General features: G+C 38.0%; 2 protein-coding genes and 1 long non-coding RNA gene across 10 annotated transcripts in view; 2 read left to right on the top strand and 1 right to left on the bottom strand.

Annotated features, from left to right (window-relative positions):
- Positions 1-796, top strand: part of LOC308667407 (rab-like protein 3) — an 884-nt gene extending 88 nt beyond the window's left edge. The window contains exon 1 of the mRNA XM_081326617.1: positions 1-796. This exon is cut by the window's left edge and continues 88 nt beyond it. Coding sequence (XP_081182743.1) covers positions 1-624 — 624 coding nt within the window. The 3' untranslated portion in view covers positions 625-796.
- A 44145-nt stretch (positions 797-44941) lies between these two features.
- LOC308667477 lies at positions 44942-53167 on the bottom strand. The gene is made up of 3 exons (XR_014026294.1): positions 53113-53167; positions 50689-50762; positions 44942-44974 (listed from the first exon to the last, which is right to left on the bottom strand). It is a non-coding gene; the product is annotated as an uncharacterized lncRNA (long non-coding RNA).
- Positions 53168-53748: 581 nt separating this feature from the next.
- Positions 53749-130591, top strand: CD47 (CD47 molecule). Of its 8 annotated transcripts, XM_081326705.1 has the most exons (12): positions 53749-53955; positions 67912-68265; positions 96380-96397; positions 98505-98594; positions 108831-108932; positions 110591-110683; positions 111770-111865; positions 113408-113500; positions 117548-117579; positions 121884-121908; positions 122494-122524; positions 129692-130591. In XM_081326705.1, the coding sequence occupies exons 1-11, from the start codon at positions 53907-53909 to the stop codon at positions 122517-122519; spliced, it is 978 nt and encodes a 325-aa protein (XP_081182831.1). In that variant the 5' UTR covers positions 53749-53906; the 3' UTR covers positions 122520-122524; positions 129692-130591. The 8 variants fall into 8 exon arrangements, 7 of the variants coding, with proteins under 7 accessions (XP_081182831.1, XP_081182832.1, XP_081182833.1 ...); XR_014026293.1 differs by lacking the exons at positions 121884-121908; positions 122494-122524 and adding an exon at positions 115082-115144; XM_081326706.1 differs by lacking the exon at positions 96380-96397.
- Positions 130592-144179: the final 13588 nt, after the last annotated feature.

Here is a 144179-nt window from a genome sequence, read left to right as displayed (position 1 = left end):
CAGATGCTGGGAAATCCATCCTGGACTGTGGGCTGCTCTGTTGATGTCCGTATTCATGACTACAAAGAAGAAACTCCAGAAGAAAAGATCTATTTCATCGAATTATGGGATGTTGGTGGTTCTGTAGGCAGTGCTAGTAGTGTGAAAAGCACACATCTTGTGTTCTACAATTCAGTAAATGGAATAATTTTAGTGCATGATTTAACCAACAAAAAGTCCTCCCGAAACTTGTATCGATGGTCTTTGGAAGCTCTTAACAAAGATGTGACTCCATCTAGTGTCCTGGTGACAAATGGAGACTATGATCGGGAGCAGTTTGTTGATAACCAGATTCCACTGCTTGTCATAGGAACAAAATTAGATCAAATCCCAGAGACAAAACGCAATGAGGTCTTGAGCCGAACTGCTTTTCTAGTTGAGGATTTCAGTGCAGAGGAAATCAATCTGGATTGTACAAGTCCTCGTTACTTAGCTGCAGGTTCCTCCAATGCTGTCAAACTCAGCAGATTTTTTGATAAGGTTATAGAAAAGAGATACTATATACGAGATGGTAATCAGATTCCTAGCTTCTCAGAAAAAAAGAGAATGGGAAGTGGCTTTGTAAAGAATTTTCACTATGACTGATCCTCTGCTGTGCCATCTATAGAGTGTGCAAAATGAAATGAATGCAGCATTCTGGTGCTAAGCAAAGTTGGATCTTCTCCCAATCACAGTGTATGGAACTGTGTCTTCCCAGATTTATTTAGAAAGAAGCTGCAATTCACTATCCAAGAAGCATAATGAATACCTAGCTTTGTTTTAGAGTATGCTGTCTCCCTTTAATTCTTTGTTAGCAATCCAAAAATTATTTCTAAATTTTATAGGTTATTAACTTTAGCATGTTGCAACACTGCCCACTTCAGTTCTGGAGACCCAATATAAAAAAGTTCCATATGAGCTAAGACTGTGCTCCTGTGGACAAGGGACCATTGAAACCACAGCTCATGTTTTATTCTATTGCCTCCTCTATAGGGATTCATGGACTCATCTTATAATAACTTACCTGACTAAATATCTCAGAAACTTTTATCATTTTTATGTAAAACAATTATTGTTGGATCAGTATGATTCAGTTTCTCTAAACATAACTATTTTTACACTGTTTATAAAATTAGGCAAATTTTGCTCATCCTTTGATTTCACCATCAATTGTAATATATTATTGTGCCTTGTTCTGTTCTGTTCTGTTCAGTTTTGTTTTATTTTAATGTTTAAATTTTTTCTGGTCCATGTTCATAATAAAAGATTGAATTAAGTCCTTCTCAACTTCTAGTGGCCACATAGATAGATTTTCTTCATGACAATCTCTCTCTAACTTGGTCTTTCAGGTCTTCCAATGGTGCATTCATTGCCTTAATAATAATAATAATAATAATAATAATAATAATAATAATAATAATAATAATAATAATAATAATAATAATAATAATAATAATAATGATGTTGGAAGGGACCTTAGTGGTGATTTAGTCTAACCCTCTGCTTAGGCAGGAAACCCTATACCATTTCAGACAAATGGCTGTCTAGTCTCTTCTTAAAAACTTCCAGTGTTGGAGCATTCACAGCTTCTGGAGGCAGGTTGTTCCACTGATTAATTGTTCTAACTGTCAGGAAGTTTCTCCTTAGTTCTAGGTTGCTTCTTTCTTTGATTAGTTTCCATCCATTGCTTCTTGTTCTGCCTTCAGATGCTTTGGAGAATAGCTTGACTCCCTCTTCTTTGTGGCAGCCCCTGAGATACTGGAACACTGCTATCATGTCACCCTTCATCCTTCACTTCATTAAACTAGACATACCCAATTCCAGCAACCATTCCTTATATGTTTTAGCCTCCAGTCCCCTGATCATCTTTGTTGCTCTTCTCTGTACATTTTCTAGAGTCTCAACATCTTTTTTACATCATGGTGACCAAAACTGGATGCAGTATTCCAAGTGTGGCCTTACCAAGGCATTGTAAAGTGGTATTAACACTTCACATGATCTTGATTCTATCCTTCTGTTAATGCAGCTTTTTTTGGCAGCTGCAGCACACTGCTAGCTCATATTTAAGTGATAGTCCACTAGGACTCCGAAATCCCTCTCACAGTTACTACTATTGAGCAAGGTACCACCTATATTATACACGTGCATTTGGTTTTTCTTGCCTAAATGTAGAACCTTATTTTTTCATCATTGAATTTCATTTTTTTTAGATAGCGCCCAATGTTCAAGTTTGTCAAGATCCTCCTGTATCTTAAGTCTATCTTCTGGAGTGTTGGCTATTCTTGCCAGCTTGGTGTCGTCTGCAAATTTGAAGAGCACTGGGCCAAGAACAGAGGCCTGGGGCACGTCACTACATACTTCCCTCCATGTAGATGCAGTTCCATTGAGGACCAGATGCTGAGTATGGCCTGTCAGCCAGCTACGAATCCATGCGGTGGTGATGCTGTCTAACTCACATTTTTCTATCTTATCAAGTATTAGGTAGTGGTCTACTTTATCAAATACCTTACTGAAATCCAAGTAAATTATATCCACAGCATTCCTCTGGTCCACTAATTTTGTCACTTGGTCAAAGAATGCAATAAGATTTGTCTGGCATGATCTGTTTTTGACAAACCCATGTTGGCTTTTGGTAATGACTTTGCCTCACTGATTCATTGCTTGATTATCTTTTCCAAGATATTCCCAGGTATTGAGGTCAGGCTGATAGGTCTGTAGTTTCCTGGATCTATTTTTCCCCCCTTTTTGAAGATGGGAACTACTTCTTTTCCAGTCCTCTGGTAGTTCACCAGTGCTCCAGGATCTTTGAAAAATATAGTTCATTGGTTCTGAGATCACATCTGCCAGTTCATTCAGAACCTTGGGGTGTAGTCCATCTGGTCCTGGTGATTTGAACTCGTCTAGGCTGGATAGGCGCTCACTTACCATTTTCTTGCCTATCTTAGCTTGGGTTTCTAATCTGTTTTTTACGGTACTGCTTTTGATAGGTTGGACTGTTTTTTCCCCTTTGTGTACAGACAGATGCAAAAAACGAGTTAAATAGTTCTGCTTTCTCTCTGTTGCTTGTCACCTTCTTGCCACTTTCTCCTACTAATGGACCAATCATTTCCTTAACATTTTCTTGTTTTTTACATGTTGAAAGAAGCTTTTTTTGTTATTTTTTTACTTTTGTCACAAGCCTTAGTTCATTATGAGCCTTAGCTTTCCTCACTTCATCTTTGCAGGCTTGGGCTATTTGCTGATATTCTGCCTTAGTTATGTGCCACTCTTTCCACTTTTTATACTTGTGCTTTTTGTCTTTCAATTTATCAGAGTGTTTCTTTTGAGAGCTGTTATTTTTCTTCTTTATTGGTATTGTGCTAGACTGGGCTTTTATAATTTCACTTTTCAAAATTTGAGTTGAGTTGTTTTCCCCTTGAGGATGAGAATGTGTTTATTATTTTGTTTAATAGAGCACAAAAAGTTGTACAAGATGGCCAGGTTTTGTTTCTCTCAAGAAAATATTGCCAGAGATATTATGTCTCAAATTTGCTTGAATCTCAGAGTCTGTGGTATGTGGTCAAACAAATGACTATATCTCTGCAAGTATTGCATCGGCAAACATATCTGTCGAGCCCCTCGGGCTCGACATGCTCACCGGGAGGGGGTTCCGGTCGCCGCCCGCAGCCCTCAGCCACAGCCGCGCCCGACAGCTGCCCAGCGCCTAACAGCTGATCCGCGGCCGAAGAAAGCCCCGGGCGCCCACGCTGGAGCCGCAATGTTCCGATCAGCTGCCCGGCGCCTAACAGCTGATCCGCGGCCGAAGAAAGCCCCGGGCGCCCACGCTGGAGCCGCAACGTTCCGATCAGCTGCTTGGCGGCTAACAGCTGCTCCGCGGCCGAAGAAAGCCCCGGACGCCCACGCTGGAGCCGCAACGTTCCGATCAGCTGCTCGGCGGCTGATGAGGATCCCGGGCGTCACCACCGTGGCCGCGCCTGCTCCCACGGCTGATCGGCGGCTGGCTCGACCAGCTGCTCGGCGGCTAACGAGGACCCCGGGCGTCAACACCGAGGCCGCGCCTGCTCACACGGCTGATCGGTGGCCGGCTCGACTAGCTGCTCGGCGGCTAACGAGGACAGCGGGCGCCAATACCGAGGCCGCGCCTGCTCGCACAGCTGATCGGCGGCCGGCAGCGCGGGGCAAAGGATCTGCCCCTGCCCGAACGGTTGTTGAGCAGCCGACAGTGGGCCTCGTCACACATGGGGAAGCCGCGCCAGCCGTAACAGCTGTGCGGCGGCCTGACACGGGTGTGAGCCGAAACACCGGGTTGGTGGAGGGGAGCACGTTAGGGATTCCAGGGGGTGAGAGAGGGGGATATTGGACTTACACCTTCCTGCGCGCAGTATGGACTTCGGCGCCAGAGGCGGAAGCGGGGCGTGGGGCGACAGGATAGGGGGGTGGAGTTTTACGCAGATGCTGGTCTGCGTGGAGGAGGGTGGGGCTGACGGGTGGGGCTGACGGGTGGGGCTATTACCCAATTAGTAGTGACATTTAAAAGAAGCGTTGGGATGAGTGGTTCCCAACGCTGACTTTGTTAATGTTTAGAGATCCTGCTATTAAAGGTACTCTTTCCAGTCATCCGTACTCCGTTGTGGTTCTTCCTGAGTGCTTGCTTCCCCGGCGAAGACGTGGAGTTGACAATATCACTTTACCAGTGTTCATTGAGGACATGTGTGCATGTTCACACAAAATTTCATCAAAATCCATGATGGTCAAGCAGGACACTTTTCTGAAATCAGACCACTTGACGTGGAATGACCCCCATGGTATTTTCAGCAGTTTTCTCCAACACCAACATCAACTTTCCCTATATTATTGATGATTGATCCTGAAAGGCAGGAGCCATCTAAAGGTAAAGGTAAAGGTTCCCCCGCACATGCGTGCTAGTCGTTTCCGACTCTAGGGGCCGGTGCTCATCTCCGTTTCATAGCCGAAGAGCCAGCGCTTGTCCGAGGACGTCTCCGTGGTCATGTGGCCGGCATGACTAGATGCCAAAGGCGCACGGAACGCTGTTACCTTCCCACCGGAGTGGTCCCTATTTTTCTACTTGCATTTTTACGTGCTTTCGAACTGCTAGGTGGGCAGAAGCTGGGACGAGTAACAGGCGCTCACTCTGCTACGCAGCACTCGGGATTCGACCCGCCAAACTGCCGACATTCCGATCGACAAGTTCAGCGTCCTAACCCACTGAGCCACTGCGTCCCTTATAAGGAGCCATCTACTACCTTGTAATTTTCATTATAAATTCTAAGGCTGGTTCTTTTACTTACTCCCATTATATTTTATACTTGCTGCCTTCACATTTAATAAAAGCCCCATTTTTTTCATTGTACTCCTTGACTTTTACTATTAGAGCTTGCAGATACTTTGCATTGTTGACTAGGAGGATAGTTTCATCTCTCTTTCCATATAGGACTCTAACTGTGTTGAATGATACTATACATTATTTTGCTAAATTAAGAATATTGTACAATAATTTGTACATTCTGCTAAGTCTCCTTTGTTGGAATATCAACTGTCTTTTTCCAATTAATTGACCACTATGTCATTATCCAGATTTGCCAATATAGCTTGGTAATAATCTTTCCTAGTTCTTCTTCTACTGTTTGCCACATTTCTCTGGATATTCCATCAGTTCATGTAGCCTTCTAACTTGGCCAGGAATGGAGTGCAAATATAAGGGGTTCTCTCTCCCCTCCTGTTCAACATCTATATGAAGCCGCTGGGCGAGATCATTTGTGGTTTCGGGGTGGGGTATCATCAGTACGCTGATGATACCCAACTTTTTCTTTCCACCCCGAACCAACCCAGTGATGCCCTCGCCGTGATGTCTCGTTGCCTGGAGGTGGTCCAGGTCTGGATGGCGAGAAACAGGCTTTGTCTCAATCCTGCCAAGACTGAGTGGCTGTGCATACCGGCATCTTGGACTAACCAGTCTATTCCACCTTTAATGATGGGGGTAGAGGTGTTACCCCCTGTCGATAGGGCTCACAACCTGGGCGTCCTCCTGGACTCATGGCTCAGTTTTGAAGATCATATAGGAACCATGACCAGGGGGGCCTTTGCCCAGGTTCGCCTGGTGCGCCAGTTGTGGCCCTATCTGGACCGAGATGCCCTGTGCACAGTCACTCATGCGCTCGTGACCTCCCGATTGGAGTACTGCAATGCTCTCTACATGGGGCTGCCCTTGGGGACCACCCGGAGGCTTCAGCTGGTGCAGAATGCACCCACGCAGGTTGTGATGGGGGTTTCCCGATATTCCCATGTAACACCTCTGCTCCGCGAACTGCATTGGCTTCCGGTTGCCCTCCGGGTGAGATTCAAGGTGCTGGTGATGACCTATAAAGCCCTAAATGGCTTGGGTCCAGGATATCTGAGGGAGCACCTGCTGCCGGCATCAAGCTCCCTTCGTCCTGTGCGCTCCCACAGGGAGGGTCTTCTCAGGGTACCGCCGGTAAAAGATTGCCGGTGGACAATACCCAGGGGGAGGGCCTTCTCTGTGGGTGTGCCTGCCCTCTGGAATCAGCTGCCTGTAGAGCTTAGGACTGCCCCTGACCTTCGTTCATTCCGCCGGGACCTGAAGACCTGGCTCTTTGAGCTCTCTGGCCTGGTCTGAGCATATTAATTGGGATTTTAACTGTTTTTTAACGGGTTTTATTGCAAGGTTTATATAATTCTTTTAATTGATTTTAAGTTTTGTAATTGTTGTATCTGTTTGTTAAAAAAACCTTGTGAACCGCCCTGAGTACTACGGGAGAAGGGCGATATATAAATTGAATAAATAAATAAATAAATAAATAAATAAATAAATAAATAAATAAATAAATAAATAAATATGTTTTCTAGTACCAGAGGTTCTTGTAAGTAGGGAATATCTTCTAAGGTGTCTTAGCTATTGGCTTGTTACTGTACAGTATTTCAGCATACACCTACCATCTTTCTTTGCTCTTCTTTGATTCAGTTATCATCATTGTTATACTTTCTAATCTGAGGTTGAAACTTCCTTCTGAATCCAAAGATCTTTTGGAAGTCTTCCTTTGTTTTTCCAATGCTGTTTCCACTGTCAATGTCTTTACAGATATTGTAATACTTGTCTCTTCAAACAACTCTGTGAAACTCTTTGGTAAATTGAGATTTTTGTCTTTCTTTGGCTTCTCTTTTTATTCTTTGCAATTTCCAATTTTATTTATTAGCAATTGTTTGGTGAACTTAATTTTCCCCCCAGAAAAAAACACCTTCTCATACTAAAACTAGTATGGGCCTCTTCTCACTGGATGATTTGTTGATTTTCTGGATTATCATTGGAAGGTAGACTCCATGTGCCCAAGCTACTTCATACATTTCCAAAAATAAATAGTCTCACATAGATTGGGCTGCCACAAACAAGAGGGCATCACATTATTCTCCAAAGCACCAGAGGGCAGGACAAGAAACAATGGTTGGAAATTGAGAGAGAGAAGCAACCTGAAACTTCCTGACAGTGAGGACAATTAACCCGTGGAACAGCTTGCCTCCAGAAATCGTGGGCGCTCTATCACTGGAGATTTTTAAGAGGCTAGACAGTCACTTGTCTGAGATAATATAGGTTCTCCTGTTTGAGCAGGGGGCTGGACTAGAAGACTTCCAAGGTCCCTGCCAGCTCTATTCTATTCAAATTACACCTAAAAGGACTAGCAAATTTATGTCCAAAAAAATCCAGATATAAATTTGCCTGAGTAGCAATGTACCCTACCAAAGCAGACACTAAAAAGGATTGGCTGTTGGCCAATCAATCCTTCCTGAGAGACAGCATATTGGTAAAGATGGAGACAACCACCTTATGTTACCCACATAGCCTCTTAAAAGTAAGAACAAGAAAAACTCTAATTTTTATGGCAACAGATCATTGGCCCTAATGAGCTTCCACATTAGTGACTGCTGATTTAAAAAGACCTCCTAGAGATGCAAGTAATTTGTGAGTCAATCCTCATACTGTTTAAACCGACAATTCAAATGGCAAATAATTAGTAATGCATCTGTATGAGCTCATTTGCTGACATCCTCAGTCACATTGATTGCCATACACTAAATAAATAAATATGTCACATTGATCCACCACATAATGATTTATAGTACTATCATACGTATATAAAACTACTTCATACTATGCCCCCATTAATTTTAATGGATCTTAGTTTTAAGAAGGTGAGCAATTGTAATTCTGTGCACACTAATCTCAGTCCACTGAAAACAATTTATTTCTTGTGAAAGGGGCTGCATAGAAGAAGTGTACAACCCCTCAGAACCAATGGCTGCACTTGGAATTTGCAACATAAAAGAAGACTCTATCACATTAAGAAAACCAAGATCATGGCATCCAGCCCTCTCACAACAACAACAACTTTATTGATTAGCCCTTGGGCCATATCAAAGTGCAAAGTTCCAGCAACAAACCGTCACCAAAACTTGATAAAAGCAATCCAAAATGGAATTTGATAAAATACAATTTAAAATGGAATTTGGTAAAATACAATTTAAAATGGAATTAAAATAAAATTTAAAATGAAATAGTAATAAAATACAATCTAAAATGAAATTGAAATAATGTACAATAATTTAAGATATAGATAAAATATGATAGCATTATATTTCGGAGTCGCCCTTGCAATCTACCCCAATCAGTCCCACATATGCAGATCTTAACCGGATCATTTTGTTTAAGTACTGTGCTACGTTAAATGTTATTTTCAAAATTCTGACCGGACATAAGGTAAGTTATTTTGATGTGGGGATCCCAATAGGTCATTTGTTTGGTATATAGACCAAGATACCTGTCTCTCACCCTCTTATACAGACAACAGTCAAATAGGATGTGAGCCAGGTCCTCTACCTCTGCCACTCCGCAAATGCAGAGATGCTCATTGTACGGTATAGCATGAAATCTCCCATATCTGATCATTGTGTCAAGCTGTTCGAATCTCGCTCTCGTAAATATCTCCCTGTTTTGGGAGTTGTAACTTCAAATAACTGTCCACTTGAAAAGTACATTTGTATTTACTCAGCCATTTCAAGTTACCCACCTTACTAAGGATAGCTATATCAGTTTGTGCTTCTATATCCTTAATTCTTTGGGCAACTCTTTTTTTAGATTGTTCTCCTGTTACGCAAGAGACAGGAAAGCCACAGCTTCTTACAAAATTTGTTAGTATGGTGATCCAGGAGATTTGTGATTGTAGTTTTATTTGCTCTAGTAGGCATAATTTGGGGAGTCTATCAGTCTCCATTTCATTAACTTTGCACCAGTAGTTATAAGCTCTGATTTTAGATAATGCCTGAATTGTATGAATTCCAAATTCAGCTCTAACTGCTGCAGCAGATGTTCTTGGATCTACACCCAAAATACATCTCAAATGCTGGGACTGTGTTTGTTCTAGGACTGTGGTTGAGTAAAGACCCCAAATTTCTGCTCCATACAAAAGCATTGTGGTAACCTTAGCCTTATAAACCTTGAGTAATGGAGCTAGGGACCCTGGCTAACTATGGTTCTTTAGTTTGAGCAATAAATTCAAACGGGCTTTTGCTCTAAATGTACTCCGTTGATGATGGCAGGCCCAAGATCCAGTCTTGGAAAAAGTTACTCCCAAATATACAAAGGTATTAACCTGCTCAATTGGTTCACCATCTAATTGCCACTTATGTCTCTGATGGTTTCTTCCAAACACCATTATTTTCAAACACCATTATAACAGCATAAAGCAAGCTGTTACAGTAAGTATTTAGGATCATCGGCATGTGTACCATGGTATCTTTCATTAACCCTGGCAAGTCATTGATGTATAAATTAAATAATAATGGGGCCAGGATAAACCCTTCGCCTTATCCCTTTATTTGTGTGAATCCTGTTAGTCAGGGCCCCATTAACCCCATACCGCACCCTCAAACAGGTACTTGTGTAAAGGGCTTTAATCAAAGCCAGGAGTCTGGGTTCTATTTTAACAGATGTCAGTTTACTCCATAGTACGTCTCTATTTACCATATCAAATGCTGCTGTAAGGTCTATGAAAGCAGCAAACAGGGGTCTCCTCTTATAGGCATATTTGGCAATTAGATGGTTCAAGACAAAGCAGATAATAATAATAATAATAATAATAATAATAATAATAATAATAATAATAATAATAATAATAATAATAATAATTTGGAAGGGACCTTGGAGGTCATCTAGTCCAACCCCCTGCTAAGGCAGGAAACCCTATACCATTTCAGGCAAATGGCTGTCCAGTCTCTTCTTAAAAACTTCCAGTGTTGCCTTCTCAATTCCTGCCAAATAGATGGGGAAGAAATGGAGGTAGTGACAGATTTTATTTTCCTGGGCTCCAAGATCACCACAGATGGGGACTGCAGCCAAGAAATTAAAAGATACTTGCTCCTGGGGAGGAAAGCTATGGCAAATCTAGACAGCATACTAAAAAGCAGAGACATCACCCTGCCAACAAAAATGCATATAGTCAAGGCTATGGTTTTCCCAGTTGCAATGTATGGCTGTGAAAGTTGGACCATAAGAAAGGCTGAACGCCAAAGAATTGAGACCTTTGAACTATGGTGCTGGAGAAGACTCCTACGAGTCCCTTGGACTGCAAGGCAATCAAACCGGTCAGTACTAGAGGAGATCAACCCTGACTGCTCTTTAGAAGGCCAGATCCTGAAGTTGACATTCAAATACTTTGGCCACCTAATGAGAAGGAAGGACTCAGTGGAGAAGAGCCTAATGCTGGGAAAGATTGAGGGAAAGAGAAGAAGGGGATGACAGAGAATGAGGTGGCTGGATGGAGTCACTGAAGCAGTAGGCATGAGCTTAAATGGACTCCAGAAGATGGTAGAGGACAGGAAGGCCTTGAGGAACGTTGTCCATGGGGTCGTGATGGGTTGGGCACGACTTCGCAACTAACAACATCACATTAAAATCAGGTAGTGATCTTGATGGTGTCATTTAGGATTAAATTTGTTCCACAATCATTTTAAATCCCATTACTGGGGGAAAGAAATGACCATTTCCAAGTGAATGGAAGTGAGCAATTCAAATATTGCTGGTATGAATGATGATTGGTATCAATAAAATCTACATGTGTAAGATGAGCGATCGGGTCTTGTAAATAGTGACTATAAGAAAGAAACATGGTAGTGCTATATACTTAATCTATAAAATCTAATCAAATTATTATTATTATTATCATACATTATTTATTTATTTAGATCTTTCATTATCAGTTAGGTTTTTCCAGATGTTAACCATGTTACCTGTTTATAGTATGTTATTAAACTACTTGGCAACAAGTGGGTATATACCAGTCAGATATTTCAACCAAAAAAATTATCTTCACTTGGTGCTGACTAATTCTTGATCTTCCTTGCCCCTTTCTCTACTATTTTGGCTGTAATACAAGTTATTTCATTTCAGCTTCTTTTTTTTATAGTTATCTACCTACTTTATCCAATCTCCATTCTTGCATTTCTTTGGGTTTTCCCAGAACTGCAGTTTTTTTTTTTCCTTTGTCAGGTGTTGATTGGTTAATTGCAGTATCTGATTCAACTGAAATTGAAGATTCTGCTTCTTTGAGCTTCATATCTGCTGATCTTCTTGCCTATAGGTATAATTTGTTGCTTTATTATTTCTAGTGCTTCCTTGATCCTGCTTGTTTCTAGGTAATATTGTTGATCAGGTATTCTTTGGTCTTCTTGTTTTTCAGCTTCTTTCTTTCAACTGTTATAGCTTTCTTGCATCTGATCTTAGCATGCTGATTGTATTTTTTTCAGCCTGATCTTCCATTTTGGTGGTGTACTGTTTGGCTTTTTTTTTCTTGTTTGTTGATTTTGCATGCAAGATATTCAATTATAACTGCAGCCGTGCTTTATATTAGTTGGTTGTTTCTTGTAGTGAACTGCTGCTTATATTTGATTTTACAATATTGGCATCATTTAATAATGCTAGCTGTTTCTTTGGAACAAGCTTCAATGTGGGCAACTTTATTCTGTTGTTTCTATGCTGTTCTACATGTTCAATTATTCTTTGTTTCAATTCCAGTAGGGGAGAAGTAGTGAGGCAGCAGCAATGTGTAGAAGGAAAAGTCGGGCACTGGAAGACCTCCTACACAAGGATCAGCCAGCTAGTGTTGCCTTCTTTGCATAGATGAGAACCTCAAGAAGCAGGAGAATGACAGTGCCTTTAATCTGAGCACAAACCTGGCATCATTATAAACTCTCCACAGTCTGGTCTGGAATTTTTAAAGTCACTTTCCAGAAAGCTAGAAGCAGCATGGGAGAGAATCAGCATAGCTAGTGGCATGGAATTGCCTCCAAACTGACAGCACTGTAAAAGCTTTTGAAGGGGCTGTGAGAGGAACAACCAAGGCTTTTAGGGGAGGGAGGCAGCAATTGGTCATAAAGGCTCAGCTTACGCACTGCCCATAAATTACATAAATCATGTGGAGGTTCAATAGTCAGCAGGTTATTGTTGAGTTTAGAGAAACAGAAAATAAAAAAAAATTAAACAAAAACAGCAAAATGATTCCACATAACCAAACTAAAGCAAAACAAAGCACAAATGACCCAAGACATAAAATCCATCATGCAATCTGATAGTATTTGCGTGTAATGTTATAAAAGCTTATCTAATGAACTAAATTTGTTGGTTCGTCAGGCAAAAAGACTACGCAGTAAGAAAAAGTCATTTGTTAATTCTGTGCTTCTTTCCCTTTAAAAATATTGTTTAAAACATGACAACTGGCAAACATACTGAAATCATTTCCTGTTAAAATTCATTCTTGTGCAATGGGATGCTTTGTTGATTTGGAAGTTACTCAGCTACTAAAAAATGTTTGATTCAGAAAAAGAACAATTTTTGATTATAAGTAAATAGAAAACAGCTTTATTAATTTTCTTATTTTTAGGAATAAATTCAGACTTTCAAAAGTCTTGTTAAATGAACTCTTGCTAAGTAATTTAACAAGGAGTTAGAGAACAATTACATTTAAATTAATATTATTTATATCACATAATATGTATCCTGAGAAAACTATATTGGATTGGTAGGATATATAGTTTTCCCATTGAAGGAAATCAGATTCAGTCCATAGAATCTTCATTTATTTAATGAATCAAGTAACATAGTTAATGGAATATAACTCTGTTTAAAAACAACAAAGTAGAAAAATCTGTAGTTTCATGCAATGTTTATTATCCATGACTTACGGTATATATATAGTCCACCTTAGGAAACTCAAGGCAGAATGCATGATTTATTTTATCTCCGCACCAAGCCTGATCTTGTTATGTAGGTATGATTTCAAGATTGAGACGAGCTGACAGTCACCCAGTAAGGTGAAGGTAGAGTTCAATGAAGGTAGAGTTTTCCCATTCTTAATCAAATGCTATTACCATCACAACTGATTCTCTTGAAACATATACTGTATGCACTTGAATTGGCTAAGCTAATTAAATGTATACAGTATATTTACTAATGTTATTTGACCTGCCTTCTTGTCATCAGTTATTTGCAATAGTGTGCAAAAGCCAAGGTGAACTTCTACAAGAACAACATTCTTCTGAGCATTGACAATATATACTGTTTTTTCATATGCAAGTTTTTAACATGGAATGTTATGTATGGCTTTTTCTTGCATCAGAGCATGAATTTGCAGTTATATAAAGAGGCCCTTTATTATGTGCATTTCGCTTACATTTCAGTCCAGCTCTAGCAACTCTAGAAAGTTGTGCCAGAATGTTGATAAGATCAATTATTTAAACATAGAGTAGAAAGTGTATGTTTTTGAAACAAATGGACTGTAGTTAGCTGACATCTGTGTTTGTATAACCATTAATTTATGGTGATGGTTTCTGATCCAGAAAATAATAGACATGTAGAAACTTGCCTGAAAAAGTGGTTTGCCTTAGTTGAATTGTGGCAGTAATGGATAAGATTATTGATGGAACAATGGCTTATGTTATTATTAACTCACTGATCCTACTCAGAATTTTAAAATCTAGATATTTCCTGCTTGGCATAGGCAAAAATCATTTCTGTAAACTAACTTGGAGGAGGAGAAAATAGGAACACTCAGTTTTATTCCTCTATTTGGGTGAATCATGCCAAACATTCTCAAACATTATCATCAATTAAACATCATGCCAAAGGGAGCTGGAGGAGGGAGAGGAGAGAAAGAAGACACCAAGTAACTAAGGCAACATTTTTTTAAAAAGTCAGAAACAAGCACTTTTAAATACAAAAAAAGAAGAGTTTGAGAGAATTGACTAGGCACAGGGAAAATTCATAATGAATCTGTGTTTGCCTAAATAAATATGACTAAGCATGCAAATGAGGCCAAGACAATATTTTATATTTATTTTAAAAATTACAACTAACTTAAACATGAAATGACAACAGAGCAGTTAATTTATAACTTATTTCTGTTGTCATGTCAGGAGGAGTGAAGAGAAAAAAATCCTTCATGGTGTGCTCATAGTGAAGAAGAAAAAACATCAGTGACAGCAGGAGCTACTTCACTGAATAGTACTGCTCCACCTGACTTTTAAATATTTCTAGATATTGTTTTTAATTAAAAGCATTACTTATTCTCAAGGATGCCCCTGGGCCTGATGTTTACAACTGGAGATAATTGCTTCTAAGTTTTTGTATGGAAGCCCATTTAATTAGGAAAAAAGGCCGAGATTAACTAGAGAGTTTCTCCGTTTCTTTTCTCGTAAAATGATGATGAGTCACATCCAGCATGGCAGTCAACTTGTTAGAGTGCCCAAAAGATGCTTTTGAATTTTCTCATATACCCATTGACCATTAAATTGCAAAACTTCCAATTACCCACAGTATGTTCTAAAGACACCTAGCCAATCACACCAGAGAAGCAGAAGTTCACAGGAGAAAATATATGATGTATGTTTTAGTCATTGGGCAGTGAAAATGAAAAACTACCTAGCTAAGCAGACCAGGCTAGAACTAATAGTTTTGCAAAATGTCTAGGTACCAAATCTATCATTTTTCACAGTATGCCTCACAGGATTCAAAGGAATGCCGATTAATGTTCAAGAACTTAACGAAGCACTTCTTTTTGCCAAGTTAAAGGACCATGTTGTTTCCAAGGCTTGTAGAGCTGCCCTGAAGTTTGTTCCCAACTTTCTCTGTACGTATTTGCACCCCTGTGTTGTGATTCAGGGTCAGCCTGTGGGTTCGGCAGCCGGGTCGGATGACTCGGATGACTCAGACGAGGGGGAGGAGGAGGGTGTTGAAGACGAACTTGCTGATGATGGCTTGGAGGCTTCGCAGAGCCCCCAGCCAGGCCCCTCTTACTTGGTGGAGACTCAGCTGCGCGAGCCCGACAGTGCGGATGAAGAGGACCCACAGCTGGCCCTGTTCAAGGACGCCCGACGAAGGAGGCAGTCAAGTAGGAGCAAGCAGAGAAAGGCTGTGGGACTTCTCGGAAGGAGGCACAGGGAGGCCACGCCCTGAACTCTTATAAAGGGAGTGTTTGGGGGAGGACTGGTTTGCTGAAAGCAACCGCTCCGATAGAGGATCAAGTTCCGGTATCTTGTTTCATGTTTTGTTTGTTTGTTTAATAAATTTGGCAGTCGTTTTCCAGCCTCTGCCGTTTGTACAGGGGTTGCCTTTTTGCAAGGCCGGTAGCAGGCTGGTACAGAACACCCTGATCCTGTGATACCCTTTTCTCCTAGAACAGGGGTAGGCAACCTCAGCTCTTTTATGACTCATGGACTTCAACTCCCAGAATTCCTGAGTCTGACTCAGGAATTCTGGGAGTTGAAATCCATGAGTCATAAAAGAGCCGAGGTTGCCTAACCCTGTCCTAGAAAGTAAATTTGAGTATAGTTCAATTTAACAAGAAAGACTGATATGCCACACATATGATTTTTGGTAATATCGAGTAAACATAAAGGTTTCTAAATAACATTATCACTATAATCTGTACCGTTCAGAATACCTGCATATAATTCTGGACATGCTACTTCCTTTCTATTCACCTACTCCAAGTTTCTAACAAGAACATCAGTATGAGAAACTGGAGCTCTTGCAAAGAAAGGAAAATGAGAACTAAAAACTAAAACTTATGAGAGGACACTTAGAAAAGATTACTGAAAAGGGATATGATGGTGTTTTCAAGTATTTGAAATATGTTTCACTGAAGACCGAGACCTGTTCTTTATTGGTGTCTCAATAAATATTGGTGTCTCACTTTACTGGTGTCTCAAACACCAGTACTAATGGCCTCATGTTACAGAAAGGCAGATTATGTTGGGAAAAGTCTTCTAATAGTAAGAACAGTTCCATACTGCAGTCAGTTACTAAGGGGAATAGTGAGCTTCTCTTTTCTACATGTCTTCAGGCAGCTGCCTACCAGCAATGCCTTAATTTGAATTCCCTCACTGAGAAGGCTCAACAGTTTAAATGGCAAGTTCCTTGATGCTGAAATTCAGAACTGTGTTTGTAGATCAGTTGAATCTTCTATCATAGTATTTAATTGTTCCACTTCTTCTATTGTATTCTGTGTAGTTGATTCTTTAGTTGTAATCAAAGTTTTGGTTTGTATATCTAGGGCAGGGGTGTCAAACTGCCAGCCCGCAGGCCAGATGCATCACGATGAAACCGCGCCCTCCCCATTGCCAGCAATGGGGAAAAAGTCACGATACGTCGCGCGACATCACGTGACATTGCGAGTTTGACATGCCTCATCTAGGGTGACATCTTGTTCTTTTCTGTAGCTTCTTATTTCATCAGTGGCTGTAAGAATAGTTTCATGGATTGCTTTCAACATAAAGAGAATCTGTTCCTGATCTTCATCCATGTTCTCTTAATAGTGTGTTAGATTAAAAGCTTTAAAAAGGTAAAGGTACAAGTTCCCCCGCACATGCGTGCTAGTCGCTTCCGACTCTAGGGGCCGGTGCTCATTTTACAATCAGAGAATAAAAATAGTTTTGTCACTGAGTATACAACACAGCTGGGCTTCTCACAACTGATATCTGCCAAGGTTGCAAAAGACTTATGTATAGTCTAGGCTGCAAGCCAAGTCTCTTTTAGGCAATAACTGGTTGTAATATCAGGTTTAGCCACAAGATGTCACCCATACTAATTTAGGATTTTTTTAAGTCCAAGATTTTTATAATCCTTTTTCTAATTTTACTTCTTTTTTGTAAGTAAAAACCCAAATCTTCAGTAAGTCCTCAAATTTTAGAAAGATAGAGATCCAGTTTAAATCAGGTTATTCTTTCAACATTTTAAACTCTCCTGGATAGTCAGTCACTGATAGTTTTAGAGGGTGGGATAGAATTTCCCTTTCCCCTCTCCACAGGGGGAAAAATACTTTGGGCAGCTTATACAGGTGGGAAAAATAGTTAGGATTAAAGAGAAGTTCAGATCTCACCCAGTCTCATCCGTGCTGCTTTTAGGTGCCTGGTAGTAAATTTGACTTTGGCTGTCTGCAGCCTTGTGATGAGCCATATTTCTATGGCCGGTCTTTCATCCGCCAGTTTGGAGGGCTGCTCCGGATCGCGAAGAATGGCTATTGCCCTCCCACAATCAAACGGGGATCCCCTCCTTGCTGGTTGCCCCTACAGGGTGACTTTCGACCCTTTCCAGGGTCCCCCAGCGGTGTGAAATCAGACGTGGAAGACGGAGCTGGTCTTTTAGCAGCTGCAGCAGCGGCAAACTAGAAGCCCCTCTGTTCATGTATTTTTATGCCATTTATATTCCCTGTACATTTTCCCAATGCCTTTGCTCAAAATATCTGTTTTGATTTGTCAAAGGTTAGGTAAGCTAACCTGAGGTAAGTAACAAGGGCCATACAGAATCGGGGCTGAAATTATTAATGTTGCTTCTCTTCTGATTAGGTTGGGAATGCTACCTAGATAATTCTGATTGGTTTTCAGGAACTAGTTGTTAAATGTCTTCTGCTCTTTTCTGCTAAGCTTCTGCTGGAGAGGGATCACATTGGGTCCTGGTACTGAGCCTTTGCATATTATCCAGCCAGTCCAAGGGCTGTCTTCTAGGCTTCTTCTGCTTATTGCAGGAGGAAGGCCCTTCATGATGGGAAGTCACATGTGATGTGCCTTAGAATAATTATCTTTTTACTAGGCTGTTGAAGAGTTTTCAATCTCTTTATACTTGTGTGGTTTAGACAGGGTACTAGAATCTTTTTTCTGTCTTGGGGGTGGGGCAAAAAACAGAACAGGGATGAACTGGCTTTGTTTAATAACCACGTGCCTGGGTGCTAAGGCAAAATAATTACTTCAGTTACAAACAAGAGCTGGAGAGAAAGGGAAGAAAAGAACCTGGAACCGATTGTTGCCTAATTGAGATAAGACCCCTGACTAAGAAGCGATAACATATTTGATAGTTCATTGTAGGTGCATAGACGTATGATTCTAAGATTAGCTATCTTCTCATTTCTGTTTTCTAAATGTTATTTTCACTTCTTTGTTCAACTCCCAGATTCTTTTAGGACTGGATTGTTTTTAAAATAATTAACCAAAAACCCCCAAATATGTTAATTAAATTAATAAATTAAATCCCAACAATTACCAAATATATCCTATTATTCCTAACCAATAAACCAACAAATCCATATTATAGTTGAAGATAATGGCCTGTATCACACAGCGTACTGAATCACAATTAACCATATTTATTTTAATCTAATGTGTTAAGCAAACCCAACTATTAAGAATATTTAACTGATTCTAAAGCCTAGTTCTGTGTGTACCAGCTATCTTAGTACTTTTTCTTTTGCTCAGTGAGAACTATTTGAGTTGTAAGTTAATATCCAGAGGCTGTGGTGGTCAAACAAGACATTCAGAGGACCTAGGACACTGCTGTCTAAGACTTTGAATGAAATGTAATCATTTAATTACATCTTAATTGAATGTGTAGCATTCTGTTTGGTAATTTGGTTTAAAAAAAACTAAAGCAGTTGAAGCTTGAAATTATAGAATTTAAACATTAAAGTATGCTATTTGGCTCACAAAAAGTTGGACATTTTAGGTTTCACACTGTTCAGCAAGTGTTTACTGGACCATAGACATGGTTCTTGATGCCATTATTATGACTGAGCTTGCTCAACACAGAAGGCTAAAATGTGGTAATATAGTTTGTGACTCAGTATGTGGTAAAAACCTAGCAAGTATAATTAATTTATGGTTCAGTACACAAAGTTAGGCAATTGGGTTAATTTTTTGAAAAAAATGGTTCAATAAGCCACACATTAACATATCAGGACAAACACAAATATCACTTTCAGTTCCTGACACAGTTTACATGTTGAACACCTTCTGGATTAAACTTTTGTCTGATGTGTGTGTGTGTATATGTATGTGTGAGGCAACATAGAACAATGTGCTTGCAATAAGGGCCACACACAGCTATTGTTATTGCTGCTAATCCTAGCATTGTTCCCAGAGTTCTTGCACACAGCTGTCTTCTATCATTCCAAAGTATTGCATGAGCCAGGATAAGCAAGTCTCTTAATAACTTTAAGCCTTACAGCAGCAGCTTAATGTTTTATTTCCCTTTGCTTTTGATTACTGTACCAGCATTTCTTTTCTTCCTTTGCCTAGCACATTTCTGTTCAGAGCTTTCTCATGCTACACAAGAAGGAGCTTTTGTCATTGTTTAAGGCCCATTTGGCCTGTCAAGCTGATAAGGTTTCTCTCCTCTTTACAGATGGACAAGCTTCCCAGGGCAGGGACAGTACTATTGGAGTGCTGATATTTTTGAATGCAAATAAAGGGGAAGTTGTTTTGCTTTACAATGAGTTCTTTGGCAAGAGAAATAAATGCTACTAGCATTTGAAATGCTTCTTCCAGCTGAGCATGTCTTTGCTCACTGTGAGAGCGAGTGAGCAGGGAAATAGTCCAAAATAGTTCTTCTTTAACATTATGCGTACCTTAGCATGACAAAAAGAGGTGGACTGTTTTAATTCTGTGGATCTATGCAGAATTTATGGTAAAACTCTCTCTCTCTCTCTCTCTCTCTCTCTCTCTCTCTCTCTCTCTCTCTCTCTCTCTCTCACACACACACACACACACACCCACACACACACACACACACACACACAGACTCCTCTCACAAGCAGCTGCATGCCTCTTGTATATGGAATACTTAGGGCTGTGCATACTAAGAAATTCATCCATGCAGTCATTTACAATTGCATGCATGACTACAAAATGTTGGACAGAGAAGAAAACAGCTGGAGGACATTTTGTGGTTAGAGATGCCAACATTCATTAAGAGAAAAATAAAGAGTTTTGAATCAGCAAATCTTCCCTTAGCTGTACCTAGGCAAACATGAATTCGCATATACCCTTCACAGGCCTGATCCTTCCATCTGTTTCATGCAGGCTCTATATCTAGAATGTCAGAATGTCTCATAGTCTTCAGGGTGCCCACTGTGCAGCATCTTTCTGTAGAACCAGGATCTGAAGATGGACAATCACAAGCAACATAGATGTAAGAGGGTCGTCCTGTTGGCAAGATTGACTCTTCCAATACAGTAACTATAAGTGTCCTTTAGAATTTAAATTGTTGTAGAATGCCTACACATTGTGTAAATACAGTATTTATTACACTATTCACCTCTACTCTGGGATACACTTAGCTGACTGTTTCAAAAACAAGTGGTTCAGAAGTAGCATGAAAAAGTGAAAGATGTGCAATGTTTATAATTGCGAGATATTTATTTTCTTTTTGACAGAAGCTACATAGGGAAGTAATAACTGGAAAACGCTAAAATGCAGCTGTCTTTTGACTCACTTCTTCAGTGAGGCATTTGCAAAGCAGGCAAGCTGGCAGAAGACAAGAGCAGTAGAATGTTTATCTCCCTCATTTTCTTTCAGCAGACTATCACCCAATTAAAATAATCTCAGACTGTTATAATTTGATGGAGCCTGGCTGCTGATTTCTTAGATTTTTGAAACCACACTTTCATACAAAAAACTACTTTAGTTTCTTTGAAATCTCAGCTTAGACACAGGAATGCGCCTTTAAATTATTGCAGAGAGTGGAAGACAGTAGAGAGAAATTGCTAAGGAACAAAACTGTATATAAAAGGACCCAATATATTGTGATAGGAATATAAATTTTAGGAAATAATGCTTACCTGGAAAAAAAAAGTAATCATCAGGTTACAGTCATCCAGTGAAGCTGGCAATAAATTAAGAAATAAGAATATAAATCAATCCTGCATATAAAGCTTTCTAATTGATGCTATCTACTGCCAAAAAGTGTAGTGATTTCCCCCCCCTTCATCCAGTTTAAGATTACCTTAAAAAGAGAAGTATATCAATAACTATTAATTAACTGATCTATGTACCGATGGTGTGGTAACCTGATCCAGCATGACTTTGCTGTAGCCTTAACAACTAAAGTCCTTTTCTTCTACCCAAAACAATATTTTAAAAATGTAAATTTTTCTTCAGCTACTAAAACTGCTAATCTAATATTCAATTCTACCTGAGTGACTGGGGGCATCTTCAGTATTATTATTTTTTTAAAAATCAAGCACCTGTTTCACTATCTGTTGTTGTCTGTCAATTGCTAAGGCCCATTCTCAGGATTACTGCCTTGTCGTGGCGAAGGGGCTTGCGTAATTCAATGAAGCTATGAGCTATGCCGTGCAGGGCCACCCAAGACGGAAAGGTCATAGCAGAGAGTTCTGACAAAACGTGATCCACTGGAGAAGGAAATGGCAAACCACTCCAGTATCTTTGCCATGAAAACCCTATGGACAGTACCAAAAGGCAAAACGATATGACGCTGGAAGATGAGCCCCTCAGGTCGGAAGGCGTCCAATATGCTACTGGGGAAGAGCAGAGGGCTAGTACTAGTAGCGCCAGAAAGAATGAAGCGACTGGGCCAAAGCTGAAAGGACGCTCAGCTGTGGATATGTCTGGTGGTGAAAGGAAAGTCCGATGCTGTAAAGATTTTTTCTCCATAGGAACCTGGAATGTAAGATCCATGAATCAAGGATAGCTGGACGTGGTCAAACAAGAGATGACAAGACTAAACATCGACATCTTAGGTATCAGCGAACTAAAATGGACAGGAATGGGTGAATTTAATTCAGATGACCATCAGGTATACTACTGCGGACAAGAATCCCTCAGAAGAAATGGAGTAGCCTTCATAGTCAATAAAAAAGTAGGAAAAGCAATACTGGGATACAATCCTCAAAATGACAGAATGATCTCAGTTCGAATCCAAGGCAAACCATTCAATATCACAGTAGTCCAAGTCTATGCCCCAACCACCGGTGCTGAAGAGGATGAAATTGACCGGTTCTATGAAGCCCTACAGCACCTTATAGAACTAACACCCAAAAATGATGTCCTTATCGTCATGGGGGATTGGAATGCTAAAGTAGGAAGCCAAAAGATAACTGGAATAACAGGCAAGTTTGGCCTTGGAGTACAAAATGAAGCAGGGCACAGGCTGATAGAATTTTGTCAAGAGAATACGATGGTCATAGCAAACACTCTTTTCCAACAACCCAAGAGACGGCTTTACACATGGACATCACCAGACGGACAACACAGAAATCAGATTGACTATATGCTCTGCAGCCAAAGATGGAGAAGCTCTATACAGTCAGTAAAAACAAGACCAGGAGCTGACTGTGGCTCAGACCATGAGCTTCTTGTTGCAAAGTTTAGGCTTAAATTAAAGAAAGTAGGGAAAAGCGCTAGGCCAGTCAGGTATGAATTAAATCATATCCCTGTTGAATATACAGTAGAGGTGACAAATAGATTTAAGGAATTAGATCTGATAGACAGAGTGCCTGAAGAACTATGGACAGAGGTTCGCGACATTGTACAACAGGTAGCAACCAAAACCATCCCAAAGAAAAAGAAATGCAAGAAAGCAAAATGGCTGTCTGAGGAAGCTTTGCAAATAGCTGAGGAAAGGAGGGAAGCGAAAGGCAAGGGAGAAAAAGAAAGATATGCCCAATTAAATGCAGAATTCCAAAGAATAGCTAGAAGAGATAAGAATGCCTTCTTAAATGAACAGTGCAAAGAAATAGAAGAAAACAATAGAATAGGGAGGACCAGAGATCTTTTCAAGAAAATTGGAGAGATGAAAGGAACGTTTCATGCAAAAATGGGCATGATAAAGGACCAAAATGGCAGGGACCTAACAGAGGCAGAAGAGATTAAGAAGAGATGGCAAAATTACACAGAAGAACTATACAAGAATGAGCTTAACGTCCCTGACAATTGCAATGAGGTGGTCACTGACCTCGAGCCAGACATCCTAGAATGTGAAGTGAAGTGGGCCTTAGAAAAGCTGAGCAACAACAAAGCTAGTGGAGGTGACAGTATTCCAGCTGAGCTATTCAAAATCTTAAAAGACGATGCAGTAAAAGTGCTACACTCAATTTGCCAGCAAATTTGGAAAACTCAACAGTGGCCACAGGATTGGAAAAGATCAGTTTACATTCCAATTCCAAAGAAAGGCAGTGCCAAAGAATGTTCAAACTATCGCACCATAGCACTCATTTCACATGCTAGTAAAGTTATGCTTAAAATTCTACAAGCTAGACTCCAGCAGTATGTGGATCGAGAACTACCAGAAGTACAGGCAGGATTTCGAAGAGGCAGAGGAACTAGAGATCAAATTGCTAACATACGCTGGATCATGGAGAAAGCTAGAGAGTTCCAGAAAAACATCTACTTCTGCTTCATTGACTATGCTAAAGCCTTTGATTGTGTGGATCATAACAAACTGTGGCAAGTCCTTAAAGAGATGGGCATACCAGACCATCTTATTTGTCTCTTGAGAAACCTATATGCGGGCCAAGAAGCAACAGTGAGAACTGGACATGGAACCACTGATTGGTTCAAAATTGGGAAAGGAGTCCGGCAAGGCTGTATACTGTCGCCTTGCCTATTTAACTTATATGCAGAGCACATCATGAGAAAGGCAGGGCTAGATGAATCAAAAGTTGGAATTAAGATTGCCGGAAGAAACATCAACAACCTAAGATATGCAGATGATACCACTCTAATGGCAGAAAGTGAAGAGGAACTAAAGAGCCTCTTGTTGCGAGTGAAGAAGGAGAGTGCAAAACTTGGGTTGAAACTAAACATTAAGAAAACCAAGATCATGGCATCTGGCCCTCTCAATTCCTGGCAAATAGATGGGGAAGAAATGGAGGTAGTGACAGATTTTATTTTCCTGGGCTCCAAGATCACTGCAGATGGGGACTGTAGCCAAGAAATTAAAAGACGCTTGCTCCTTGGGAGGAAAGCCATGGCAAATCTAGACAGCACACTAAAAAGCAGAGACATCACCCTGTCAACAAAAGTGCGTATAGTCAAGGCTATGGTCTTCCCAGTTGCAATGTATGGCAGTGAAAGCTGGACCATAAGAAAGGCTGAGCGCCAAAGAATTGAAGCCTTTGAACTCTGGTGCTGGAGAAGACTCCTGCGAGTCCCTTGGACTGCAAGGCGATCAAACCGGTCAGTCCTAGAGGAGATCAACCCTAACTGCTCTTTAGAAGGCCAGATCCTGAAGCTAAAACTCAAATACTTTGGCCACCTAATGAGAAGGAAGGACTCACTGGAGAAGAGCCTAATGCTGGGAAAGATTGAGGGCAATAGAAGAAGGGGACGACAGAGAATGAGGTGGCTGGATGGAGTCACTGAAGCAGTAGGCGTGAGCTTAAATGGACTCCAGAAGATGGTAGAGGACAGGAAGGCCTGGAGGAACGTTGTCCATAGGGTCGCGATGGGTCGGACACGACTTCGCAACTAACAACAAATTCTCAGGTGCTTTTATGTTGTGAAGTATATCTTGATTTCATGATTATATCGGTATCTTCTCATCAATTTATGTCCTCCTCAAGAGAAAATCTTGTATGACACAGATCTGTTCCATCACCTTTAACTTCTCTCTTCCTTTTTATGGTATTATCTTAGTTTCTGAGCCTTCAGGGTTATTGTTTAAAACGTAGTCACCCACACTTCTTCACCTATAGCTGAATAAACTATCAATATCATTTACGTTCTTCCTTGGATAATGGCATTTAAGAAACCTTGTTGAGACACATCCTGAATCTTTCTAGCCCAGTATTGTTTTATCACAGGGGCCAAACCAGTGGGAAGTTCAAAAGTATGTTAAGATAGCATGCTCCCACTCATATTCCCTAATAAATAGTATTGGGAGCCAGTCTTCTATATCAGAAGCAGTATTTAGTCATCATAATTAGTAGGTGTTAGTATTTTCCTCCTTGAATTTGGCTAATTTCTTTTTGGAGCCATCCAACCTGATGGCTAGTAGATACTTTGCAGTTGCAAAATTTAAATGTTAATTATGTGTTAGGTGAAAAGGTATTCTTCTAGAAATTAGTATCACTGGATGATTCTGGATTGTAATAATCTGTCTGTGTATGTGAGGGGGAGGGAGGGAGGGGAGAGAGAGAGAGAGAGAGAGAGAGAGAGAGAGAGAGAGAGAGAGAGAAGGCTCTTTCACTATGGTACTATGGTAGTGAACCTAATACAAAATAAAACAAAGAAAGAAAAAGAAAAAAAGTCAAAGTACAGAAAAAAAGATAAAAATAGACAAGATTTCTGATTTCCTTTGCAGCAAATATAACTGCAAAAAAGCTCACTATCTTCTTAGCCAATTTTCCCCCCAATCATCAAATGTGCAAATCTTATGTGCATTTTTTCTCTTTCATGCAAAAGTTAATGCAATATGGGATTTCTAATCAGCCATTATTGGTTTTTTTCTCTAACCAAGAAAGTCAATTTAGCCATCTCTGCAAGTTTCATCATCCTCACCAACCTTTCTTCTATTGTGGATAGTGTTGAATTTTTCTACTTCTGAGCATGCTACCAATACTCTCATGTTCTGACTGTGTTATGGCTTTTCAGGTAGAAAGTATATTTTGTCTAGGGTCAAGGTGCAGGAGGATTCAAAGCACATACCCGATGGGAACAGTGAATAGAATATTCCTTCAACAGATACATACATACACACACACACACACACACACACACACACTTTACACCATCAAATTGTATGCTTAGCCCTGTTATATTGAAAATGAGTTCTAACAGATCAGGCTGGGCTCAGCCCTGAAACTAGTCTTTATTTCTAGAACAAAGAAGTCCTTTTAAGTAGATTAAATATTCTATTCTCTCATTGAACATAGTCAATCTTGCTTCCTTAGGAATTAATTGTTGCTTTTAGAAAGTTTTTTTTTACAAACTAACAGCTATAGTTTTATCATATTTTAATACATTCTTTTATGCACATCTTTGCTGGAATATATTTACATTGATTTCACTTAGGTACACTTCTATACATCAGCAAGTTCCACTGGACTTAATTTTCAGTCACAACACATAGACCACTTTTGCAAATGTGCCAGGCTGCCGGCAGAACTCAAACACTTATGTGAATATTCCCACTTAACCTTCTTCAAGCAGAAAAACAATGAAATGGTACTTATTTTATCATTTCCAAACGTAATGGTTTGTTTTGGCAATAATTAAAAATGGCAGCTTATAGACAAAATATTTTGTGGCATAAGCTTTTGTAAATACTGTTCACTTCAACAAATACATGATTATCCTTATCTAGAGAAAACTGCTTTTCGTGAATTTAATTAAGTAGACTATTGGTCACAAAAGTTTGGTGTATTTAAAAAAACCGTACAGAAGTAGTCACATATTTTTGTCTGAAGCTACAGATTTATTTACACAAAATTTACCCAGCCTAACTTATTGGGGAAGAAAATTAAGTCAACGTTTTTGGTCAGGTGTTTTAAAGTTTTTAATTTTAATTAGAAATCAGCAAATTGCTAATGCATAGGAACACACAGGTTCTTCAATTTGATAAACTCCTCCTAAGTTAAAATATTTGATGCTGTATTTAGGATTTATTTAGCAAATTTACTATCCTTAATTATATTGTGTTCTGTCTTATCAATGTACACACCTTACTTCTGTCATCTTCAACTCACCTTGCTCTGCCTTATGTAACACAGCACATTTTTTTTAATTCAGAAGCATCCTGTAAAATAATAAAAGAAACCAAGGCTTTGAATGCAGTCATGTCTTTTGTTATCTCCTGTTTAGATTATTGGAAATTGCTCTACATGGGGCTGCCCTTGAAGATCAATTAGAACCTTCAGCTGGCCAGAACACTCTAGTCCACATACTCACTAGCTAGTACTGTTATCTGTATTGTCATATCACTGCTGCAGGAGCTGCACTAGTTGCCAGCATGTTTACAAGTCCAGTTGAAGGTGCTGGTTGCTACTTTTAAAGGCCTATATGGCTCAGGACCAGGGTATCTAAGATATTAGATATTTCAAGAATATTTCCAAGCTAGAAAAGTTCTGGAAGGAAGAGTAGAGGAAATAATTCCTAAAACAAAAATAGGCTGTTATTTGCCTACAGGAATGCTCAGAAGATGTTATTTTCTGGCAAAGGCGTTAGTTTACTAAGTCATGACTGAAGGAATATCCAAAAACATGCACAACAGTCATTTTTTTAAACAAAGACAGAATTTGTTACATCTCTTGTGATGTTGTCTATTAAATTTGAGCTTCTCCAACACCACCAAAAGAATATTCTAGTCAGCAGCATTTAGAGAACAAATGATTTCCAATATATATACCTGGTGTTCTCCAAACAAAAAGATTTTTTAAAAAAATCCAGGATATTTTGGGTTAAAAAAAAGATAAGATTGCCTCTAGATTCTGTTGAAACCAGATTATTTAATTTGCATTTATTTATATGCTAGGATTTCAACATGCAGTTGCTGAAAAATCCTTGGCTTATTAACAACATTGCCAGTAATAATCGGTCTTGATGAAGGAAACTTCTACTGTCTGAAAGATGGCCAATTCTCTTCACGTCTGAGTGTAAGTCCTAAGATGTTGACAGCATGGTATTTATTATATAGCAGCATATTGAAAAGGCTGTAGAAAGGCCACATTTATCTCAGTTATTCTAAATTAATTTACTTGTGATGCTATCTAGCGTGATTTATAGTTGAATTTAAAACGCCAGCTCTTAGAATGACTATATGTGTTTAACTTCAAATGTCCCTAAAACATGATGCATTTATACTTGATGAAAAATGGTAGGCACCAGCACAGCGAGGGTAAGGGAAACGAAAATACATAAACAAAAATCTCTAATCCAAATTCCCCGGTGTAGAAACCTCAGATGAGACCAGGGAACGAATACATCTCTTATTTATAGCTAATGCTTCTCCTGCAGCTGTGTGTGTTTAAAGGCTCAAGAACCCTTACTTCGCAACGCCCTCGTATTATAGGGCTGAGCGGAAACCCCTCATGGAAGAGCGCGCTAAAGTTTTCACGAGGAGTTTTTGCTTCGGGCTTCGCCGGAGCCTAACGGCCAGTCTGCTGCGCCATCTCAGACTGCACGTGCTGTACAGTACATAAGATGGGCGAAGACTTCTCTTTGGCGGCGTCGGCGTCGGCTTTCCCTGACGATGGCAAGCTTCAGTGTGACGCAGAGTTTCTTCTTTGTCACGCCAAAAGCCCGGCGTTCATTTCCAAGTCTGCGCAATTCCTGCGTCGCTAGAAGACCCGCGAGCAGCCGAAAACGTCGCCTCGCCGGGCTCGAAACTTTCGGGAGACGATTTCAAGGTCTCTAAAAAGGGTGACGCGATTCTCGAGGATCGCCGAAGCTCCTCCCTGGGTTTGCCCCGTACGAAGCTGGAAAGCACCTGGAGGTCTTCTTCGGCTCTTCGTGACAGAAAGCCCACCTGCTTCCAAGTTGTAGCGTTCCGGATCTAGTATCGCCCCCCACGACCACCACTATCTTTCGCTTGGCCCGTGGGAGAATCTCGCTGCATAAAGTGGATTGCCCTCCCTTGCTCCAGCCTGGACACGTGGATGCTATGCGTGTGGTGGGTGCTGCTGGGCACGCTGGGTGCCGGTGAGTATTGGTTCTCTCTTCTTTTGTTGCGCTCGTCTTCGGTGGCGCTATTCCCACTCCGACTGCTGGATCTCTCTGTAATGTATTGGGCTTTGTCTTGCTTTTGAATCATCATGTGGGTTAATTGCTGGAAAATTGTTTAAGCAAGGAAGCTGGCTAACGGCTGCCAGCTCCTCAGACACCCCTTTCTCCAGCGCTGCCATTGGCTGCCTCTAGGGCGGCAATAGGTTGCTTTAAACCTATTGTTTGCCACCTAGAGGCCAGGGTATAAACTGCTGCAAGCGTAGCCCTGTTGTTCAGTTCAGTTCCTGCAAGCAATAAACAATGATCTTTGCTGAACTCACTCACCTCGTCTCGTCATTGAAGCAACGAACTCAGTATCTAACACTGGCAATGAAGGTGGGATCCTGCTCCTCTAACTAAGCTGAAGTCACTTGGGGAAAGGCCAAATATGCCTGGTGGGAAAAGCAATTTTTTTTTTCCCCCTTCTCCGGTTGGCCTAGCTTAGCCACGCTAGTGACCACATGCTCAGAGGGCCAGTTAACTGCTAGAGCAGGAAAGAAGACAACAATCTCCAACCACGAAGACCTGCAGAATGGCCAAGGTCTGAAAGTTGGAAGAATTCAACATAGCTCACCCGGAAAGATGATCTTCATATCTATCCAGGGTTGAGAACTATCTTCAAGCAAACCAAGTTGCTGAGGATGGCCTGAAATCCGCTACGTTCCTGTTTGTGTGGGGCCCAGCCATGTTCGACATTGTGGAGAACTTGTTTGCTCCAACGCCATTGGAATCCGTAACTTTCACGGACTTGAAGCTCAGAGATCACTTGCAGCCCAAGCTGTCGGTAATCGCTTGGCGCCATGCTTTTGAGCAGAGAGGTCAGCAATCCGGCGAGTCAGCGTCCGAATTCATCACGGCCTTGAGGCAGGCTGCACGCCTCTGCCAGTTCTCTGATGTGGAGGATAGGCTATGAGACCGGCTTGTCTGCAGCCTCTGGAATCGAGAATTGCAGCAAAAACTTTTTGCCAAAGAGACGCTGTCGTTTGGAAACGCACTGAGATTATGGTGGACGAAGCCGCTGCCGGGGCTGTTTGAGCCATGCAGCCTGCCAAAACAGCACAGCATGAGGAAGCCGTTCACCACAAGGACACCAAGCACACTGAAGACCCCAAAGATGACACTGAAGTCAACAAGCTTCAGAGACACGACAAAGAACAACAGCACAGCGACAAGCAACAAGGGACAGCTTACAAGGCAGATCCCTTCACTAGATGCCCAGGGTGTGGTGACCACCACCAATGCATAGACTGTAGGTTCCGGACAGGCATGTGCCAGGCCTGTGGAAAGACTGGTCACATCGTGTCCATCTGCAGAGGTCGCCAGAGGAACCGGCCATCAAATCGCCAGTCGGAGATTCTGACTAGGAGAGGTATAGGGGCCCCAGGACAGTATAGTGTAGGATTCTGCTCCAGCCGTAGGAGCATTTGTTGTACAGGAGCTCACCGGCCCATTAAGCCAAAGTTTAGGCTCCAGGTGGAGCTGCAAGGGGTCCCCTGCAAAATGGAGTTGGACACGGGCTCTGCAGTTTCTATCATTTCGCTTGAGACTTTTAATTTCGTTTGCAACCGCAGCAAGGGATGACCAAGCTGAGGCCATCTGACATTATATTAACTGATTTTCAGAATGCCAGAGTTGCAGTCAAGGGTGAAGCCACACTAGCAGTTAAATTTAAGGGGTTTTCTGGGCACCTGGACGTTGTCGTAGTAGGGGGTCAGCGAACGAGCCTGATTGGGCTCGACTGATTTGATGCACTAGGCATCCAAGTAACCGGAATCAACCAGATGCAAGACGCGAGTCTAGCAACAGTATGCGAGGAATTCGCAGATGTTTTGACTCAGCTCTGGGAACGTACACGGGTCTACCAATATCATTTAAACTAGATCCTACTGTAGTATCAATCAGGATTAAACCTCATAGAGTGCCATTTGCCCTTAAACACAAGATAGACGCTGAACTAGATAAACTTGTAGAACAGGGAGTACTGCAGCCAGTAGATGGGGGTGAATGGGAGACCCCAATCTTAACCCCACTTCAACAGGGAGGTTAGAATCTGTGCCGACTACAAATGTACAATCAATCGTGCACTCAAACAGCACACTTACCCAGTACCTGTAGTAAGCCACATACTGGCGTCCTTGCAAAGCAGTACAGTCTTTGCAAAATTAGATTTGGCTCAGGCCTATCAACAGCTTCCAGTTGACGAGGCAACTGCTGTGGCACAGACAATTGTAACCCATAGAGGGGCGTTGAAAAAACCTGCAATTCAGGGTCAGCGTAGCCCCCAGTTTATTTCAGGGCATTATGGAACAGACACTGAAGGGTATTCTGGGGGTCTGCCCCTATTTTGATGACATGCTAATTGCCAGCGGGTCCACTGAGGTGCTAGCAAAGAGGCTTAGAGCCATCTTCCAAAGGCTGCGGGAAGCAGGCCTCAAGCTTAAAAAAAAGTGTAGTATTGGAGTCCCCTGGATAGAATTTTTGGGTTTTTGTATAGATGCAGAAGGCATATACCCTGCTGAGTCTAAGGTTAAGGTCATTCAAATGGCACCCAGCCCCATAAATAAAGGAGAGCTACAGGCATTCCTAGGCCTCCTAAACTTCTACCACACTTTCATTCCTAATAAAGCTGCAGTGGCAGAGCTGTTACACCGGCTCTTGGACAAAAATGCTGTGTGGAAGTGGACTACTGTTCATGAAAGAAGCTTTCAGGAATTGAAGGCTCTTCTGTTGGTCAGTTCGATGATCACTCATTTCAAGGAATCGATGCCCGTATGCCTAACGTGCGACGCATCCCCATACGGGGTCGGGGCTGTCCTAAGTCACTTAGAAAGCGATGGAACTCAAGTTCCGATTGCTTTCTATTCCAGAACACTGTCCTCTGCTGAGCATAACTACGTACAAATTGAAAAGGAGGCACTGGCCATTGTAGCTGGGGTAAAAAAAATTCACGACTACCTATACGGCAGGGACTTCACGGTCTTCACAGACCACAAACTGCTATTGGGGTTATACACTACAGACAGACAAACACCCCACATCTTATCGCCTAGAATGCTAAAGTGGTCCATTTTTTTATCAGTTTGCAGCTTTAAGCTAATTCACAAACACGGCAATGATATGGGTCATGCAGATGGCCTGAGCAGACTTCCACTGCCTCATATTGAACCAGATCTGGCCCCAGCGGCCCGTGTTTTGTCCATTCAGGACTTGCCGGAGTTTCCCCTCCACGCAGGGGTCATAGCCGCAGAAACGGCAGGGGTGCTATCGTGGGTACACACGGGCTGGCAAGAGAAAAACCCAGGTCCTGAGTTTCAGAGCTATTTCACAAGGAGACATGAGCTATCAGCTCATAAGGGTTGTATTCTTTGGGGAAACAGGGTCATTGTTCCCGCTTCATTAAGAGACAGCCTATCCACCTATGACCCTTCTTCTGATCCCCAGGGCCTCATCTGCGCGTATATTCTTTCACCTGATCCTTCAAATGATATCCAGGAACAGGAGATCACAGGGTGTTTTTTTTATAGAAAACATGGGTCAGCACTGTTGATACATCAGATTGCAGCCAGCTATCTTTAACTAAGAAAGCTATTCCCTTGTGTGGCAAGGGGTCTCATTGAGCATATTCCCTCTGCTCTTTGCTCTGCTTGCCAAGTCCAAGGGAGTGGAGGACATGCCTCATCATCACACTGTTCCAGCTTTTTTGATGGTGTTTGTGTTTAGACAGCCAAAGTTGATTCCTGGCTTGATGTCTCCTGGGGCTGACATTTCACTAGTTCAGCTGGAGCAGCTTTTTTATACTCTTGAGTCCTGGCCCATGACAATGTGTACTGTAAATGCATAGATGAACCATGAAGGAAGCTTGGAACTTGAATTCTAAATGTGTACAGTGCCAGGACACAGTTACAGCCTTAGTAGCTTGAAAAACTAATTATTATATTGGTGAGTTTTTGTGTCTGAATTGAGAAGTTGTTAATTTGGTGATTCCTTGAAGTGAAGAACTGGAATAAAATCCCTAGAAAGTAAATTTATTTTTGGATACGAGTGTGACATCAGCACTCTTGGTCTTACGCCTGGTGCTTTAACATCTGAACTTTAAAGTCACCTTCCACCTGACAGTGACTTCCTCTCTTTACTAGGATCCTTCATTTTTAGCCTGGCCTGTTATAGCTGTCACCAGACAGTTTCACCAGCATTCATTAAAACAAGGACCAAATAGTTTAATGCATTGTTAAGTGCAATTTTAGAATTTCTGACCTATTCAAAGTACTCTTGACCTGCATTCCAAAATCATCATTGTTGTCATCCTCATCCTCATCTCCTCTCAGGAATGTTTTCGATGCAAGGAACATACCCCAAATTACTAATCAAACCACCCAAAACTTGACAATGTTGAACTGAATAATTTAATAATTTCTGCTCATATTGTTTAAAATATGAGCGGGATTGATGCTTATGTCGCATGATTCTCACTCTTTCAGTTATTGCTTTAGATCTTGACAATATATCAGTACATGTGTAGGGAATTAACCTTTTTTAAAAACTGCATTGAATATCCTCTTATATGTTTGATAAAACCTGAGGGTTATTAAGGAATTAGCCCTAAAGAGCAAGTTAATATAGCATTAAAAAATTATAAAACCTTTAAAACTATCTGTAATTGTATAGTAATGTGACTACAAAGACTACAATGTGATGCAAACATCATCTAAGTCTTATTAATGCATAAATATATTCTGATTAACACAAATGACATTCCAAGCAATGTACTGTGCCATCTTTGTATTAAAACTGAGCCAACTTTCACTATGTTATTTTTAGAAGAGATATGTAGAGTAGGAGTGTCAAACTGGCGGCCTGCGGGCCGGATGCATCATGCACAGACCACACCCACCCTGGTTCCACAAAGGCAACAAAGTTATGAGTTTGACAGCCATGCCCTAGAATAATCAACAGGAGATCATTTGAGATAGAGCTAGTCCTTGACTTGTGGCTGGTCATTTAGTGACCCTTTGCAATTATGATGGATCCAGAAAAAATTACTTATGACCCAGGTATGAAATTCCAACAGGTTAACTGCCCACCCCCACTTCCTGCAGTCACATACCGCATTTTGAGCATTTGTTAACTGACCCATATTTACAACTCTTTGCAGAATCCTGCAGTCATGTTACAATGATTTCCAATGTTGGTTTCCACCATTGCAATCACAACACAGGTTTCTCAATGTATACTTCTATCCAGGGCTTTTTTTCTCATAGAACACTCAGAACGGCGTTCCGGCACCTTTTTTTTGCAAAAACAACAACAACCCAGCTCCCTTATTGGTTTTCCTAAGCCTATTGCAGGGCTAGCAATCTTGGCTCTTTTTTTATGACTCATGGACTTCAACTCCCAGAAATCCCAAGCCAGCCATGGTGAGGGGAAAGGGAGAGGTTTCTAAGCTGAGCCATGCTGGCTCAGGAATTCTGGGAATTGAAGTCCTTGAGTCATAAAAGAGCCTGCACTAGAGGAGGACATTAAAATTATTTACAGGATTACTTCTTTAGGAACTAAACTTTTAGAATCTAAAACAGCTAATCCAGAAAAGCCAACAGGAAAGAACCTCACATTTTTCATCTGCTTCTGTCTTTTGGAAGGTAAAGTTAGATAACAAAATAATCTATTTCTTATGTTAACATCTCTGCAATGAAATCAAAGGTAACAGGAAAGAAATGAGAAACATTTTTCTCAATGTAATATGTCTAGTTTAGCTGATTCTAGAAAAAATAGTATCTTTTGTACACTCTTGAAAACTATTTTGAATCTAAAAAATTCTTAAGAATAAAATATTCTTAATTTGGACTTTACTTTTACTGTTTGGACTGTTGTGTGTTTTGAAAAATAGATTATTTAGAAGCTAGTTATGTTGCACTTCAGTCTTTAAATAATTAACCTAGTATATACATAACAATATATGGTGTTTTCCCTGGTGAGCTAAACATCAATAACATTTATTAAAAAGGCTAAAATATTTTCTGGTGGTATTATCTGTATATTAAAATTTTGGACAAGCAGTGATCATGTATCCTAGGAAAAGATGTTACATATGTGCATAAGTGTAGTCAGTAGCATATGCCTTTTTAAAAATATCAAACATGCAAAGAAACAAAAATAAGTCCAAAATATCTGTATTACATCCAGAAATGCCAACTTTGCAACCAATATTTCTCATCCATAACTATGGCACCCTAAGGATACCTGCATACATGCAAATGCTTCTCTGGGATCAGTAACGCAGCAGGGATTGCTTTTTCCTTCCAGTAACATATACCTAAAACCAGTTTATTGCATTTGGCAATTGTATTAAAAAAACAACTCATTGTCAACCAATATAATACATTTAATTTGAAATCAAGTAAAATTGATTTAAATTATTTTATTAAAACAAATTAATGGCAATTCTTTTATAAGAAGTTGCCTGAAACAAAATGAGTTTGACATGCCAGCTCTAGATAGTTGAATGCTCCAAAATAAATTCTAGACCAGGCCTGTACAAGCAGCCTACCAAGCACCCTTGGACAGAGCACAGACTTAAAAAAAAAAAGTAATAAAATCACCACCACTGCCCTGAAAGTCATGTTGCCTAGTGCCTCCATGGCTTACCATGACCATGAACTCCAACACTGTAGATCAGACATGTCAAACACAAGGCCCGGGGGCCAGATCCGGCCCACGAAGTGGTTTCATGCAGCCCGCAAAGCCATCCTGGAAACAGTGAGGGAACGGCCCCCACTGCCTTGGCCTTGGCCCAGAGACCCTCCTTCTGCCAGAGACCCTCAGATCTGTCCCACTCCTGCCCAGGCCCCCATAGGTACCCTTGATGCGAACGATGTAGAGCTGGCCACGCCCACCTAGTAGGCCATATGCACTCTAGCCACGCCTACCCAGTAGGCCACACCCACCCTGGCCATACCCACCCAGCCCCCTGAGGGCAACCGCCATGCTGATGCGGCCCTCAATGAAATTGAGTTTGACACCCCTGCTGTAGATGATCCTCTAGTCACCAAATCATTGATTAGCCCACCAGCATTCCTTTGCAGACCACAAAGATTTTTAATTTATCAGTGTGGGCCTTTTCCTTCTACAAGTTGCACAGATCTCTTCTAGATTTTCCTTTTGCCTTTCCGAGTTAACTCCTTGGTCTGTCATTGAGCAATAATTTTTTTTATTAAAAAGTTTTAGAATACATTTTATCTTTAACAAACAACAAAAAAAGAACCCCCCCAGCCCCCTTCCCTCCCACCCTCCCCAACCCTCCCCAACCCCACCCTCCCTTTCCCCTCCCCCCCACTTCCCAGAGCAGAATACAGGGTATAAAAATACAAACAATCATAATCTAGTTTACGCAAACAATCCTGAACTATATAGACTATCGAACTTTAACTCATATAGATAAACTCCAAACATTTATATATACATCATATCAATAATTATTCAAAAACAAGATAATACTTTTCAATCTACCCAATAAAAACAATCACAAATAAAACAATTTATATCAATTGTCTAAAGCTGTTCTTCTTCCCAACTAAGCTTTAAATTCATATTATCCTGATATATTATACAAATTAAAATACCATAGATTACTTCCAAACTTAAAATTTTTTTATATAATCACATCATTCTTATATTCTTATATTCTATTACCTACTCCAATATTGCCCATAAAAGTATTACAAATTAATTTCAATCACACATAAAACAATTTATATCAGTTTTATAAAACTATTCTTCTATCCAACTAAACTTTAACATACTAAAACCAAGTTTATACAACCTTTCCTTCTCCTAATGTATTATACAACTTAAAATACCATACATTACCTTCCAGGCTTAAAACTTTCCATCCAAATAACAAAGCATAACCTACAGAATATCAATAAACACTAGTACAAATCTTCCCAATTAAATTTTCATAATCATCTTCAAACTAAAGCAACACAAAATATTATATAATTATTTTATAAGGGTGAAAAATGAATCCCAAAATACTTAATCCTTCTAGCATCCTTATTACATTATTATCTCTTGCAATTATGCAACTAAATCCTCAGGTTTGCTTCATTCTTCCAGAAGCAGCACACCTCTTCCAATTTCTGGCCTTCTCCCGTGGTGATGAAATTTGACCCACTCCTGTAGCTTTCACATCTGTCTGCGCTAACCCTTCAACATCTTGTGGATTCTCTCTGGAACGTTGAGGCTCTCTGTCACCTTTTTTCTTTGTAGACTCCAAAGACGGTATGGGGACTGCTTTTAAAACATTACTGTAAAAGTCACGTGCCTGAATCACCGTGGTAAAACAATGCCTCGTACCTTCATAAGTCACCACCATACCCTCTGGTATTTGCCATCTAAACTTAATATCACGTCGTCTCAATTCTTGTGTCAAAAAAAGCAAATTCCTTCCTTTTTCTTAAAATTCTTGCAGGAATCTCTTTTAAAATCAAAACTTTTTGCTCATCCATTACAAAATCAATATTATAGGAGGCCTGGATAACTTCATTTCTAATCTTTCTCTTTGTAAAATAAACCACCACATCTCTGGGTAGTTTCCTTTGTCTTGCAATCCACGAATTAACACGGAAGATTTTATCTATATCTTCCATTATTTCATCTGCTGGTCGCTCCAACACCCCTTCCAAAACCTCAGAAACCATTTTCGTCAAATTTTCCTTAGGATTTTCTTTTAGGCCTCTGATTCTCAAAGCAAACTCCATCTGAGAATACTGTGTCGAAATCAAATCATAATCCATTTTCTCTATCACATTTTCAGTTTCTGTCATTTTGGCTTCCATTCTAATATCATTTTGAACAAGATCTTCCACTCTTTCATCCAAAATCTCAATGCTTTTAGCCATATTTGACATTACAGATGTGATGTCTGCTCTCATTTCTGCTAATTTCTCTGTAAACTTCTCCTCCAACTTTTTCTCCATTATCTCAACAAATTGTTGCATTTGCTTTTCCATAGTCTCTTGCAGCAAACTCTGCAAATCTTTTACTGTAAAAGCTGATACAGATTCAGATGCAGAGGACAATGGAGTTTTCACCGAAGACTGCTGCCTCAGGGCAGGAACTTTAGAAGATATAGCCGCCATTTTCACCCTCTATTGTTAACTACGCACTTTCACTTGCAGATTCAGCAAAGTCCATTGAGTTAAAGATCAAAACATCATCTTCACCAAAATCTCCTGCATCGCTCTGCCTACGTCCTCGTTCTCAAAAGCTCTTCCTTGCTAGCAGGGATGGTTGCGAACGCCCTGTTCTGCTCCAAAAAACCCCGAGCAGAGACGCCTTGCAGTCCGGAGCATGCCCAGGCTTCGGGGGGGCTCAATCCTTCCTCCACCAAAACTCTAAGTTCTGGCGGCCCCGGAGAGCTCTACCCCTACCTGGACGCTCACCCCCTCCTCTTCTCCCGAGGTGGGGGCTTCCGAGCCGCCGAACAGCTGATCGGCGCTGTTTTCGGCGGCTCTACGGAGCCGCGAGGCTGACAGCCAAGAAATGGCTGCCTCCAGCATCGCCTTGCCATCCGGAAGCTCATTGAGCAATAATTGACTTTGTAGGGAAGCATGTTATCATTTGATGTATATTTAACATATGTTCTACCTTTATTTACCTATTATATAATATTTGTATGCAATCCAGATGGCGAGGTTTGGGGCAATTTACAATAGAAAAAATATATATTTAAAATCATAAGATTAAAACATAAAAGCAGGGCTTTTTTCCTCATAGAACGCTCAGAATGGCGTTCCGGCACCTTTTTTGCACACACAAAAAAGCTTTTGCACAAGCTATGTTACTCCTTCTATTGGCTTTCCAAAGCCAATAGGAATTGCTGCTGAGCGCACCAAAAGACCTGGCTAGCAAACGTTGCACTGGCTAGTTGTCTGCAGTGAAAGCAAGTAGGCAGGAACTTGGCATCCCTCCCTGCTGCCCAACTACACCATCTCAACTAGGTAAGTAAGAGAGGACAAGGAGTGGGAGGTGGGTTCTGAGGAGTCCATGTGCACTCCATCCTTGTACTCACCCGTGTCAGCCAGGCTGGTGGCCTACCTGGTGCTGGACCTGCAGCACTGTTGCCTCGCCCTGCATGCCTAAGTGACCGCCCTGCATCGCCTGGCCTGCACTGCCTCTGCTGCCCGCCCCACGCAGCCCTACCATATAGAGCAGGCCCTGCTGCTCCCACAGCACCAGCCATGCCAGCTCCGGCCCCGGGGGGAGCCCACTGCCAACACCTCTCACACCTGTGACCACAGCAGTGCCACCCCAACCCACCCACCCTGCCTCCTGCGCCCGCCAAGATAAGAGGTCCAGCACCTTTTTTTTTTAGAAAAAAAGCACTGCTATCAAAAATAATTCATGCCCCAATCAAAAATATTTCTGTGGATCTCAGAAAAAAGAGTTGCTGATGTTCAGTTGGCTGAAAAAATCCACAAAATCATTGCCAAAGAAAATGCTCTATCAGCTAATAATCAGAAAGTGTACAAATGGAGAAACGTGGCAGCACTGTTACTCTTTCCAGGATTGTTTGTCTAAGAAACTTGCCTTAGGCATTCAATACAATGTTGAATTTTTCACGCCACAAACATTTACAAACTGTCTCTCATAACTGTAAGTATACAGAACAATATGGCAGAAGATTAACAAACAAGGAGGACGGTTGTTGGGCCTGAGAGTTTAGTTGTGTACTATATATTGCAGACAAAAAAAAACTGAATTTCAATATTTCTGCCAAATTGATTTTTTTTTAATTTAAGATGTGTACATCCAGCTATTCAGTTTGGAACTAATGGTTTAAAACTTAATATTATGAGTGAACATAATCATTAGGACTCTTAGCCAACAAATGAACATCTAAAACTACTTTATCACAATATAAGAATCCCAGTGAAAGAAAGTACTAGGAAAGTGATGGATGAGGAAAGTGATCTGGAGATTTAAAGATGAATCTGCTTCCTACCTATTCATAAATACTAAGATAAAACCACAGACCTATCACCCTGACCTCAATACCTGGGAAGATTCTGGAAAAGATAATCAAACAACATATCAGCAAACACCTTGATGCAAACAAAGTCATCACTAAAAGTCAACATGGGTTTGTCAAAAACAGATCATGCTAGACAAATCTTATTGCATTCTTTGACCAAGTGACACAACTAGTGGAGCAGAGGAATGCTGTAGATATAGTTTACTTGGCCTTCAGTAAGGCATTTGATAAAGTAGATCACAACCTATTACTTGATAAGATAGAAAAATGTGGGTTAGATAGCATCACCACCAGATGGATTCGTAGCTAGCTGACAGGCCGTACTCAGCATGTGGTCCTCAAAGGAACTGCATCTACATGGAAGGAAGTGTATTGTGGGGTGCCCCAGGGCTCTGTTCTGGGCCCAGTGCTCTTCAACATCTTCATCAATGATTTGAATGAGGGGATAGATGGGGATCTCATCAAATTTGCAGACGACACCAAGCTGGCAGGAATAGCCAATACTCCAGAAGATAGGCTTAAAATACAGGACGATCTGGACAGACTCGAACACTGGGCGCTATCTAACAAAATGAAATTCAATGGTGAAAAAAGTAAGTTTCTACATTTAGGCAGGAAAAATCAAATGCACAGGTATAGTATAGGTGGTACCTTGCTCAATAGTAGCAACTGTGAGGGTGGACTTCTGGGTGGCAAGGCTCCGTTGATGGCGGCTGTTTCGGCCATCAGCCCCGCTGCTTTCCGTAGAGTGAGTAAAAACAGTGACGATCAGCTGTTTGGCGGCTCGGAAACCCGCTCCTCAGGAGAAGAGGGGGGTTAGCGCTTAGGTAGGGGTAGAGCTCCCCTAGACCACCAGAGTTTAAACTCTGGTGGTTGAAGGGTGTGAGCCCCCCCGAAGCCTGAGTTTGCTCCAGACTCCGGGACGCCTCTGCTCCAAGGCTTTGGAGCAGAGCAGGACGCTGCAACCATCCCTGCTATCGATAATAAATTGTGGATTACTTGGATGCAGGCAGAGCTGTGCAGGAGAATGCTGTAATAGCAAGTATTTGAACTTTAACTTTGAATACTTTGAGAGAAAAAGTTGCAAGTGGTGCGGAAAGTGAAAGTGCATAATAGAAATTAACTGGTGTTAAGATGGCTTCTAAATCAACCAAAGTTCCTAGAAGTGCTGGTGCTTCGCCAGTTCAGCATTGTTCATTACAGGCTTTGATGCCTCCTCCTGTAGCACCCCCCACCAGCATTAACAATAAAAGATTTGCAAGATGCTTTACAAGATGCTTTGAAAACACAATCCCAACAAATAGCTGAACTTATTGAGGAGAAGAATACTGAAATAAGAGCAGACATTTTGGCTGCATTTCAAGGGCTTGCAGTTTGTATTGAGTGTCTGGATGAGCATGTGGAAGAGCTCAGTCAAAACAATATGAGATTAGATGCTAAAATGCTGGATGCTGGAAATGTGATGAAAAAGATTGATGATGATGTAGTAATGTTACAATATAGGAACATGGAATTTGCTGTGAGGATCAGAGGTTTGAAAGAAGATCCTAAGGAAGATTTGAAAGAATTACTGGCACAGGCCCTTGAACTGGTTTTGGAGCGCCCAGCAGAAGATATTATGGGGGATATAGATAAAATATTTCGTGTTAACTCTTGGATTGCAAGACAAAGAAAGTTACCTAGAGATGTGGTGGTTTATTTTACAAAGAGAGCAATTAGAAATGTGGTTATCCAAGCCTTCTATAACAATAGATTTACAGTTGCTGAGCAAGAAGTTTTAATTCTGAAAGAGATTCCTCCAAGAATTTTAAGGAGAAGAAAAGAATTTGCTGTTTTGGCAGATGAATTAAGGAAATGAAAGATTCAGTTTATATGGGAGATTCCAGCAGGCATGGCGGTGATGTACGCAGGCACGAGATGTCTCAATACAGCTTTGCAGGCACGAGATTTTTATTCTAATATTTTGAAGGCAGAATTTAAAGGAAGGAATGGTGAAGGAGAGAGTCAGTCGCGAATGGAGAGTATACAAGGAGCTACTTTGCAGAAGGTTAAAGAATCCCATCAAACTACAGGAGTGGATCAGACCCAGGTGCCAACAGAAGAGGTTAGAGAACAAAGAATGACACGGGCTGCAATTAGACGAATGAGACAAGAACAAGAACAACAGAAAGCTGCAATTATATCTCAAAAACCTACTTACAGTGAAGCAGTGGGAGGAGCAAAACCGAAAAGAGTGCAGGTGGTTTTGGAAGAGGCGCTCCGAAAGCTTCAGGTCGCAAAAGATGGCGACAAAGTTTCTAACTTGGAATGTTAATGGATTAAACTCCCCGCACAAGAGAAAGAAAGTATTTCAGTATTTAAAACAATTTAGAAATGATGTTATTTGTCTACAGGAAACGCATATTCGAGCAGCTGATCAAAAATATTTGATAAATTTTAGGCTGGGTACACAGTTTATTGCGTCTGCTCCTGACAAGAAAAATGGAGTAGTTATTTATGTTAAGAATAACTTAACAGCTAATTTAATTGAAACAGATACACAAGGAAGATATGTTATAATTGAACTATTAATAGAAGGCAAGAAAATACTTTTCGTTGGATTATACGCTCCTAATCAACAGCAAGGAGAATTTAAGAAAAAGATAAGGTTTTCTCCACAGTTGTTTTTGTTGGGTATTATTACAGATTTTACTGTACTAAATTGATGTTGAATTTAATTACGGCAGCAAGACTTTTAGTAGCGCAATATTGGAAGAAGGAGGAACTGCCTACTATAGAAGAGTGGACTTTGAAAGTTTCTAACTTGGCGGAGATGGCAAAGATTTCAGCATATTTGAAAGAACAGTCGCAACAGAGATATATTGTGGAATGGAGAAGATGGATTGAATATATTCAGAATAAATATGGGACTAAAAAGTTTCATTTAGTATTTGAATAAGTATTAGTTTTACATGGTGTATTATTAGTTATTAGTTATTTGTTAGTAATATAGTTATGTTTAAGGGGAGTTAAAGTGCGATAGAATTTAATGTTTTATTTTTGCTTGTTAGCATATTTTAGCTTAGGTTTGTAAAGTTTATACCCTGTATTCAGCTCTGGGAAGTCGGGGGGGGGGGGAGGGGAGGGTAAGGGAGGGTTAGGGGGAGGGGAGGGGAGGGGGAGGGAGTGAGTTTTTCTTTTTAAAAATGTACTGTAAAACTTTTCAATAAAAAAATAGTAACTGTGAGAAGGATCTCAGAGTCCTAGTAGACAATCACTTAAATATGAGCCAGCAGTGTGCTGCAGTTGCCAAAAAAGCCAACACAGTGCTAGGCTGCATTAACAGAGGGATAGAATCAAGATCACGTGAAGTACTAATACCACTTTACAATGCCTTGGTAAGGCCACCCCTGGAATACTGCATCCAGTTTTGGTCACCACGATGTAAAAAAGATGTTGAGACTCTAGAAAGGGTACAGAGAAGAGCAACAAAGATGATTGGGGGACTGGAGGATAAAACATATAGGGAATGGTTGCTGGAATTGGGTATGTGTAGTTTAATGAAGAGAAGGGTGAGGGCTGAAGGGTGAGGGGTGACATGATAGCAGTGTTCCAATATCTCAGGGGCTGCCACAAAGAAGAGGGAGTCAAGCTATTCTCCAAAGCACCTGAAAGCAGGAAAAGAAGCAATGGATGGAAACTAGTCAAGGAGAGAAGCAACCTAGAACTAAGGAGAAACTTCCTGACAGTTAGAACAATTAACCAGTGGAACAACCTTTCTCCAGAAGTGGTGAATGCTCCAACACTGGAAGTTTTTAAGAAGAGACTGGACAGCCATTTCCCTGAAATGGTATAGAGCAGGGGTGTCAAACTGCCGGCTGTGGGCCAGACGCGTCACGACGAAACCGCGCCCACCGCATTGCCAGCAATGGGGAAAAAGCTCCAATATGTCGCGCAACATCACATGACATTGCAAGTTTGACATGCCTGGTATAGGGTTTCCTTCCTGAGCAGGGGGTTGGACTAGATGACCTCCAAGGTCCCTTCCAACATTATCATCATCATCATCATCATCATCATCATCATCATTATTATTATTATTATTATTATTATTATTATTATTATTATTGAAAGGGAAGCTTCTTCAGTCAAATTGGAATCTCTTATGTTTTATAGTTGATCTGAAAGAGACAAAAACTCTCCCAGCATCTCCTCTTCCTTTTAAAACTCTTAAACTGCAAGTCATTTTCTATTTGACAATTTCCCTTTCTAATTGAGACATATTATGGAATGGAGGAGATGGATTGATTATATCCAGAACAAATATGGGACTAAAAAGTTTCATTTAGCATTTGAATAAGTAGTGGAGCTATATGATGTATAATTAGTTAGTAGTTATTTTGTTATTATTCTGACGATGGAGAGTTAAAGTGCGATAGACTTTAATGTTTTATTGTTGTTAGCATATTTTAGATTATGTTTGTTTGTATTTTTATACCCTGTATTCAGCTCTGGGAAGTCAGGGAGGGGGAGGGGAGGGGAGGGAGGGGGGGAGGAGGGGTTTTTTTCTTCTTTTTTTTGTATTCAAAAATGTATTTTAAAACCTTTCAATAAAAAAAGCTATGCTGGGATAAAGTAAAGATTCAAGCTTTGAGAATGGTCTCTTCTGGTAAAAGACTTTTTGGCTCATCTTGGGCTGAGATTAAATGCATGTACTCCTGCATTAGCCACATTTTCTTCTTAAAACACAAATATTAATATTTTTTATTTCTTTTTCTTTTAGGTTCAGCCCAGCTGTCCTTTGTAAGTACCCCATTTCTTGAAATAAAGCACCGTAATGGACCCAAAATCATCCTCCCTTGTGTGGTAACTAATCTGAAAGAGAATAACAGAATGTCAATGTTTGTGAAATGGCTATTTCAAGGAAATAATTTTTTCCTTTATGATGGATTTACTGATAAAGTTGTCAAAAACAATAGTTTCAATACTGCAACTTTTCTGAATCGCTCGCTGATACCTTATGGCATTGTTTCACTTGTTATATCAACAAAGCAGGCTCTTCTCGGAAAATATACTTGTGATGTAACAGAACGAAATAGAGAAGGAAGAACAACATTTGAACTGAGGAGGAGTTCAGGTAAGTTACTTGTTTAGATTTTCTGTGAAATCCATTGAAACTTTGATTTTAAAATCTATCCATACAGTAAACTATTCATATCTTGGAGAAGATAATGTGATCATGAGAAGAATACAGATGTCAGGTTTGTCTTAATATAAAAGGTAAAGGTTCCCCCGCACATGCGTGCTAGTCGTTTCCGACTCTAGGGGCCAGTGCTCATCTCCGTCTCAAAGCAGAAGAGCCAGCGTTTGTCCGAGGACGTCTCCATGGTCATGTGGCCGGCATGACTAGACGCCAAAGGCGCACGGAACGCTGTTACCTTCCCACCAGAGTGGTCCCTGTTTTTCTACTTGCATTTTTTTTACATGCTTTCAAACTGCTAGGTTGGCAAAAGCTGGGACGAGTAACAGGTGCTCACTCTGTTAAGCGGCACTCGGGATTCGACCCACCAAACTGCCGACCTTCTGATCGACAAGCTCAGCGTCCTAACCCACTGAGCCACCGCGTCCCTTGGCTTAATATAGCTAGTTATAATTTGGGTTTATCAATCATAATATGCCTTTCCCTGAAGTCTGTTTGTATAAAATAATATGAGTATATAAACTAGGCAGAGTAAAGTGACTTACAATTTCCACCACTCCATATCCATGAGTAGGACAGGGAAGTAAAGTGTGAATAAGAGAATCTAAAATATTCCACTTGGGCAAGTTTGGTAGTTTCACCGTGGAATGAAATTTAATTTTCAGGTGGTGATTGAGAAATAGTTTTCATAGTCCTCTAGTATGTGTTCCTAAGACTCTGAGAGAGGGCAAGGAGGTGGTAGTCAGAGAATCTGTTGAAATGTAAGATTTCTTGTTTTCCTTGTAGCACCAAATAATTTTGCCACAGGAAGGACTTTTAGCTTTTTTGCTGTAAAGCAGCCAGGAAGGATATGCAGCCAGGTTTGTTCATATGCACTGTGTTTATCCTGTCCTTTCAGAGGACACCACTACTGACTTTGCAGGCTTAATCTGCTACTTTCTCAGGCCTGAGTCATGATGTCTAATAATAGATGGATGGAATGAAGATTTGCATTCAGTATAAAGAAGTAAATTAACAGTGATGATTTTAAAGATATTGTAAGTTGCCCCAAACCTCGCCATGTGGATTTGCTACAAATATAATGTAATCAGTAAATAAAGGTAGAACATATGTTAAATATACATCAAATGATATATGCTTCCCTACAAAGTCAATTATTGCTCAATGACAGAGCAAGGAGTTAACTCAGAAGGACAAGAGGAAAATCTAGAAGAAATCTGTGCAACTTGTAGAAGGGAAAGGCCCACACTGGTAAATTAAAAATCTTTGTGGTCTGCAAAGGAATGCTGGTGGGCTAATCAATGATTTGGTGACTAGAGGATCATCTACAGTGTTGGAGTTCATGGTCATGGTAAGCCATGGAGGCACTAGGCAACATGATTTGCAGGGCAGTGGTGGTGATTTTATTACTTTTTTTTTAAGTCTGTGCTCTGTCCAAGGGTGCTTGGTAAGCTACATGTACAGGCCTGGTCTAGAATTTATTTTGGAGCATTCAACTATCTAGAGCAGGCATGTCAAACTCATTTTGTTTGAGGCAACTTCTTATAAAAGAATTGCCATTAATTTGTTTTAATAAAATAATTTAAATCAATTTTTCACTTGATTTCAAATTAAATGAATTATATTGGTTGACAATGAGATATTTTTTTAGTACAATTGCCAAATGCAATAAACTGGTTTTAGGTATATGTGTGCACTAATTATTTCAACACCAATACATTTTAACAACATATTCTATTTGTAAATGAATGCAAATGCAAATTGTACAATTTTTTGTGCAAAAATAAAACAAAATAACAGATTTAAGAGCTGTTATCATTAGTTATCCTTAGATAAAAAATAATTCCATCATCCAAAACTTTGTTATACTGTGGCAGAGATATTAACATAGGAAATAGATTATTTTGTTATCTAATTTTACCTTCCGAAAGACAGAAGCAGATGAAAAATGTGAGGTTCTTTCCTGTTGGCTTTTTTGAATTAGCTGTTTTAGATTCTAAAAGTTTAGTTCCTAAAGTAGTAATCCTGTAAATAATTTTAATGTTCTCTTCTAGTGCAGGCTCTTTTACGACTCAAGGACTTCAACTCCCAGAATTCCTGAGCCAGCATGGCTCAGCTTGTAAACCTCTCCCTTTCCTCTCAGCATGGCTGGCTCAGGATTTCTGGGAGTTGAAGTCCACAAGTCATAAAAAAGGGGCAAGAGGGGGGGATTGTTAAAGATAAAATGTATTTTAAAACTTTTCAATAAAAAAGGGGGGGGGGCAAGATTGCCTAGCAATAGGCTTTCAGAGGGAGCTTTATTTTTTTGCAAAAAAAAAGGTGCCGGAAAGCCATTCTGAGCGTTCTATGAGAAAAAAAGCCCTGCCTATAGCTGAATAAACTATCAATATCATTTACGTTCTTCCTTGGATAATGGCATTTAAGAAACCTTGTTGAGACACATCCTAAATCTTTCTAGCCCAGTATTGTTTTATCACAGGGGCCAAACCAGTGGGAAGTTCAAAAGTATGTTAAGATAGCATGCTCCCACTCATATTCCCTAATAAATAGTATTGGGAGCCAGTCTTCTATATCAGAAGCAGTATTTAGTCATCATAATTAGTAGGTATTAGTATTTTCCTCCTTGAATTTGGCTAATTTCTTTTTGGAGCCATCCAACCTGATGGCTAGTAGATACTTTGCAGTTGCAAAATTTAAATGTTAATTATGTGTTAGGTGAAGATGTATTCTTCTATAAATTAGTATCACTGGATGATTCTGGATTGTAATAATCTGTGTATGTGAGAGGGAGGGGGGGAGAGACAGGGAGAGGGAGAGAGACACACACACACACACACACACACACACAGAGAGAGAAGGCTCTTTCACTATGGTACTATGGTAGTGAACCTAATACAAAATAAAACAAAGAAAGAAAAAGAAAAAAGTCAAAAGTACAGGGGAAAAAAGATAAAAATAGACAAAATTTCTGATTTCCTTTGCAGCAAATATAACTGCAAAAAAGCTCACTGTCTTCTTAGCCAATTTTTCCCCCTATCATCAAATGTGCAAATCTTATGTGCATTTTTTCTCTTTCATGCAAAGGTTTATGCAATATGGGATTTCTAATCAGCCATTATTGTAGATATTGTTTTTTTCTCTAACCAAGAAAGTCAATTTAGCCATCTCTGCAAGTTTCATCATCCTCACCTACCTTTCTTCTATTGTGGATAGTGTTGAATTTTTCTACTTCTGAGCATGCTACCAATACTCTCATGGATATGTGAATGTATGATCTGCAGTAATGCATACAGAGGAAATGACCAAAGATAGGTTTGTCATGCCATATTTGTTGATGCCTTATGTATGCAAAGTTCTATCGTGTTAAAAACTGATTCCTGAATATGTAGTATATTTAGCATGATCCATCACTCGCCATGGTGCACAGAGATTCCTTATTTTTTTCCAGCTATCTTTGCCAACATGATCTATCACACACTGATTGATATTGCCCTAGGTGTAAAGGGAGTTTTAGACATGTATGTGCACTTGTCCAAAGCTAGTGATGGGTGTAATTATCAGATGCTGTGATTATGCATTCCTTTTAATTTTAGATTTATATTCATTGTATTGACTGAGCTGTGTTCGTTTCACACACAAACAACCAGATGGAAATCAGTAACCAACTTCAGTATTAAACAGAACAAGTGCTGCTGCTAATACCATCTTTCCATAGTAGCTGTCACAATACAGCTTCACCCCTCCCTCCTTTTGCAGAGAACTCAGCATGTCTGTTACACATCTGCTTTCCTACGCAGCACCCCGCCCCCCCCCCCTTTGAGAGGCAGCATCAGTAACTGGTTGTGTGTACGTGCCATGGAGGCTTCTAGCAGAGTGTGGGTGTACTAGGCAGCCGGGAGTGGGTGTGCTTGGAGAGCTCCCTTGGCAGCCAAAAGATGAGTGGGTGTGCTGCAGCGATCTGGACTCAGCAGCGCAGAGGTAGCATTGCACAGTCACTGCACATTCAGACACTGTGCACCTGAATGCAAGGCCAGTATTGCCAGAAAAAGGCAGCCTGTGTTTCGGTCTATTCAATTACTATCTAGAGAACTGAATCAAGAATTTCTCCCTTTGTATATTCCCTGAGCTTCAGTTAGTTTTTTGTTGGCTATAAATGAGTGCCTTCTGACTCCCTCTGCAGAGAGACGACTAGCTGGGTATTGTATCTGCCTCCACCCCTCTGAAACCTTTATCCTTTCTATCTGATTTCTTTTCCACAGGCAGCTAGATTGAAATGCTATAGGAAATCTTGATTACTGGCAAATTTCTGACTGTGTTATGGCTTTTCAGGTAGAAAGTATATTTTGTCTAGGGTCAAGGTGCAGGAGGATTCAAAGCACCTACCCAATGGGAACAGCGAAAAGAATATTCCTTCAACAGATACATACACACACACAAACACACACTTTACACCATCAAATTGTATGCTTAGCCCTGTTATATTGAAAATGAGTTCTAACAGATCAGGCTGAGCTCAGCCCTGAAACTAGTCTTTATTTCTAGAACAAAGAAGTCCTTTTAAGTAGATGAAATATTCTATTCTCTCATTGAACATAGTCAATCTTGCTTCCTTAGGAATTAATTGTTGCTTTTAGAAAGTTTTTTTTTACAAACTAACAGCTATAGTTTTATCATATTTTAATACATTCTTTTATGCACATCTTTGCTGGAATATATTTACATTGATTTCACTTAGGTACACTTCTATACATCAGCATGTTCCACTGGACTTAATTTTCAGTCACAACACATAGACCACTTTTGCAAATGTGCCAGGCTGCCGGCAGAACTCAAACACTTATGTGAATATTCCCACTTAACCTTCTTCAAGCAGAAAAATAATGCAATGGTACTTATTTTATCATTTCCAAACGTAATGGTTTGTTTTGGCAATAATTAAAAATGGCAGCTTATAGACAAAATATTTTGTGGCATAAGCTTTTGTAAATACTGTTCACTTCAACAAATACATGATTATCCTTATCTAGAGAAAACTGCTTTTCGTGAATTTAATTCAGTAGACTATTGGTCACAAAAGTTTGGTGTATTAAAAAAACCGTACAGAAGTAGTCACATATTTTTGTCTGAAGCTACAGATTTATTTACACAAAATTTACCCAGCCTAACTTATTGGGGAAGAAAATTAAGTCAACATTTTTGGTCAGGTGTTTTAACAAAGATTTTTTTAATTTTAATTAGAAATCAGCAAATTGCTAATGGATACGAACACACAGGTTCTTCAATTTGACAAACTCCTCCTAAGTTAAAATATTTGATGCTGTATTTAGGATTTATTTAGCAAATTTACTGTCCTTAATTATATTGTGTTCTGTCTTATCATTGTACACACCTTACTTCTGTCATCTTCAATTCACCTTGTTCTGCCTTATGTAACACAGCACATTTTTTTAATTCAGAAGAATCCTGTGAAATAATAAAAGAAACCAAGGCTTTGAATGCAGTCATTCATGTCTTTTGTTATCTCCTGTTTAGATTATTGGAAATTGCTCTACATGGGGCTGCCCTTGAAGATCAATTAGAACCTTCAGCTGGCCAGAACACTCTAGTGCACATACTCACTAGCTAGTACTGTTATCTATATTGTCATATCACTGCTGCAGGAGCTGCACTAGTTGCCAGCATGTTTACAAGTCCAGTTGAAGGTGCTGGTTGCTACTTTTAAAGGCCTATATGGCTCGGGACCAGGGTATCTAAGAGATTGCCTTCATGAAATAGTTTCAGAACTATTGAACCCAGATGGCCCAATAGCCTCTACTACGAGTTTCCATCTATTAGAAGAGGTGGCGGGAGAAGATGACAGTATTAGGTGTTCTCAAGGGCAGATTTCTTCCAATGAAAAAGCTTGCCCCTTAGGTGACTGTCAACCTCCATCCTTATGGCATTCAGGCAGCTTGTAAAACCCAGCTTTTCTAGAATGCCTTTGGGAACTGACTATAAAGCTACAGTTCATTGTTTGTGTGCAAATGAGTGCATGCATACATGAATCTTTATTATTTCTTGTTATAAATTATTGAAAAATTTAAATGTATTTTATTATTATTTTAATATCTGCCAACTGCCTAAAGTCCATAAAGATTAAGGCAATAGCTAAATTGCATGAATAAATAGATTGTGCCCAGGTGTAAAAAAAAATGCATCTAGTATAAAGAAGTTATTTACAAGACAACATAGCATTATTTGAACATAAAAATAGATCGGATCTAGTTCATTTACAAATTCATACTCCATTTTGAGAATGTAAAGAGGAAGAAAAATACACGTTAATATGAGTTACTAGAAAAAAGTATAAGACATGAATGCCATTAATAAACTTTCATGTTGGGCATCAGTTTTCAATCAAATAGTTCAGTTTTCTACTATTTGCGCCGGACCCAAGATAAGACAATTAAATTCTAAAATTAGGGAAGAGTCTCACAGTCAGTGAAAGAAAAGTGAAGCTGAAAGGAGACTGGATATTTCAGCAAGACAATGATTTAAAACAGGGGTCCCCAACCCCCGCTCCAGGGACTGGTACCAGGCTGCAGCATGCCAGCAACTGGGCTGCAAAACAAGGAAAGCCCCATCTGCGGGACGCAGGCAGCACACAAAACCACACCCCCTCCGGTCCCCAGAAAAACCTCTCTCCACTTAACCGGTCCCTGATGCCCAAAAGGTTGGGGACCTCTGATCTAAAACTTATCTCCAATTTAACCGTGAAGTAATTTCATGAAGGAAATTGGGGTTCTGGAATGACATTCATAATCCCCAGACTTGGATAGTACTGAAAATCTGTGTGGAGTTGTGAAACATAAAGTGTATGCAAAGACACATAAGAATACTTGTATTTCCAAGCTAGAAAGTTCTGGAAGGAAGAGTAGAGGAAATAAATCCTAAAACAAAAGTAAGCTATTTGCCTACAGGAATGCTCAGATGTTATTTTCTGGCAAAGGAGTTAGTTTACTAAGTCATGACTGAAGGAATATCCAAACACATGCACAACATTTTTTTAAACAAAGGCAGAATTTGGTACACCTCTGTGATGTTGCCTATTAAATTTGAGCTTCTCCAACACCACCAAAAGAATATTCCAGTCAGCAGCATTTAGAGAACAAATGATTTCCCATATATACAGTCAGTGCTTTTTTTGTAAAAGAAAAAGGTGCCGGAACTCACACATGCCTTGCCTACCCTACAAGGTTCCATCCAAAAAAGGTGCCGGAACTCCGTTCTGAGCGTTCTATGAGAAAAAAAGCCCTGTATACATTATACCTGGGGTACTCCAAACAAATCCTTGGCTTATTAACAACATTGCCAGTAATAATTGGTCTTGATGAAGGAAACTTCTACTGTCTGAAAGATGGCCAATTCTCTCCACATGTCTGAGTGTAAGTCCTAAGATGTTGACAGCATGGTATTTATTATATAGCAGCATATTGAAAAGGCTGTAGAAAGGCCACATTTATCTCAGTTATTCTAAATTAATTTACTTGTGATGCTCTCTAGCGTGATTTATAGTTGAATTTAAAACGCCAGCTCTTAGAATGACTGTGTTTAACTTCAAATGTCCCTAAAACATGATGCATTTATACTTGATGTAAAATGGTAGGCACCAGCACAGCGAGGGTAAGGGAACCAAAAATATATAAACAAAAATCTCTAATCTAAATTCCCCGGTGTAGAAACCTCAGATGAGACCAGGGAACGAATACATCTCTTATTTATAGCTAATGCTTCTCCTGCAGCTGTGTGTGTTTAAAGGCTCAAGAACCCTTACTTCGCAACGCCCTCGTATTATTATAAGGCTGAGCGGAAACCCCTCATGGAAGAGCGCGCTAAAGATTTCACGAGGAGTTTTTGCTTCGGGCTTCGCCGGAGCCTAACGGCCAGTCTGCTGCGCCATCTCAGACTGCACATGCTGTTCAGTACATAAGATGGGCGAAGACTTCTCTTTGGCGGCGGCGGCTTTCCCTGACGATGGCAAGCTTCAGTGTGACGCAGAGTTCCTCCTTTGTCACGCCAAGAGCCCGGCGTTCATTTCCAAGTCTGCGCAATTCCTGCGTCGCTAGAAGACCCGGGAGCAGCCGAAAACGTCGCCTCGCCAGGCTCGAAACTTTCGGGGGACGATTTCAAGGTCTCTAAAAAGGGTGACGCGATTCTCGAGGATCGCCGAAGCTCCTCCCTGGGTTTGCCCCGTACGAAGCTGGAAAGCACCTGGAGGTCTTCTTCAGCTCTTCGCGACAGAAAGCCCACCTGCTTCCCAAGTTGTAGCGCGCAGAGTCAGTCCGACAGTAGGCTACGGAGGGGGCTGTTCTTCTGCCACCTACGCCTTCGTCTCCCCTCCTGCGGCGGAGAGCGAAAGCGAAAGCCGGGTGTGGCTCCGCCCCGCTTGCTGCGGCTGGAGGGAACCGTCGAAGCTTGGCAGGCTGCGGGCTTGGGCGGCTCCTGATCCGCGTTCCGGATCTAGTATCCCCCCCCCCCCCACACACACACACACACTATCTTTCGCTTGGCCTGTGGGAGAATCGTCGCGGCAGAAAGCGGATTGCCCTCCCTTGCGCCAGCCTGGACATGTGGATGCTATGCGTGTGGTGGGTGCTGCTGGGCACGCTGGGTGCCGGTGAGTATTGGTTCTCTCTTCTTTTGCTGCGCTCGCCCTCGGCGGCGCTGTTCCCACTCCGAGTGCTGGATCTCCTCTCACTTTCCTCTCGTAGCCTTTCGCCTCCCTTTCGAGTCGAAAAGCTAGCTGGTAAACCCTGCGTTCTTTGGTCCGCGGCGATTCTGGAGTAGTTGCGCAGTTACTATTCCCTTTTTTTCTGCTTGCCCGTGTCCTGAAGCCCCCGGGGGAGCTGGGTTGTCTTTGGGGCTCCAAGGACGGTAGAGTAACGGCTCTTCAAAAATAGCGGAAGGGAGAGAAGCTGCCCACCCCCACCCCCACCACCTCCCCGGGCTGGTGAGACTTTTAGCTTTCCGTCCTATCCGTTGACTGCGCCATGGCAGATAAAGGCTTGGTTTGTTTGGCTGGAGTGTACCGCTGCCTTGCACCACACGTCCTCTCCCCTCCCTCCCCGTTCCCCCGAGCGAACCCAATTACTTCGACAGGCGTAGGGGTGCTGCGCTCTGGGATTGGCTATCTCTTTTAACGCCTGATGCTTCCCATACGCTTCGCTTCGGGAGTCCTGCAGCTCCGAATGTGCCGTGGCAGAAGTGACAGCAGGCAGGCAGGCAGGCAGGCAGGCAGGCAGGCAGGCGGGTGGAGGTTGTTGAATGTGACTCCGAGGTTCGCCGCCGCGCTTTGGAATATGCAGAAGACGACATTTCTTTCGGTGTGTCGCTTTCTCACACCTTCTGGTTGGTTTGCGAGACATTTCTGGTGTTTTTTTCCTTTCTTCTGGTTAATGGTCACCGTTGATGGCTGCTGCCTTTGGAAGAACTCAGCTAAGCGGTTGTGACGGCGTATAAGCCACCTCTTCTTTTTGACGTTAAAACTTCGGAGCACGTGTGCACAGCAACTTCACACACACACACACACACACACACACACACACAAACGCTCCAAATTATATGTAGTAAAATGAAGGTGAAAGTAACCATTTTCTTTTCCCTGGGCCACTGCCCTATCTCTCTGGGAAAGAGAGCAGATAGGACTGAGTAATCTAGTTCAGGCTTGCAGTATTGCATGTACAAAACGTATTTCCCAGCAACACAGGGTGCGACTAATGGAATCCCCAATCATGGACAGATTTCGAGATAAAATGAATCAACGTTACCCTAGCATACTTTTAATCAGACTCTTAATGAAGAATTTTGTGGCAAGCAAATTGTTGAATTATATGGGGATTATGAAAGCTCAAAATTATGCATTTCACACAGCTGTTCTGTAGAAATGGATGTAATAAATTATCTTTTGGCACCTTCCAGCTTTTTGAGAACAACTAAAATTGGTAAGAGTTCTGTGATGCTTTTAACATTTACCTTTAAAGATTTATTGACAACTTGGCTTCATTTAGTGGACAATAGTTTTCAGATTCCCAATGCAAACTCTAAAAGTCTTATTTCGGTGATTTGGAAATGCCGTTTGGCTTTTTTTTATTTCTAATGAAAGTCTACCACCAGTGTCAACTTAGGAATTGACCTCCTGAGCTAAGAATAGTTTGACCCCGGAACCAGTAAACCAGTATGGTGATGATCTCTACTGGATATATTCAGGCAGAGTCTAGGAGTTATTTCTCTGGGTCGCTTTAATCTGAGTTTCTGGTCTGAACATAATAGAATAGAATAACAGAGTTGGAAGGCACATTGTAGGTCATCTAGTCCAACCCCCCCTTGCCCAAGCAGGAGTCACTACACCATTTCTGACAGATGGCAGATGCTTAGATCAGGGCTTTTCAACCAGTGGTATGGGTATCACCTGTGGTACATTGGCACCTGGCAGGTGGTACGCGACCATCCTAGAAAAGTGGTAGCGGGGGAGGGGAATGAGCTGAACCGGTGGCAGCACCGCACAAACCTGAGCAAGAGACGGCTGGAGCTGCAGGGCTGTCTGGGCTCAGCAGAAGCGCCAGGATTAGCACTTCTTCGGGGATGTCAGGGCTCAGCGGAAGCAGCAGGATCAGCGCCAGACTCCAGCTGGAGCTCGGCGCTGATCCTGGCACTTCTGAGCCCAGAAGAAGCGCTGATCAGCTGGAATGTTGCAGCATCTCCAGGGTCTTGTGATTTACATTCACATACTTGGCAACTGATTCATATTTATGATGGTCACAATGGCCCAGGGTCATGTGAAGTGACCAAAACCTGCTGCGACCACCCAGCAGATGGGGGGAATAAAAACCAAACACCCCCATCCCACCCCCACTGCCAATTCTCAACAGAAATGCTCACAACAATGAAAAACTCAGACAAGAGGAAGAGCGCCACCGGGCGGGCAGGCAGGTGTCTTGCTCGGCTGTGGCTTGGGGGGCACTTTTTCAGTGCCATTGTAACTTTGAACAGTCACTAAGTGAACTGTTGTAAGTCGAGGATTACCTGTACTTCATCACTTTTTTCCTCTTTTTTTTGGTCATCAAGTTTTTGACACCTTGCTAGACGACTGGTGGTACTCGGATGTTGCCATATCCTAAAAGTGGTACAATGGGTGAAAAGGTTGAAAAGCCCTGGCTTAGATGGGTATATAGGTTGTATACACTTTGTTTCCACCAACGTAGGACCACACTTGAGCCCAAAATTTCCATTGCTAAGCAAGACAGGTGTAAAGTGACTTTTGCCCCACTTAATGACCTTTCTGGCCTCAGTTGTTAAGTGAATTGCTGCAGTTAAGATAGTAACACAGTTGTTAAGTGAATCTGGTGACTTATCTTGTCAGGAGGTAGCAAAAGGCAATCACTTAACTCCATGAATACATGCCAGTCACCAAGCATCTGAATTGTGATCATGAGGATGCAGCAACAATGGTCATAAGTGTGAAAGTGATCATAAGTCACTTTTTTTCCTGCTGAATGGTCACTAAACAAATGGTTGTAAGTCAAGGACTACACATACCAATTCTAGAACTTTACAGTTTCCAAAGTCTCCAGACAAAACTAATTGTCAAGATAAGTCACCAGATTCACTTAACACTTAATTTTGGGCTCAAGTGTGGTCATAAGTCAGTGGAAACAAAGTGTATACTACCTATATACCCATCTAAGCATCTGCCATCTGTCAGAAATGGTGTAGTGACTCCTGCTTGGGCAGGCGGGGGTTGGACTAGATGACCTACAAGGTCAATAACTTTGTTATTCTATTATGTTCAGACCAGAAACTCAGATTAAGGCAACCCAGAGAAATAACTCACTAGACTCTGCTAGAATATATCCAGTAGAGATCATCACCATACCGGTTTACTGGTTCCAGGGTCAAACTATTGTTAGCTGTGTGTTCAACACAAAGCTCAGGAGTTAGCCAAATCAGTGGTTATTTGCCTCTTCCAAGAGCAGAGAAATTTCTTAGCTAGGATAAACAGAGCTAAAAAACATGTTTGTAGACTTATTTCAGTCAATAGTTTCTCATTTTGCCTTTACCGAGGCACAGTTTAACTGTAGTTGGAGAAATGTATTAATCTCTTGTATTCCAGTCGAACAGATTCCAATGTGGATTGTGTGTGCTGTTTCAGGCACAGTTGTTAATGAAAATAGCAGTTTACTCAGGCTGAGTAGCTAAGCAGTACTAAGTAAAGGATTTTAAATAAAAACAGGGTCTTTTGGAAAGAAGGGCTGCCTGAGCATTTTAGTTTTGAACAGGAACTCACAGAAAAATCAAAATCCAAGCCAAAGTTTTAACAGCCAAGTCAGTTTATCAGCCAGTACAAAGGTCAGAATTTCAAGGACCTTTTACAAGAACGCATTGTTCCCCAAACTGGATCTTAGCTTGGTGTTGAAGCCAATCACACCAAAGCTGAGGTACGGAAAAACAGACTTTTATCTTGGTACCAAGGAATAAAAGTGATCTCAGCTTTGAAAGCTACCAAGGCGCCGTTTACAGTTTTACAGCAGTTTTTATAATCAAAGCTTCTAGTTTCCTGTGCCAGCTATGTGGTTTTAGCATCCCTTATAAATGAAGCTCAGCATCCTGGCTAGGTGGTTGAACCTGTGAAGTTGTCTGCACACACACCCCGCACACACCCCACAGCCCCCCTTGCATTGCTCAACTGTTAGCAAGCTTGTCTGCAAAGCTCTCAGTGAACGGAAAGGAAAAGAAGCTGTTAAAGAAAAAGTTGTTTAAGAGTAATTGTTTCCTCTCAGAATTCATCTTCCTCACTCCCATGCCCATCACAACCACACCTGGGTCCTATCTCCACCTATGACCATTCTTCTGATCCCCAGGGCCTCATCTGCACGTATATTCTTTCATCTGATCCTTCAAATGACATCCAGGAACAGGAGATCACAGGGTGTTTTTTTTAATAGGAAACATGGGTCAGCACTGTTGATACATCAGATTGCAGCCAGCTATCTTTAACTAAGAAAGCTATTCCCTTGTGTGCCAAGGGGTCTCATTGAGCATATTCCCTCTGCTCTTTACTCTGCTTGCCAAGTCCAAGGGAGTGGAGGACATGCCTCATCATCACACTGTTCCAGCTTTTTTATGGTGTTTGTGTTTAAACAGCCAAAGTTGATTCCTGGCTTGATGTCTCCTGGGACTGACATTTCACTAGTTCAGCTGGAGCACCTTTTTTATACTCTTGAGTCTGGCCCATGACAATGTGTACTGTAAATGCATAGATGAACTATGAAGGAAGCTTGGAACTTGAATTCTAAATGTGTACAGTGCCAGGACACAGTGTTGTGATTCAGGGTCAGCCTGTGGGTTCGGCAGTTGGGTCGGATGATTCAGAGGAGGAGGGGGGGTGTTGGAGAGGTTGCTGAGGATGTTGGAGAGCTTGCTGATGAGAGCCCTCAGCCAGGCCCCTCCTACCTGGTTACGACGCAGACCCAGCTGTGTGAGCCTGACAGCATGGATGAAGATGACCCACAGCTGGCCCTGTTCAAGGACGCCCAACGCAGGAGGCAGTCAATCAGGAGTAAACAGAGGAAGGCAATGGGGCACCTCGGAAGGAGGCAGAGAGAAGCCACACCCTGAACTGTTTAAAAGGGGAATGCGTGGGAGGGCTGGTTTGCTGAAGGCAACCATTTGAATAGCTCCTGTTTCATGGTTTGTGTTTCCTCTCTTTGCTCTCTTTGCTCTGTTTTATGTTAATAAATTTGGCAGGCTTAGTTCCAGCCTCTTGCCTTCTTGTAAAAGGGGTTGTCCCTGCCTTTTCTGCAGGGCCAGTAGCAGGCTGGTACAGAACACAGAGTTACAACCTTAGTAGCTTGAAAAACTAATTATTATATTGGTGAGTTTTTGTGTCTGAATTGAGAAGTTGTTCATTTGGTGATTCCTTGAAGTGAAGAACTGGAATAAAATCCCTAGAAAGTAAATTTATTTTTGGATATGAGTGTCTTGGTCTTATGCCTGGTGGTTTAACATTTGAACTTTAAAGTCACCTTCCACCTGACAGTGACTTCCTCTCTTTATTAGGATCCTTCATTTTTAGCCTGGCCTGTTATAGCCGTCACCAGACAGTTTCACCAGCATTCATTAAAACAAGGACCCAGTGACCCAAATAGTTTAATGCATTGTTAAGTGCAATTTTAGAATTTCTGACCTATTCAAAGTACTCTTGACCTGCATTCCAAAATCATCATTGTTGTCATCCTCATCCTCATCTCCTCTCAGGAATGTTTTCGATGCAAGGAACATACCCCAAATTACTGATCAAAAATTAACCTTTTTTTAAACTGCATTGAATTAAAAAGGTACTTTTCCTCTTATTTTTTTGATAAAACCTGAGGGGTTATTAAGGAATTAGCCCTAAAGAGCAAGTTAATATAGCATTAAAAATTATAAAACCTTTAAAACTATCTGTAATTGTGTAGTATTGTGACCTACAATGTGATGCAAACATCATCTAACTCTTATTAATGCATAATAAGTATCAGCTTCCCATCGTCCTGTGCGCGCCCACAGGGCCTCCTTAGGGTTCCGCCGGTTAGAGATTGCTGGCGGGTGATTCCCAGGGGGAGGGCGTTCTCTGTGGGCGCGCCCACCCTTTGGAACAAACTGCCGATGGAACTTCGGACTGCTCCCGACCTTCACTCGTTTTGCCGGGACTTAAAAACCTGGTTGTTTGAATTGTCTGGCCTGGACTGAGGGATTTTAAATTAAATTAATTTTAAATTTCAACTTTAATGTTATCTTAATTTTGTGGGCTTGTATTAATTTAATTCTATTTTATTCTCTCTTTTTGTATTGTTTTTAACTTGCCCTGTGAACCGCCCTTTCGGGAATAGGGTGGTATATAAATTCAATAAATAAATAAATAAATAAATAAATAAATAAATAAATTCTGATTAAAGCAAATGTACTGTGCCATCTTTGTATTGAAACTGAGCCAACTTTCACTATGTTATTATTAGAAGAGATATGTAGAGTAGGAGTGTCAAACTGGCGGCCTGTGGGCCGGATGCATCATGCACAGACCACACCCACCCTGGTTCCACAAAGGCAAAAAAGTTACCATACATCATGATACATCACGTGACGCGATCGAGTTTGACACCTGTGCTTTACGATAATCAACAGGAGATCATTTGAGATACAGGTAGTCCTTGACTTATAGCTGGTCACTTAGTGACCCTTTGAAATTATGATGGATCCAGAAAAAATTACTTATGACCCAGGTATGAAATTCCGACAGATGACCTGCCCACCCCACCCCCTGCAGTCACATACCGCATTTTGAGCATTTGTTAACTGACCCATATTTACAACTCTTTGCAGCATCCTCCAATCATGTTACCATGATTTGCAATGTTTTTGCTGGAAACCGGAATTTACTTTTGGTTTCTGGCAAAAGATGCCCATAGCAAACTTTAGGTTTGCTTAACAGTATCCAACTTTTGCTGAATAACAGCTGCATTTTCTTAATGACTGCTGCAAAAAGGTAAAATCAGGCACAGTTATGTGGCGATCCACTTAACCATCACCTCTTACAATTATAATTGTGCAAATGTTACTATGGTCATAAGTTGAGAACTCTTAATAGATGTCCTGATCAGCTTTATTTATTTATTAAATAAAATACAACATATTGGTTTCCACCATTGCAATCTACGATTCACAAAACAGGTTTCTGAATGTATACTTCTATCAAAAATAATCCATGCCCCAATCAAAAATATTTCTGTGGATCTCAGAAAAAAGAGTTGCTGATGTTCAATTGGCTGAAAAAATCCACAAAATCATTGCCAAAGAAAATGCTCTATCAGCTAATAATCAGAGAGTGTACAAATAGAGAAACGTGGCAGCACTGTTACTCTTTTCAGGATTGTTTGTCTAACAAACTTGCCTTAGGCATTCAATACAATGTTGAATTTTTCAGGCCACAAACATTTACAAACTGTCTCTCATCATTGTAAGTTTACAGAACAATATGGCAGAAGATTAACAAACAAGGAGGACGGTTGTTGGGCCTGAGAGTTTAGTTGTGTACTATATATTGCAGACAAAAAAACTGAATTTCAATATTTCTGCCAAACTGATTTTTTTTAGTTTAAGATGTGTACATCCAGCTATTCAGTTTGGAACTAATGGTTTAAAACTTAATCTTATGAGGGAGCATAATCATTATGACTCTTAGCCAACAAATGAACATCTAAAACTACTTTATCACGATATAAGAATCCCAGTGAAAGAAAGTACTAGGAAAAGGATGGACGAGCAAAGTGATCTGGAGATTTAAAGATGAATCTGCTTCCTACCTATTCATAAATATTAAGAAAAAAACCCAGGCAACAAAAAATATTCCAATTCAGCTCAAACAAACAAAAGATATAGTTGTATGCAAAAGTTTAGACATATGCTTATTCCAGTCAATCCTTAAATGAATAGAAGCTGACATAACCTCTACATGGCACAAGGTTAAACATAACGTTTTTGTGCAAATATGAATATATACTTCCTATCTATGTGCAGTTGTTTGCAGATAAGAAAGGGTAAAATGGCAGGTGCAGAATATTGGACAGTTACTAAATTCCAACTCTTCATAGTACAATTAAAAGATTTCATACAATATCTGTAGTCAGAAAAGAACCTTTCTATTCTTGCTTTTAAGTTCCCCCCCCCATTCTTCCTAGGAGAACTTTCCAGTTCAGAAATATTCTTCTGTTTGATTATTCTATATGTTTGATATTTCTCTCCAGATTTTCAATAGTATTCAACTGTGAAGGGCATCCAAAAATCTTTTATCTCTCCTTCCTATTTCACAATTGATTTGGAGATGTGTTTCCCATTTTTATCTTGTTGAAATAGTTAACCTTTTTTCAGCTTCAATATCTTCCCTGCTTGCAGGACTTCTAGGATATACAGCTAATTAGACAAATGTATTCTTCCTTTTACCAGCACATTTCCTAGATGTCACACAACCCCAAAGCATAACAGAACTTCTGTTGAATTCCCTGATGCTTTCTGAGCTGGGTTGTATGCTTGCAGATTACCTAACTAGGCAATACCATCAGTGCTATTGAGGGTAGGGTTTGCTTCCTATTTATATACAGTAGCTTGGCCTGCCAGTGTTGAGGAGGTTCTCCTTGGTAGTTCTTTCAATTGGCAAGATGGTCTTTTCTTCAGACTTATTTAATTGTGGCCAGACATTTCAGTTTGTATTTACCGGTAATCAGATGAAAATCATTTCAGACTTACTGATATTTTATTTTGTGTATTTTAAACAACTTCTGCAATGAGGTCAGACAAAAGAGAGAGAGAGAGAGAAATTTTCGGACAATTCTCTTGTACAGATCATTGTATATAAGCAGTGTTGTACTGTGGATGCATAGAGATATACTACGATGCCACTATACCTTTGAGAGGTTGTTAAAGTGATCTGTGGATTCTGCTTCTACTAGATTTCAGGTAGCTTTAGAAAAGATTTTTCTTGATCTTTCAGGTCTTGTCTTGATTTCAACAGTTCAGTATAACCTCCATTTCTTAACTCTGTTTGTCACAGCTGAAATTGCTAGCCAGAAGTCTTTAGAAAATTGTTTATAGCCTCACTATGCTTTGTAAGAGTGAATTATCTTCATTTTGTATTATGTAGGGGTTGTGTCAGCTTCTATTCACTTAAGGATTCATTGAAGTGTACAGTTTGACCAGGGGTGCCTAAACTTTTGCATCTAACTGTAAGCCTGACAGTCATACTGTTGAACAGTCCCTGTTTTGACAAATCTGGCTGCCCCTGAGGGCGTTTTATTCAATCCATCTTTAGGCAGAATTATTCCTGTTCTGTTTTTTCTTGGCTCTTCCATCCAAGTGACACTTTCTTGTTTGAATTCCCAGTATTTTTCTTTTATGAAATATTCTCTCCCTTTTTCATGTAGAAGAATATGACATTAGCTTGTTAGCAACTGTACGCAGTATGTATAATATATAATTTGATACCTATCCCTCTTATACTAATCAGTTTGGAGCCTGAATAGGGCAATAGAATACTTAATCTTATGTAGCCCCAAAAGTTCAAATAAGCATACTGTAAGCCTTCTTTAGTTAAAGCCAAAATAACTTCTCAATATAAATAGTCCTCAACTTACAACCACAATTGAGCCTAAAATTTCTGCTGCTAAGTGAGACATTTGTTAAGTGAGTTTTGCCCTATTTTACAATTTTTTTGCCACAGTTGTTAAGTTAGAAACATGGTTGTTAAGTGAATGTAGCTTCCCCATTGACTTTGCTTATCAGAAGGTCACAAAAGATGATCATATGACCCCGGGACACTGCAACCGTTATAAATACAAGTCAGTTGCCAAGTGTTTGAATTTTGATCAGGTGACCATGGGGATGCTGCAATGGTTGTAAGTGTGAAAAATGGTCATGTCACTTTTTTCACTGCTTCTGTAACTGAACAGTCACTAAATGAATTGTTGTAAGTTGAGGACGACCTGTAACTTTATGAATTCACTCACTCCTGTTTTCTTGGCAACAGTACTGAAGTGGATTCTCACTGTCTTCTTTCAGGCTACTCTCCTGATAGTATAGATATAGGATAGGTTTTTTGGCAGTTCTCTGTTAAAGTTGTTCTATAAATACTCTTGATCTCAAACAAAACTATTTTTCTGTAAGACAAGAGTAATCCATTATTTCATTTCTTGACTTTATGTCCTTTCTATCTCTGGTTATTTTTTTTAAAAAATGTGTTTATTTTATTTTCCAAAATTTCCACTTTGATTTGGCTCTGCACCCAATTGACCTGCAGATTTTTCAAAATTATTTTTCATCCCTTCTTTTATATCTTGATTTGTATCTCTTTTGAATTGTGTATTCACAGAAGATTTATGGATGCTGTTATTGTAACTTTCCCAACTCTTCAATATATATATATATATATATATATATATATATATATATATATATATATATATATATATATATATATATATATATATATATATATATATATATATATAATATAAATATTATATATATATATATATATATATATATATATATATATATATATATATATATATATATATATATATATAATATAAATATTATATATATATATATATATATATATATATATATATATATATATATATATAATATAAATATTATATATATATATATATATATATATATATATATATATATATATATATATATATATATAATATAAATATTATATATATATATATATATATATATATATATATATATATATATATATATATAAATATAAATATATAAATATATATATATATATATAAGGTAAAGGTAAAGGTTCCCCCGCACATGCGTGCTAGTCGTTTCTGACTCTAGGGGCCGGTGCTCATCTCCGTTTCAAAGCCAAAGAGCCAGCGCTTGTCCGAGGACGTCTCCGTGGTCATGTGGCCGGCATGACTAGACGCCAAAGGCGCACGGAACGCTGTTACCTTCCCACCGTAGTGGTCCCTATTTTTCTTCTTGCATTTTTACGTGCTTTCGAACTGCTAGGTTGGCAGAAGCTGGGACGAGTAACAGGCGCTCACTCTGTTACGCGGTGCTCGGGATTCGACCCGCCAAACTGCCGACCTTCTGATCGACAAGCTCAGCGTCCTAGCCCACTGAGCCACCGTGTCCCATATATATATATATATATATATATATATATATATATATATATATATATATATATATATATATATATATATATATATATATATATATATATATATATATATATATATATATATATATATATATATATATATATATATATATCTTTGCCTTTCTGTAAGTATTTGTTATCTTCTGGAAGTTTGTAATTCTGTGATAACATGGTCTACCTCAAGTATTCTTTATCTCTTTATTTTGCAAAATCCATTAATCATGTCTTCAGTAAAACTCTATAAACAATTTGTTTGCATTCCCATGAAGGCATTGTTTGATCTATTTAATTGTTTCAAAAACACCCTAACAAAAATGATAATGTTTCAGATTTAACTGGTCCCTTAGTCCATTTTAAGCTTTCTTAAGTTAAACTCTAATCCAAACTTTTTGCCTGGTAAAATTCTTTGACTTTTTATTTTACTCTTTTCTTTAATCTATAGTGTCAGAATCCATTTATATCACATTCATAAATGTATGTTTAAAACATTATCCCCCCCCCATATGGATTCTGCCATCTCCCGAGGAAGGAGGAGCACATGTGGATTCAGCCTGCCTTAGGTTATTTCAAAGACCAAGGGAACCTTTTGAACTGGGGGGATCAAAAGGGAGAGTTAGAGAAGAAGGTATCTGGCTTGTGTTTTCTTTTAATTCTGGAGAGGGAGAAGGCAATAACCATAAAGATTCAGAGTTCCTTTTTTTTCCCCCAGGAAAGGGATGACATGAAGTAGAAGGATGGGGGCTGACCAAATGGGGTTGAGGGAAGGGGGGTTGAACCGGGTACCCTTTATAAAATTTCAATTTGTAAAACAATACTAAGTCCTGTCTTGTATTCCCACAACCAAGCATGTCCTAGTAAAGATTCCTTTTGGACTAGAACTGACTCCAAGAGTTTTTGTCTTCCTAAGACATGGTTTGGGGTGGGTCCTGACATATAGTCTTTTCTTTAATCTTTGATCTAGAATAAAGAGTGTCTTTCTTTTTCCACTCTTCCAGAAATTTCTGTTAGCTGTAAAATAGCTATAATCCAAACACATTTAAGAAAGTGAGGTTTTAGGGGACCTAGTTTTCTTACGGACTCCACTGTAGGTGTGAGGTTATTGACTTTTCTGTGACTCCCAACTCTCAGACTCTGGGTTCCAAGGAGAAGCTGTCTGAAACATAAGTGGGTGATCTCTTGTTCTTTCCTTGTGCGGAGAGGCAGTTTTTGCTTGGACTTCTCATCCAGCCATTGGTCTCTGCTGCAGTATCATCACCGTCTTTCATAAATGTCTTAGTCTGCCATTGCCTGACCCGTAAATAATTTACTTAAGCATATTTTTGACTGAAGGCCAGATTAAACATATTATAAAATAAATAGCATAACATGCACTGATTTATTCTTAATCTTGTCTGTCTAATATACTTGTATAGAACACTCTTCTTTCTCTGTTACAGATACTTCATCAGAAATGGGTAAGAGGTAGAAGTACACTATTAAAATTTGATAGGCTGAGGGTTTTTTTCCTTTTGTTTAATAAAACAGATTGAGAACAGGCATATGTCAGGTGCCTTACATTTTGCTTTAAGATTTAAAGGAAAAAACCAAAAAAATTCACATTTGGTAACATTGCTGTGCCCAATATAACCCTGCAAAGCCTTAAATAGTGGAACCACTTTGGGGGGCTCAACTTAGGCTCAGGTTATATGTGGGCACTTTTTTCTTTCCCCAATCACTCCGCTTCTTAAGGTGCTAAGAAGTGGTGACTATCAGCTTTGTGCTGTCAAGGAACTAATGATCTTCTGGACTCTGATTGAAAGCTATCATTTTCAAGCCCTCTGGATAAGTCTTTGCCACCAAGGGACTGGTAGTCTTCTACCCTCTAACTGGAGATTGTCAGTTTCTCACATTTGGGTATTACTGTCACAGTGAAGTACTGGTTATCTTCTGCCTATTGTATGGGCATACAGTTTCTTTCCCTTGAAGACTATTACTTATTCAGATATTCACAAAACTATACCTATACACAATACATTTCATCACTCTGGCCATCCAATTTGTATACATCTAGCTTATATTCCCCTTTGTTCTTTTTCAAGAACCAAACCAGGATTCATCTTTTGTTTTTTTTCTGAAGCTCAAAAATGTCTTACATATGTACAGTGAATCATTACTATCTCTGCCTGAAGGTCAGCTAATGGTTATTAATTCTTCTATACCAATCAATGGGAAAGGACAGGAAAGAGAAGACAGCATAGGAAAGGGAGAAGAAATGCAAAGAGGTGGGGGGAATCATAGACTCATAGGATCGGGAGAGAACTTGAAGGGAGAAGGCCTTATTCCATTCTGGGCAAATGGTTGTTCAATCTTTTTTTGAAAACCTCTAGTAATGGAACACCCACAACTCTGTGAGGCACGCTGTTTCATTGATTAATTGTTCTCACTGTTAAGAAATTCCTCCTTAAAAAAAAGCTTAAGAAGGAAGCTTAAGGAAAGCTTCCCTTAAGAGAAAGGGAAGCTTCTTCAGTCAAACTGGAATCTCTTATGGTTTATAGTTGATCTGAAAGAGACAAAAACTCTCCCTTTCCAGCATCTTCTCTTCCTTTTAAAACTCTTAGACTGCAAATCATTTTCTATTTGACAATTTCCCTTTCTAATTGATTCGTTCACCAAAGTGGGGGGAGGGGGGTGAGCAAATCTTTGAGCTCTCAAAAGCTATGCTGGGGTAAAGTAAAGATTCAAACTTTGAGAATGGTCTCTTCTGGTAAAAGACTTTTTGGCTCATCTTGGGCTGAGATTAAATGCATGTACTCCTGCATTAGCCACATTTTCTTCTTAAAACACAAATATTAATATTTTTTATTTTTTTTCTTTTAGGTTCAGCCCAGCTGTCCTTTGAAAGTACCCCATTTCTTGAAAAAAAGCACTGTAATGGAGCCGAAATCATCCTCCCTTGTGTGGTAACTAATCTGAAAGAGAATAACAGTATATCAATGTTTGTGAAATGGCAATTTCAAGGAAATCAATTTTTCCTTTATGATGGATATACTGATAACGTTACCAAAAACAATAGTTTCAATACTGCAACTTTTCTGAACCGCTCGCTGCTACCTTATGGCATGGTTTCACTTGTTATATCATCAAAGCAGGCTGTTCTTGGAAATTATACTTGTGATGTAACAGAATCAAATAGAGAAGGAAGAACAACATTTGAACTGAGAAAGAGTTCAGGTAAGTTACTTGTTTAGATTTTCTGTGAAATCCATTGAAACTTTGATTTTAAAATCTATCCATACAGTAAACTATTCATATCTTGGAGAAGATAATGTGATCATCAGAAGAATATAGATGTCAGGTTTGGCTTAATACAGCTAGTTATAATTTGGGTTTATCAATCATAATATCCCTTTCCCTGAAGTCTGTTTGTATAAAATAATATGAGTATATAAACTAGGCAGAATAAAGTGACTTACAATTTCCACCACTCCATATCCATGAGTAGGACAGGGAAGTAAAGTGTGAATAAGAGAATCTAAAACGTTCCATTTTGGGCAAGTTTGGTAGTTTCACCGTGGAATGAAATTTAATTTTCAGGTGGTGACTGAAAAATAGTTTTCGTAGTCCTCTAGTATGTGTTCCTAAGACTCTGAGAGAGGGCAAGGAGGAGGTATCCAGAGAATCTGTTGAAATGTAAGAGTCAAACTTATTGTTTTCCTTGTAGCACCAAATAATTTTGCCACAGGAAGGACTTTTAGCTTTTTTGCTGTAAAGCAGCCAGGAAGAATATGCAGACAGTTTTGTGCATATGCACTGTCTTTGTCCTGTCCTTTCAGAGGACACCACTACTGACTTTGCAGGCTTAATCTGTTACTTTCTCAGGCCTGAGTCATGATGTCTAATAATAGACGGATGGAATGAAGATTTGCATTCAGTATAAAGAGGTAAATTAACAGTGATGAAATTTGGACAAAAACTCTAATCCAAAAATACGCACTGGTTGATTCTGAAATGATTTTCTCTCCTTGAAGGTTTGATCACTATGGAAAGTTGACTGGAAATATATCATTAGCAAATCATTTGGAAATAATTGATATCAAAGTGTTCTCATATAAGGTTTTTCCACTTCTGCCTCTTCAAATATTTGGATTGCCAAACTTTAGTTGTCCTAGGTCCCATTGCAACTGTAAAGAACCATGAATTTTTTTTATTGAAAAGTTTTAAAATACATTTTTAATAACATAAACTCCGTCCCTCCCCCTCCCCTCCCCCTTGCCCTCCCTAACCCTCCCCCCCCCGACTTCCCAGAGCTGAATACAGGGTATAAACTTTACAAACTTAAGCTAAAATATGCTACCTAACTAAAAAAACATATTAAATTCTATCGTGCTTTAACTCCCCTTAAACATAATTAAATTACTAACCAATAATGAATAACTGATAATACACCATGTAAAACTAATACTTATTCAAATACTAAATGAAACTTTTTAGTCCCATATTTATTCTGAATATATTCAATCCATCTTCTCCATTCCACAATATATCTCTGTTGCGATTGTTCTTTCAGATATGCTGAAATCTTTGCCATCTCTGCCAAGTTAGAAACTTTCAAAGTCCACTCTTCTATAGTAGGCAGTTCCTCCTTCTTCCAATATTGGGCTACTAAAAGTCTTGCTGCCATAATTAAATTCAACATCAATTTAATATCTATGACAGTACAATCTGTAATAATACCAACAGAAATAACTGTGGAGAAAACCTTATCCTTTTCTTAAATATCTTTTGCATATTCCACCAAACTTTAATCCAAAAAGCTTTAACTTTTTTACAAGTCCACCATATATGATAATACATTGCATCCTCACTACCACACCTCCAACATTTGGGCTGGCAGTTCGGATACATACTTGCTAATTTTTTAGGATCTAAATGCCATCTATAAAACATTTTTTAAAAATTCTCTCTTAAATTTTGAGCCTGTGTAAATTTTACATTTCTGACCCAAATCTTTTCCCAAGTATCCGTTGTTATAACCTCCTGAAAGTTCTGGGCCCACTTTTATCATACAATCTTTAACAAGTTCCGTTTCTGAGTCAATTACTATCAGTGCATTATATATCCTTGTTATATGTGCTTGACCTTGATCTCTAATTTGTTTTACCAAATTTCCATCAGTTATCAAAATACCAACTTTCTGATCTTCTTTCCATCTTGCTTGTAACTGCCCATACTGGAACCAAGTTTGTACTATCTTTCCTTCTTTTAAAATATTATATGGCTTTAATTGCCATACATTCCTTTCTATCCTTAGAATTTCTTTGTATGTAATCATATCATGTTTAAATCCCACATTTATATTTTCTATTGCATGTTTAGGTATTGCCCAAATTGGTGTTTTATAATTTAACTTATGTCGATATTTTTTCCAAACTCGCAACAGAGCATACCTTAATATATGTGTCTTAAAAATATTATCCACCTTCTTATCATACAATAAATATGCATGCCAACCAAATAACAAATCATAACCCTCAATATTCAATAATCTCCCTTGTGTTAAATTAAACCAATCACTAATTGATGATAAAGCAGCAGCCTCATAATATAATTTAAAATTGGGTATTTTAAGACCACCTCTTTCACGTACATCTTGCATTATCTTAAATTTAACTCTTGGTCTTTTCCCTGCCCAAACAAATTTATTAATACCTTTCTGCCATTCCTCCAAATTTGAATCTTTTTTAAGTATAGGTATCATTTGAAACAAAAATAAAAATTTTGGCAAAACATTCATTTTTACTGCTGCAATTCTTCCCAATAAGGATAATTGTAATTTTTTCCAACTATCTAACTCTTTTTGTATTTTTAACCATAACAATTCATAATTATTTTTGTATAATTTTACATTTGAAGCTGAAAGATATACCCCCAAATATTTAATCTTTTCAACTATTTCAAATCCCCTTAGCTCTTCTAAAACAACCTTTTGTTCTATGGTCATATTTTTAGACAATATTTTAGTTTTTTGCGTATTTATTTTAAATCCAGAAACTTTTCCATATGACATTATTATCTCCATCAATTCTACAACTGAGTAAGTCGGTTGACTTAATGTAATAACCAAGTCATCTGCAAACGCTCTCAATCTATAATCTTGATCTCTTATTTTAATTCCCTTAATTTTATTTGAGTCTCGTATCTTAATCAATAATATTTCCAATGTTAAAACAAACAACAAAGGTGACAACGGACACCCCTGTCTTGTACCCTTTTCAATATTACATATTTCTGTCAAACTACCATTGACTATTATTTGAACTGTTTGCTTCTGATATATTGCCCTAATAGGTTGTAAAAAATTATCCCCAAACTCCATTTTCTCCAGTACCTTAAATAAAAATTGCCAGTCCAATTGATCAAAAGCTTTTTCAGCATCCAAAAAAATCAGCGCTGCAGAGACCTGGTTATTTCTTTCCAAAAATTCCAATAAATCTACAATATGTCTCACATTATTGTTCATTTGTCTACCACTTATAAATCCTGTTTGGTCACTATGAATCATTTGCTGCATTACCTTCATTAATCTATTTGCTAAATTTTTTGTAAATATCTTATAATCAGTATTTAAAAGCGATATTGGCCTATAATTTTTGGTTTGGGTAAGATCTTGATCTTCCTTCGGAATCAGCAATATAAAGGCTGTTTTCCACGATTGAATTGTTCTAAATAATTCTTTTAAAGGTTCCACCATTTCTAACTGTAAATCTTTATAGTAAACAGCAGTCAAGCCATCTGTTCCTGGTGCTTTCCCCACCTTTAATTGTTTAATTGCTAAAATAATTTCTTCATCATTTATCAGTTGATTCATCCCTTCCCTTTGCTTTTGTGTAAGAACAGGGATATTAACTTCTTGTAAATATCTATCTATATCTACATCTTGAATCTTATCCTTAACGTATAACTTAGATTAAAATTCAACAAAAGCCTTTTTAATAAGATTCTGCTGAACCACCTCTTTACCCTTGTAATCTATTCTATCTATATTACGTGACCTTTGTTTCTTCCTTAACAAGTAAGATAACCACCTACCCGGCTTATTAGCATTACAAAAGGTATTATGTTTAACATACTGTAAATTGGTTGCCACTTGATCTGCCATCAACATATTAAACTGACCTCTTAACAAAGTAATTACCTCTTTAATCTTCTTATCAGATGGATTCAAAATTAGAGCTTTCTCTTTCCTCTTAATTTCCTCCTCTAATTCTTTTCACTTATATTCCAGTTTACACCTATGTTAATTATTCAAATATATTAACACTCCTCTCATATAAGCTTTACTTGCATCCCAAACCATTTCAATAGAAGTACCCTTATGCATATTTATATTAAAAAAATTCTTTCATCTGTTTTTTACATTCTTCCACATTTTCTTGATATCTAAACAAATTTTCATTCATTCTCCAAGACCGCCTGTCTCCACTCTCTTTTTCCAGTTCCAACCATACTGGACTATGATCTGATAGAGTTCTTGGACATATCTTAATCTTCTTAATCCTAGAAAAAAAAATCATTAGTAGTTAATACAAAATCAATCCTAGAAAAGGATTGGTGTCTATCGGGAAAAAAGGTAAAATCTTTTTCCTGCAAATTTCTTCCTCTCCAAATATCTCTCAATTCCAGGTCAACTTTCATCTCAAAAAAAAAAAAAAGATTTAGGCAATCTAGCATGATTTGGTATACTTCTGAAAAGACCTTTTTTGTCCTTTTGTGCATCCAGGACACCATTCCAATCTCCCATCAAAATACACGATTTATAATCCCATTGAATTATCTTACTGTGTAAAAGTTTATAAAATTCTCCTTGCTGTTGATTAGGAGCATATAATCCAATGAAAAGTATTTTCTTGCCTTCTATTAACAATTCAATTATAACATATCTTCCTTGTTTGTCTGTTTCAATTAAATTAGCTGTTAAATTCTTCTTGATGTAAATGACTACTCCATTTTTCTTATCTGGAGCAGATGCACTAAACTGTGTACCCAATCTAAAGTTTATCAAATATTTTTGATCAGCTGCTCAAATGTGCGTTTCCTGTAAACAAATAACATCATTTCTAAATTGTTTCAAATACTGAAATACTTTCCTTCTCTTGTGCGGGGAATTTAATCCATTAACATTCCAGGTTAGAAACTTTGTCGCCATCTTTTGCAACCTGAAGCTTACGGAGCGCCTCTTGCAAAACCACCTGCACTCTCTTCGGTTTCGCTCCTCCCACTGCTTCACTGTAAGTAGGTTCTTGAGATATTATTGTAGCTTTCTGTTGTTCTTGTTCTTGTCTCATTCGTCTAATTGCAGCCCATGTCATTCTTTGTTCTCTAACCTCTTCTAATGGCATCTGGGACTGCTCCACTTCTGAAATTTGCTGAGATTCTTTATCCTTCTGCAAAGTAGCTCCTTGTATACTCTCCATTTGCGACTGACTCTCTCCTTCACCATACCTTCCTTTAAATTCTGCCTTCAAAATATTAGAATAAAAATCTCGTGCCTGCAAAACTGTATTGAGACGATATCTCGTGCCTGCGTACATCACCGCCATGCCTGCTGGAATCTCCCATCTAAACTGAATCTGCCATTTCCTTAATTCATCTGCCAAAAAAGCAAATTCTTTTCTTCTCAACACCCAATGTCCCAACTCACCCGGGAACATGCAGTGTCTTTAGGGAAACACCAAAAAGGAACATTTTTAGCTATTTCTGACCTTAGATGGGTCATTGATACTTATGAAAGCAGAGACTATGACTATTTAAAAGGTTTTCAAGATGTTACTGTTTTTTGACTCCAATGTGTGGCATTCAGAGGTCCCCGGCTGGTCTATTAATGCAGTTCCAGTAGAAGTAGTCTTGCATCCTGATGCGCTGCCCGTCTCCATTTGTCAGTATCCGATTAGCCTGGAAACTTCACAGGGTTTAGATTTTCTTGCTTATGGGCTTCTCAGAGAGACAGTCCTTATAATACAATGATCCAGCCCGTCAAAAAAGCCAGACAGCTCTATCCGTTTGTGCCAGGACTTAAAAGCCATTAATCAGATCACTGTGACACTGCATCAAACGGTACTAATCCCTATACTCTGATTTCTCAACTAGGTCTTCATCTTACCTGGTACACAGTTATTGATCTAAAAGATGCTTTCTTTTGTGTCCACTCTTTGCTTTTCAGTGGCAGCATAGGCAACTTTGCTGGACTATTTTACCCAAGGATTCAAAAATAGCCCTACTATCTTTGGCAACTTCCTGGACACTGATCTAGCCACATGGCAACCTGTGGAGAACACCACTGGTGTGGTATTACAATATGTCAATGACTTGCTGGTAGCTGCCTCCACTGAAGGCAATTTTATCTTGAATTCTGTTTCCTTGTTAAATTCCCTTTGTTACGGGGGCTATAACGTTTCTTGTACTATAGCCCAGCTCGTCCGACAAGAGGTTCGGTATTTAGGTTACATTCTGTCACAAGGAACTAGAAAATTATCCCAGGAGAGGATCCAGGCTATATGCCTACTTAAACCACCTGGCATTCGGTGCCAGCTCAGGGGTTTCTTGGGAATGGATTCTGCCATATCTGGATTCCAAACTTTGCTCTAATGTTTCAGGCCACCACAGGCTCAGACAAAAAAAAATCCTTTGAATGGACCAAGGATTGTCAGGTGGCATTTGATAACATTAAAACTGCTTTATTATATGCTGAGGCCCTTGGCATTCCTGATGTCACTAAACTGTTCACCTTGTTTGTGGCAGAAAGCAAAGCGGTAGCTGCTGGAGTTCTTACTTAGACTCTTTGTACTTGGTGTCACCCAGTAGCCCATTTTTCCAAACAACTTGATCCTGTTGCTCAAGGATGGCCGGCATGCTTTTGGGCTGCAGCAGCTGCTGTTCTCCTATTGGAGGCTGCTGAACAGTTAACTTTTGGGGCTCCTATCACAGTGGAAACACATCATTCCATTCAAGACTTGTTAGCATCCAACGGGGGCCATTGGCTTACAGCCTCCCATCTGGAGTGGTATCAAATAGCACTCCTTGACAACCCCCAAGTTCAAATCAAGCACAGGGGCAGGTTCAATCCAGCAACCTTTCTTCCCTAACTGGAACAGGATGATGATCATGATTATGTGCAAACTATTACAGAAGTGTTTTCTGGCCGGCCAGATTTAACTGACCAACCGCTAGAGAATGTGGACAGGGACCTGGGTACAGACAGCAGCAGTTTTGTGAGACAGGGAAAAAGGCTAGCTGGCTATGCTCTGGTCACATTGGATCAGGTACTAGAAGCAGCAGCTCTCCCTGCAGGTACCTCTGCTCAAAAAGCTGACCTCACTGCCTTGACAAGAGCCTTGGAATTGTCAGATGGTGCTGTTGTTAATATATTTACAGACAGTAAATTTGCTTTTAGTGTTATACCTATACATGGGGCCTTGTGGAATGAGCGTGGTTTGCTCACCATTGAAGGGACCCTCATTAGGACATTTTAAGGCTGCTGGATGCTGTTTTGCTCTCATGCAAGGTGGCTGTCATACATGTGAGGGCCCATGGCAAGGATGATACTAAACATGGAAAGGGAAATGCCTTGGCTGACTGTACAGAAAAGTCTGCCACTTCAGGTCCCCTGTCCCCTTGGTATGTTGGTGCACTTGTACTTTCACATTTGCCTGTGCCGGCTCTGACATACACGTCGCAGGATAGGCATAGAGCTTATAAAATGGATGCTGTTTATCACAGACATTGGCTGGAGAAGGACGGGAAATGCCTTCTCCCAGAACAATTCTCCCAGAACAATTCTCCCTCTTAAGAGAATTGCATGCCAGCTCTCATTGGGATTACAAGGCCATAGCTGAATTTGTTATAACAAACTACATTTGTCCTGGAATCTGTGACAAGGCCCTCGTAACGATCAAGGAATGTGTGATTTGTCAATGCAATAATCCTATGAAAGCTATTAAGTTCCCCTTGGAGAGACTTAGGTCTGGCCGTACTCCTGCTAGTTTTTAGGAAGTTGATTTTACTGAGTTGCCAAGCAAGCAGGGTTTTTGTGGATGCTTTTTCTGGATGGATTGAGGCCTTTCCCTGCCATACTAACAAGGCATGTGAGGTGGTCAAGGCCCTCCTGAAGGAAATTATTCCTTCCCATACCAAGTCATTGGCTCTGATAATGGATCCCACTTATTCTGTAGTGGGTTCTGGACCGCATGGCAGACAGCAGGCAGATGAGTACAGCATCAGCTCTTTATTGTGGGTAGGACTGTACTGAACAAAGGGGGTTACCTGTACCCCTTATATACCTTGCCAGGTACACTCTCGGCCAATCCGTTCGTCTGAATCTCCCGCCGAAAGCTAACCAGCCAATATGGTAACGGTACAGTGCTACCTGGTGGTATTTGCCAAGCTGTTGCTTAAACCCCATACTTAACACCCTTTATCTCTAACATTACCCAGCAGGTGGCTCAGGCCCTAGGTATTGATTGGCAGCTTCATTCAGCCTATCGGCCCCAATTTTTGGCACGCATGGAGAAGGCCAATGGCTGATGACTCTTACATTTTTGATGTGAGGGATTGTTTATTCTAGGGATCTTTCTTCCTAATCCCAGTTTCCTGACTCCAGTCTTTCTGACAAGATTATCATATCTGCGATTCTACAGACTTGTTTTCTGTTTGGGACAGAGAGACTTGGGTTGGTTTCTGCTTTTAAAATCCTTTAGAGAAATTTATTCTGCCTTTTAAATATTTCCAAGAATATTTCTTTCTCTGGCGGGGGGGGGGGGCTGACTTCCCACACTGGGATTTGTACATGGATTCATCACACCTGCCTTCGCTGTTTTTCCCTACCACCTGACGCTGAGACCCCCGAGTTTCTTGGATTGTAGACCCTGGTGCTGAGGATCACCTTGGGCTGAAGCTTTTGTTTCAAGAACGATGTTGACCTGTATGCCAAGATGTTTTAGTCACTGTGCCCACCGGGCTTCCTCTTGAGCAGTTATCTCTCACTGGCTCCCTGCCTACTTACATCATAGACGTCACTCTTTTCTGCCTTGATTGCCATCTTGTTCTTTATTTGGATTGTTCATTTCTTCTTTTCTGTTACTCTGTTGTTTTTCTTTTCATACTCCATTGACAGAGTTTAACCACCCCATACAGGCATTTACACAACTCAATAAGAAACAAGGAGAAATAAGTGAAATAGTGTTACAGATTTGCCAAGCATTAGATATGGTACTGGCAGCAAAAGGTGTGGTGTGTGCTTTAGTCCACTCACATTGCTGCACTTTTATCACTGATTATCAAGTTAATATTAGTAAAATCATCCATCTCATGGCAGAAGAAATCAGGAATTGCTCTAAGGATCTGGAGATTTCCACTGATGCTGTATGAAGAGTCTTCAGTGATATATTCTCATTCCTTATCAGTTGGCTCTTGGGATGGGGATGGTTTAAGGAACTATTCATTGGTCTTCGCATTGTGGTGTTCCTTGTTATCTTTCTCTGTTGTATCATTCATTGCTTGCCCCTAATCACTTCTGCCTGTCCTAAATATTGTGGTCCATATACTGCAGAAGCTTATTCTGTATCTATCCAGTTTGCACACTGCTCAAAGTATGAAATGGGGGATTATGTTGACCCGGAATAACGGGAAAGCATAGAAAGCATAAATTGTGAATATGTGCAGATGGCCTCACTATCTTTGGGTACTTGCAGAGTCTTGGATGCAGGGTCATGGAAGGTCAGCAAGGAAAATACCCAATGTCCCAACTCACCCGAGAACATGCAGTGTCTTTAGGGAAACACCCAAAAAGAAGATTTTTAGCTATTTCTGCTTTCACCCTTCTTATCTATGGTGGGCCAGCCTTTCTGGATGAAGTCGTTATCTTATTTGTGTCAGCTTTGCTTGGTGGATTGCTTATGTAATGAAAAAGTATAAATATAGGGATTTCCTATCATTCAGGGCTTCTCTGTTTTAGAGGGACCCGTCTTTGTTCAGCTGAATAAAAACGTAAAGTTTAAAGGCAACTTCTGGTTTCCTGTATTTCTTTATCAATCAACATCTCAGATCCTGCACAACAGAGCTGAAGATCAAATCCTTTTAAGGCACAACATTCTTCAGATATTGTTTTGTTACTCTGAACCTAAAGGTGAAATGATTATAGAAGGAGGGATGCACATAATAGAAGGGATGAATGATGTTCAGTTCTTTCTTGGTAAAAGTAAGATGAAATGATACTAGGAAGTATAGTGAGTTGGAGATACAGGATGAATGTGTATCTTAAAATTGAAAGGAGAAGAACTGAATTGAATGAAAAATTTAGGTTTGAAAACACCATTTTGAATGAATTTTCCCAAGCAAATCAATATTTTTGAGAGTAACAAAGTCAGATGTTTTAAAAATAGGTATTACTATGAAGAAAATATGTAGAAATGTGTATTTTTCTTAAACCATTAGAATATGTGGTCAGTACATTGAATGGATAGAGAAGGATCAGAATGAAGGAAATGACAACTAATGATAATTATGTGATTAAATGCAGTTCTGCACAATAGTATTATCATTGGAAGTGAAAATGGATAGGCTAACTTTTGAGAGAACCAGTCCGCTGATTATTATTAATAATCATAAGAAATAAAAGCTCTTTGTTCATAAATTTGCTTTTTTATATAATTATCCATTTATTCCCTTTAGTCTTTCCATCTTTTAGCTAACTTTTGACTCTTTGTCATTATATGATTTTAGCATAATGTTGGAATATTATCTAATTTACATGCAGTACAATCTGTGTTAAGGAACTCCTTAAATGATTCTTAATGTTAGAATCTAATCCTAACTCTATATAAGACCAGAAATAAATGATATACAGTTGGATGCTTCTTAAAAACATTTCTAATATTTTAAGAGTGCACTTGTGATGTATTGGTGTGCATGTCTGAGGAAAGAAAACCTGTAAAAAATCAAACATTTCTTGTAATAGTATGCCAGAAAGGTGTCTCCTAATGCACTTGGATCAAAAGCTACTGGTGCAAAGGTTTTCTGTCTGTGTGAACCCTTATACTGCTACTGTTCCTCTGGCTGTTCTTCGACTAGATGATAGACCAACAAGCTTGCTTGGTACAAATTAATTTTATATTATAGAAATATTAGTAAAAAAACATAAAAGCCAGTTTTTCAGATTATAATTGTGCAATATTGAATGGTCTTTCCCTAATTTAGTCTTTTGAGTCTTTCAGTGGTGCGCCTAGTATAGGGGTAGGCAATCTTAGCTCTTTTATGACTCATGGACTTCAACTCCCAGAATTTCTGAGCCAGCATAGGCTCAGGAATTCTGGGAGTTGAGGTCCACGAGTCATAAAAGAGCCAAGGTTGCTTACCATGGCCTAGTAGTACTGCAACAGAGTCTATCCAACTTGCGTCTGGTCAGCCTCTTCTTGTCTTTCTTCCATCTTTCTCAGCATTCTGTAGAGAATTAGGTCCTTGCATAATGTGTCCAAAGTAGGATAATTTGAGTCTCGTCCTTTGTGTCTCAAGTGAGAACTCTGGGTTGATTTATATGATGATTATTTGTGTTTTTCCTTAGCTGTCTATGTAATTCTTAGGGGTTTTTTCCCCAACATCAAAGTTCCGAACATCACTATTCTTCCTATCCTGGTTTTTTAAAGTCCAATTTTATCTTCCATAGAGTGTCACAAGGAATACTATTGTTCCAGGTAGTCCTCGACTTACAACAGTTCATTTAGTGACTGTTCAAAGTTACAATGTCACTGAAAAAAGTGAGTTATGAATTTTTCACATGACCATTGCAGCATCCCCTTGGTCACATAATCAAAATTCAGACAGTTGGCAACTGACTCATATTTATGATGGCTGCAGTGTCCTGGGATCATGTGATCATCTTTTGCAACCTTCTGACAAGAAATGTCAATGGGGAAGCCAGACTCTCTTAACAACCTTGTTACTAAGTTAACAACTGCAATGATTCACTTAAGAACTGCAGCAAGAAAGGTTGTAAAATTGGGCAAAATTCACTTAACAAATGTCTTGCTTAGCAATTTTGGGCTCACTTGTGATCGTATATCGAGGACTACCTGTATTTTGATTTTTGCAGATAGATACATTATGGCACTGAAATATCTTTTCAAAAAACTGTAATGCCATTCAGCAAATGTCCTGTTGCAATTAATTTGGATACTGCAAAGAACTGTAGTTAGTAAGCACAACTTTAGTAAAGTAAGTTGTTCTTACTAGGCAACTGATAAGGATGCCTTTTGAGGTTAATAAACTGCATATATTCTTTAGAAGGTTCAGGCATAAGGTTTCCTTTGTCTGCTCTTGGAGAATACCATTCACAGGCTGAAGGTTAGCAACAAAAATACAAATGGTATTATGTAGAAGTGATAGTATATTCCTCCAGCCCTGAGAAATGATTCTCTTAAGGATGGTGACTGCAGATTACAATATAAGGGGTACAAGAAAGCAAAACTTCCTGTTCTCTCAATTCCCATTCTGGTTCTTTTTCAGATAACAGCCAACAAGATTGTTTCCATCTACTTTCATTGTATTAAGTTTTAATTAACCAACTCTAGTTGAAATTTGAGGCTTAGAGCAGGTGTCAGCACCTAGTGTAGATGACTTTGACTAGTTTCGGAATTTTAAGAGGGGTCAAACCTGCTTATTGTTTTGGTGAAGGATTACCATTAATTCTTGGGCTATAGGAATAGAATCTAAAGAGTACAAAACATCCTATTGAAAGGAGCCAAAACACAGTACTTCAGAATATTTGCCCCCCCAAAAAAAAATTACACAAATGGTTTCATGTTGTCACTAAGAGTCTACTTTAAATCAAGCCAGGCTCTACCCTTACCTTCATTGGAAGGAAGCAGGTAATTATCTTGCAGCCAGGAGCAACTTAAAGTATGTTTCATCTTTGGTTTTTAGGGATATTTAAGTGAATTTGAAATAAAATGCTCAATTCTCTCTCTCTTTCCTTGCACATTTTCTAAAACTGAAAAATGTGATTTTGTGGAGTTTGAAGCAATAAAGCAAGTCTCTCAGCAGCTGCTGGCTGTTTATTCCAGTTTATTTTAAAAGTCCTTTTATATTTCTGTGAAGCTTGAACTTCCCCAAGTCTTTTGAGATTTTAATGCATGCTGTGTAGCATCCTTTTGCCTATCTGAAAATCAGGACACACACAGACACAAAATAAGTTTTCTGGATGAGTTAATTGATAAGAGCAAAACTTAGATTCTTGACTTTCTTTCACTTATTCAAACTATTGTATCTGGATTATTAGATTAAAATGTGAAGTCTTATAAAATTACACGACTGTAAACATCTTTATGATAATATACTGCATATTATTTATTTTTGTTTGATTTTGCACCAAATGTAGCATTTTAGAAATATGAATGCCTAATTACAAAAATGATATCTAGTACCATTTTAATAATTCTGGACATTAGATAATGTAGGTTTTGTAGCTAAAAAAGACATTTTCTGTGGTGCGAACTTGCAGATGGGAAGAAAACTGAATTTTATAAAATATAGCAATAGTAATTTGCAAAACTAGTTCATATTATGAGAATATGGAGTTCATGTTTATGAATATAGCACTCAAAACCAGTACTAAAAATATACTTAAATAATATGCTAACTTTTTCAGTCATAGGATATCTGGAATCTGCTAGCTAAAACATGCATAGAATAGGTACAAAAATGTAGGGTGATGTGAAAATAACTTTAACTTGGATTCCAGAATAAGGTGGTAGGACAAAATATTATTTTATTTAGCATATGGCATACACTGTCACGGAAATCTACAAATACTGGACACAATGGAGTCCTGACAGCCTTAATTGCTAGTTCATCCCCAATAGTATAACTCTGGCAGCTCAGGGTAGAGATGTATAAAGATGTATAACTGAGTATCTTCAATGTATTGATGATAATTAACATTATTGCGGTGAATGTCAAGAAATACCTTCTGACATGGCTTCCAGAGAAGCAGTGGCTGACTGAAGACAACTATGCTTTTAGTGGACCCAATGATGGCAGAAGAAAGTGGAGTCAATGAAAGTGTTGGCTCCCTGAATCTTTTAAGGATAAAGGGGAGGACTTGAGAGTTCCCAACAGACATTCCCTGTGATGAAACAGCGGTCTCCAGCTGGTTTTAGAGCTCTGGGAGTTGAGAGTCAGCTTTGCCCAAGTCTTTAAAAGAATATTGGGTTCACTTGCTTCCTTTCTTAACCATCCTTACTGGAAATGGCTTGCCTATTGTTTTTTAGATATTAGGAACCTTCAGAAGGACAAGTTTCATTATGGAAGGTATTTTTCCTTCAACCTCCAGCAAAAAAACCTTTACGCAAGCGTTAAAGCAGGGGTCTTCAAACTTGGCCCTTTTATGACTTGTGGACTTCAACTCCCAGAATTCATCAGCCAGGCATGCTGGCTGAGGAATTCTGGGAGTTGAAGTCCACAAGTCATGAAAGGGCCAAGTTTGAAGACCCCTGCTTTAAAGAGTAAAGAAAAACTTTTTTAAATTTAGAAATGTATAGCAAAAAGATAATTAGAATGTTGATTTTGGAAAGCTTTTAAATGGACTAAGAAGCCAGATTTATTGGAAATTAGATTCTAAACTATTTACAAGACTATTTCCTGTAATGTGTTTAAATCTTATTAAAAATATATAAAGATTTTGAACTTAAGTGTTAAAAAAATTCCTCTGGGAAAACATGCTGGATGATTTAAAAAAATGTGATAAGAGGAGGCCTTAAAAGCTGGTTACTAGAGGTTACCAGAAAGAATTAAAGATTATAATCAAAGGAGAAGACCCCCTAATATAGCACAGAGAAAACTATTTTAACTCTGGAAGAATTCAAGGATATTTGGCAACAATGTACCCAGAACTTTCTATTTAGACTGTTTTACATCATAAAAATGGGCTTAAAAGAAGAGATAGAAGAACATATCATTGAAAATCAGACTATTTGGGATATGGTTTTAAAATTGATAGGATACAACAATGATATTGACAAATGAAACAGGCTGAGGTTTTAATAATTAAAAGGGACACACAAATAATAAGCCAGAAGAGTGACTTGGACAATTTTCTTACTTTGGATTTACAAAAGAGACATATTTATGAAAAAATTCTTGAGAAAAGTTAAAGAGAGAAAGAAAAGAAACCAGTTTTTGGGACATTCCTTAAAAGAACTAAACATAAAGATCTTTAAAAGAAAAAATGTAGGTTTGCAAAGTTGACTTATTCAATCAAAGTTAAAATGTATATAATTTTTCCCCCCTAACAATTTTAATTAAGTTTTCTTGACTAGGAGTGAATGATGAAGCTTTAAAGATTAGTTTATCGATAACAAATGGGAAGAAAAGAGTTTTCGTTACCTTTTTAGTAAAAGTGATAAGTTATGGTATTAAAATTGAGAGAAGATAAAGACAAAATGATAAGAAATTAATTTGAGACATCCTTTGAAGGGATTAAAGATTATAATTTTAAATATGCTGTTGTTTCTGATAGCTCCTAATGGAATTTTTGTTAAGTTTGAATTATGAGTTTTAAAATATTTGTTTATAGATATAAGACATGGGAAGAATAGTTTTTCTCCCTTGGCATCTTTAATGAAAATGACAGAGTATTACCTAAAAGAAAGAAATATGTTTGTTTTACTTGTTTAAAGTTCTGGTAGTTCTTAATGTACCTCTGCTAAATTTATATGACAAGTCTCTATTATTTGCTAAAAGACAAAAGATAAAATATGGGATAAAGAGATTTTGGGTTGAAATATTAGACAAGGTGGATCGTTGTACTTGACTTAATGAAAAGAGAAGTAATTTTTCTATAGTTTCCTTTTTCCTTTTTATGTATTATTTTCCCTTTTCCCCTTTCCCTTCCCTTTTTCCTTTCTGCACTTTGTAATTTTTCTTTTTTATAGTTCTTTTAATTTGCTAGTCTTTTATCTTTATATTTTTAAACTTCAATAAAAATATTGTTTAAAATAACTTATGACACTTAATTTAAGTTTCATAATTTGAAACTTAAATTCTTACCACTCCATAGTCAGAAAGGACACAATATATCCAAATAGTAGCAAATGATAACTTTTTGACTTAAAAGTTATTTCAGCAGGTATTTTCATTAATGAATGTAATTTATTTTATTTTTTTTTATTTTAATTCCATTTATATCCTGCCCTTCTCCGAAGACTCAGGGAGGCTTACAAGCTTAGCAGTAGCCTTCATTCTATGTATATGCCTGCTTATTAGGGCTTTCACACACCCACACCCCAAGCGGTATTATTACAAAGTCAGCTTAATTGCCCCCAACAATCTGGGTCCTCATTTTACCTACCTCGGAAGGATGGAAGGCTGAGTCAACCTTGAGCCTGGTGGGATGAGAACCTGCACTAATTGCAGGCAGCTGGTGTTACTTAAGGAGGCATTAGCCCACTGCTCCACCAAGGCTCTAATGAATATTGATCATAGATGATTCAATTAGAATTAAATATTGGGAATCCAGATAATTAGAAAGGAGTGATGTGCATATTTTAACATGTTTGTAGTGGTAATAGAAACAATCATATCTCTATAATATATAAAGAAAATTAATTTAAATGTTTAATATCTACCATTTTTGCTGAAATGATTTAGCTTTATAAAATGTGCTCACAAAGGAAACACAGCACATTTTGTGGTAAAAGAGAAGTGATAATGTTATTCTTTATGCCATAATTTGTTCCATTTCAAGAATAATCAAATATTGATAACTTGGAATTATTTCAGAAAAACTCTAATTTCTGGGAAGAAAGCAATTTATAAATGTAGCAAATGTAGTGATGTATTTAATTTTGTATCTAAAAACGGTCCCTACCAGTTTGTGTTGGTATCATCTTTAGAAAAAAAATAGGTACTTATTCTTTCTATATATGATAAATACCATTTATAAACCTTATTCCATTTATATGTCAATGCATGCCTACATATCAGTTGTATGACTGATAGATACATTTATCTAAAATAGGTGTGAACAATATTTTTGTGTTGAAGGTTTTATTACCTTGAAAATTGTTCTTAAAAGCAACATACTGATATTTAATTCTTTAATAATTTTGTTAAAATATTTTGCAAAGATTCAAAAACTATTGAAACATAGTAGAAAAAACAGAAAAAGCAAAAAATTAAAGGTAACAGGAAAAGTGATGAATAACAAAAAAGGAAGAAAAAGAAAGACATATAAAGAAGCAATTCCCATTTTTCTTTGTAGCAATTACAGATATAACTTACCATTTCTACCCTGCCATATTGCATATCATAGTTCTTTTTCCCATTAAACAAACCTTTTTAATCAATAAATAATAAATCCCAAAATCAACAGTTCATTGTTATCCATTTCCAGCACAATTTACCAGGTAGGATTTAAGTAAAACAATCACTAGAGAACCGAATGTTAGAAAGAAGTTATTTAAAGAGCTTGGATCTTTAAATCTTGTCAGCAAGATTACTGTCTGAAAACAGAGGGGATATGGCAGGAGAACCCAACTAAATATTAACTTTGGGAATGATCAGCAATCTATATATTTTTATGGGAAAAGCAATTGGCTGCAGTTGACTCTCCATTCTAAAGGTAGTTGACCACAACTGACTGTCTCCATTGTAACCCTTTTTTTCTCCCTCTCTGGTCCTTTGACTCAGAAGTAAACCATATGCAGTCCACCTCATGCTTCCCTGTGCATAGGCACACATACTATAGAGCAGACATGTCAAACACAAGGCCTGGGAGCCGGATGCGGCCCACGAAGTGGTTTCATGTGGCCCGTGAAGCCATCCTGAAAACAGTGAGGGAATGGCCCCACTGCCTTGGCCCTGGCCCAGAGACCCTCCTTCTGCCAGAGATCCTCAGATCTATCCCACTCCTGCCCAGGCCCCCATAGGCACCCTTGATGCGAACGATGTAGAGCTGGCCATGCCCACCCAGTAGGCCATACGCACTCTAGCCATGCCCACCCAGTAGGCCACGCCCACCCTGGCCATACCCACCCAGCCCCCTGAGGGCAACCGCAGTGCTGATGCGGCCCTCAATGAAATTGAGTTTGACACCCCTGCTGTAGAGGAAACAAAAGGAAAGGACAGCAGAAACACATTCATATAGAACAGACATATTGTTCCAGGGGAAAAAAATAGGTTTTAAAGTTTTTAGTAATTATATTTGGGATAAATCTCCTTAATAAAATAAAGTACAGTTTTGAATAGAGCAAGAATCCCATCCTAGCTGGTAGAGAGAGATTAAATACTACCGTGTTTCCCCAAGTTAGACCTAGCCCGATAGTAAGCCCTACCTTGATTTTTGGGGGTGTGCCTAATATAAGCCCTACTCCAAAACTAAGCCCTAGTTTTGGGATGAGGTGCAGCCCTAAAAATCAAGCTAGGGTGGGAGTAGGGGAGGGTGAAGCTGCCCCACGCACCCTGCACATGCTTACCTTACCAATAGGACCACCGCAGCCAAGCCTCCCATGCCCCGACACCTGTCACGCCGCTGCTTGACTTTTTCTGTGGCCGCTTGCTGCCACTTGTGGCTGGATGCCATGTGACGCATTGCACAGTTGCCACTCCTCCCAGTAGGATGTCGCATGGCACTTCGGGCCATTTCCGCAGCTTGCATGTTTCAGGCTGCTTCCGCTGCTTGCGCATTGCTTTGAGATGCTTCTGTTGCTCACACACTTTGGGCCACTTCTGTTGCTCGCAGCAGGAGGCCATGTGGCACTTCGGGCTGTTTCCACTTTAAAATTATCTTACCCTATGACCAACTAAAAACCTGAAATTGTGTTCCTCATTTCCACCCATCTAGGTTGGGGATGGAAGAAAGGAGTGTATTACAAGGTAAAACAGTACATATTAAGATTTCTGTGTGCCAGAAGTGTAAAACTCCTTGTATAGAGAAAGAGCACATTGAAAAACGTTTCCTGAGGTAAAATCTTTTCTTGTATTCTCTTCCTCCTTGTTGGAATCTCATGACTACATATGCAAAAAAGAGGATCTCCACTAATGTGGGGTCAGATAGAAATCTCCCTCTGGCCACTAGAGAATTCATTGCTTTTTCTTAGTGAGAGCATGAATTTTTAAAAAATCAAATTTCCCACAAGAATAAAATAAGATTAAATCCAATTGTATGCAACAAATCTCTCTTAGGATGTTTCACAGGTTTAAAAGGTTTAATCATCCATGGGTTTGGGGAAAAACAGTTGGAAAATCCCCATTATAATAGCTAAGCATGTCCAAATTTCCAGTTATCAAGGCTAAGGTTTAAAGCTTTATTGTCACACCAACTTTATTAATCATTAAACTTTGTTTTATGATGCAACATAAACAACTGTCATAAACCTAAAATAATCAAGTGATAAGAGACATTGAAACATGAATCTGTACAACATATAGCTGCAAGGAACTTATACTGATTCTTAATTTATTAAACGAAAGGTGCACCAAGGAGACAAATGGTTCAAAAATTTATTTATCTAAAAAAATCTTCACCCTGGCAAGCAAAAAGGCCATTGCCTATTGGAAAATAATAGGCAAACATACTAATTTAAAGCTACAATACACTGAGAAAGAAGAAATGGTTAACTCAAACCTCCAAAATCAGTTCAGCTTCTTTTATACAACCACTCTTCTGCCCTTCTTCCTCCCCCCTTTTTACCCATTCTCTTTTACCATTCAAGGCAGGCAGTGTATAAAAAACACACTCTCTTTGAATGTTTACCCAACAGTTTGATTTATCGGGAAGGGGAATGAAAGAGGAAAAAGCAAATTTCTGGAAAGGTTTCTCTCAGTAAGGTGAGAGTTTTGCTGAGGACCTATTGTCTTTGTATTTCCTGAGTTAAAGTGTGCAGCTAATCATTTTCCAGTATTTTTTAAAGTGTGAGGAGAAATTTCATGTAGCCAGCCCGGCTGTTATGTGTAATTTGCAGACATTTTTTTGCTTTAATAGGGCTTGGGAAATTGCTAAAGGTTGCAGGGCCAATATATGTACTGATGCTAGATCTGCATTTGAAGTTGTACATGATTTTGAACAATTATAGAAACAGTGCAGATTCCTAGCTTCAGCTGGCACTCCTATTAAACATGGGGCTGTTATTGCCGACTAATGGAATCTGTCATCTTGCCCTCTCGTTTGGCAGTTGTCAGAATATCTGCACTTTCTGGCCTTCCTGGTAATGAATGGCCTAATGCCGCAGAGGCTAAACAACAGTGCTGTCTCTGGGCCCAGTGCAAATAGGTTTCCATTTACAGAACTTCATCCATGTCGCTGTGTCTCTGCTTCAGTCTTTGGCCTTTCCTTCCAACATCTGGAATGATAAGAAGCAGATTGGCCACAGGATGCTTCAGATATTTAGAAACATCTAGGCATTTCAAAGCTAGCTCTTCTCAAAGTCCTTAAGTATACACATCCCTTTCTTGCTTCATATAGTCTGTGTTCAGGAAAGCAAAAGACATGAAATATTAAGAACATGGTGGGGACCTAGAGTTCACTCTATTATTGCAAAGACATTCAGGTATATCCTACTTGAGACGTAATACCACAGAAATAAAGTTGGCAAGTTAAAGAACCTGGACTTGCAAATAGACCTTATATCTATCAGTAAAATATATCGGTATAAATATATATTTACTAATAGTTGTTTAATGGACAGACTTTACGAAGCTCTGCTCTCCCATCTTGTTTTTCCACCCTCTTTCTCTTTTGCCAATACATTCTCCCCACTCTGTGCAGCAGGCCAGAAATTTTGAAATTAGATTAAGAGCACAGATTGCACTTACCCCTGGTTTAAAGTATTTATATCCTCTTCAGCTGAAAAGGCTCCAAGAGAGCTTACATAAAATCAGTAAAAAAAAAAAGAAAAAGAGAGAGAGAGAGACATTCTCTGCCTGAAGGCTTGCAATGTAAAGATGAGGCAGAAAAGAGGAAAAAGGCTTAAAAGGGAAAGGAAAGCAAGAAAGCAAACTCAGATGGCTGTCGTTAAACCCCTTTTTTGCAGTCATGTAGTAGTGTAATATAGTATTATCCCAGGAATGTTTCACATGGATAAGATTTTTTTTAATTCCTCTGTGGTTTTCCTGATTCATTCAAATCAGAGACCGCCTGTCTATATCTGATAGTTGTTAATCTTGGGAGAAGCAAGAAATTGGGTCCTTGTTTGAGTCTTCTAATTGTTTTCATTAGTTTTTGTTTTAGTAATATGAAAACAGGTACTATGCAGGGAATTTTTTTTAATCAGTTTTGATGTAAATTGAAACAAATTGTTTCTGAACAGAAATGGCTGGATTGGAATTGAGTAGCGTGGATATTTTAGGATTAAATAAATAAATAAATAAATTTCAACATTAAGAATTTAATGGGGAGCAATAGGGAGCAAGGACCTTTTTTAAAAAACAAACAAACCACCCTGTACTGTATATGAACAAAAAGAAGAAAATCGATGCATTCAAATTGAACACAATAGGGAACAAACGGCTTCCGAAAAAGAATGACCCTATATACGAACCTAAAGAGGAGGACCGATGGAAACATGTCATTTTTGGAAGAAAAGAGCAACCAAGAGCAAACCCCCTATTATCTACCAAAGCCCACTCTATTGAAGCCCCTCTGGAACTTAATCGCTTTCATAGCCTCCAGCAGGAAGAAAATATGCAGACACCTATAAACAAGCAGTCACCAATAGTTCTAAAAAGGAGACACAACCTAGCATTCCTGTAGCAGGAAGAATAGTATCCCAGAGTTCCCTAGGAAAAAAAATGATGAATATCGGTAATAGGTGATTCAATTCTTTGGGGAACATAAACTATAGTCTGCAGACCAAACAGTCCATTTAGGGAGGTATGTTATCTCTCTGGAGCAAAAATCAAAGATGTAACTGAGAACCTTACTAAAATAATCAACCCCATGGATTACTATCCCTTTTTTTTCCTGCATGTGGGGACCAATGACACAACAATGAATCTAAAAACAATTAGAATTTATGAACAGCTAGGGAGGAAAGTTAAGGACACGGTGGCTCAGTGGGTTAGGACGCTGAGCTTGTCGATCAGAAGGTCGGCAGTTTGGCGGGTCGAATCCTGAGTGCCGCATAACACAGTGAGCGCCTGTTACTTGTCCCAGCTTCTGCCAACCTAGCAGTTCGAAAGCACATAAAAATGCAAGTAGAAAAATAGGGACCACTCCAGTGGGAAGGTAACAGCGTTCCGTGCGCCTTTGGCGTCTAGTCATGCTAGCCACATGACCACGGAGACATCCTCGGACAAACGCTGGCTCTTTGGCTTTGAAACGGAGATGAGCACCGGCCCCTAGAGTCGGAAACATCTAGCATGCATGTGCGGGGGAACCTTTACCTTTTTTAAGGGAGGAAAGTTAAAGAATTAGGAGCTCAAGTGGTGATTTCAGCTATACTTCCAACAAAAGGCCAACATTCAATGAGACAGCAAGGGATTTTAGGAACGAACCATTGGTTTCAAAACTGGTATCGACAAGAGAACTTTGGTTTCCTACACCATGGTCTACATTACCTACATGAAATGCTACCGGCAAGCAATCGAGAGAACTACACAAGAACTGGAAAGAATATATTCGGAAAATGGCTGGCTCATCTTATCAGAAGGGCTTTAAACTAAAATTGAGGGGGGAGGCAGGCAGTCTTCAAGATCTTTAAAACCTAATTCCAAGCAAAAACCACTAGATAACCAATCATATAAGGAGGTAGGGAGTGGAAAACCCAGATACAAAGTAGGAGACATAAGAAACATACCCAAAACCATAAAGGACTCAAATGCCTATACTCAAACATTCAAAGTTTAGGGAACAAACGAGGCAAACTTGAAGTACAAGTACATGAAAGTAAATATGATATAGTTGCCATTACTGAAACATGGTGGGATGAAAGTCATGACGGAATGTACTGATGGAAGGATAGAAACTATTCAAAAGAAACGGACCTAACAAAAGAGAAGGTAGAGTTGCATTATATATAAAAGATCACTACAACTCTACAGAAATCCACAAAACCAAGGATGAAAGCTCCTAGAATCCTCTTCATGGGTCGATATAAAAGGAAAAAAAGAATGACATTGCTACCCAACCAAGCAGAAGAAATAGATGAACCTATCTGACAATTTGTCATCCTAAAGGTAGAGGAGGGAACTAGAGGAAAAGCTATACTGGACCTAGTTCTTACTAATAGAGAAGAAGTGATAGACAGAGTTGAAGTTGCCAGAATGTTAGGCAAGAGTGACCACATCATATTGTAATTCAATATAATGCAAACACAAACAATAGAACATAATCCAGCCAGTGTCTTAAACTTCAAAAGACCTGATTTTAACAAATTCAGAAGAAAAATTCCATGGATGAAAATACTAAAGGGGAAAACAATACAAGAAGTGTGAGAAACTGAAAAAATATGATCATAAAAGCCCAGTCCAGCACAATACCACTGAAAAAGAAAAATAAATCCAAGGAGAAACCAGCATGGTTGCACAAAGATCTCTGATAAACTGAAAGAAAAAAGGACAAGTACAAAAAAATGAAAAGAGGGACACATAACTAAGGCAGAGTATCAGCAGATAGCTCAAATCTGCAAAGATGATGTCAGGAAATTAAAGGCTCAGAATGAACAAAGACTTGCAACAAAAGTTGAAGATAATAAAAGCTTCTTTCAACATATAAATAACAAGAGAAAAGTCAAGGAAACAGTAGGTCCACTTAAGAGACAAGATGGCAAGGAAGTAACAGGCAACAGAAAGAAAGCAGAACTGCTTTGCATCAGTCTTGACGCAAAAAGAAACTATAGCCCAACCTACCAAAAATATAACTCTAAAAGACAGACTAGAAATAAAAATTACAATAAGCAAGAAAATGGTTAGAGAACACCTATCTGATCTTGACAAATATAAATCACTGGGACTTGATGGATTATATCTTTTGAAGGAATTGGCAGATGTTATCTCAGATCCTGGAATACCAGGGAATTACCTGAGGATTGGGAAAGAGTTGATATGGTTCCCATCTTCAAAAAAGGGGAAAAAACCAGACCCAGGAATCTTAACAGACCCACCAGCCCAATATCAATACCTTTAGAAGATACTGGAAAAGGTAATAAAAATCAGATCTGTGAACATCTAGAAACAAATAAAGTTGTAACTAAAAGCCAGCTTGGGTTTGTTAAAAACAGATCATGCCAAACCAATCTTATTTCATTCTTTAACAAAGTGACTAAATTACTGGGCCAGCGAAATACTATGGACATAGTATACTTAGACTTCAGCAAAGCATTCAACAAAGAAGACCACAACCTACTTCTTGGTAAGCTAAAAAAATGTGGGATAGACAACATCACCACCAGATAGATTTGTAACTGGCTGACAAACCATACTCAACGAGTCGTCCTAAATTGTACATCTACATGGAGGGAAGTAAGCAGTATGTTATCACAAGGTTCCATGTTCGGCCCTGTTGTGATCCAGCATCAGCCTGTGATACTGGCAGCTGAGTCTGAAGATTCTGAAGAGGAGGAGGAGAAGGGATTTGGAGAGCCTTTGGTGTCAGAGGGAGGCTCGGATGCACTGCAGGACTCTCAGCCTGGCCCCTCCCATCATGTTCCTCATCAGACTCAGCCGTGTGAGCACGAGGTATTGGACATAGATGATTCACTGCTGGATCTATTCAGGGACGCTAGGAGCAGGAGGCAATCCAGCAGAGTAGAACAGAGAAAGGCAATGAGGCAACTCGGTGAGAGGAGGAGAAGGCAATGAGAAGCCACGCCTTGGGACTGCTGATAAAAGGGGAAGGTGTGGGAGGTGTTGGTTGCTGAAGGCAACCGTTTGAAGATGATCTGCTAGAGTCCTGGTCTGTCATTCCTGTTTAACTCTTGTTTGAACTTTTGATTTCTTTGTAAATAAATTTGGTTGGGTTTTTCCAGCCTGTTGACTATAAAAAGGGGTTGTCCCTGACATTCAAACAGAGCCGGTCGTAGGCTGGAACAGAACAGTCCCAGTACTTTTCAATATCTTCATAAATAACTTAGATGAGGCAATAGAAGGGGAACTCATCAGATTTGCAGGTGACACTAAACTGGCAGGAATACCTAACACCCCAGAAGACAAGCTCAGGATCCAAAAAGATCTTGACAGGCTTGAACAATGGGCCCTATCCACCAAAGTGACATTTAATGTGGAGAAAAGCAAGATTTTACACCTAGACAGGAAAAACCGAAGGTATGAGTACAGATTAGGTGAAACCTGGCTCAAAAACAGTATCTATGAGAGAGACCTTGGAATCTGAGTTGACAATCACTTAAACATGAACCAGCAGTGCGCGGCAGCAGCCAAAAAAGCTAATACAATCCTTGGTTGTATAAACAGAGAAACAGAATCAAAATCATGTGAAATATTAGTATCACTTTATAAAGCCTTAGTAAGGCCACACCTGGAATACTGCATTGAGTTTTGGTCACCACATCACAGTTGTTGAAACTTTGGAAAAAGTGTAAAGAACAGCTAAGATAATTAAAGGCCTGGAGACAAAAACATATGAAGAATGGTTGCAGGATTTGGGTTTGGCTAGTCTAGAAGGACTAGGGGGGACACAGCAGTATTCCAGTATCTTGAGAGGTGCCACAAAGAGGAGGGGATCAACTTATTTTCCAAAGCACCAGAGGGTAGGACAAGAAATAATGAATGGAAACTAATTAAGGAGAGATGCAGCCTGGAATTAAAAAATTCCTAACAGTGAGAACAATTAACCACTGGAACAGCTTGCTGTCAGAAGTTGTGGGTGCTTCACCACTGGAGGCTTTTAAGAAGAGACTGGATGGTTACTTCTCTGAAATAGTATAGGGTCTCCTGCTTGAACAGGGGGTTGGACTAGAAGACCTCGAAGATCCCTTCCAGCTCTATTCTGATTCTGTGTGTCGTATTTTTATTTAACATGTAGGAGTTGGCAGGGGAGATGTGAAAATGGCCTGCTCCATTGTCCAAGGTGTACAACCTCTCTGTCTTCCCACACTTTATTTAAATGCCATCGTGAAGGAGCATCTGCCATTGAGCTACTTTCATACTGAGAAGTGTGGGCAGCCAGCTGTGCTTGGAGTGATGAAAAGATATATCTTAGAAAACAGTACCTCCAACAATTATCCTCTACATATTTACAAAAGTATAGTGCTGTGCCATGATTAAAAGGGTAAAGCTATCAGTTAGGCATATGTACACCGACTAGGGGATGCTGGATAGTATATTGTCAAGAGTTTTCACCAAGGAATGAATCTAATTAGCAGATTTCTTGTCAGTCTCATCCCAACACTTGAATATTTGAAGGACTTGGACATTTTCTGCTTTGCAGAGATTTGGTTATGATTGTGATACAATAAGCTCAAAACACCACTTAAAGTAATCTTTAAAAAACTCAGAATAGAATTTTTAAAAAAGGAAAGAAAACTTGAAAAGTTCAAGAAACATTTTAGTTAAAACTAACTTCCTAACAGATATAGCAAGGATGGGATTTCAAGCTTCAGCTGAACTTGTTTCTTCCAGTTTTATGCAAAAGTCAACCCTTTCACATTGCATTTTAATTAATCTCTGTGTCAGGGATTTTCAAACTAGGGACCTGTAAAAACCTAATAAAGTTCCCTGAAAAACTGTGTGTGGTGGGTACTCAAATTCAATCAGTGTTCTATCACTATGTCTTTGTATCTTGATTAGGGGGTTCCAGGCTAAAACTCTGTGAGGGAAACATAGAAGGAAACTGACACCAGGTGAACACAAGTATTGTGTTGTATATATCTTTTGTAATTGCCTGCTGTAAATAACCCCAGTGTATACTGGTAGTCCTTGTTTAGCTACCACAGCTGGGACTGGCAACTTGTTCATTAAGCAGTGGCACCACTAAGTGACATATCACGTGACTCCCAACTGTGCTTATTATCTTTTTCATCTTTCCTCTGCTTTACAGACCTGTGAAGTTCATAAATGCAGGCATTGGTGGTGAAGTTACTTTTTCATCACCATCATAACTATGAAGGGTCATTGTCTGAAACAGTTGTTAAGTGAGAACTCCTATATAGTGAAAAGCTTAAGAGCCTCCATTGTCCTGTTTTTTTATGGGTCAGTTGTGCCCCTAAAAAACATAAATTTTCAGTTCAAGAAAAGAACACTGTGACACTGTATAGGAGGACACAATAACTGTTCAGTTGAAGTCTTGTCTGAAGGTATCCACATTCCATCCTTTTATTTGCCTGCTAGAGTTATTTGCTGGCATTTTATTTTATTTAATAACATTTATATGGCCACCCCCTAGAGATGGAGCTCTTGCCTCACAATCAGGAGGCTGTGAGTTTGATCCTAGGTAGCGGCAGATATTTCTCTCTTTGGGCACAATGAGAATATAACAGCTGTGAGCTCCGTGTAGACATCAGGAAGGGCATCCGGTCATTTAAACACTCAGTTCCATTCAGCTGCCCTGAGTCCACCCTGATGCAAGGGTATTTAGGATTGTTAAAAGAAAAAAAAATATGGCCATTCAACTTATTCTTGGTAACTCCAGGCGGCTTATAAGGACAAAAACCCAATACAAAAAGCTACACACAGAGATCCAACATGTAGAAGTAATATCATATGAAATTTTCAGAATTGTCATTAGGTTCTATGCAATATTTTCTTCTTAAATCATAATGAATAGACAGAAGCTGATCCCCTCTCCCACTTCCCTTGTCCTTAAATATTTCATACCTTTCATCCATTATTATAGTTTATTTAAGGGTCTTACTTTTTTCATGGGATAAGTGATATTATAGAAAAAGAGTCAGATGATAAGAAAACTGTGGTAACATCAATTCTGTAAGTATTTGAGATGAATTTAAAATGTTGCAGTAAATTGGGCCTGAATCTATATATTGATGCAGACTAATGTGGTGGTAGGTTTAGTTCAAGAAACAAGCTAAGTAAATTGAAAAAGTGACTTTTTAAAAGGATTTATATGGAGATAGTTTCAGTTAATGTAATAGTATCTCACAGTCCTGAACTTCAAGAAATCATTTTCCTTTTTTTAAAAAAATAGTAGATTTGAAATCGAAGCAAGCTATAGTTTGTCAAGTTGCAGATCACACATTTATCTGAGCCTAAACTGGCCATGTTTTTCTAGTAACAAAGTGTGGTGGGAAGCTCAGTGGGCTAATGAATTGTAACTTGTGTTAACCATGGCATAATATATCCAAACATAAAAGTTAGAGTTGTCCCTGTTTTGTTTTTTTCCCCCTTACAGCCTGCCCATCAGAATGCGGTAAGAAGAATATCTGGAAAATGAAGCTGCATAAAAGGCTTGTTCACTCATTCTGACAGTTTTCCTGAATTAGTCCTCCCACTTCAGTCAGCCTGGCATCTGCATCAGCCTTTCTTCTTAAGAATTTCACAGCTGCTACTAAAAAAGAAATTAAGAATGGGATCATAATGTACTCAATATTGTTAATAGCAGAATTGGGTGATCAACATATTACTCTTTAATTCAAAAAGCATATTTGACCCAATCATAGTTTGTGGTATGAATAGCATACTACCACACTACTGTAATTAGGTCAAAATCTGCAACTGAAGAAATGCAGAAGCCCTACTTGGTTCCTGCAGGAAATGTTTGGTATCCCTTGATCCCTGTGCCAGCAGAGAATTGGTAAGGCTTACTGTGCTAGCACTTGGGCAGCACATTAGATTTAGCTTGGGCACTGCTATGTTCTGTGGAAGGACATAACACTATGTTTGGAAAAGATGTCCAAAGATTCTGTTCTTTTTTTTCTTCCCTTGTTAAAATTGCAGAATGGAATGGAATGGAATTGGAATCTTTATTGATTAAGTCATTTGACCATATGAAATATATAAAACTAATATAAGGTAAAGGTAAAGGTTTCCCCGCACATGCGTGTTAGTCGTTTCCGACTCTAGGGGCCGGTGCTCATCTCCGTTTCAAAGCCGAAGAGCCAGCACTTGTCCGAGGACGTCTCCGTGGTCATGTGGCTGGCATGACTAGACGCCAAAGGCGCACGGAACGCTGTTACCTTCCCACCGTAGTGGTCCCTATTTTTCTACTTGCATTTTTACGTGCTTTCAAACTGCTAGGTTGGCAGAAGCTGGGACAAGTAACAGGCGCTCACTCTGTTAAGCGGCACTCGGGATTTGACCCGCCAAACTGCCGACCTTCTGATCGACAAGCTCAGCGACCTAACTCACTGAGCCACCACATCCCTAAAACTAATATACAAATAGATAAAAAATAGGACATGTTCAGAGTAAGTTTCACCTCTACAGTCTTTGAAATAAAGAGTGCAGTCTTACTAGTGCTATGCAAGTTTTCTCTCTGAAAAAAGTAATACTCTTTGGTACCGCAATAATTTTTAGATTTTAAATAAAAATCTAAGAAGGCAGCCCTTTCTGCAGACCACAGTTTGCAGTCAAAAAGAATGTTTCCAATGTCTTCAATGGCTGGTGTTTTTACATTTACATCCTATTGTATTTATTGAAAGTGCTCTTTAGTGCCATGGCGAAAGACTACAGTTACAGTTTAAGGTCACAAGTGAAAAATAACAAAGGTTCTGTGATGTAAAAGTTGCAGTTAATAGAATATAGAATGCTAGTTCTCAGAAGAAAAGTCTGCAACTGTGCAGGAAGATGAAGGAAATAAAAATGTGCAGGAATGTTGGGGACAGACTTCCAGAAACCTCAGGATAATAGTTCAGTTGAAACACAACTGAAAGACTGAGTTTTGTTCCAGGGTTTGAACTAAAGCCAATAGAAATGACAACTTGAGTTGTTTCCTTAAGATTTGCTTTTGTCTGCAATAGATTGCATGGTAGGACAAAGGTTCACTTTGCTTTGTGTATTGTTCATCTTTGTTTTGTTGTGACCTATTTTGAGAATGTTTTTAAAATGCCACTTGCAGATGCCATAGGTATCGTTAAGTGCTGCCAGTCCTTCAATATTGCTTCAGTTTTTAGTAACTGCTCTTACTTGCATTATGCTAAAAATCAGTAAAAGTTGTACCTGAACATAATAAACACAAGTTTCTTAGATTAAGTGTGTTTATTAGATTATGTGCCGTGGATGGGCAGACACTAGTAGAGGAGTGGCACATCTCAGGATGGACGATCTGAAGAAACCTTTGCCCCCCTGAATATAAGACATTGTTAGTTAGATGGAGAAACTGCTAACAGAAGCTATTGAAATATGAAGAAACATGCAATCCTGCTATGCTTTTAAATATGGAAATCTAGAACAACTTGTACTGTCAATAATTTGACTTTCTCTGCTGAAATGTCCAAAATGTTAGCACAAAAATATGTGAAATATATTATAAATGTGCACTCATTTCTGAAATTGTACTGTATTTCTTTTGTTTATAGTACCTTGGTTTCAGCCTGTGGAGCGGTTCTCTATCATTTCCATCATAATATTGATTATTATTTTATACTGGTGCCAGTTCATTACTGTAGGTAAGTACTAGATTTCTTTATTAATACTGCTATATGTTTGTCTCTGTGTCTGGGTGGAATAATGTAAAAGAAGTTTCTGCTTTACATGATTAAAAATTGTTTAAGCTTCATTTTGAGCAGTTTATGTAACTGCTTACTGTTTTCCTGATTGCCGAAATAATAGAATAAAAGGTGACACTGTAATTAATTAAAATCTGATACCCTTACATTTGTAACATCTATGAGTATTTATTAATAACTTCTATATCAGTCTGCACTGAAAAAAAATTGTGCTTGCCTGTGGATATTCAGCATTTGGCCATAGAGTGACACAAATTGAATACAGATAACTATCATTCTGTAGAAAATGTCCTTCCTTTTAATGTCATTATTCCTGTAATTAAGTTTTATATTAAAAATATAAAAGCAATATGTTTGTGAACATTGATAGATATGGTACAATGAGCAGAAACCAGTACAGTATGTGTCTGCTGCAAACAAATCATGCCAGGGCAAATCCATTTTCTTTATAGAATTACTAGCTTAGAAGATTAGGGTAATGCCGTAGAGAGTACGTGGACCTCGGCAAAGTCTTCAACAAAGCCTTGAATGAAATTTTCCTTAATGAAATGGTAAAATATGGACAAGATGGTCCTATTGCTAAAAGTACTTACAATTGGTTGAGTGATCATGCCAAAATAATGCTAATCAATGGTTCTATTTCTATTTGAAGAACTGAAAAGTTGTCATACTGAAAAAAGAGTAGATATTTTCTGCACAAGGCAGAATCAGAACCAATGAAAAATGCTTCAGGCTAGGTCAGTAGGAACTGCCTAACTGTATGAGCAGTGGTGGGATTCTCAATATGTGAGCAACTGGTGCTCTGTGTGGATGCTGCTTCCAGAAGTCCATACTGGGCCTGGGCAACAAAAAATTAGCTACCAGTTCTGCCAAAGTGGTGCGAACTGGCTGAATCCCATCACTATGTATGAGTTAAATGAACAGTCTGCCACATGAAGTGAAGAACTTAGTAGAATTCTTTAAAGATCTTCTTTAAAGATCATTTGTCATAGACAGTTTATTGGACTCTAGGAATCTTGTTAGTTTCTCAATATAATTCTCTGCTATGCTCCTTGCCTGAAGTAACTGGGGATTCACCTCAGGTACTGTATAGATCTATTGTTTCTACCTGCCTTATATGCTTGCCCCCTACTGCCCCTTCTCTCCAGGTCCCTTCTATTAAATATTGCCATCTTGTGGGACCCAGAAAACATGGTGGTTTCTCTGTCACAGCCTCCACCTTATGGAATAGATATCACCTCAAGAGATATGGATGGCATCCATTTTCCAGAGGTTCTAAAATCCCCATGAAACATATAATATTTTGGAATATAATTCAAAATAGGCTTTGTATTTTTAATATGAAAATATTTACCTATACGTCTGGGCAAATGTTATATTTTATAATTATTTATTTTTATATTTATGCAATATTTTATACAATATTATTTCAAATTTGCAATCCATCCTTTTTGATGCATCTATTGTTGTACAATTCTGAATTTCCTGGCTTCCAATAACACACAAAAGGGTGTGATCAAGAAGACCTAATAAGTAGCTAATGTTTCTGTGAAAATAGCGGTACTATTACCTGGTGCAAATATAACTTACTTAGATGCTTAAAAGTGTCTTAAGTGATATACATTTCCAGGCATTCATTGATGAAACTAAGCTGTAGGCTAGGATTTTGGTCAGGTACTACTTCAATAGGCAGGCAGGTAGGTAGGCAAGAAGAAAGGACCACCTATAATTCCTTTGCTTTGGCTTTATATTTTAGTGGCTTTGATGTTATGGCTTGTTTCCTTAGATTGGGAACTGGAGAAATTGTTTCATATTGATTCCCTTCCTATATGGTAGCTTCCTAAATATAGAGTGAGGAGACTATTGTTAGTTTATTTTTAAAACAATTCTGATATTGGATAAAGTCTATTCCACAAGGTTTTTAACTATGCCATTTAGTTTTTTATATTTTCATGATAAGCTTATAAAAAGATATCATCCAAACATGGATTTAGCTTTATTTACTATATATTTCCCTCCAGTTTAAGTAGAGTAATTACTATATTAATATCTGTCTGTGGGAAAGAAATAGAGTTTAGCCAGTCAATAATGGCCATAAAACCATCATAGTTATTTTCAATTGGTAGGGGTTTTGCCTGAAGGAGAGCTGTTCATTTAGAGTTAAATGGTCTGAGGATTTTCCTGTGGATTTTCATTGAGAATTCAGATTTTTTTTGATGAATATAAGATCAGATTAATGTGTTTCAGTATTTTTGTATCATAAGATATATATATATATTTGATGGTGAAAACAAGCTATATGTTTGATTATTTATTTATTAAGCTGCCTGTCTTAATACAAGCTAATTCTAGGTGGTTCATAAGAAAACCCATTAAAACAGAATAAATATAACCAACAATCACCTCATCACATCATATCAGGGAATGATCTCTCAATCACTGATGAAATGCTTTCTTTAAGAAAATTGGTAGCATATATGAGAAACAAGGTTTTTTTTACTTATTAAGTAATATTCTCCAATTTACGTAGAAATATTTGTAAACTTTGTGGTGAGATGGGCAGCACACAAATTAAATAATAAATAAATTTCCCTATGCTATTTTACTTATTTTATTTGTACTACATTAGATATACTGTACTGTGCTAGGAACACAAAGTGGTATAATTTAGTATGTTAAGAATATTATAAAACATAAAACTAAAAGGCAGAAAATAAGAAGATACTCTGCTTTTGGTTCATAAGTGGAGCTCTTGACGAAGCTACCGATTTATAATATATTTATCATTTAAAATATCTTAATACACTAATACAGGCAAATAGTATTTGTAGACATTAAAGGAATTTATAATATGAGTCACAGATTTTCATATCCAAGGCAGTAGCAAATTATTTTGCTATAATATTTATTGTTAAATTTATTAATTAAGATGTTAACTATATAATATCTTAATTGCTTTATATTTGACTTACATCTGTGTGGTATACTCTTTCTTGAACATGCTAACTCAATACCTACCAACCTTACTTCATGGCACACTAATTATCTAAACAGAATCAAAACAAAATTGAACATTTTTGAAGATTTCTTTCAGTAAAAGCCAGATCCAGTGGTTAAGACACCAGGCTAGAAACCAGGAGGTGAGTTCCAATTTGCCATGGACATAAAACATGACTCTGAGTCACTCTCTCTCAGTTCAACTCATCTCACTGGGCAGTTGTAGGGAAAATAGGAAAAGGAAAGAGTATGTTTGCCACCTTGAGTTATTTATAAGAATTTATAAAGGCAAGAAAAACATCTAAAGAATAGGTTGTAGAAAGAAATTATTAGTAGCTTTTCATTTGTTAAAAATTGTTCTTTAGAACTGATTGCTTTCTATATATCAAAAGCCATGCTGTTTTTTATGTCTTGTGCAACAGCTACAACGATAATATTGATTTATAAGGTGTATTTTCTCCTACATATCAAAAATCATGCTGAGTCTCCTAGTTCATGCAATATCTGTAGTGTCTAGAATAGAAATGTATCTGCCAGTTTGTTAAAAGAGCCTCTGGCAAAAGTGAGAATGGTTGGTAATAGTGTTCAGTAATTCCAAATGCCTCTCTTTAGAAAGCTACATGACCTTACCAACCACTAGTTGGAATAGTCCATTCAAAAAGCCTAGCTTTTGCTGGTGAAAGGCAGAGTTGCATGTCTATTGGGAAAATCTTAATGGGTCAAGGGAATTATTTAAGTTTGGATGGGTTAGCAATATAGAAAAAAAATATTGTTTAATAATTTGAAAAACATTGGGGAAAAAACATTAATGTCATATAGTGGCATATTGATCTGCCTATGTCTTTCTTTCAAATTAAAATCTTTGTTTAAATCAGTGTTACAAATCTTATATTTTACAAAGTAAATATTTTAAATTAATCTGTGCTATGTATGCCTTATGCAACATTTCATTCAAACTAGTGTAACTTAGTCTGAGGTGTTTAATAACATAACAATTCCAACTAAATTTACTTGAAAATAAATTTTACAATATTGGCATCTTGTAACGAGCTACGTTTATTTGAGGGAAGCTTTGTTCCTGTAATCATAACCATGACAACATAAAAAGTCCAGACTTGCCTAAGAAGATCAAGTGACTCATGTACCAGGAAACGAAGTAAATACCAGTGTTGAAGCAAGCTCCACTGTGGATCCATCTAGAGGAACTTTATTATATATTATAACATATTTAGACCTAGAAATCTTCAATAAACAAATCAGGCAGTTAAACAAGAAAGATAGATAAAGGAAGCAAAGATGAAGCTACCCAACTGAGCAAAACAATTAAAAATGTTTAAAAAAAAGTTAAAAAAGAATTAAACAACCAATGCCTTTGTATCTTTGGCAGTTTTATTGTAGTGATTGTTTTCCCAAGGCTTTTAGGTAGAAAATCCAAATCCCAGTTCAAACCAATGGACTTGTTTCTATAAACTCCCAGGATCTGAAACTTGGACTGGATGAAGGTGGGAGGAGAGACCCCGTTTCTCCCAATCTGGATCTCAGCTCCAGCCTTTAATGGAATAGGCCAATGGCTTGTAAACTACTTAAAGTACTAGAATTATAAACTACTTGAAGAGTTACAATTTTTCCAGCTGTTTGTTTCAGTCATAGTCTAGATATGTCAAACTCGCGACGTCATGTGACTTTGCACAACGTATCGGGACAATTTTGCCATTGCCGGCAATAGGGTGGGCACGGCTTCCGCATGACGCATCTGGCCTGTGGGCCGGCAGTTTGACACCCCTGGTGTAGATCAAGGATGGGTTTGCAGATATATTATTATTCATAACAATTACAAACTGATCAAACACAGCCAAACTAGAGTCTTGGACTTTAAAAGAGCTAATTTCAATAAACAGAGAGACCATGGGAAGAATTCCATGGATGAGAATCCTAAAGGGGAAAACAACTCAAGAAGCTTGGGAAATTTTGAAAAGTGAGATCATAAAGGCCCAGTCTAGTACAATACCAACAAAGAAGAAAAATAACAGCTCTCAAAAGAAACCAGCATGGCTGCATAAAGAACTCTCTGATAAATTGAAAGATAAAAAGGACAAGTATAAGAATTGGAAAGAGGGGCACATAACTAAGTCAGAATATCAGCAAATAGCCCGTGCCTGCAAAGATGAAGTGAGGAAAGCTAAGGCTCAAAATGAACTAAGGCTTGCGACCAAAGTCAAAAATAACAAAAAATGCTTCTTTCAACATATAAAAAACAAGAAAAAAGTTAAGGAAATGATTGGTCCATTAGTGGGGGAAAGTGGCAAGAAGGTGACAAGCAATAGGGAGAAAGCAGAACTATTTAATTCGTTTTTTGCATCTGTCTTTACACAAAGGGAAAAAACAGTCCAACCTACCCAAACCAGTGCCATAAAAAACCAGAATAGAAACGCAAGTTAAGATAGGCAAGAAAATGGTAAGTGAGCACCTGTCCAGCCTAGACAAGTTCAAATCACCAGGCCCAGATGGATTACACCCCAAGGTTCTGAAGGAACTGGCAGACGTGATCTCAGAACCACTGAACTATATTTTTCAAAGATCCCGGAGCACTGGGGAACTACCAGAGGACTGGAAGAGAGCTGATGTAGTTCCCATCTTCAAAAAAGGGGAAAAAATAGATCCAGGAAACTACAGACCTATCAGCCTGACCTCAATACCTGGGAAGATTCTGGAAAAGATAATCAAACAACAAATCAGCGAACACCTTGATGCAAACAAAGTCATCACTAAAAGTCAACATGGGTTTGTCAAAAACAGATCATGCCAGACAAATCTTATTACATTCTTTGACCAAGTGACAAAACTAGTGGACCAGAGGAATGCTGTAGATATAATTTACTTGGACTTCAGTAAGGCATTTGATAAAGTAGATCACAACCTACTACTTGATAAGATAGAAAAATGTGGGTTAGATAGCATCACCACCAGATGGATTCGTAGCTGGCTGACAGGCCGTACTCAGTGTGTGGTCCTCAATGGAACCGCATCTACATGGAAGGAAGTGTGTAGTGGGGTGCCCCAGGGCTCTGTTCTGGGCCCAGTGCTCTTCAATATCTTCATTAACGATTTGGATGAGGGGATAGATGGGGAACTCATCAAATTTGCAGATGACACCAAGCTGGCAGAAGATAGGCTTAAGATACAGAAGGATCTGGACAGACTCGAACACTGGGCACTATCTAACAAAATGAAATTCAATGGTGAAAAAAGTAAGGTTCTACATTTAGGCAGGAAAAATCAAATGCATAGGTATAGTATAGGTGGTACCTTGCTCAATAGTAGTAACTGTGAGAGGGATCTCAGAGTCTTAGTAGACAATCAATTCAATATGAGCCAGCAGTGTGCTGCAGCTGCCAAAAAAGTCAGCACAGTGCTAGGCTGCATTAACAGAGGGATAGAATCAAGATCAAGTGAAGTACTAATACCACTTTACAATGCTTTGGTAAGGCCACACCTGGAATACTGCATCCAGTTTTGGTCACCACGATGTAAAAAAGATGTCGAGACTCTAGAAAGGGTACAGAGAAGAGCAACAAAGATGATTAGGGGGCTGGAGGCTAAAACATATAGGGAACGGTTGTTGGAATTGGGTATGTGTAGTTTAATGAAGAGAAGGGTGAGGGGTGACATGATAGCAGTGTTCCAATATCTCAGGGGCTACCACAAAGAAGAGGGAGTCAAGCTATTCTCCAAAGCACCTGAAAGCAGGACAAGAAGCAACGGATGGAAACTAGTCAAGGAGAGAAGCAACCTAGAACTAAGGAGAAACTTCCTGACAGTTAGAACAATTAACCAGTGGAACAACTTGCCTCCAGAGGTGGTGAATGCTCCAACACTGGAGACTGGACAGCCATTTGCCTGAAATGGTATAAGGTTTCCTGCCTGAGCAGGGGGTTGGACTAGATGAGCTCCAAGGTCCCTTCCAACTTTATTATTATTATTATTGTATTATATATTTTTATGTTTTCATTATATCATTAGGCTCCTTATGATTACTGCAATTGCTATCATTCCATACAAACAATAAACAAAATCTTTATTTTTCCTGACAGATTTTCATTAATTTCTCAACCAATTGTTAATTCCTATTGTTTGTTTAATTTTTTTTAGTTTAACTTACTTAGCAGCTTGATACCTACCTTGAGACTGGCTCCTCGTGTTTTTTTTTTCAGGGTTTGAAACACTGCAGCTTGCTGGATTATAAGAAGCAAGTGTTACTTAGCAGATAGACTTTACCTAGATACTGCTGCCATCACTGATGGAAGAGAATGAAAAAAAGGGAAGAGGGTATTAGTGTCTGCATTTATTTAGGCAAGAGGGGTACAATTTAATGACAAGTACAGTGATATTGGAATCTTATGTAATTCTAACAGCTATAGAACATAGGATTTTTTGGAGACCACATTGGTGGAATTCCCACTCCAGAGAGGTTCCATTAGTATGAGCATTAGCATTATTCAGTGCTAGGTCAAGAGCTTTCTATTTTCCATGATTTTTCTGTCTTCTTAAAATAATCAGCTTTTAATTGTATTTTGTTAGTTTTACATTTTTCCATGACTGCCTAGCCACTACCTAGTTTATATGATGATATCAGTTGGAAATGCTAAGCCTTGGATAATAAGTGGGGAAGCTAGATATATTTATTTTTTTATTGTTTAATCAGTATCTAGGGCTACCCACTTGCCAAGACGTCTGTCAGAGGAATAAAAAAGATCTATAGAAAGAATACTAAAAAAGTTAACCCCACCAGGGAAAAAAAGATAAAATATGGAACAATTAAATAGTTACATAGCAATTGCTCAGTGATTGATGTCACAGCTTTTATGGGTATTATGTTTGTGCAAAAGGTCATCAGGTGTTGGCATTAGGTAGTGTGACCATTTCAGGGCCATATTCAGAGACTTGGGATCTTTTCAGGCTTCCTAATAACAACCATGTTGCTTATCCAATCGGTAGGCTCAGATACTGAATTAATATGTCTTCAGCTTCATACTTGTCCAGTTGTACTTTGACCAGCAGCTTAATGGCTATTTGCACATTGTGTGGGGCACATTGTACTGGTGAAATGGCAGGTTCAAGTTCAAAGTGAACCTCTCCTGGAACAGATACTATGGGGCCCTCAAACACTTCATTGTAGTCTTGGAGGATTTGCTGTTTTGTCACTGGCCTCACCAAGGATTTTGAGGGGTGAATCTCGACATTGTGTAACTCAGCCAGAATGGTGAACTGCATCAAACCCAGATGCTCACATGTTGATCCAGACAATAGTGGTTTCTGATCGTCTTCCACAATATCAAATTCAAGTTTGTGGATACCCCCACATATGCTGCATTCTGTTTGGAAATGTCCCAAAGATTCTATTACTTCTCCTGAATATAAGTTCAGTTTGGTGCTACTAGGCTGAAGAGGTATTTCAGGTGCCAGTTTCATTTTGTTTTTTAAATTTATGACATCACATGTTACACCCGAATCCAGCTAGCAGGTTTGGATTATGTTATTTGATCTGAGATTTACGAACCATTTTTTACTCTTAAGAGTTTACAGTACCAATGCAGTCTTTTGTGTAAACCACATTGGCAGTAGACATCCAGTAACAACACTTCCTATGGGTTGAGTCTGTTGGGTGGTTGCAAACGTCTGCCACTAGGGGTGAAGATTGGCCCATAGATTGCTGTCACGCTCCTATCTAGTGGACATTGATGGAACTCTCTATCATCACAATCGTGTGGATCCACCTGTGGCTGAGCAGCCTGACTTGCAACCTGATTCTCCATATCCTGTGGACAGCCCGACTCACCTGGTATTACTGGGCCACACTTACCCAGTGGCTATTGGGAATGCACAGTACTGATGCCACAGACCAATGCTAATAACAGCCATGAGCAAGCCAGTATACCTGACAGCAGTCAAAGGGAGACTGTCCCAGTAAGAGGTGAGAAGATCCCAGCAACCTCAGCAAGGTTGGAGAAACTCTTAGTGTAGAGGGCCAGTCTTCACCTGTAGTGGCAGACGTTCGCAACCACCCAACAGATTCAACCTATAGCAAGTGTTGTTACTAGTTCTCATCCAAAATTGCAATGTTTGATTAACATGATAAGGAGAAGATCTTATGGGTGTTATGTTTACCTTATATGCAGCTCTATCATCCATCTCTGTTGTATTTGTTTCCTGTGTCATATAGCTACTCTATGATTCATTTCTATTGTTCCTGTGATGCATTTCTTGTTCCTGTAGTTGTATTCCCTCTCTCTGAAAAAGAGTTTTGCACAGTGAGGCCTTGTATTTACTGACTCCACATGAAACAACAACAGAACCTGTGAGAGCTTTACTTAGGAAGGTTTAAATACTCTCCTAAAAGTCAGCAAGATTGGGATCATACAGAATTTTCTTTCTTTCTTTCTTTCTTTCTTTCTTTCTTTCTTTCTTTCTTTCTTTCTTTCTTTCTTTCTTTCTTTCTTTCTTTCTTTCTTTCTTTCTTTCTTTCTTTCTTTCGGGGGGATATTCTTCCAAAGGCAGACATGCTTAAGCATTGCACAAGTTTGTTGTCTGGGTCTCACACCTTTGTTTATCTTTCCTTTGAGGTGATTGCCTTAATTGTTTTCTTGTTAATCCTTCTTAAGTGTGATCTTTGAAGATTAGATCTCACATAGTGTAAGTGAATGTTGCCTTACAAAATTCATTCTGATTTTTTTAAAAACTAGAGATACACAATTTGCACCTCCCAAACCTATGTGTGACTTGGATTACATTTGCATCCAAGCTTTTCAGAATTCTGCAACGCAGATGAAAAATAAAGTTGTAAGAGGCCATGTACGCCAAGCACAGCAATCCCATCAGATGGCTGTCTAGCTTTTAGAGCATCTCCAGGAAAATGCCCCTCCTCCCCCACGCCGTGGGCCTAAATAAATAAATAATATGGGAGTGCAATCTTAACAAAGCCAATGTATTGGTTTATTTCTAAAACATTCTTGTGTTTTATAATTAATGCTACCCCAAATCTCTGTCTCTGTCTCTCTCTGTCTCTCACACACACACATACAGCAATAATATTCTGTTGATGCTCTTCAAAGGCATAATTTGAAAGCCATGTATTTAAGCATTTAGTCTAATTGTTGTTTTCATCCTTTATTTTTCTTTTAGCTATAAAGTTTGACATGGAATTTGAAAGGAAAATTGGCTTAAGTTTTACAGGACTATTAATAACAATTTTTGCTGTGACTGGTACCATTCTTTTTGCCCAAGGTAAGAATTTTAATAAATAAATGTACTCCATCAAGCTAAACTGGGCCTTAAGCTATGTACAAAATTTGATAATAGCCAGTATGTGACTGATAATAGTTTTTACATAAAAACAGGCAAATTATATAATGTATGAAAGATTCAAAATGTCACTGAGTGAATTAAAGATATTATTCCTAACCCTGATTAAATTACTACTTTTATTTCTACTACTATAACTGTCCTAATTTTATAGGTCCAACAGATCTTTTGAATACAGAACCTTGGTATATATTATTCCTGCTACATATTAAATATTTATTTATTAGAAATATTATAAAAACACAATAATTGGTCATGGTTCCCTCTCACTCTCCTTGCTGATTTTTATTATACAAAATATATTTTTTAGTTTTCTTGTTTTTAATAAATCACCACAAATATCAAATAAAAGGAATCTTAAATACACTGTTGTTTGTTCAGCTGATTTGCAATCATAAACAGCCAAAATTGAGACCAGAAAGAGTAGAAATCCTTCATTAAAATATAAAATAGTTTATATAGATGAAGCATTTCCACTATTGTTGTCATTTAAAAATATTTGTATTAGTATTTTCATTCTGTGTTGTTAGGATAATTTCCCCTTACTATTGGATAAACATTTAACAGGAAATGGTATTTCTCTTGAGCTATTCTTTCCCTCAGGAGGCACTTAAATAGGTCAGCTTTATAATTTTCTGCTAATTTTAGAATACAATCATTACAATTATTTCCAAGGGTGAAATTCTTATAAGAAGCTATTTTACATGTTCCAATGTTAATATTACTTTCTAGCTAAGAACTAGTAATTAGTGACATATCAAAAAATTATATGGATTAAATATGGATTGGTGAATATATATATATATACATATATATATATATATATATATATATATATATATATATATATATATATATATATATATATTCATCAATCCATATTTAATCCATATAATTTTTGATATCATATATACTGTATATATATATATATATATATATATATATATATATATATATATGTATGTATGTATGTATGTATGTATGTATGTATGTATGTATGTGTGTGTGTGTGTTAAGTATTTATCAAGTCTTTTGAATACCTTGCTAGTTAAATCTTCTTTCCTGTTTCAGCCTATCCCAAGGCTATCCGCAGGCTATAGTCACAACTTATGACAGTTCATTATTTGTGTAAATTATTCAAATTGCTAATAAAGAATTAGGGAGGCTGATATGGCCATTTCAAACTTATTTTGTTCTCATCAGTCAGTCATACCCTTTATCTGAGTCAAATGTGTTCCCTTTCTTGCTTTCCTACTGCATTTTTATTAGTTGCAAATTTTAGAGCTAAGGGCTAACCTTTTTCTTTGCATGTAGCAATTTTATTCCTAGCCAATATGGTTAGTGGTGGGGAATATTGGTGATTCTACAATATCTGGAAATCCACAGGTCCTCCAGCCCATTTGTATTGGAATAAAATAAAAAAGTCAACTTGAAAAAAATAGAAATATCCTTTGGCTTAAACTTGATGGTCTATTCGTTGTGATTCCCATTGCAGTTATTCTTAATATCAATAGTATTATTATATAATAGCTTGACAGTAAAGACTGGATTGATTTTTTAAAAAAATTGACTTCATCCAGGTGGATATCCAACATCGGTTAAAGCTGGTATCGGCATCATTGTCATCCCTGTAATCATTGTAGTGCCTCTTTTATACTTCCTGTTCACATCAGGTGAGAATCTTCTCATTTACTTGATCACTATATTTCTTTTTAGAGACTAAGTTAAATGTAATTCTGAAGGTGTAGGGGGAATGCAGAAGGGGGAAAATCATAAAATTAGTAAAAATTCTAGATTGGCACTGAATAACAGTATACTCATTGAACTTTAGACAACATTTGGGGAGAAGAAGGAAAAGATTCAGAATTTTGAATTGGCACCAGAGTACCAAATTGTGACATTGCCAAGGGGATTTTTTTTTGTTTGCGTTGATATATCAAAATATCACTTAGAGATTCCTTTGATGTATCAAAGTATCACTTTTCTTGAAGTGAAGAGATGATCTTTTATTGTGAGACAAGAATTTGAGCTAAAAATACCCACTAGGGATATATGTACGAAACTTTATTTTCTTTATAAGTAGGTGCACACTAACTAATGGGCTGATTTAAGGGCTGTACTTGTTGTCAGGGTTGGCATTAGGCTAAGGCCAAGTAGGCATTAGCTTAGAGCACCAAAGCTTAGAAGGCACCACAATATGAATCGTTCTAAATATGGAAATTTTCATCAGTAAAAGATGGAGCCATAAATCAGTGTGGCCTAGGGGTTCCATATACTCTTGTGCCAGTCAGCACTGTTTGTTGGCCTTTATTATCTAAATTCTATTCTACTACATTATACTGAGAGTTGTGTAAGCCTCTTTGGTGTAGCAATTGTATCAGGATAGAAACTAGGAGACCTGGAGTTGTAGTCCTGCCTTAGGCATCTTGGACAAGTCACTTTCTTTCAGTTGTTAGAAGGAGGCAATAGGAAGCTATTTCTGAAAAACCTTGCCAAGAAAACTCAGGGACTTGTCCAGGCAGTCTTTGACAATCTGGCACAAATGAACACAAGAAAAAATAATTGAGAATTTCACATAAAACAAGTTACTCTGGGATTATACCATTTATCCTTCCTGATATTGTTATCTGCTTCATACCCCATGCCAGATACATATTTGTACAAGTTTAAATTATTTTTGGGAAGATCCTGACTTGTTCTGTTTCTCATTTGTTTCTGAATATGCTCTTTTCTCAGTAACATTATTGTTCTTTCCCTAGTTTTTGAGAAGCAACCACTTTTTGCAGTTATTTTGCTAGCTCTGAAAGCACTTGGATATGTAATTTCTGTGGCTGGATTTGCTTTGTGCGTGACAGGTAAACTATGTACTTTATCAAAGTAATATGTGTTACAGCTTGGTTCTAAAGAAGTTACTTAACTTTTATACTGTGGCTGTCACAAACTAAAACAAAATTACCACAAAGCATAGCTATATGTCTATATCAAATTCAATACTTTTCAGATATTATCAACCCATATCAAATGCTTCTGGACTTCCAGGGTACTAGTTAGCATGGGAAAGAATGCTGGCCCTTGCAGCTCAGCATCATCTTACATGGTCTTGAAAAGAAGGTAATAAACCAAAAGTCCAAAGTATTGCAAGCATCACTGCTGAAAAGAATGGATACCTTTGAAGATTAGCTTATCTGTAGCTTAATTTGGGCTTCCCTTTGTAATGCTGTCTGTTTTTTTCCTTTCTTGCCCTTGCTTTCCCCCCCTTACCTTCTGTTTATTCATTTTATTCCCTCGTTTTGCTTTCCTTCCTGTCTTAACCCATTTCTCTGTGGTCCTTCCCTCACTCCCATGCTCCCTTCCTTCTAGTTGCTATGTGCTATGGTTGTGCATGTCTTCAGTTCTAGAGGGAAAAGGCACTTGGCACAGTGGCCTGCATGTAAGCATCTGTAGGCATCTCCTAAAGCCAACCATGGATTTTCCCAGGCTGCTGCTGCTGCTGCTGTAGCTGTTTATAGCAGATACTCAACTCTGGGAAAAGACATGGCTGCTTTAAGGAGCTGCCAAAGAGGAAAAAAAGATTACCTTTCGTGTTTTGTTTCTTTTGAACAAATATGGTATTTTATATCTTTTGCATTGCTTTCATGTTTCCCATCCTGAGCGTTTGTATGACAGGTGGGATACAAATATAACAAATAAAGCTATAAATAAAGGTACTGCATTAATATGGGGCTACCATATCAGAACTGTAAAATTCCAAATAGATAAAACTCTCTTTGCTGCCATCTAGTGATTATTGCACTTTTTTGAAGCCTAGATATGGAAGTCCTATATAATATGAACTGTGAAGCATTTTGATATAATTTAAATAGTATCATTTTTTGAGCTTATGGTTTTGTTCAGTATTGTGGACTACTGTATCCTGCTCTCTGATGAACTGGTGGTTGTGAGAACAGATATATTACCATGACAGACATTTTGTTATGCATGTCAAGCTTCCTTCATGGCATATTTTTTGTAAGAGTTTGAGTTAAAATTCCAGATATGCCTGTCAAGTCTCTGGGTTGTGGGTTCCTTCTTACATTTTGAAATGTTTAATTATTATGTAACTGTTTTAACTGATACAACCTTCCCTATATAGATTAAGCAGACTCATGCACGCGCATACTATTCTGTCATAAAAAAATAAATAAAATTCTGTTAGTCTGAACTTTTATATAGTAAAGCCATGAAAAAATCAAATCTAATTTATGTATACAATTTGAAGATGTCCTTGCATTATCTCCTATCATGTCTGAAAAATGTAAGGTATATGACCACTCAAATATCTTTACAACATTGTTCAGAGCCCCCTTTTTCATAATCTTTCACTGCTAACCTAAATGCCCACCTCTTTTTCTCAACAGCATGTCAACCAAAACATGGATCTGTTCTGATTGCAGGCTTAGCAATTATGGGCGCTGTAGGAGCAATTGGCTTAATTTACATTATTATTATTGGTAAGTAATTTCTGAAGAAAATGTTTACTCATTTATTTCATACAAAGACTGTTTGACCCCAGATGATTCTAGGTATGTTATTTTTTAAAAAAAATAAATTAAGAATTATGAAAGAAAAAAAGAAAAAGAAACAGATGATAAGTATTCAGAAGGTAAACTGTGTAATGGCACATTATCCAACTCAGTTACTATGTGAAGTAGGCGAGGGCCATACGCTGGCCACTTCCAGCCAATGGTGCATTTCTTCATACCTCATGAAGGATGACACTTCCCCAGCTGTGTTTCTTGCCTGTTTTCTCCCTCCCTCATCTTAAATATTTTCCCACCACTGGAAGGAAGGAAGGAAGGAAGGAAGGAAGGAAGGAAGGAAGGAAGGAAGGAAGGAAGGAGAGAGATGGTCTGAGGGAAGTCCTGCCTTAGTCCTTCTCTGCTGCCCTTTCACCATCCACTTGCTCCCTCCTCCTGGCCTATTCTGGGGGGTCTCCATCCTATTGCTAAGGAAGCTTTGGATACAAAGCCAGGTCTCCTCACATGGAGAGGGAGTGGGCCCCCCTCTTGACTTTGCCCTCGTACCCATCATGAGCAATCTGGGTAAGTAAAGCAAGCACAGCAGCAGCAGACTTGAGGAGGAGGTAGGTGCAGCTGGGCACCCCCTTGGGGAAGAGGGGCTGGGCTTAGTGCCGCGGGTGCTTGAGTGCTGGGCTGGGCATTTGACCTCTGTGCCACCGTCCAGCCCCCCCCTGCATGGCCTGAGAGGAACAGTGAGGCTCCTCCAGTGGACCATGCCTTGGCACTTGCCCCAGTCCCATCTCCTTCTGCCAGAGACCCTCAGATCTGTTCCACTCCTGCCCAGGCCCCCATAGGTACCCTTGACGCGAATAATGTAGAGCTGGCCATGCCCACCCAATAGGCCACACACACTCCAGCCACGCCCACCCAGTACGCCCTGCCCCCCCCCAAGGGCAACTGCAATGCTGATGCGGCCCTCAATGAAATTGAGTTTGACACCCCTACCATAAACTCTTTCTTTACTTTGCACAGAATTACTCTTTTTAATTTATTCAGATACAGTGCTAAGCATAATGTGCTGTTACTGTAGCTTATGTTTTGTCATGAGATGACATCATTTCATAGTATTTTGTGAAGACCTGGGCACTATGGCTTGTTGAGCAAACCATATTTAAATTATTGGATTAGTGTATGAATTCAACCATTCTGTTTACATTAAATTTTCCCCTATAGAAAATGTTCAAAATATGTATGCTGCAACGGGAGCTTTCACTCTCAATAGTTACTTCAGACTATGATTATTTTCTTTATGGATAAATCCTCACTGCTGCATGGATAGAGAACTAATCATGCTAGGTAGAAATATAAGCAAAGGCACGACTGTGACTATTTAAACAAGTAAAGGTCAAACAAGCACTGTTCAATAGTGGTTGTTTAATCCTGAGTTATATCAAATACAGAGAAGTACTTGAGTCCAGAATTATCTACTCAAGCGTCACATTTAGAGTTACTTTTTAGTATATGTTTTCCATTAATTTATTAGTGCATTGCGTTGTTACGCATGTTTTTCAGTGAGGGGCATGTCTCATCATATATGATTGGTTTGTTTGCTACAATCTTCCAAAGATGTATCAGGTACCTAATTTTATTTCTATTATAGTACAAAGAGAAAGAGTTGCACTATCATGGATTAACGGTATCTCTACAATGTGTTCCCATTAGGAACTTTATTATAATGCATTTGTGCATTCAGTCAGCAGACAGAACTACTACAACTTGCTTTATTTTTATTCAAACCACTTGATTTGTCTAGCTTAGTATTTATTCTCTATTGCAGTGATGATCAGTTTCCCCCATTTTGGCCTCCTCAGGCTAGAGGGAATAGGATAGTGACCATACCAGAAGGGCAGTGTTGTATTCAAAATACTAGTATTAAACCAGAAGAACAATCAAAATAAAACCAAATGTTTCTTTCTGGAAGAAGACCATATTCAGTGTGCAAGGTTGGATAGCTTAAGATACAAAACCTGTTTTGTAGTTTTTCTGGGGCAAAATGAAAAAAATTATGTCAAAGAATGTTGGCAGAGTTATCAGGACATTTCTAGAGTGCAATCCATAGGTCCTCTGGAGCCTTAAAACGAGATGTAGGGTAAGGTTGCTCACCCATGAAATAACTCTAGCCGTGATATCACCCATGATATAACTGGCCTCTGGAATATTCCCCTGTCAAAGATGAGATTCCCCTCCCCCTACTCCTGGCCTTCCAGAAGAGCCTAAAAACTTGGCTCTGCTGCTTGGCCTGTGGCCCTATAGGGGCCCTCTACATTGGGAGTGCCTGATAGGATAGAGAAGATTCTTTCCCCGAGGCTATGTATAATTTTGGGTTTAATTTTTATTTTTATTATTTTTAAATTGCTTTTTGCACTTTTTACTTTTTTATTATATTGTAATAAATATAATAGAGTCACTATAGTATTGAGATGAGCAGCATAGAAGTCCCATAAATGAATAAATTCTATTTTAGTTTAAAACAGTTTAAACTAAATGCAGTTAGTTAAAAATCCAATAAAATTGACATTTTGCTATTGAATTTCAGTAGCACAGTTTAAAGGGGCTTCAGACAACTCAAATTGATGGCTTGCAGACAAATTCTTTGCAAATTTCCAGGGTTTCACTTTATGTGGCCCTTTGTTCTACAGTATTTTATTTTATTTTTTTATTTTAATCCCATTTATATCCTGCCCTTCTCCGAAGACTCAGGGCGGCTTACAATTTTAAGCACAAACCAATGTGCTTAGCAGTAGAATTAATGTTGATGTCCCATTATTATATCTTGATTTAAACAGCATGAATTTAGTGTAGGATGGTGATGATAAAAGGCTGCTTTGAAATAACAAAATAAAGCAATCTAAAACTGCATTAAATAATAATTTCAGCCAGCTTTGATGTAGAGAGTTATTGCCCTTATATGTAGTGCCAGCTGGAATGTAGTCATGGTTTAAAAATATTTATATCCTGTTGCTTTGTTACAAATAGCTGAACCTAATGGAAATTATAAATCAAATGATTAAATTATAGTATGAGAAAACAATCTTCAATCAACAGAGAGAAAAAATCAAAAATGACAATCTACAATAAGTATTGTTTGGTGTATTCCTGGAAGCCAGTTCACATATGCAGTTCTATCATTCAATGTCTGTGACTAGTATATACTGTGTGAATAGATTTCACATCTAAAGAACAATTTTATCTTTTCTTCTTCTTTTCCCCATCATGCATCTGCCACCAAAGGGAGACAAAAAATGTGGGGTCATCATAGAACTTTGAGACTATTTTAACACAACATTATTTTTTCTTCCTGCATGCTTAGAGTTCTAGGAGATAGGAGATGAAGGATAATGAAGATTTACTATAATCTGTACCAGAAATAATTGTTTCATGTGGTCAGATTAGAGAGTAATTCCAGGATCATCTTCGATTCCGGTATCCCAGTATCACTGCTTCCATTATAAGATCATCTTCGATTCCGGTATCCCAGTATCACTGCTTCCATTATAAGGATCCATTGTTTCAGTTGCCCAGTTTTCTTCCTATGGTCTTCTGTAAGTTTATGCTCCAGGTACAAGGAAATGAACCCATAGCAAATCATATCTGAGAAATCTACGTTAACATTTAAAGGCTAAGAGTTTAAGACCCTTTTTGGAATCATCAGATTTCTGATAGATTAATCCTGTTTTAGAAAAATGATTGTAGGAGGAGAGTTTGTTAGTTTTCAGTTAATTCTTCATTCCTCTCTTAGGCAGTTAAACTATTTAGAGTTTCCCTAACATTGCAGGGGTTTGCTTCTTATTTGTTTCCCTTAATTTAGCTTATGAGCAATGTCGTATTGCAGTAACTGAAAGATAGAAATAAACCCTCATTTAAAAATAATGAATGGAATAGTAGGTTTAAATTCTGATGAAATCACCCATGCAAAGTGATTAGATATTTGTGCTTTAGTTATCTAATCAGAAAATGTGTATTATATTTTTAACCTAGGTTCCAACTTGAAAGATCATCAACCTCCAAGGGTAAGCTTACCATTAATGTATTTGGGGTGTCTACATGGCTCAGGGAATTTGTAATGAGATGCTGAGCTTTCATAATTGCAGGTTGGTAGCAAGCAAAAACCACAGAAAACATGGCAAGAATGTGTGTTGTCACCAACAGGCTATCTATACTTTCTTCAAAGATCTTTATTGATTATGTGCCATCAAGTCAGTATCAGTTCTCTCGGAACTCATTAAACCTGGGTTTCCACATTTTTCATTCTACTCTGTAAGAAGTCTTTCTGGCAATATCTTTTCTTACCGTGTTTCATATTGAAACGGCAAAATGCAAACATGACTTGCAGCTTGATCAGTTATCCACTGGAATCAGGATGCTCTGTCAATGGATGATTGGTATTATTATATTATTCCATATGGTGAAGATGTAATGAGGTATTTAAAATTATTGTCTGAATGTAATATATTAATTACATTTTCATGCATTAGTTCATTCAATTTTATTTGAATCTATAAGCTATACAACTCCAGTAGACTCATTTGTGTTGGTTTCTTTCACCTTTTTTCCTCTGTGTGTCATTATACAGTCTCTCTTATCATTTTTCCCTTCTCTCTTTATATTAAAGCTATAAAAAAACTAAAATACCATTTATGGAGGAAATACCGTTTAAAAAACAAAATCCAAAAATGTTGGAAAAATACAGTCATGCTAATTAATTTAGAGTTTGAACCCTGAAATGGCAATTGACTTGTTCATGCTTAGTTATTAAAGAATAGCTTTAGTTATTAAAGAATAGTTATTAAAGAATTAGTTATTAAAGAATAGAATGTATATTGTCTAAGAGTGTTGCATACTGTATGTAATCCCTCACTCCATCCCAGCCTAACTGGAGGCCAGTTTTGAGTGGCATGTCAGTGGCCACAATCAAAAAAGTAGCTAGACTAATATAAAGAAGTGGGATAAAATAAAAGCTTAGTTACATGTGCACCTGACTAAAATAAAATTTAACAAATTAAATCAATTACTGTGTTAACTCCCTATACTTTTTTCTTTTGCTGTGTGTCTCTGCTTTATAATTTAATTCTTGATCAGATTTCAAAGTTTCACTGCTATGTTGATATGGATGAATACAGTATTTGCATTTTTAAGATAGCTATTTTGCTAAGTTTTGGATAACTGGTACAGGCAGTGCAAATATGTTATATGTGAATTATTGTCTTATGTGTCCCCCTATAAATTCTTGGATGATTGAAGAAAGCCAGTATCATACTATGAAGTGTTTAGAAAATAATTGTGTGCATGTGCATAGTTTCCCCAAGCTTTGCTTCTTGCTTCTCTGTACTATAAGATCTTTAGGAACTACAACTTCAGATGCGTATATTCTGCTTTATTGAAAAATTGTTCCTAGAAAGATGATTTATAGGAGAAGCATGACTGTACAATAGTGATGGGTGATGCAAATCCATGGACAGCCAGGAGCTCTCAGAGGGTTTGCTAAATTGGCCATCCAGAAACAAACAAATACATCTGAAATATTACAACATTTTTGGTTCTTAATGAGACATCAAGAAATCGCAAGATTTGGAATCCGGAGACATTGAGATGGGTGGCTATAGAAATTAATTCATTAATTAATTACGATGCAAAATTTCACGAGAGTGCCTGCTGCCTGAGACGATTACTGATGCCATCTCTACTGTCTTTCATTTATGCTGCCTTTATTGTGCTCCTTTTCCTTTGATATGCATGGAAGTTGGTTGAACTTGTGAACGTTGTAAGTCTGTGTCTAATAAAATACAGATAGGGTGTTAGTGTTTGACATCTAGGCCTTTTCTGTAACTCGGTGTGCTACTTGAATTTATTGTTACTAGTTCCCAACAGTACCTGCAAAAATAAGCTGTAATACAAATCCTTTTAATACAGGTAGTCCTCGACTTATGATCAGTCATTTAATAATCATTTGAAGTTACAGTGGACTTCCTTGGATATTTATGACTCCAAAGTTCTGATGGCCGCCACCCTCCCCCATGAACATGTGACCACGTCAGGCACTGTACACAGTGGTGGGATTCAAATACCTGAACAATCGGTTCTCTTATTTTATGCAGGCCTGGGCCTCTAATGCCTAGAACGGACTTCCAGAAGTGGCATCATGCACTTCCAGTGGGCCGTTCTAGGCTTGGGAGGCCTCCTCTAGGCCTCCGAAGCCTAGACTGGACTTCTGGAAGCTAGCCGGTTCTCCGAATTCAGGTAAATTTAGCTACCAGTTCTCCTGAACTGGTGCGAACCGGGTAAATCCCACCACTGACTGTACAACCAGCCTGTATTTATAGCCAGTTGCAGCATCTGCAGTCATATAAACTGTGTTTTGCATGACAAACAGCATTTACTTCTGGTTTCCACCAAAACCAACCTGTAACAAATCATTGGTTTGCTTAACAACTGTGATGTTTGCTTAACAACCATGGCAGTTGATTTGCGACAACAGAATCCTCTTTAAGAGCACCACAAAAAAAAATTGCAAAGTTGGGTTGGTCACATGGGTTTACAGCTTCACAACTTACAAATGTAATGGACAGATTCCATTACGGTTGTAAGTCCAGGACTACTTGCAATTCAGTTATCATACTTCAACCACTCTTTGGCTTGCTTTCTTTATTAGTCTGGCAGGAAATGAATTTTCTAGCCCTTTTCCTTAAAGCAGGTTCGTAATGTACAGTGCACAGGTTTTGTACTTGGACATAGTGGAGCAGTTAACTTTAAAATAGCAGAGGAAAAATTGGGTGACACATTTCTTACACCTGTCCATGTCCTATTTGTGAGTCCGTCTCTTCTGGCTTGCTTTAACCATACCATGGTATTAGGTCTGCAATGGCATTAGCCAAATCTTTATGCTTAGATTCATTAAGTTTGAAATAATTCCTAAACTAGATTTCTAGTCTATTGTTACTAGTTTTCTAACAGTACATGGAAAAAAAATATGTCATACAAATCCTTTTAATGCAGGTTTTGTTGGCATCCTGACTAGGCTAACCAGTTGTATTATTTTCTTAAATGATTTATAGCTTATTCTGTTGTGTGCCCTTTTTCTGGAAAGTTCTTAAATTATCTGTATAATTCAATAATTAAAAAAAGAGAAACAGTTAAATACAATATTTAACTGGTAAAGACTCTGTTTTTCTCTCTCTGTGTAAAGCATGTGTGTCTATGCATGTCTCATCTGTCAATATACTAATATAACCTACTATCTGTCTGAGAGCCAGGGTGGTGCAGTGGTGAATGTGCTAGACTGGGGAGACCCAGGTTCTAGCCTTCCCTTAGCCCAGGGGTAGGCAACCTTGGCTCTTTTATGGCTGGCTCAGGAATTCTGGGAGTTGAAGTCCACGAGTCATAAAAAAGCCAAGGTTGCCTACCCCTGCCTTAGGCAGACAAACCAACGGAGTTATTTTGGGCCAGTCATTCTCTCTCAGCCTTAGACTACTTTTACTGGACTAGATGAACAAACAGTCCAGTGGACTGATTCAGGCTGAAAAAAAAATACACAAATAGAAATTAGGCACTGAGATTTATGCTTTGTGCCTAAGCCAAAATCACACACAATATACACAAAGTTTAGTCCAGTTTAAATAGTGCCTGGCCAAAACGAATGTGGTTAAATAAAGCATTCACAAGATTTTTAGCGTACAGGTTTTTTTGGCCATTTTAGTGATATCTTTTTTTAAAAAATTAATTAACTTATTGAAATTAATTGAAATAGAAAGAAAAGGGGTGCATATTGGTATTTTACAATTACATACGTTGTATATTCCTGATGAGGTTATACACATCCCTTTCCTTAACTATACTTTAGGAAAAAGAGCTGCCACCATTAAAGCAGTAATGCTGTTGTACTTCAATATTTTGACAAAAATATAGCCAATACTATCTTTGTTAAAGTTTTGATGATATGTTTGAAAGGAGCATTGGTTTGGTTCTTCAATTTGTTTCTGTGATTTGTAGTTTGCTGCCAGTTAAATGAAATGTATTCTACAGATGTCATTGCAGATGCAATCTTGCTGAATACAGTTACTTGTTCTTTCTAGTGTTTTCTGCATTACTGCTAAATTGTAAAGAGAAGCTATTGCCACTGAAGAACTTCTGAAACAGACATGTCATCATTGTTTATAGCCTGGAAATAACCAAACCTGTCACTAATTTTTATAATGTTTTGCTGCCTCTTTTATTTCTTTTATAGAATCACTATTTATTGTATGTATCAATTAGAGTTGTTTAATTTTGGACCTCCAAACTAGGCTTGAAAGCTTTATATATTTTAAATATTTTGCAGAAAGCTGTTGAAGAATCACTTAATGGTAGGTGGTAATTTTGTCTAGTTTGGAAGATTTGATATCGGTGTTTTGATTGACATCAGAGAATAACCATTGGTGCCACTTAGAAATAGATATGTATGCAAGATAATGTAACATGAATCATGGTATCAAATCACTGGTGATCTTCTGGTCATTTCAAGTGCTACTAAATGCTTTGCAGTGCAGTAGTTTTTGGTATGTCTGCTGGATGGTATTTTTTTTAGGATAAATGGGATAGTGATCATATAAGTTGCTTGGTCAAAAGAATCCGTCTCTTAATGTGAAGGGAGATTTCTTCTTAAATCTTGCCTTTTGCATGCAGTGCATGAATTTCTGGGATTATGCTTTTTTATGATTATACTTTTTTTTGTCTTGCTATTGGATCTCCAATTTCTTATTTGATCCAGTTGATTTGGAAGCACTTGTGCTGATATAAAATCAAGAGGAATGTTAATTGTTTTTGGATTATCGAGAGGTATTTTTTTTTAATGGTGCTTTCATTTCTTTCATGTTACATGGAACTATGGCATGCTTGAACTATTCTGTTCTTGCTTGACTAACTACTAACTCTGCTTGCTTTTTCAAAAGATGCAAAAGGAGTGATGTTAGAATGATGATGGTGAGTAGCCATTGTCTGTGTTTTGGATGCATTTTTGTCAATGTGACATAGATATTCTTTTGTTCTACATATTTCTAAAATAGAAGTTGGAATACATGATTTTAGTATTATAGGCGTATCCCAATAAGACATGAACTTTACATTATGACTTATGCTCCTATATTTCACAACCATAGGCCTTGTTTCTTTTCTAATGTGCAACAGCAATATACAGCAAACCATTACTTTTCTTATTTTTCAGAATCTTGGCACATATTACACTGGACAATTTTTTTCAAAGGGTTTGCTTCCTGAAAATCTTTTGATAATTATGATAGACCCCTTCAGACTGAACACAAATATGATTTCAAAATCATGTAGGAATCCTGAGAAATATTAAACTAACTTTTATTGACTATAATTTATTTAATTGCATAATGTTTCCAACAAACTCCCTGAGTTCAACAGCCTAAAAGTGTATTGTTGCTGATTTTCACTTGTATGCAGTGTCTGATGCATTTCACTGCGGTGTCCAACAATAGTCAGCCAGCATGGATGAATTCCTTGTATGCTGTAAGAAACTCGTCAATCTGCTAAATATAGTTTGGTGCTTTGCAGTTGCCAAGAAAATTCTCAACAACATCCTTGAATGCTTCCCAGGTGATTTCATCTCTCCCACTAACAGATCTTCAAACTTCAAGGTCTAAGATGAGCAGCACATTTTGACCAACAAAAAGGCTTTTCTTAATCTTAGCCATCAATTATTCTTGGAAACATCTGTTTCATATAATGAAAACCTTCACTTTCCTTCTTCATTGTTGTCACTTTTTTTCTTTAGTCCAAGTTTTATGTGAAGGGGAGGCAAAAATATCTTTATTGAATTAACAAGTGGTTCATGTATCACATTTTTCTGGCCTGGAACCAAATTCTTTTGGAGTGGCCATTTCTTCTTCATGTAATGTGATTCTTTTGCACAGCTGTCCTATTTGCATATGTAACAACAGTACTTAGTATATCCAAGCTGCATTGCAAGCAGCAGAGAGAATACTTTTAGATATCCACAGATATTCCAGTTGCATTTGGTGTACTGGATATGCTTCAACAACAGTTCCTTGTTTTCATATGTTTCTTTCATGTGTGCAGCATAGCCAATAGGAATTGAATGATGTACATTGTCATTGTGTAACAAGACAACTTTGAGGCTTAACACTGATGAATCAATAAAGAGATGCCATTCTAGTGGGTCATGCTCACAACCCAAACTGTGAACAAGTCATCATGTCAGTACAAAAAACAAAGATGTCAACCAGTGCAAATAAACTTGTTAAACAATCCTGGCAGCTTTGAAAGACATAAGGCTTTGTACTGGTGATAACAAACACCATTCTAGTGGTTTTGAACCCACTAGTCCTGCTTTTAATCATTTAATTTTGATTGTGTATGAGATGAGGCTCACCAGACAAACACACTTCAAAATCCAGATCGTTGTCATTGTTCCTTCCTGGCTGGTGCATTGCAGCATCTTTGTCTATTTCGTCTAAGCTTCATTTCTGTGATGGCTTCAGTACTCAGAGATTGTTATCATGTAGCACTGGTCTTATGGCTAAAGGCAGATTGGGGTATTTAATTTATTTCTTATTTTTAGCAGAGGAGCCAGTGACATTAATCAGACAGAAGTAACAGTCTTTCATGTGATCATTCTGTTCTTGCTATATCAATGGGATAGAAAATGACATTGATTTCCAGGTTTGTCTGAGTCAAGGTCTAAGATGAACAGCAGATCTTGCACAACAAATGTGAGGAACCCTCTTGTCTCGCTCACCAATCTCATAACCAGAGCACAGTTCATATGCTTCCTTAACAAGTCCAGTTGTGGTGTTTCTTTGAGGCTTCAGCTGTACTTGCCACAAATGTAAAACATACCACAATTATTCCAACATGAGTGAGACATTTCTGCTATCACCAGTTGTCCTATAGCAAGCCTATAACTGGCTTACTTGTTATGTAAATTACACTGCATAGATTCTCCAGTTCCTTAAAACAATCACATAAAATACATGGAAACAGGACTTACAGTTTTGCACGGTAGTGACCAGTTGCAGGCTTGTGGATTCTTTGCACCCCTGAAGCTAATTTCACTCTGCCAGGGGGCCCTAAATGGGTCTAAGTCGTCCTGGAGAGGCAATGAAGAAAAAAGGGTGCTTCAGTGATTCTGGAATAATGGTGGCCATTCCATTTGACTTGGGGAAAGCCTTCTAACCTGACAGGAGAAAGGATGGCCATTGTTGCATCGACCAGCCGAGGCTAATTGCAACCGAAGTCCAAACGCACTAACCAGCACAACTGTGAACAGCATGCTTGAAACTGGGTAAGGAATTTGATCGTCTCTTTTCTATTTTACATTTAAGTTCCTGGAAAAGATCCCCAAGAAGCAAAATACCTCCAAAAGGGAAGGAGGGGAATTTCTGCCCCACCCTTATACTAACGGAAGCGACGAATTAATCTTTTTATGGAGGATCAAAATATATGGATTTGAAATAAATATAAACCTGAAACTTAAAACTTAAATTGTTTTAATGGTTAAGACTCTCATTTCAGAGATAATTGTTCATTTTGGAAATTGAAAAATAAATAGTTGCTGACACCTAGTGGCAGATGAAGACTATGACAGCTATGACTTTAATATAAGACTTGGCAAAATCTGGGAAAAACTAATCTATGTCTGTGACATTCAAAGCTTTAACAACAAAGAACAGCTGTGACAAAAAAGGCAATAATCTGGGCTGTAGACAAAGAGAATTATAAATTTCAGGGGAAAAAATCTTTTTTGAACTATTTGGATTACAAATATCTACCTAATTGGGACTCTAAAGCTATTTACAGAGAAAAGAAAGGAAGAGGAAAACTCAAATTCTTGGCTATCATGGATTAGGGACATGTAGAAAGAACATATCAAGAAAACATAAATACGTCACAGGAGGAGATATACTGCAACTAATTCAAACAACAATGACTTTAAACCACAAAGAAATCCAAAACAACTTTGAAAATATAAATCAATCTATTTTCAAGTTAACTCTACAACAGAAAAATTCCCAGTAAACAACAGAGAAGGAGCAGATAAAACAAATAAATGAATATAGAATTGAGAATAGAGACTTAAAGATGGAACTTAACAAAACAAGGAAACATGATTTAATCCTAGTGGGGAAAAATTCACAATTGGAAAAAACAACTTATCCCTTAAGACTACAAAATAAATCTGAAGACAAGAAAACAGATTGGATAAAATGGACTGTAGAGATGTCAGGAACATCGGAGAGAAAGGAAATGATAAGAGAAGCGGAGAGAAAGAAAAAGAAAAAGATTTTCAACAAACGTGGAAAGGCAGAAGCCCCGTACAAAGACACTTCACCTGATTTACTTTTTATATCTACAGCAACATTTACAAACATACGGAAAAACTTTTTGATTCTGCAAAATACATGGACTAAGAAAGATACTGGGCAAAGGAATAAGACCAAAGTAGAAATCAAGAAAATAGATGATGGGACTTACCAGAGAAAATACTTAAAAAAGAAACATTTGTTTGAATATGATTAAAGAAATAGAAAAGTTTTGGAATATATATATCACTGTAAGAGGGATGAATTCTCTAAATATAATATACGGTAGTATGCTTTTTTCCCTTTTTTGTTCTCTTGATATGAGTAATATAAAAAAGTTGAAATGACTTAGGTAAAGGAAATGTTTTAGATATTTAAATGTGATTGAATTTAAGAAAATTATAATGGATAAAAATGTTTTGAATAAGAGTTAAAGGACTAGATAGCTAGATGTATTAAATGGAATGTTTAAAGATTAAACGTATTTTTAATTATGGTTAAAAAGAATAAGAAATTTGGGAAGTAAATGCATATTAGCTTAGGAGGGATATATATTTTAAGTAATATATTATTTTTATGCTTCTTTACTCTTGCTTTTCTTTCTTTTTTTCTGCTTTACTCTATTTCTTAAAAAATGTAAAAGTGTGAGATGGTTCATATGGAAAAATAGAGTTAAATTCTTAAATGTAATTAATTTTTGAGAAAATCTTAACCAGTAAGAATATCTAGACTTTGGTGGGACTGTAACAAGATCTATGTTAAGGCAACCAGAATGATTGGATAGAAAAGAAATACTATATTGATGTGATTATTATTTTTAGGAATATTGGGAAAAATATATATTTAATTGTTATCTGTCAAAACAATAAGAATTGTATTAACTCAGTGTTTGCAAAAGAGGATATTTTTGGGAAAAGAGGAAATCAACTAAAACTATCATGTGAATTTTGGATTATAGAAATCAATTGTTATTGTTTTACAAATGTAACCCAGACAACACACTGTTCACCAGTTATTAAGTGATTTATGTTTTAAAAAAATCAATAAAATATATTACAAAAAAAATAAAATACATGGAAACAGATATCAATAAAATGAGTAGTATCTGTGCATGCAAGCTGCTTTCCAGCCTAAGTATGCCTAGGTATGCCCAAACTGTACCTGCTCCAGAAATGTTGTGCAATGTGCCCTGAGCGCATGCCTGGACATGCATGAATTACACAAACATTACACAAATGCAAACAACATTCGTAAACTTAATATATATATATATATATGTGGAAATTGCAAAAAGATAAGATTTCTATAAACAATACTTGATAGGTTAAAGTAAGGCTACTTTCAATTAGCAGCCAAAAATCTTAGATATGCCCAAAAGTGTTTAGGAAGCAAAATCTTTGTTGTTCAGTGTTACTTTTGTCACAATTGCTCCAGAAAGCTGCTTATTATTATTATATCCCTGTCCCTCTGGCATATCAAGCAAAACATAATTATCTCCCAAAATGTCTGTAAACTGTTGAACACAACTCCACATAAAAATAATGCTGTAGGGCTTCTGTCTGTTTCTAAGCTAGTGTAAAGAGAATTTTTTCCAAGTTCGTGGAATATATAGGGAATTTGAGGGGAATGGTTCAATATGATGGGGTTTTTATTGCCATTGGGAGCAGAGAAAATTTATGTTCTTATGTTTAATATAAATTCTTAGATACATGTTGAAGTATCCCAGGTCGTATCACATTAGATATAATGTTTGATTCACAATGCTACTCCTATCCATGGTCAAGCAACCACTGATGGTCCATGTGGGTACCATAAGTGGCCTCAGAGAGGTGCCAAAATAAAATAATTTTAAAATAGCTAAGATCTCAGTATAGTGCCAAATTGTGCAATTGTGCAAAATTTTGGGTTTTTCCCTCAAAAGGATTTGAAAAGATTTTAGATTTTGCAATTTCCTAAGTTTTAGTATATTTTAATCAATAGAATAACTGTGAAGCTGCTATCTGGGGAAATTCTGCATTTGGCAAAAAATTTGTCCAAAGCTTAAACTATATAATTATTTGTGTGAAATGCACTCTAGTGCTAGCAGATGTTGCAGTGCTGACTGTTACTTCTTGTCATAGTCCTCAAAGTTATTGATAATAATACAGTTGTATGTATAAATGAAAACACTAATAATCCCTCCTCTGCAATATTTTCATTATATTTTTAAAACCTGAAATTATCTCTGACGTCTTATAGCAGGGGTGTCAAACAGCCGGCCTGCGGGCCAAATGCGTCACGCGGAAGCCACATCCACCTCACTGCCGGCAATGGCAAAACTGTCCCGATACGTTGCGCAACGTCACATGAAGTTGCGAGTTTGACATGTCTTATAGCAATGTTTCTCAACTTTAACAACTTTAAGGTGTCTGGTCTTATTAAAGTTGCAAAGGTTGAGAAACACTGTGTACAGCAAATAACGTTATTTATTGTTAGAACAAGGTAACTCTCTGAATATTATTCCTTTCAAGGCCTATATTTAAAGGGGGAAATGTCAGTAGACTTACTCAACTTTTGAGGAAGTCTGATAACTTATAGGGTTTGGGAGAACAGGTATTTCCAACACATAATCATGAGTATTGAATGTATATAATGACTGGTAAAGAGGTGAAAGACATATCATAGGGTAAAGAGCCTGGCTGAGTGGTTGTATATGGAATAGGAGCCTTTTACATTTTAACATGTGAGTTGTGGGTTCTACTTGGTATACTCTGCCATTTTGATTATTACATCCAATAACATAAACAGTCGTGTTTGTGAGACAAACCAGTGTACTATGAAAATATGCAGACAAAAAACAAAGATATATAAATTAAAAGGACTTTGTTTTTTATGTATATAAGATCTGTGTAACATAGATCCATTTCACTAATTTATAGCTATGAAACTGCAGTGACTCAGGCATGCAGTCTGTAAAATGTATTTTTCTTTAGTGGCTTAGTAATAGCAGAGAACGCCATATTTGCCATCAATCATCTGAAAGGAAAAATAATTGAACAAATGTTCATATTGTGTGTGCAGCATTCCATTCTGACTTGCTACTTACTTCATACTTCATTGATTTTTATTTTATACTAAAGCCATTACATGGGGATTGAGATTAATTAATCTTTCACTACGGCCTAACTAGTAAGTAATTAGGTCTTATGCAGTCAAGTAGTTAATCAGTGGGATAATGACGACAGTTTCATCAGTTTGTTCCATATGCAAATTTTTATTTTAGATTCAGTCAAAAAATAAATGTATTTACTCAAACTTGGTAACACAATCCTTATTGAATTTTATAGTTAATTTAAATACATTTGGTGAGTCTAAAGAGTCATGCAATAGCGTATATACACATTGTGTTTTAAATTCGTATAATAATCTATTGAGGTTGCTGAATGCTGTCCCTGGAAAATGACAGACATTTAATCTGATAGAAAAAGGAATCTCATGACTAATCATCAGATGCAAAACCCTTCCCTAAATGTAAACAAAGATTCTTTCTTTCTTTTATCATTCAAGATGATCCAGTAGGTTTTTATCTGTCACACATGAAAAATGTATTTAAATAAATGCTGGGGAAACTGAAAATAATTGTGAAACTTTTGTGCAATTTTTACATTCCTATGAAATGATGATGTTATAGTTGTCTTTTCACCTTTCCTTTCATTTTGGAAATATAAAAGTAATTCATGAGCAAGATGTTCAGTGTAGTTGTAAAACGAAAGAAAAGAAGAAAGCTCATATTTTAAATAAGGATTTGTTTTTTATTTTCCAGCACTGGATATGAGGTAATTGAATCCAATTATGGACATGGAAACAAGTGGAGAGAGACTTTTGTTGATACACCGTGGCCTTGAAGATGCACTACTCAAAGAGAAATAAAATCAGGAAATTAGTTGTTTTGCATGTTTGGAAAAGTGCTGTAATGACTCACCTGATGTAACTTTATAGTTGCAGCAGCTGTAGTAATTTTAAAAGAGAAGTAAGTGTATGCACGTGAGGTTCTCCCCCACTTCCCTTCTTTACAGATGGATGAGAGCAAAAACCATGATGCTCTTGGTCCACTTTCTCTTTAGTGCTGCACTTCTCAGAGGATCTTGAAAATGCTGTTTTTCATAGAGACCAAACATCACGAGGGACTACTTTTGGACATCACAATCTTGATACATTGGCTGTCAGCACCTCTGGGCCAGAGTTTTTGTTTGTTAGTTTGTTTTTGTTTTGCTTTCAGTTCTGGTATCACAACTGCTTATATGGAATAGCAATCCTCGGCACATCCTTATATTTTAGAAAAAGTGCAGTGCTGAAAGTCTGAACTGGGAGATTGCTCAAAGGTTCTCATTTCCTTCCAGCACAATGTAGTTATTTATTTATTTGCTTTTGCTCTTGCCCACACCTTAAAAATTGGTGAACTCCAGCCCCACTTTAGGGGGAAAAAGTTTAGCTAAGACAGCACTGGGATGTTTGAAAGTATCTCAAGGTCACAGAACAGATTTCTAGGGGACCACTTATACCAATATTTGTACTGCATGATAGATTGTATGATTTTCTTTCTTGAATTTTTATTCACTGTTCTCTAAAAACAACTGCATTCCCAATCTATACTGTCATGTGAAAAAAGTAAGTACACCCCATGTAAAGTTTTCTCTAAGATATATATGGAAATATATATATATATATATATATATATATATATATATATATATATATATATATATATATATATATATATATATATATATATATATATATATATATATATATATATATATATATATATATATATATATATATATATATATATATATATATATATATATATATATAATTTAAATAATATATAAAGGTGACTTAAATGAAAAAGAAAAAAAATGACTTGCAATCATTTATTTCACCAAAAAATTGATAGATACACCGTTTTCTTCTATGAAAAAGGTAAAGTACATCTGTGGTAGTGACCCTTTGACAGAAACAACCTCAAGCTGGCATTTTTTTCAATCATTTACTAGTGTCTGACATTGCCTGGGAGGAATTTCCTCCCCTTTTTTAGCAGATTTTTTTCATTTGTTGCATGCACAACCCATTTCAAATCATTCTATATCATCTCAATGGGATTTAGATCTGGACTTTGACTTGGCCATTCCAGGATTCATTCTTTCCTTTTTTTTCTTTTTTTTCTTTTTTTCTTTCTTCTTCCTGAGTTTCAGTCTTCTGCAAGATTATTTTCACATTATTTTCAAACACCTTCTCTTACAATGAAGAATTCATAGTGGATTCTGTGATGATGAGCTGCCCAGGTCCTGGGGCTTCAATGGGAGAAAGTCATACTGGAGGTGGTTGATAGATTAACAAAAGATTCCACCCCATCCTACTACCTTCCTCAGTTTCTTTTAAATATAATTGATAATTTGTATTTTTATACTATTTTATTCTTTGTTATATACATGTTTTGTATAGTTTTATTCTTTTAACCTTGTAAGCCACCCAGAATAATCTCATGGTAAGATGATCAGCAAACAAATTAATTAATTAATTAAATAAATAAATAATAGTACACTGTTGTACTTCGACATCAATAGTGCCAAGAGGTGCCTGTATGTCATACTATTCTGGATCGTAGACTGAGATGCGTTATAGCCCCAATCCAGATAGGATAAACTCCACGGAATGGTTTTAAAAAAATATTGATCAGGAATTCTAAGCAGAGACTTACATTTGTTGTAGACACATCTGTTCATGCTCATATTTGTCCATTCACGGAGGTAAAAAGGAATAACTACCCCATCGCAAGGGACGCGGTGGGTTAGGATGCTGAGCTTGTCGATCAGAAGATCGGCAGTTTGGCGGGTCGAATCCCGAGTGTCGCGTAGCAGAGTGAGTGCCTGTTACTCGTCCCAGCTTCTGCCAACCTACCAGTTTGAAAGCACGTAAAAATGCAAGTAGAAAAATAGGGGCCACTGCGGTGGAAAGGTAACAGTGTTCTGTGTGCCTTTAGTCATGCCGGCCACATGACCACGGAGATGTCCTCGGACAAGCGCTGGCTCTTTGGCTTTGAAACGGAGATGAGCACCGGCCCCTAGAGTTGGAAACGACTAGCACGCATGTGCAGGGGAACCGTTACCTTTACCCATCGCAATTAGGCATGGTTGCGGCTCTCAGTTGTAGCATGTATGAGGCTTGATTAAACAAAGGCTTTTACAACCTTGGCACGTAGCCAGGACATCCTGTAATAAACTTTGAAGCCCCTCCGAATGACTAGATAAGACATAAAACTGACCAACAACTAGACTACATTTCCCAGAGGCCATCTCTTAAGGAGACAAAATTTAACCCCTTAAATGCTAAATGCTCTAACACAGTTCTTAATTCTCAAGCTAGCTATATAATGGACCAGATGACTATATACTGGTCCAGCACACATACAATGAAATTCTGGGGTTCTTAGAAACTTCTTTCAGCATCTTGAATTATGCAGTCAGGCTGAACTTGTGGGAACAGCCTGGTCTAGGTACGTTGGCAGTTATTTAAAGCTGTTCCACTTATATACTGAACAGTAAAATCATTGATGTCTAATTGTTTGGTGATCTTCTAAAATCCCTTTCCAGACACATTAGCATCTATAACCTTCTTGAGTTGTCTCAGACAATGACCAGAGAGATGGCAGGCTGGGTTCCAAATGTTTTATTTGCTTCAGCTCCGAACGGCTGACAAGCAGAGAAACGCGTCCTTTTATAGCGAACTGTCAACAGTAACAATGAATCGGGAAACCATATTCTCCTGCCTCGAGGGCGGCGACCAATAGCCTGCAGGTAGCTTTGACAGCACCCGGGCGATTGCGCTTGCGTGGCTTCACCGGGGAATCCGCAGCTGGCTGGCTTATCGGCTGAGGGGAGGCGCGTTCCAGGAACCGGCATTCTGATAGCTCGGCTGTCAGCTGGCCGGCTCTGCGCCTGCGCAGCCTTTTGACAGCTGTCACTGTCAGAGGCTGCTGCCGGCCTGTGCACGTGTGCAGTTTCTTCCGGCAGCCTTTTGACAGCTGTCATCTGTCATCGGCTGCGCGCATAGGCATTCCCTGGTTGTTCTCGGGACCGGGAGTTTGTCCATATAATGTCAGTATGTAACACTTCTTTATGAATGCCTTATAAGTGTGATGATACCATATACTTCAGCAACAAAGAGCAAATCAAACTGAATCTCTGGGATTTAAATACGAGAGGCTCTTCTCAGTCCTCTCCAATTATTTTCTAATCATTTGCCATTTTTAGCTTTAAATATTTGAGGTAGTATTAAAAGTAAGGGTGCTCTTACTTTCTCCACTTGTAAAATTTGAATTTATATTTATTTAACTTATGCATTGAACCATAAAATGTAAATGAGGTCTGATATTTGTTGTAAGATATCCCCTTTATCAATATTGTTGAAGTGAAAATGAAATATACTGTATGCATATGGAAATATGTTGAAAAAGTAAAAATAATAAATAGGGTGTACTTACTTTTTGCATGACTGTATTTTGACATTTTTATGATAAAATACACAAAGAAATATATTAAAAGGAACAATTTGTATAAGCTTTATTTATGCCTATATAGTATAAATATAAGTGGATGTGGTCTTAAGTGAGCAAATATTCTTAGTATAACATTCTTTTTTTTAAAAAAAAAATAGAAATTAGTTTTTATTCCTAAATAGAAAGTTGATTTTCAACAAATTCAGATGGTCACAAAAGTCCCATTGACCCACTTGCTGTTAGTAAATCTGCTGTATATATTGTAATTCTTTGTGTTTTTTGCTGATCAGTATTGTAGTCCATGTATCTTTTTCTCTTTTCCTCTTCTTTAAAATACTTTTAAATGCAAGGGCCAAGCTGAATATTAGTTGCATAAGTCCCAACTTCTATACTGTTAAATGTACAGTAGTCCTTTAATATTCATAAAGCTAGGAATCAACCTACAGCAGTTTTGATAAATCATCCTTTCCCCCCCTCCCCCATTTTTTAATAGCCTGTGGTCATGCAAACGTATGGTTTGAAATATGTAGTGTTCTCATTTTTACTGCAGGTTGCCAAGCATTCCAGATGAGACTGCAAATTCATTAACTCATATTATGATTTATGTGATTTTGTAAACACTATGCAAGAGGATTCGGGGAGCTGTGTCTCTCTAATCTTCATGCACTTTAAAGTATTCTGTGATACATTCATTCTACGACAGTGCATAAAAAGGCTTTTTCTGGCCCTCTGTCTCCCTCTCACTGAGAATTCACCTACCATAAATTCATTGCAAAAGCAACTGCTTTATTTAAATAAACATTCTATTTTACCAAGTACAGTAATCCTTGACTTACAACAGTTTGTTTAGTGACCATTCAAAGTTACCATGGCACTGCAAAGAGTGACTTAAGACCATTTGTCACACTTATGACCATGGCAGCATCCCCATGGTCACGTGATTTATATTCGGCTGCTTTGACAACTGGTTCACATTTATGACAGATGCAATTTCCCAGGGTCACTATGATCACCTCTTGTAACCTTTTGACAAGCAGTCAGTGGGGAAGCCAGATTCACTTAACAACCGTGTTATTAACAACTGCAGTGATTCACTTAATAACAGGCAAGAAAAGTCATAAGATGGGGCAAAGCTCATTTAATAAATTTCTCAGTTCAATTATGGTTGTAAGTCAAATACTACCTGTATTTAATTTTCAGTTACCTCCCTTATGTAAACTCAGATCACTATGCTGAATCTACTCCTATTTGTTTTAATGTTTAGTGGAAATTTGCTCTATTTCCTTATAAGTTTTCAGAACAGACTATTGCTACTTTCCCCCCTTATCAATAAATTGTGTTTCATACCAAAAGGGTATAGTGTTTGATTTATTTTAATTTAGTTGGATATTTTTCCTAATATATATTCAACATTCCTCCTTTCATCATTGTAGTACAAATGGAAGAAGAAAAAGATGGCAGGGTATAAAAACATAAATAGCTAAAACTATTGTATCTCCTACTATTCCATGTATCTCCTACCTTATCTGGATTAAATATTCAGTCTAGCAATTAAAACAAAAACTTCATGAAAGTTGGCATAAATAAAAGTCCATATTTTTTTATCCAAAGTCATTAAAATACATAGAAGTGTGATGATTAATTCCTTGTTTACAACTAAAATAATTCAGTACTATTGTAAAAAAATTGTATAACATTACCTGTCTGAATTTATTTCAAATCATGCATAAAAAGTAATTTCCTTGTCGTTATGGGCATCAAGACAGAGTTCATGAAAATGAATTATTCCAAATGTAAACTATGATATCCTGTTTGCCACGCCATGAGGAGAATGCTGTTGTGTGTTTTAAGTCATTGAAAGCTTTCTAATGCCATGTATATTAATTTTTCAACTCATGTTATAAAACTTACTTATTTTTTAAAATTGGTTTTAATTATATGTCCAATGTGGAGTTATGAAAGGAATAAATTTATTTAATTTGATGCTTGTTAGATCGAGCATTTTAATGCAGATCTTTATAATACAATATTTTCTCATGCATTAATTATTTTAAAAACACCCTAAAACAGTAAATAGAAATCTTTTACAACAGCTTTTAATGCAGAGTTACAAAAGCAAATGGACATAAAAATCAACCATCAATCACTAAGGATGCGGTAACTTATTTGTGTAATAGCCTATATAACTTTGCTATGCTGTGTCCAGGACCTTCATGTTACTGTTCCCCTTTTCTGTTTGGCTGATTCCGTTTTTAATTCTTCTATTAACAATATTAAATTGGAAAATTTAGGAGTTCCTTCTCATCAAATGTCTGTGTGGTGTTTTGTTTTTTTAAAAAAAACATTCATTTTGGGAATAGACAAATCTTTTTGTAAGAGCAGCAATGAAACCACCTACTCTGAGGAGGTGCTTGAGGCTACAAAAGGAACTATGTCAAGATTTACTTCAAAAACAGTATTGTACCAAACTTAATTATTGACTGGTCTCAGCTTTCAAGGAATCAAAAAGTATTATTTTAGTATTCTTCAAGTTTAGAGAATGTTCATGCGATTATTTTGTATTGCAATTTGTCTTTGTGTCCTTCAAGTTATCCCATAGCAGTGCAGATGAAAACTACAAAACTAGCTATAAAATGAAATACGGACATAATCACCATTAAAAGTTTATATTCCAAAGCATTTAAAATCAATAATGATTGATTATACATTTATTTTCATTTTCAAATTCTTAAAATGTGATTGCAAATGGGAACATTTTAACATGGCATTGAAAATAATGCACCAATCTTGGCATTCCAAAATTTGGGTGCCACTATAGAAAAAGGCCTCCCTTTTATGTATAAATTTAGCACTTTTCTCATCATAGTATCCTTCACATTAAACAATATAAGAACATCCAATGATCTTCATCACTATTAGATTTTGAAATGGGAAGTAATACTTTACAGGAGCTTCTTCTCCCCATGGTTTGCATTACTGTATTTCTATAAACAGAACCAAATTAAAGCAATCAGGTTTACTCTCATTCATCAGCATCCTTCTATATTCCACACCACATACTTAAGGAAACATTTTGATATTGTATGGAAGAAGAACTGATAGGATCTCCTTTTATGTCAGGGACAGGTGATATTTTTAGCCAGGGACATATTTGAAATTTTGTGTAAGTCTGTGGAGAGCACACCCACAAAATGACTGCCATGGTGGGGATGGTCCATCACAAAACAACTGACAGAAAGATGAACTAGCTCCATCCTTTTGCTGTTTACCACCCCAGATGACAATTTTTATTCAAAAGACAGTCTACTATAGCATAGTATCATGTGCCATATCTGGGACATTTTGATACTCCTGCACATCTAATTGTCTCTTATTGAACGTGTCAGTGTAGTAAGATTTTTGTTTCACCCAAACTAGGGAAAATAATGCTATGCCAAATATTTTTTATTTTCCACCCAACCATTTTGTTTTATAATGAACAAATTATTGGTGTATTTTTCCCCAAAGGAAGAAAAATTCTGTAAAATTATCACAGACGGATTGCCAGGGTCTAGCACTTCCCTTAGTTACGACGTTGCAAGTGAGTTTCTTCTCTTTATTGTAGAATCATCATTTCTGGAGTCAGCAAACTCTAGAATTATATCTAAATGGAAGAAGAGTCATGGGATGCTTCAGATCCAGAAGAAGGATGCACCAAGGAGCCAATCTGTAGTTTAATGGAGAATTGTGCAAGTGAAAATAACAGTAACAGCACAGCTTGGATCAATTATATAAGCTAAAAAAACACTACCAGAACAAATGCTAAGAAATCTGAGAAGATAGGAAAACAAAAGTCTCCTCAAACTTCAGAAAAACAAGGAAGTAAAAAAGCAAACTTCAGAAAGTGGGAAGACAGATTTCTACATAATATTAAGGAAAATCTATAGTATCATAGGCTTTACTGTAGGCTATTATATCTTTATATAATTCTAACACATTAACAAAGACGTGACAGATTAAGTAAACTCTTGGCTTAATATCATACACAAATGGGGCATTTTTCCTTTACAGTTAAGTCTCGGTATTCCTGGATTTGGCCAGCTCAGTTATAACTTCTTGGACCACTACTTTAAGAGGGGCTTCCTTCAGAGGGCCTGCATTGCTTGCTATGTGAATCCTTTTGTACTAAAATGACAGAGTAGAAACACTATTCATGAAAGATCATTCAGATGATTCTGAAATCACAGCAATATCTACAAAGTAAGAAAATTTAGTCACTGTACTATTGTCTTTTTATTTTTTTAAAAAACCACACTGGTTCATTGTTGCCCAAATAACACTGTACTCTTAATTAGGAAACTAGGGATGGGGAGAGGGAATGATGAGTTTCATTTACCATCAGTCTTATCCAATGAGAAAAGTGATCAAAAAGACTTTTTTACATGAACAAGAAAACAAGAAGACTTAACCAGGCACAACCTTAAAGCAACTGCAAAGGAATGTGAAGTGATGGGCAGAAGGGTGAAGAAGCTGGATCACAGGTGATTTTTCTTCTCTCCTTTCTTGTTAAAATAAAAAAAATACTGGAAATGAACAATTGGTTACATGGGTCATACCAAAGGAAGCAGTTGGATTTTTGGATAATGGTGTGTATTTCCAAGCTGAGAGGTGCTGCACAAAATGTGAGGTGCTGTGATGATTGTATTTGAAAGATATACTTGGTGAAGTCAGCCAGAGTCAGGAGTGATGTACTATAGCCATCCTGCTTCTTACAAACATCCAAAAGCATGACCAGTGCTATTTCTGTCCCATGTCCAGGCGTGAATACCAACTGAAAGTCATCCATATAATCCAGAGTCCATTGAGACAGCTTGTGCAATTACTTTCTCCACCACCATCCTTAAAAAATGTGGCTGGTACTGGATGAAAATTGTTCAGTATGGTGAGATCCAGTGATGGCTTCTTGAGGAGCGGTGAACCAATGCCTCCTTAGGAGGAGAACTAGAGCTCAAATATATGTTATACAGACACACATGCAGAGAGGCAGCCTAAGCCAACCAAAGTAGGCCTGGATCTAATAGGCAGGTGGCCAAGCTCACAGTCATAAAAACCTGTCCACTTCCTCAGGCCTAACAGGTTTAAACCATTCCTCCATAACAGAGTAAGACTGTGCCTCAGGCAAGTACACAGAACCTGAATCAAGCCTGTCATCTAACTCAAAATGAATTTGAACATTCATTCATTGCACAGCTATGTGGATGAATCTAGAAGGTCCTCCTGCCTAGAAGGGCTTGGATTATTTAAAACACAGCCATTGAACGGCTGTCGATGCAATAAGGGTGGAGAGGTATTGTCACTTTGCCACCCTTATCACCACAAAGTAGGTCCTAATAGTTTGTACTTATGTTTAGCAGGGTTCATCCTTCACCAACCTAAGCAACTCTCTAGACATCCTCCATTTCATTTCCCTCAATTCTTTCATAAACCACAAAGAATGATGGAATCCATGGGAAGAGTGAGGATGCAGGGTGCAATCCAATCCAAGCCTCATCCACATTCCAAACAATGACAAAAGCCTTTGTTAGACCATGCAGCAGATTCTCAAAAACACTATCCAGCTCCCTCTAGATCCCATTTGGGTCCATTAGTCACCAGAGGTAGACCAATTTAATGTGCTAGAGATAACCAACCTAATCATATCAGATGGATACATTTTCCAAATTAAATTTTGATCAAATTAAAAATGCAGGGAGGAGAAACATAGTGATAATGGGGGACATCAACTCCACAGACCAATTCAGCCAACTTTCCAGAAATTCTGTATTGGCATTACTGTTTCAATTTCAGAAAGGTGAAAGAGAGGAAGGTTTGGTTTTCCTACGTTTGATTCTAAATAATAGAGAAGATTCAAGAGGAAAAAGTAGAAGAAACTTTGGAAGGAGTAACAATGTCATTTTGGAATTCAAAATACTACCAAAAGAGAAATTAGAGAATTGATGTGTGTGTACACCTGATTTCAGAAAAGGTCATTCCAACAAGCATAGAGAAACATCAAACAGAATCCCATTGACAGAAATTCTCAGGAAAAAGACATGCAGTACTGTTGGGCAGTATTTTTAAGTAGGGTACCAAAGATACATCTGCATATACTCAGAAATGGGGCCATGCATTATTTACAACTAACTTTAAATTATATAAATGCCAGATTGGGATTTTCAAGCAGCGAACAACATATACTAATATTGCTTTTGAAAATGATACAAAAGTGAGGTTTCCCTTCTTTTAATTGCTAGTTGAGTTTAACCTGTCATGTTTTTAAAATCTTGGCTTAAGAAATAGATTGAACAATGTTTTGGGAAGGAGTATTCTGCAGATAATAGAATGTTACAGAGTCTGTGGGTTCATTTTACAGCGTAGTATGACATATTTTTTATTATAGTTCTTGTCTGATAGTAGTTAGCAAAGGTAATGTAATGTATAAGCAATAAGCAACATGACTTACTGATCATGCATGTCAATTTTATACATGACTTCTCCATACCTATCTAGCACAATACTAATAGATGCATGTGTCTTCATCCATGCATTAGAAAGGGCTGGTAGGCCATGCAGGATAATTCTGTTCATTAGCCATACCTATTTTTCACCAGTCATGTTTGTCAGTTATGCTTTTCAAGAGCCTATGTGTTAGTTTTCATACCGTGGTAAGTTTTACTATTTACCAATCCTGCAAGGACTTCATGTAAAATAGAACTTAAAAAGGATATGAAATGAAAAATGGATTATAATAACTAAGGCTCAAAAGAACATAAGCTGACAAGGGACACTGAAAACTACCAAAACTGGAAAAAAAGTGTGTGTGTGTGTGTGTGTGTGTGTGTGTGTGTAAATAGTAAAAAAAAAGAAGTGTTGTCTAATTCAGTCTGGTTCATGAGAACTGGATGTTAAATGTTTGCATATATTATAGCTAAGCCAAACATTTATATTTTTCCCTGCTCTGCCTACCAGGGAAGGAAAGCCTAAAGTGTGTCTAACAGGAATTGGGTTTACACACACAGGTAAAAGCGCAGCCCTAACAGGAACACATACTTGGCTTTAGTTTGTCCAGGCAGAGCAGAAAAAAACATATGTTTATAATTTAGTTCTAAACTGTATTGAAAATAAAAGAACTTAAGCATATAATTAATAATTTAACTTCCATTGATTTCTTCTTAATAAGACCAGATGTGTGCAATTGTAGTTTATGGTTGAATAAACAATAACTAAATTGTAGACATACAATATGTACCTACTGTATGTCTATCAAATTCAATGCCAGTCTGGGAACAAAACTATCGTACATTAATTCAGTTCTAACCAAAAGCTCCGCCCAATAATTTAAAATTTCACCATTTACAGTCAAGCTATTTCCCTGCATGTCTTCACTCCTTGACTGAATCAAATTTTCTAGCCTTTTGTTATCAAGAAATATCACCTGGTTAAAAGGAAATCTATATATGTAAGAATGTTTTTCTTTTAGTCTTACATTCTAAAACTACTATATTATTCAAGGGTTCTAAATTAACTTTAGTCAAATTGTGTTATTTAGAGCAAACTTGTGAATTTATATAAAATGTAATTTATTTATTATGTTCTTTAACCAACATTACAAATAAAGAAAAATGGCTACAGCAAACTCATTATTAAAAAATATATATCATAAAACAGTTGAAGAACATATCTTGTGCAGTTGTATGACTCAACAAAAGTATTTGGCAACCAAGATTGAATGAAGACTTAACATTCTTTTAAAAAATAATGAGTGTAATATTTAACTGTACAGTTTTCAACTTTGGAAGTAATTGCACAGAGCAGAGTGGACACCACATAAGGGATACTGAAGGGAAGAGTTTTGACCTCTCTGGAACCACTAGGACCCTGAGGGTTAGAATGTATAAATATGGAGTAGAGGACTAATAATAAATTATCCTAATTCATTTGTTGGACATTGATTTCCTCTCCACAAGGATTAATTGTCTTAAAAGAAAGGCCAAGAAGACTATATAATTCATTTGTGCAAGTTTGATGCCAATGAGACTTATAGGCCCTGATTCTGAGTTTTGATTCCTAGTCAAGCCTGAGATATAATGCTTGGAACATTAGCTTCAAGTCTTAAAACTGCGTTGGGGAACTGAATCCTAAGGAAGTTCTATTGAAGGCTTTTGAATTTAATATCAAGGTGGTAAGAAGTTCCTATATGTAAACATAAAATGTTTACAAGCGTATATCTTAAGTTTGGTTTGGATGATTGATTTTAGTAGGACAAATCCAAACTGACTGTTGGACTTCAGCAGTTCTCTAGATGAAAAAAAAATATGTTTGAAACTAATGTCAAATGTAGTAAGGCCTTTAAGATGTTATATTCGAGAGCTGCATATTTTTAATTTGTTTTGGTTTTGGATATAATCCCTATTAATTCTTCCGAATATTACTATGAGACAACATTGATATCAATCTCTAGATATTCAACTAAGAATAAATATAGAAAATAGTTCTGCAGAATAGAGAATAGAGAGGACTCAGCCAGCCTGCTGAGTTTTCATTCTTTTTTCTTGAGTTAGGGGGGCATAGCTTTCCTAGGGTAAAGAATGAAGACGTTATTAGTTATAATCACACAACAGGAGTCTGGCATATTTCAGTGTCACATGCTGCATCAGTAACAATAAACCAGTTCTTTATAGAAATTCAGCTGCCAATGTACCCTGCTTTCTTTGTCTTTTCCATTATGACAACAATATTGCACTGAGGATAATGGAATGACCTGAGATTCAAGTCAAATCCAGAGTGTATATTGATGTTTTGCTAGTCTGTGCTGTTCACTAGGACATAAAATAGAGAATCCATTAACAATAACAGAACCGTGAACTTCCAGGCTGGCTGGCATAAATAGTCTTATATTCCATTTTTAAAGAAGGTAACGCAGAATCTGATATTGATGCTCTATTCTGTCTTCCAAAGGTTCACTCTAGTAGCAGTAACTAGGGACCTTTTTATTTAGTTATGAGGAAACTGAGTTTGTGAAAACATAATGTTTTGGCTGAATCTGGATAAAGGTGAGAAAATTCATGTATCTCATGAACTAATACACTCAAGCAAAAGATATTTATTATTACTACTGAAATTGGTGCAGGATGACCTAATTACTGAAATACCTAAAAAGGGAGATGACTATATTAAATTATATTAATACAAACTAAAGGAAAAGGAAAAGGAAAAAAAGAAAAAGTAAAAATAAAAGAGAAAGCTAGAAGAAAAAGAAAAAATAGGAAAAAAACAGAAAAGAAAGAAGATATAAAGACATGGCTTTTAATCTTCTTTATAGCAATTTTACATTATGTACACTTGTAAATTTACCTTCTTATCTAAAATTACTATATCTCTTCTTTTTTATGTACACTTATTAAAATTTTAAGATGAAAGATTAAAAATTAACCAGAATTATTTATAATAAAAAAGAAGAGAAAGGAAAGAAGAAAAGAGAAAAACAAAAGCAAAGGTGCAGAAAACAAATAATGAAAATATAAAGAATAGCTTCCAATTTTCTTTTCCAACACTAAAGTAAAAAGTTAATTTACATTTATATTTATTGTGCATGCAAAATAATCTCTTATAGTTGTAGCATTGTTTACATTTTTTCTATTATCTATTTTTTTCTAATCAACACCATATGTATCATAATTTTTTTTTCCAAATTCGTGCAAAAAGTAAAGAGTTTCCAATCAGCATTAAACTTAGACAATTTTCTGTCTTTTAATTAAAGCCATCAGCTTAGTTATTTCAATCATCTTCCCACCCATTCCTCCACTGGATAAATGGATAAATGCTTACAAGCAAAGATCAGTCCCAAAAGAAAGTCTCTCCACAAGCCTAATATGTCAGTTAAAGAAAAATGACATTTGGTCACTTACCTTGAGTGGTTTAAATATTTTTTCCAAATGGTTCATACAACAAATCTACCATTTCACCACTTAATAAAAGTTTTGCCTTTAGTTGAGAATTAATATTCAAAACAAAACATTCATTTTTTTAGATCCTGCTAGATGAAAAAAATTTTTTTGATGAAATGCTAAATTAAAATTTTATTCATCTAAATTTTTATGAATCAAATATTTTATATCTTTCTTCCTAATATGAGTCTCCTGTGAGCAAATTATAAATTGTTTCATTTTTTTAAGTGATAAGATTTTTTTCTCTTTAGCTCCATTTATATTCTATATAAGATATTTGTAATCTATTCTATACTCAAGCCAAAAGTTTAGAAAATCAGTATTAGTTTTTTCATTCCATGCCATCTTTTTGACTGTCCTTTCACATTTGCTGTAATTATTCTGAAATCTCCACTGAAACCTCTGTTTGCTCTTTTCCCAATTCCCCTTTATATTTTTTTGAAATTTTCTTGCCTTTTGAAAGGTCAAAATTCTGCTGTTTAAAAGTAAAAAAAAAGTAAAAACCATCACTAATAATAATAATAATAATAATAATAATAATAATAATAATAATAAGTTGGAAGGGACCTTGGAGGTCATCTAGTCCAACCCCCTGCTCAGGCAGGAAACCTTATACCATTTCAGGCAAATGGCTGTCCAGTCTCTTCTTGAAAACCTCCAGTGTTGGAGCATTCACCACCTCTGGAGGCAGGTTGTTCCACTGGTTAATTGTTCTAACTGTCAGGAAGTTTCTCCTTAGTTCTAGGTTGCTTCTCTCCTTGACTAGTTTCCATCCGTTGCTTCTTGTC

This window comes from Vipera berus (assembly GCF_964194415.1).
Source record: "Vipera berus genome assembly, chromosome: 4".
Taxonomy (NCBI): domain Eukaryota; kingdom Metazoa; phylum Chordata; class Lepidosauria; order Squamata; family Viperidae; genus Vipera; species Vipera berus.
The sequence above is the reverse complement of the archived record's forward strand: the minus strand, read 5'-3'. Positions and strand labels throughout refer to the sequence as shown.

Bases quoted from the DNA above. Each gene is read 5' to 3' on its own strand.
- CD47 (XM_081326703.1), top strand. From the start codon at position 53,907: ATGTGGATGCTATGCGTGTGGTGGGTGCTGCTGGGCACGCTGGGTGCC. The intron at 53,956-67,911 runs GTGAGTATTGGT...TTTTTCTTTTAG, and splicing joins GCTGGGCACGCTGGGTGCCG to GTTCAGCCCAGCTGTCCTTT. The intron at 117,580-122,765 runs GTAAGCTTACCA...CTTATTTTTCAG, and splicing joins AAGATCATCAACCTCCAAGG to AATCTTGGCACATATTACAC.